General features: G+C 46.2%; 1 protein-coding gene across 9 annotated transcripts; it reads right to left on the reverse strand.

Moving 5' to 3' along the window:
- Positions 1–11,961: 11,961 nt before the first annotated feature.
- Positions 11,962–88,624, reverse strand: ZHX2 (zinc fingers and homeoboxes 2). 9 transcript variants are annotated; one of them, XM_055703567.1, is made up of 6 exons: positions 88,462–88,623; positions 83,003–83,131; positions 77,252–77,423; positions 56,230–56,301; positions 18,613–21,322; positions 11,962–13,263 (listed from the first exon to the last, which is right to left on the reverse strand). In XM_055703567.1, the coding sequence occupies exon 5, from the start codon at positions 21,113–21,115 to the stop codon at positions 18,617–18,619; it is 2,499 nt and encodes an 832-aa protein (XP_055559542.1). In that variant the 5' UTR covers positions 21,116–21,322; positions 56,230–56,301; positions 77,252–77,423; positions 83,003–83,131; positions 88,462–88,623; the 3' UTR covers positions 11,962–13,263; positions 18,613–18,616. The 9 variants fall into 9 exon arrangements, 8 of the variants coding, with proteins under 8 accessions (XP_055559542.1, XP_055559543.1, XP_055559544.1 ...); XM_055703568.1 differs by lacking the exons at positions 77,252–77,423; positions 83,003–83,131 and adding an exon at positions 65,184–65,309; XM_055703569.1 differs by lacking the exons at positions 77,252–77,423; positions 83,003–83,131 and adding an exon at positions 71,154–71,256.
- Positions 88,625–144,179: the final 55,555 nt, after the last annotated feature.

The raw sequence follows: 144,179 nt of genomic DNA on the forward strand, positions 1-144,179 counted from the left end.
GATGAGACACTGTTCAGTATTTGTATCTGCAACTGGGCTCAGCAGATAAGCCTTTTGCTAGGAGGAAGCCTTGAGCACGTGCCGGTAACGCTGCTTTACCTGCCTTTTTAAGCAGTTGTTAGTCGACTTGAACTGTCTGTGCTTATTGATGTTACAAATTCAAGCAACTGCAAAAAAGGAAATGGCGATGTGTGTGCTTTGGGCATTGACCTTGTTTGGTTTAGGGGCTTCAGCTAAGGGGTTAACTGTAACTGATGTTAATGTTTCAGTATTTTCACTTAAGAGCTTTTACATACAGATAAATTTTCCTAAAAGCTGATTCAAAGCCCATATGCTAGAGGGTTTGGGTTTTTTAACGTATAAATGAGTAGGAAAGTTAGTCTTGCCCTGTTCTCTGTTCTGTCTCGCCCTTCTTCCCCAAGGTATGTAATTTAAGATAAAAACAAAATTAATGTTGAAGTACAGCAAAGATTCTGGGGCAGCGTGAAGAAGCTTGAACACCCCAAAGCTTTATGCAACTGGTGGCATAAAGGGCTTTTATTGTTCTTTTGGCCCTTGTGTTGTGTGAATTCAGAAAATGGATCAAGTCTTGCAGGAATTGATACTCTAAGAAGATCCTGCTCAGGATCTGTGAGCAGGAGAGCAAAAATTTTGCTAGAGTTCAGACATCTGCTGAAATTGGAAGTGCTTTGGATCTTGCAGTACGGCAATATTTACTACTTTTTTTTTTTTTTTTTAACTCTACAGGTCTGTCTTAGCAAAATTCAAACTTAAGCGCAGTCTTCACTTGTTCACAGGGATGGATGTACTCTTCTCTAGCAGTGTCAATGTCTGGTTTGGCTTTAGTAGTCCAAGGGGCTCACAGCCAGGGGCAGAGGCTCCCCAGGGAGACCAGCACACCTAAACAAAACCCCCCCCACCACCACCACCAAAAACCCCCAACCAACCAAACCAAACTAAATCTGTGGGAATTGAGTTAAGAGGAAGGAGAGGAGTGTCAGGCGTGACCTGATGGTCAGCTTACTTTACGTTCCTTAGTTGGCTGTGTTGAGCTGGCGGGGTTGCACAACCCAGGAGGGAGTAGGACAGATAAGGATGAAGATGTGGCCAAATCATTTTGAGGGGGCCCTGCTTTGGCACCTCTTGGGTGCAGGCTTTCCAGGGAGTTTCAGGGAAGCCTCTTGGGATGTAAACTGCTGTTTCTGAAGGCGGTGGAGGGGAAGAGAGCTCCTGATCTGAAAATAAAGGGGCAAACCCTTGGTGTGTGCGGAGGGAAGGTTCCTAGCTGGGGAGTGGACTTGCAGGTGCTTGCAGCATGTGCAGGTTTCACTGGAAGAGTATTGGAAAGAAATGGTGTATGTGTAGGGGGAGTTTCTGCAACATGAGAGTATTTCATTTGGATGATACTGATGAGGATGAAATGCTTGAGGTTTTTATTGCTAAAATGACTTTTCAGTTAGATTAGAAGATAGGATGGGTTTTCTGTTTACTTTTAGAGCACAAATCAACCCTTAAAAGCTGAAATCAGAGCCTACTGTTTTGATTGGAACAAAACACTTCTGCAGCCTTTGTTTCTAGAAGTGTTGCAGTGGTGGCTTTTCACTGCAATCAATAAAAAAAATTTGTATTTGTGACCCTTGCCTGAGAAAGGACTTGCATGTTGGAAAAATGCCTAACTTGGATCATTGTCAACAGGTTTCTGTCTCCTTTGCTCTGTGAGTGAGTGCCCATAGAGGTTTTAAGAACCTAGAGCTTCCGGGGTGAGAGTTTCTGCATTCCTAGTGAAAGCTTCTTAACGTGTCTGCTGCTCTCACTGGGGTAGTTACAATCTGATCTTTAGTTTTCCTGTATATTTTAGTTAGAGCAGTATTACTTCATTTAAATCTCCTTTCCTTCTTTTTGATCTGAAACTGCAGTTGAACAGTTAAGGCCAAATGTTTCACAATAGCACAGGAGGAAGAAGGAGGGGTATTCTCAGCTGTACTGCATCATGCCTGCACACCCTGCCTCTGTTCTGCAGACTTACAGGAATCATCAGATACACCTAAATACACATAAATCCTGATCAATTTGGAAAGCCTGAGCAGGCTGTTAACAGGGACTCTTCATCCATTGCCGTGACAGCCATTGCATATAAAGAAGAGCTCCAGACCATTTTCTGAAAGTGAGTCTTTATACTTAAAATCATGCTCCCAGTAGCAATACTGGTTTTACAGCAATTTATAATCTTTTCTTGCCTCCCTTGTTGGCTGTCATGCAGGCAGTAAATTACCAATCTCCTTTTTTTTTTTTCCCCTCCTCCCCTTAGGTGACAACCAGTTTAATAACTCTTCTCTACTGGTTCAGCTACTTGTTCTCTCAGATGGTCTGATGAATGTAACTCGTTAAACTGAGAGTAATTGTCCTCAAATGCCATATGTGCTTTTAAAGCCTGCTGCTGGTATTTCAGAAGAGCTTTTGTGCTTTCAGTCTTACCCATTTTTTTTCTAGCTGTGTTATCAGAGTGTCTAATCAATCCTCCAAACCTTCTCCTTGTTTCTGTTCCTCAAAGCCACCCCATGAAGTTGTGCGTGGGCTGTTTTGGGAGCAGAGGGGAGTGTGATGGGCCATGGCAAAAGCATGTCATAGCAGACCTACCACTCTTCCCAAGCAGAGGGAAGCTATCATTATTAGCCAGGCGGTCATCTCTGCTTGTTTCCTGCCTAGACTGTCTGGCACTAGGAAGTCTCATCAGGCTGTGGAGTCCTTGGACGGACCATTGCCTTCACAAGAGATGGATTTTTTGGGTTCACAGAGCCGCCTGTTAAGAGACAGCTTTTCTCATTTCTAACAATGCCTTTTCCCCCTCTCTTGCACCCATCACTGTCCTTTTCAGATAATGAATTCTTCTGCATGATGGTTTTTTTTTTTTTAAGAAAAGAAGAAAAAGTAAGAGCAATTGATACGAGTTGATGCCATTTAGCCTTCCTGGGCAAGGTGATAGTAGCCTTGAAGGAGAAAAATCCTCTGAGGTGTACATGGTGCGGTGATACTGCACTTGAAGGTCTAGTAAATCTCTAAGAACTGTATCAGTCTAATTTCTTGAAAGCAGACAGATAACAATAGGCCCTACAGCTGTATTATCTGGATGAGTAGCTCAGTGGATAAGGGGGATGTTTTAGCTGGATGCAATCCCTGTGCTGAAGGATCTCAGATAATTCTGTATCTGCTATTAGAGCACAGCTCACTGGGACCAAATAATTGCTGTATAATTTAATGCCAACACAAACAACATAAGCTAACGTGTCCACTCCCCCATAGAAATGTTTTGTCCTCTAAATCTGCTCCTGCCAGTTCCTCAAAGTCATCCTACAGCTTTCTGTGTCCCCTCGTGCATCTTAAATGAGATCAGTGACTTCCTAGGCTGGCGGTAGCGGAGCGGCTCGCTCCACAGAGCTGCTCTCTGAAGCCGAAAGCAATGCCATCCTAAGGAAATCCTGCTGAGTAAGGAGAGTTTCTGTTAATGTGTAACCGAGTCGTGATAAGACCAGCTAATAAAGATAAGGTTCTCAACAAGCGGCACAGGACAATGAGCAGGGAAATGGAGTATGGAAAACTCTGTGATTAATTGTGACCCCTGGCTGCATTGTTGAAAGAAAAAAAAACGCTCCAAGAGAGGATGCGTGTGCGTGTTACTGAAGGGGAGGAAAAGCAGGAGGAATCCAGGGAAAAGAGTAGCAAGCAGGAAAGCGACTGCACCTCTGACCATGGAGGCAGCACCCTGGCCTCGGGGAAGGCGCTCCAAGAATAGTTTTGTCTTGATGCCTCCATAGCTTGAAAGGCTAGAGGGAATTCAGTCCCCCTCGTACAGGTTGATTTGTTTTTTAATGCGTAGAGATGGGCTTGTTCCTGCTCACTCTCTGTGGGGGCTCCAGCAGAAGGTGAGGGGCCAGGCAGCGGAGAAGCTGGGGAGGAGCACCTGGCCCTGGAAAAGCCTGGCAGCAGGGCTGTGGGTCTGCCTCCAGCCAGCACGAGGGGCAGGACAGCATGTGGCACCTCCTTTATATCTGGTGATCTTTAATACAGCGCTGTTGGCACTGCCAGGATCACTCATACTGTATGCATATGTCACTGCATCACTGCTATTTTTTTGACCCAAGGTGGAAATGAATCAGTGGGCCAAATCATTTGCTATCTGGCCTGTAAAGCTTTGGTCTTTCCCCTTTTCAGAGGAATATCTTAAAATTGCAAGCTGTGTTGAAGTAAGTGCTTGAAGGTAAGCTCGCTTACTCTTAGATGTTCCTTGCTGGGCAGGGAGCAATTGTAAACTGCATGTTGCCCAAATGAGGGCAATTCTGTGGACTTGCGTTTATTTCAGAGAATGCCACTGTGTGTCAGGCTTCAGCTTTGCTACATGTTTGCCAGGAAACAGCCACTGACTGGTACTGCAAACCCAGTAAAGAGCTGGTGAATGCAGGTGGGAAGGGAGAAGGCTGGAATAAAGTATGTTGGTGCCCTGGATCTGCAAGCCCTCTTTCTGAATAGCAGCTGCAACAGATAGGTTGTGGGCAAAATTTTTTCCCCCCACTCCTGTACATCATCTGTCTGTATCTCTTACAACCTGAATGGTGACAGTTTTAAGAACTGGTAGTCTGGGTCTTATTTGAAGCATCGATGTAGTGTTGAACAACCGTAAGTGTCAATTAAGAAATGATCTGCACATGGTAATTCAGGAAGAACATAATTTCAAATAAGTGCTGATCGATCTTGTCTGTGAGCTTGTTTCTTGGCTTGCTTAGGTGCTGGTGGCTGTGACTCAGGAGCAGCAAATTAACGTCAGTTATGCAAGGCATGGGAAGTAGGGCAGTTCTAGCTTGCATCAAGAAATGGATGGCAAAAGCCTGATAAGCTCCGAGTAGCTCTTATATTTAGTCTGCTTGTTACATTTTAAAAAAAATATTGATGCTGTGAAGATGAATTAAGAACTTCAGTGTGCAGGATGTTGAGGAGACATTGGTTTTGGCTCTACCATCAGAGAACTGGGATGAGGCTTGTGGGGTATTGCTGGAATAGTGTGTTAACAGCAGGCCAGCAGGAGCTGTTCATGTAAAAACTGGCCTGTGCCTGTGTCCTTTGGTTTTTTTGCAACGGTTTAGGTAAATCATCAGCTTTTGCCAAAAATTCATGATTAGGAGGAGAGGTAGGAGTTACAACTGTCAGGCTGAGGCTGCAGATAGCCACAAACGGTGATCCTGGGAGAGGTGGGAATTGCTCTTTTTCAGAAGGGATGTCAACACCATGGTGAAAATGTAAACATCATGTGATTTTGCTTGTTGAAGGTCAGTGCGGCAGCATCTGCAGCTATCCTGAATTGGTAGGTGGTGCTTTTACGGAATGAAACCATTTTTCTGCTGCCAAGGGCCACCTGGAAGTTATTTGTGAGCCCAGGAGGAAAGCTTCAGCAACCTGTATTACTTCAGTTTCCAAGTCACTTGTATAAAAAAAATACCTCCTTCTAAATGAATAAAGGGGGGTAAGAGACTCAAGGAAACAATTCAACCCCCTGAAAGGCCAAATGCATCATCAATAAGCCTGTTCTGCAGCATGACTTGCTGCCCAGCTGAGGACAAAACGCTGAAGACATCCTTCAGTGCCACCACCCCACCACCTGCTTGCTCGGAGAGAGGTGTACTTCATCTCTGTTTAGATGCTGAAATGCCCTTGAAAGCAAAATACCCTGAGAGGAGGTGGTTTGGAGATAAATTTGTATTTGGCAAAACTCTGCCTGTGCTGCGGGGCTGTAATGTGCTGTGGTGACGGTCACCAGCACTCTGGGATGGTGCCGACTGCCATTACACCATGGTGCTTTGTGGTCAACGCCGATGCTTGGTCTGGTGTCCTCTCGGGTGGCACAAAATTGGTGTCTGTGAGGCTGAAAAGGTGGTGGTGCTGCCCAGGTCAAGCATAGGCCAAGTATGAAGAAAACAAAAGCAGCCTCCTGTGATTTAGACAGGCAGAACTCCTGCACCAGAGGACAAAATTGCACTCTTTGGATAAGTGCTTATCATTCTTGGAGCTGGCACAGCAGAGCAGAGCAGCCCATGCTTCAAAAAGCAAAGTAATTAATTCTCCTTGCTCCCAGCCGCAGCAGTCTCCGTTGTGCAATGCTGCACTGCAACCGGGTATGGAGAAACTTTCTTTCCAATCAAAAGAAGTATTCATTTTTTTTGCTCTGACACAGCAGGGTTGGTCTTCCTTTTAATATTACTGAAGACAATGTCTGCCTTGCCTTTCCATGACCTACAGCGTGTGGCTTCATGTTAAAATTTCCATCCCCCCACATTCAAATGCTGACATTAAAAAGAAAAAAAAAAAAAAAAAGATTAAAATTCCTTTTGTTTAAATCCCTAATAAGGGAGCCTTCGAGCATGCTGCCCTTCAGATGGAGGGGATAGGTCTTGGCTCGTGCTCCTGGCTCTGGGCTCTTCACCTGGGCTGTGTCAGCATCGTGGAGAGCGGGTTGAACCCGCAGACCTCCCACCCCAACCCAGATGCTCTTTTCCCACTGCCCGGTTGTGGTTGAAGCCTGGTGGTAGCTGCATCTGGGCTGGAGAACAGGTTTGGAGCTGTGCTTTGCCATCTGGGGTACTTCTGCCTGCCCGCTGTATAATGGGGCTGATGATACCAAAACTTCTGGCATCCTATTTGTCACAGCTGTTCCAGATGTGTCTCCTTGCTCTTAGTATGTGCACTGCCTAGCTCTATCTCCAAATGTGTCACAAGTAAAAACTAGTAACTACATCAATTGATCAAATTTAGTGCAGATTTAAATTCCTGGTTGCAGGCAGCCTCCCTGGCTTGTCAGGGCCAGCCTCCCTGCTCAGCATCCTCCCCTCAGCTGGAGGCAGTTTTGGGAGAGAGCATGGGGTGGACATGGCCCTTTGGATAAGGCAGCAGCCATCCCATGGGGCTCAACAATTGAAGCTATGGCCAACCCAAGTAAATGTTCCCAAGCACCTTGGGGAGAACCTGGAGCAGAGTTGTAGACAATGGACCATCGGTGCTGCCAAATTAAGCCTGAATTTGTGTGAAACCCTGGTTACGCTGAATAGATGCTGGGGAGGATCCATGTATGAAGAGGTTTAACAGGTGGTAAGACATGATGTTGCTGTTTAATCTGTGTTTTGGGAGCGCAGCGAGGCAGGAGGCAAAGTCAGGTATTTCCACCTCGCTGAAGAGCTGCATCATCATTCACCAGCATTAACTGATGTCCCCTGTGCCGAGAGGAGGGGGACTGCAGGGGTTATGGGAGGACAAAAAAGCAAAATATGTCAAATTTGACCATTTAGGTACAGGTGTATGTTAAATGCCGCTGCGTGGCAAAATGCCTTCTAGCATCAGTGACTTGGTGTGAGCAGTTCAGGGAGGCCGAAGAGGCTGCATGGCTCCATTCCTCTCAAGCTGAGGAGATAGTGATGCTCTTAATGCCAAGAGGGATTTAATCACACGTACATGTTAATGTGTTATAAAGCACCCTGGGGCACGCTGTGAGCTCCTGCTTTAAAGGGAAATTTGCCCTCCGTGGGAATAAAAGAGCAGCTGCAGCAATGGCTGGAAATGCCAGCCGGGCTGGGGGGGGCACCTGGTGCCTCATGTGGGGATCCCTGTGCTCACTTTGGCCAGGGCAGAGTTAATTTTCTCCATGGTGGCTGGTATGGGGCTGTGTTTTGGATTTGTGCTGGAAACAGTGTTCCTAATTCAGGGATGTTTTGTTTATCGCTGAGCAGCGCTTACACAGCCCCGAGGGCTTTTCTGCTTCTCACCCCACCCCACCAGCGAGCAGCTGGGGGGGCACAAGGAGTGGGGAGGGGACACAGCCGTGACAACTGGCCCCAACTGACCACAGGGACGTTCCATACCATAGGATGGCATGCTCAGCACATCAAGCTGGGGGAAGAAGAAGGAAGGGAGGGACATTCAGACTGATGGTGTTCATCTTCCTGAGTAACCATTACGCATGACGGAGCCCTGCTGTCCTGGGGATGGCTGACACCTGCCTGCCCATGGGATGTGGTGAGTGAATTCCTTGTTTTGCTTTGCTTGTGCACATGGCTTCTGCTTTAACTGTTAAACTGTCTTTATCCCGACCCATGAGTTTTCTCCTTTTTACCCTTCCTATTCTCTTCTGCCCTGCCCGCTGCGGGGGGAGCGAGCCAGCAGCTGCGTGGGGCTCTAGTTGCCGGCTGGGGTTAAACTGTGACCAAAAGGAGGGTCGCTGGAAATAGGAGACAGGAGAGACTTGAAAGGTGGAGGGAATGAAGGCAGGAAGGTGAAAGCTTTGCCCAGAGAGCTGCACCGGGGAAGAGAGGGGTGTCCTGGTGGGATCGTACAGGATGCGGGTCCCCAAGGAGCCCCACTTTGCAAGTGGCTCTGGCAAAGGACAAAGCTTTGGGTGAAAGAGTAAGAAATGCCAGTGGAATGGCAATGATTTGATACAAATATAAAATGAATCTTCCTTGCTGAGAAGTCAAGATAAGGCCAAGCTGAACTCCAGCTCTTACCTTTAGCATGTTTATTCTGCAGTCTGACCAACTGCACACATCTCCCAGTTTCTCTGTCCATAGACTCAGGTTAATGGTAATGGTATTATTACTTCTTTAACTAACTCATAATAACGCCTAGATGTGTTGCAAAAACAATGATTTTTTTTTTTTATTTTTTTAGATTAAGATTGCTGCATGCTAGATTTTACTGGATATATTGCACTGGGATGATCCAGACTTTTAAGAAAGATCAAAACAGAGCAAGGAGAGGGTAAGTTTGCGTACTGAAGCAGCTTCTTAAATGTCTCATTTACTGTACCTGAGTCAATTTGCTGGCCGTGTGGTTTTCACAGTACACTTAATAACAATTGTAATATAATTAGAACTACCATTTTGGAGAAACAGTGGAAAAACCCTGCTTTTGCTTACTGCACTCAAGATGTGTGCTGTGTGATTAGGTCTGACAATTCCCCGGTCACTCAGCTCTTACCTCTGTCCTCGCTTGAGTTTGCAGTAATCTGATTGGGATATGGTTCAGCTGTGTAACACCCAAGAAACTCTGCCTTGGTTTTTTTAATGCTGCTTTTGCATTCCTTCGCTGTGCATCTCACATTCTCTTGCTCCCAATACATCCACTTTTCCTGCTTTACTGTGTTTTCAGAATTATGCCTAAGAGCCACAGGCCCCATTCATAACTGCTTTCCAGTAGTTACTGATCCAGTGAGTACAGAAGTCTTCCCTTTCAATCGTCTCAGTGGTCTCAGGTCTCTGTTCTTCCTCAGCAGATGATTAAAAAAAAAAGTTCATTTCCACCACTGGTGTGGGCTTTCCTTACTATCAGGGTGCCAAACGGACTGCCTACAGTGTTGCTTTATGTGCCTTTGAAATGAATTCTTTTTCCCGTTCTGTAAGCTAGTAAGATTTCAGGGTGCATCTTTTTGCTTGCTACCTAACAATATCTGAGGGCTACAAGAAGATGACACTGAAAGTTTCAGTGGTTAAATTTCTGCTAATGGTGAATATAACGCACAAGTATTACTTATCCTGGTTTCCGTTTTACCTATGTTATTTCTCCAGCTTTTTAAGTTATCACCACATAATTATCATTATGCTCATAATCACTCAGATTTCTTGCATAACTCAGCTTGGCCCCCCTTCAGCCTGTGTTGGGTCACCCTTTCTTCTGAGAGGGAATCCTGCAACTGCAAAGGATTTGTGAAGAACAAATCATTTAGCCTGTAGGGAGGTCCTATACGCTGAAGTTTCTGCCCCAGAATTTCCCAAGGCCAGGCTGGATGGGGCTTTGAGCAACCTGATCCTAGTGAAAGATGTCCCAGCCCATGGCAGTGGCGTTGGATGAGATGATCTTTGAAGGTTACTTCCCACCCAAACCATTCTGTGCTGCGGTTATTCTCTGCTGTCTGAGTGGTCTCTCACTGTGATCACACTTAATTATTAAAGTTTCTGTCTGACCTGTCCTAAATTGTACCTGTGTTATTACGCGCTTGGGAGTCCCCAGATCTGACAGCAATAACGAGTTAACAGCAGCTCATTTACTGAGCAGCACCTTTCCCTGCGCCTTATGGACCAGGCAGGATAAGTAAAGTGTATATGTAACAAAAACCCATCCTCTGGTCAGCATAGAAGCAGAACAATTTAAGGAAGCAGAGTCAACTTGTTCCTGACTTCCGAGAGATGGAGTTTTCTACAAGCCACATTTTAAAAAACAAGTGTGAAGTTTGGGTTTTTTGTGTGTTTAGATCTCTTCCGATTAGAACACTTTCAAGAGACTTAGGTTAAAACACATTGTGAAGGATGTCAATCAAAACCTGAGCACCAGGGGCTGCTGGAGCCAGGGGTCCCAGCCAGCTCCGCACTGTGGGGCTTTGCCAGGTGCAGGGCTCCGTGATGCAAATGCCAGGCTCCTGCACCCGGCAGGCAAGGCTGTGTGGGAGGAAACTTGGTGTCAGCAGCCTATTTTCATCCGTGTGCAATGAAACCCCATGGCCAAAGCTGTCCCGAATGGCTGCCGTGCACAAACAATGTCCCGATTGTGCCTCGCTGCTTGGACTCTACTAGAAACGCAGTCCCTGCATCCGTATTAATTAAAACCAAAGCCTGCTTGCCATGCCCAGTTTGTGAACCCGTTCCTGCAGCCACGCTGAAGCAGTCTTTGTGGGGACCTGGGTTGCTTTAAGCTGGGGAAAAAAAAAAAAAAAAAAAAAAAAAAAAAGAGAGGCCACTGGATCGTCTTTCCCCAGTGGAACCTGGCATCAGAAGGTTTGGTATCACACCACAACCTGCCTGCACAAACCTCCTCTGTGTCACCAGCCTGCCAATGCCACCAAATGCTGCGCCAGCCTTTTGCAAGCCTATTTGTTTGCTGTGGGAGAGCTTCAGTTTTATTATCCGTGTGATGACAGACTCCAGGGCCGCTGCTATTGTTTTATTTGAATTGCAGAGATCCTAAGAAGCTCCATCCTGGGCCCTAATCCCACCATGTCTGGAGCTACACAAATCTGAAAAACCCAGGTGGGTCTTGTTCTTCCTAAACCTCCTGCTGAGCTCCCTGGGAGCGCTGCTGGTAAAGCAAAGTAGGTCAGCGCTCCAGACACACAAGACGTACACACACATCAGACAGGAGAGATGCAAACTGGAATATTAAGCCGCCAAGTGGCTGTTAAAAACTGCACAAGGGCAATTAAAATATTAGCATCCTTTCATGTAAGCAAAGCAGACAGAAGCAGCAATTAGTTTCAGTTACAACTTTGAAGTCCTGGAGGATCATCCTCAAAGGCATTTTCTTTTTGGCAGCCACCTGATGCTTGCGACAACCTGCATGGGGGGTATGGGCATGACTGCATGGGCATCAGTGCCACGTGTGATGGGACACACGCATCCTGTCATGCTGCCTTTGCCCATGGAGGAGCAGAGGTTGCTTCCCCACCTCTTGCTACTGGCCCGGGACATGCAAACGCAGCAAGTACAAATGCTGCCCCATCCAGTCACTCCTCTTCAGCAATAAACTAGATGACTTTACTGCAAGGAAAGTCGCAAAGTGCTTGCTGCCGCCCACTGCAAACCTCGCTCGACACTTAAACGTTGTGCTGATGATTAATAAAAATAACCGTACGGGTGAGTCATGGGGACCGTTTCTTTCATTCATTCACTCATTCAAGTTGTGTTTGCAAACAAAATCCCCGTAATCCTCACTCTCAGGGGCTATCTGACCCCCCTGCATGGGAAAGAGCCATCTGACACTGGGGAAATAAATAATCTGGTTAGTGTTTGCCAAGCCAATTACCGCAAAACAAGTTAAACCCCTAATCGTGGCTCTAAAGACACCGAGCTCTTGTGCACCAGGGAGAGCTGGTGGGGTTGAGTTTGAAATGAACTAAAATAAAAATCATCATTAAAAAAAAAAGAGCCTATGAAAAGGTTACCAAAATGTTTAGTCTTTGTTTTATTGAGTTACAACAAATGAGCAACAAGTTAGAAAAGTTGGATTTATTCAAACTCCCTAGCATCCTCTTTGTGCAGTGTACTTGAAAGGTGGGTAAGTTTTCCAAACCCAGCTCGTCAGAGGAATGCACTGGACAGCTCTTGCACCCGCTCGTCTACACACGCACGCTCCTGCTCTCCCTCCTCCTCCTCCTCACACATGCACAGACAGACACCCCCACACAAATCCAATTAGCAGTATTTGGGGAAAAAAAAAAAAGTGCACTCGGGAACCTAGGATTGATCTAAAAAAATTTAGTGGCAGAGGTTAATCAGAAATTTCTGTTGTGCGCTACAACATCTAAAGCTGGAGGGCAGACTGGTGGTTATGGTGTCCATCATTGTACCAGCTGAAGAAACACAAACGAGTTCAGACTATGAAGCATCTTAATTTCCTCACTCCAACCCCCCTGGGGGTTGTATGGCATGTTTAAACAAAAAGTGCTAAAAAAAAAAAAAAAACCAACAAAAAAAAAGGCATTCTTGCCAAATCTTAAGAGACCCACAGCTGGGGCTGGCTTGTGAAAAGTGAAATACAGGAGCTGGAGAAGACTTGCCTTGTAGGAGCATGGAAAAGCAGAGAATTAAATACTTCAACCAGTAGGAAGTGGCCATAAAACAAAACAAAAAAGTCAAAACAAGAAGAAGAAAAAACAACAAACCCCAACCACTCCAGAATGACCCTCCCCAACCCCGTAATGCGTTTAAGTGGGCTGAAATGTAAACCGGGGTGGGGATCTGGGCTCAGACGTTGATCCGCACCAACAAGACTCCAAAAGACTGCAAATCTGTCTCAAAACGCTTCAGAAAAATAATAATAATAATAAAAAAATCTCCTCTCCCTCCCCCACAAGACACTTTCCTCCCCCAAACCAACCCCCAAATTTTGCAATGGCATCATATGCAAGAATAACTTGCACCTATTAAAAAGTTAACAAAATTTCCACATTGTATAAATCTGTTCCAGTAGAGGAAGAGGTTGGGCAGGAAAGTGGGTGGGAGAAAAGCGGAGGAGAAACTTATGTACAAGAACCCTTTCCTCTTTCTTTTTTTTTTTTAATGCAGTAGTAGGACTTTGGCACTATAAATGATCCCATGATGATGCTCCACGAGAGCAAGCGCGGTCTGAGACTTGGAGTCGCAACACGCTATCTCACCCCAGGCAGGAAAATAGAGTTTTCTTCTATTTTCAGACAGGATTTCCCCTTCAACGTCAGGACAGTGCAGCTGAGGAGTACCCCTGCAAAAATTATAAAAGCAGCATATTATTTTTGAAGGCACTACGAACAACTATTTGAGCTGTCAACTAACCCAGCATCCAGTTTACACCCCTGCACACACAACAGCACTGTATTTTGTATTAACTGTACCTTGAAGCCTATCCCTATTGCAGCTTGATGCTGCAGTAGGGCAATGGATTTTTGCTGTATGTAATACCCAGCTAACAACCCCCTGTATATTTCTAAGAGTGATGTACAGCCCAGCCTTGACCCTGCTGATCCCTCACCACTATACCCCTCAGGCAGATCCTCATGCTGGCTCGAAGACAACATGCACATGGGTTGGGGGCAGCTACTTTGCAACCACAGGACAGACGGTGCTAAAGACAAGAAGACTCCAGGTCTTTCTTCCCCAGTAAATCCTCTCATTAAATACTTTTTGTTTTAAAAAAAATAATTTCAATTTCAAAAATAATCATACAAACTGCAAGGCAATGGAAAAAAATTGCATGTGCCTGTGCTCTGCAAAGCAGCTCCCTGGCTCTGCTACAACTCCTGTGCCACGAAGGCTGCAGCACCATGGACCAGAGATTAAAAAATAACCCCCCAAAAACCAACCTCCAAATACTCACCCGCCTACACATATCCCCGGTTCCCAGCACAGAGCAAGAGCTCTATGACAGGGATTACGTTCAACATGTTTTTTCCCCACTGAGGTGTAAACGTGCAAAAGGTGCAAGCACCCACTCAGGCTGGAGCTGCATGCAGCAGCACGAGGCGGCTTCCCTGCAGCATCCTCCTCACCCATCCTGCAGCAGCACTTACTGAAACCTGATCTAACCCCTTATTTTATACCTTTTACGAATGTTGCTACCAGGTCTGTTATTTCCCACAGAAGCAGCGAGCTCTGTCTGGCATCAGCAACACAGAACGCAATACCGGGTCGAGCCCAGTGAAAAGGCACAGGCTCGCAGCAACACAAAGGCAAAAGTCTTCCCCATCCTTGTGATCTTTCCTCAAGTAGCCCCCTGCTCCTCCTAACCCACTGGAAAATTTTAATTTCTGTGTTGGGTTTTGCTTCCCCCCCTGAAGTCCCTCATTGCATTACAGCTTGGGTCTCTGACACGCCTCCCTGGTTTCGGGGGAAACAGCAAGTCCTCCGTACTTCTGCTTCACTCCCTGAAATGCTTTAGGGTGACCCGAATTCTGCAAAAACAGCCAACCCCATACCGACTTCAGGATGGCGTCTTGGAGCCCCATAACAGCAACGGGCACTATAGCTAACTTTATGGATGAAACCCTAAACTACAAGAAAAATGCGAACTTGGACAGAAAAGGAAAGAAACCCCAGTGCTGTTCACTTTTACCAGTTTCAGACACAGGGGAATGCACTGGGCCACCAGTAACCGACTGATCTCTGCTCCGACAGCAGTGCAAGAGGGGTGGGAGACACCAAGAGGACCCAGACCACCTCCGATGCCCAGTACAATGCAGACAGCATAAGCTGGGGTGCCTTCCTTTGGACCTTTTTTTTTTTTTTTCCTGCTGTGCAACTCACAAACACAGATTTCTTTTGGCACATCTCCACAGCACAGTGGTGACAGCCATCAAGAGCCAGAGCTGCATCTTCTGGGGCGCCCACCAACCTTGCTCCCACTGTGAGCCATGGACTTTGATGCCTACCTCTTACAAGGTTTGGGCTTAAAATGAAGGTTGAGATAAGTCTAAAAAAGAAAGTTTACAGTGGAGAAGGTGGAGGTGGGGAAAAATGCACACTTCTGAGACAAAAAAAAGCCAAACCCAAAACCTCTGGGCTGAGGAAACACTGATCTTGGGAAAACCCCACAGGGAGACAATGCTGTGAAGAAAGCCAGCACTAGCAGCCAGCCACTCTCCATGCTCTGGTCCTGCTCTCATGTCTGAGCTGTGATTTGCTGTATTTAATTTAAGACCAGTTTCTATTTGTCAGGCTTGAGCAAATGGGAACAACAGACCTGATTTTGACCTGTGCTGTTGGAAGGCAGGAATATCTCTACTGATGGAAAGGGAGCTAAAATACTCTTGATAGAGCAGTTGGGTGTTGTTACAAGAGGGATTCAAGGCTCATTACACAGCATCTGGAGCATTTTCGGTGATGGCTTTAGTGCACCCCACAGCAGCCACCCAACATCTCAAAGGCCCTGGTACCCTACAGGTCTCTCAGCCCCCCTGTTCAGGAAACCTGACTGCTCTGCGGGATAAATCAGGTTTTACCAAAAGCTTCAGATATGGACTTAGTAACAGGGACTTTTCTTAGTCCAGGGTTGGTATTTCAGAGCCTGGCATAAATCCTGCTCTCGCTCAGATGAGGCACTTGTCAAACTCCCACTAACTGCAGCAGCAGCATCTGCTGAACACAAATCAGTTTTGAAAAACTCAGTTTTCCAAGGCTGTAACACAAATACGCCTTAATAGTTTCAGAAACTCATAAAACTACACACCAGAGCAAAGAGTGACCAACATCGCCTGCAACAGCTCGGATTTTACAGAAGCTGCAAAAAAATTCAGTCAACAGCAGGCGTATGGAGATCAATCATCAGGAAACATTCACTTCAAACTATGTACATCAAGCTGAGAAAATAGCAACCCCATGAATATCAAAGCAGCGTGCTTCTGCCCCATCAGTTCAGCAGTGAGAGTTTCAAGTAACTGTGGCTGTGAGAGGGTCAAGAGGAAGAGAAGACCCTTGTCAGCTCTTTTGTCCACCTCTTACGTGTGGCCAAGACAGTGACACAACCCCTCTAAGGTACTAAGGAGTATGACGTTAAGAAAAATAAATAAATCAGACTTTTATATGACAACAGGCATCTTCTGGTTGTGCACGGTCTTTGCTTTTGAGTCATACCCCAGAGGTCACTAATGCCTTGTTAATTTACCACCGAAGTTATAGTTAAAAATTATGTCAGATAGGCTTCACAAGGATGAGAGTGAAAGCTTATTCTGAAGGAAAGAGGAGCCAGTAGCTGGGACTTCTCCACAGGTCCCGGCAGTGTGGGGTATAAAGCTTCCAGCTTTTGTGTCACACCTGTGACACGGCTTTCACACCGGCACCAGAGAGCAGGCACTTGCATTTCTGGGCTGAGACTTACAGGGAGAACAGATGAAAATGAAAAAGACTTTGGGCTTTTGTCAAGTCCCCAGGCCAGCATGCTGAGAAATGGGCAAAGAGCAGGGGACAAAACGGTCCTCTGATCTTCCTGCATGGTCTTCGCAGCAAAAGCCCTGCTCCAGCTCATCTCTTCTCAGTAGGTGTATTTTACGACTAGCCACTGGAAAGCTCCTCATCAGGAGGATAACACAGCAGAAGTTTAACTGACATCAAAGTTCTTACTAAAATTCCTCTCTGATAACACTTGAGCACCTCCACAGCCCTGGGGCTTTACGGTCAGCATCTCAGCGCACAGAGGAAGGAGGGGCACACCAATGTGCCCAACACTGCTCACAAGCACAAAAATGCAGGCGCCAAACCTAGGCTGCTGGAAGATGGTTGTTGCAGAGCTTGGTTTCATGGTACAAAAGGTTTGTAAGAAACAGTGATTTCAGGCAATCCTCCCTCTCCCACCCTCCTCCCCATTCCCTCTCCTAGCACCTGGTCTGTTCCCTCTCCTCAATATGAACATTTATAGCCAGACAGGGGAAATGATCTGGAATAACAACCCTGGGGAAAAAAAAAATTAAAATTCCACAATGCATTTATTCATTGTGCATTTGATTTTAAAAGGCAGATCAGATCCTGGCTCTCCTTTCTGATGTGGCTGTACAACAGTGGCACTGCAGCGTGCCTGCCTCCAGCTGATGTTCCCATGTCCTTCCCCCTTTAATCTCTGCCTTTTAACACAACCTGCTCATCAACATCCCTAATCACCAACTTGTGTAAGCACAATGCAGGACAGTGCCTTGCACTGCAGTCTGGAGCGTTAAGATACTCTGCGATACAGATGGTGTGTAAACAGTTCTCAAAGTTAGCTGACACAATTCATAGTTCAAAATAAAACCACTGCAGGATTTCCCTTTTCAACTCATGAGAAACTGTCCAGAATACTTCTGGACAAGTACTGCACAGGAAGAAAATGGAAGGCTCCTGGCTAGCCAGCAGGGCTTGCTAAGGAAAACTGCACCTCTGCAACAGATAGGAGCTGCAACAGTAAAAGTCTTCAGTACAAGCGTGGAGGGACTTCCATCAGCCCTGGCTTTTGTATTTTCTTATTATCTAATGTTTATACTTTTTTTTTTTAAAAAAAAAAAAGAAAGCTAAAGTACATTATACTTATTACACACCAGAAGACTACTCTTTCTAAACCAGGTGCTTTCTCACTGTGGTTGTTAATGCATGATGTTCTAGCTTAAGGAGACTCCGTTTTGGGAGAGACAGGCTCAGTTATACTGAGCACAAAATGTTACAGGCTCCAATGAACTCAATTTACCATGTGAGTCAAGAAATGCTGACGGTGCTTGCTCCAGATTTATACCTGTGCAACTGTGATCAGAAACAGGCTTCAGGTCTCCAAATAACACATCCTTTCACGTGGTGAAAGATTGCATAAAACCCCCTTAAAGAAAAGCCCTGCAGCTTGCTTTTAAATTCAAGATCCTGTGAAGAATAGCTGCTAAAACACCCACACAACTTAGTCTGGGGCACTTCCTAAGCCTCTAGAGTGAGCAGGCAGAACAAAGCCAGGTTGGAGACCTTCTCACCTGCAAGAGGAAGAGAGCACATTTGCATGAGCCACTTTAATCCCCACAACTTTTTTTTTTTTTTTTTCCCCCCCCTCGCTGTTGCATAAAGAACAGTATCTGTCCTGGGCCCTTCCCCCAGTGACCTTTTATTCTGAGCAGGGCAGGATGCTGCAAAGGAAGGACCCAAGGTGCAAAAACGGTCACAGGATCTATTCATGGGAGATCAATGATGTGTTAGCAAGGGGCATATTAGTAACTAGTGTCACTATTTCTTTGTGTAGCTCTGCTGGTACTTTTCACACCAAGTGCTGCGGAGGTGACATATGTCACCCAAAGGCAGAAAGTTAAAGGTTTAGTCACTTATTGCCACAAAACCAAGAAAGAATAAAAATAATAAAAAAAAATATCTCCCTTATCCAGGACTTGACCCACAAGGAGACAAGAAACAAGGCAAACAGCACTAACCCCTCCCCTACCAAGCAGTTGCTTTAAGTTACAAGCAGGAAGGATCTCCCTTTTGTTCAGGCATCCAGCAGGCACAAGGATCCGGCAGGGATGGGCTCCAGGGATTTATACCGAAGAGGGGCTACAGGATGCTGGAAGCACACCCAGACAGAGGCAGGCTCAGAGAAACAGGGCACCATCAGCATTACCTGTCTATACGTGGGAATTGTCTCCAGATATACTTTCAGAGTCAAAGTCCGCCAGCTCTGCCTGGCCTTCGGGTGCCGTTTGGCTCCAGCTGTCTGTACAGTCCGATGCAGCGTCATCCTCACCCACTGTCACCTCCACCCAACTGACCTCCGCTGGCTCCTCGTTCTCCTCGCTGCCGTGGCCGTCGTGGCTGTTGCACTCCAACCTGTCCATACCCTCCGCTTGATTCCCCAACAAAGAGTCTTTCAGCGGTTCACAGTCTCTTTTTGCTCTCACCACTAGTTTCCCCCCATTCTCTTCATTCAGCTTTTTATGCTCCTGGTAATGCTGCCGAGACACCTCACTACCGTTCTTTGAACTCTCAAAGTGTTTTGAGCCCTTTTTCTGGCTTTGGTCGTTATGTCCATCAGCAGCATACTGCTGCTGGTACTGGTCAATCCATTTAAGCGACCCCATTCTTAGTGAAGACCGGTTTTCCTTGAACCAGCGAACTATTTCAGTTCTTGTGAGCCCAGTCTGAGATGCTAACTGGTCGTACTCCTGGGGTGATGGCCACTGGGTCCTTGCAAACGTGCTTTTCAGGAGATGAATCTGCTCCTGGGTTTTCTTCAGTGTGGTGGAGGATCCAGACAAAGCACCAGGGAGCTGAGAGCTACTCAGCAGTTCTGCCTGGCTTATTGCACCATTGGGAGTTCCTTGTTCTTTAATTTTTCTGTATGATCCCATTGAGTCCAAGACAGCTTGCTCCATGCTGTCCCTTATCTTTCTCCGCTCAGAAAACCAGGAATCTATCTCCCTCCTACTCAGCTTAGTCTCTACTCGAAGCCTGTCCAATTCTCCTTGGGTAGGAAAAGAGCATCTTAGGAAACTCTCCTCAAGGGCCCTAAGCTGCTCCTGTGTTTTCTCTTTGAACCTCTGGGGAGTAAAATCTGTGTATGGGTGGAACGAACGGCCGTGCCGACCAGCTGAAGGTGCTATTTGATCTTTCCCTAAAGGATCGCCAGGAATATGCACAATGCCCCTTTGACTTCTGTACCTGTGGTCACTGAACCACTTCTTGATCTCGCTCCTGGAGAGACCCGTCGCCTGTATCAGCCGGTAGACCTCTGCATCGTCGGGAAACTGGCTTGCCATGAAACTAGCCTTCAGCTCCGCTATCTGCTCCTTGGTCTTTTTTCGCTCGCTGGCTGGCGTCAGGGGTACGGCCGTCAGCTTGGCAGGAATTTCAGGCACCTGAACTACATGAGGACGCTTGGCCTCTGGGGCACTTGATAAGGTCTGTATCGTCCTCTTTTGCCCCTGGTTGGGGGCAACAGCAAGTGTAATTGGTGAACAGGAAACAGTTGAACCATTTGACACGGGAGTCAAAACCAGACCGGTCTGGCCCAGTATCTGACAAGGCAAAGCCGTCTGGATGATGGGCTGGGGCATTTTTGCAGTTGTCAAAGGAGCTGGCAGGACAGTGATGGTTTGGGGAACCGCCTGGATAGTACCGTTGAACATCTTCTTTCTTGCCTCTTCCACTTCTTCAGGAGACCAACTTATACCATGCTTCAAGCGCTGCGTAGCAAACCAGATTCGGATTTGTTCTTCCGGGTGTTTTGATGCTGCTGTCAACCAAGACAACTCTGCTTGCGTTGGGTAAGGGAATTTATTAAAGGAGTTGATCATGGTTGCGTTAGTGTCCAGTGCAGAGTTGTATTTGGTACTGTTCAGAGGTACCGGCACCTTGGGGACAAGGTTAATATTTGGTGGCAGCTGTACAGAGGGCATAACGTGGGCTAACACGTCATGGAGAAGGTCTCCATTTATACAGGCAATAGCTTCAGTGGCTTCAGTTATGATGCGGGGGAGAGTGCCATCCACGTGGTTTTCCGCGACTCCCTCTTCTGGCTTTTTAGGTCCCTTCTTGGTTTCCCCTTTAGGCTTCCCCAGTTTCATCATTGGTGTTTTACTGGCACTAATTCCCCCGTGAAGTGAATCCTCACACTCTGCATTTTCTATGCCACTGCTTGTGACAGCGACATCGTTAGTGGTGGTCTCAATGGATTGCTCTAGAACAGTCTGATTATTGCGTTTAATTAATTTCAGTTTAAAGTTGGTCTCTCCTGGGTGGTATTTCGCGTTGTGGTCAGATAAAGAATCATATTTTTTGGTTGTGAAGTTGCATTCAGCACAGACGTACAGAGGGTTGAGAATGACGTTTGGATGCTGAGTGTCAACATGCTCTGTGAATTCATTTAAGTTTTGCGTTGAGTAAGGGCAGTATTTACACTCATAACCACCCTGCGGTTTCTTAGACTGGTTTTCAGCTGGGGGCTTTGCCTCAACCACTTCGCAGTCCTTGACTGAGCTTTCTGAAGGCCAGGTTTTTTTAGAGTCCTGCTGCGGTGTGCCAGCCCCCTTCTCTTTGGGAGCCTCTACGCCCTCAGTGCCTTCCTGCTCCACGACTTCAGAGGTTCGCACCATACAGGGAGTCGTCGACTTTCTTTTGCTAGCCATGGCACCTGCTGGCAGCGTGCTGTCGTCCCAAACGATGACCTTTTTTTTTTTTTTTTTTTTTGACAGGGTGAGCAATCAATTCAATAAATCTTACAAGTGGCTCCAACCTTCCTCAATTACTTTACTCTGTTTTTTTGTTTTAATGAAGAATTTCCGCCCCGGCTGTGACCATCAGCTCTGCCAGTAGACCTGTCAGCTGCATGACACCTATGAAACAAAGCACCGTTGTTAGGCACTGATCTACAAAACACAGGTTCAGCAGAAAGCCACAGCTCAAGTTACGTGCATTTGCAAGGACTTTTGGACAATGCCGAACTGTTCCTACCCTCCATCGTTAACTTAAAAGTCAAAAATCTCCCCACCATGAATAAAAGCAGCAGGTAAATTTGCAGTGAAGTGCACCACAGGAAGAAAACCGCTTTGAAACAAGTAAGACTGAACAGACAGGGGATCTTAATTTCCACTATACTCAATGTGTTTAGCTGGAAAAGAAAGAAGATACAGCTATAAATATTGCATCTTTTTATAGAAGCTGCAATTTCTATTAATTATTATTTTGGAGCCTGCAGATTTGAAATTGAGTGCAATTTATATTAAACTTAATTACTTCCCACTGTCACTTACCTTGTAAATATGTCTACAAAATGATTGCAGTTACTAATGATGGGTGATTTCTAAATAAAGCTATAGGGACTGCCTTGTTGTAGAAGTAAAGGCAGAAGGAAGAGTTAATGCAAATCAACACTTTCAAAGGTTTGCGTCTTGATGAAAGGTGGGTTCAAAGAAACTGAAGCAGATCTATGGAGGCATAACAAGTCTTTTCTGGAACAAAAATTTCCTTGAAACACCTTTTTTTTCACTCAATATCGACAGAAGTAGCTGGCAAAAGGTCACAGAAGCCCTTAGATTACTTTCAAACAGGGTGCCTTCCTGTGACCCCACTGATACTCTCATCAAGCCCTAATTTGTGCACTTCACTCCCTACAGAATTAAAAAAACAATTGCATTTTTAAGCATGATTCATATGTCAAAGCGGTTTTGGAAGTTCCCAAATGCAAGAATTCCATAAAACATATTTTTCAAAGGATCTGAGGTCAACATCAGTCAGAACAACCACAAAGAAAAACTACACCAGTTGTTTTAGAATCTACCCACAGTCATCAGGAGTGGGTGGAGGGAAGGAGGGGAATTTAGTTGTCAGAAGAGTTTCATTAAGTAGAAAGGAAAAAAAAAAAAGAAAAAAAAAGCGCCATTCTCCTATTTGACAAGATGCTTCTTCTAATCAATCCTTGACTCCAACTTGCTACTCTTCCTGATCAGATAAGGCTCTGAATTCATAATACTTCCAGTCCCAATGGAAAACTCATCTTTTACAATCAAGGAGTCTTTGGGATGGGGTGGGGGAGGCACTAGGGTTTACAAGCTGGAAGAGAATGGAAAGTGCAGATTTGCATAGTGGGTAAGACCTGCACTGACTTTTGTATAAGTATATTAAATGGAAAGTCTGAACTAGAAATCTAATGAAAGATGTGCTGGCTCGTGGCAGGGGTGGGTGGACTAGACGATCTTTAAAGGTCTTTTCCAACCTAAACCGTTCTGTGATTCTATGATCTCACGTCTAACCAAATGCAGATTTTCTCATTTTGAAGCCTGTAAATGCCAAGATGCATCCAACACGCAGCAGACACGAAGACCAAACAAGGTAAAATCCCACTACAGTTACATTGGCACATACCCAACATCGACGGACGGTTTATAACCACCTCGGTGCTGCCCTTGAACCTGCTCCTCCTGCTTATGCATTGGCACAAGAGCCAGAAATAGTGGCTGTAAAAGCAGCTGCTAACTTCTTGGTTCTGTTTGCAGCTGATGAATACTTTGCAGGTCTCTAGAGCATATTTCTGCTACTCTGCCTCTCACAGACCATACCACTCCTATACGTATGGAAACTCAAAATTATATACTGCCAGAGGAAGCAGCTCCAGCTGGGGATAAGAGCAGGGATGGCAGCTTCCAGCTCCATGTACTCAAAACCCAGTGTAAAGCAATTCTCCATACACGAAGCAGTCCATACACAAATTCTCCATGAAGCATCCTTGCAGACCAGGCTCTCACTAAACACGAGCTGTGAAACACTAAACGTACTCCACTGAGAAGATGCTGTGCAGAGACGCTATTTGTTACACTGTGGATGCCCCAGCCCAACCACATGGTGCTCTGCGTTCACAGCCACTGCCACACCTCCCAGCCCCGACAGAGACCAGGGATGCTTCCGCACGCTCGCTTCCATTCGGTGAAGCACTGGAGCATCTGCTTGACTTTCAAGGGTGCATTTAAGCTCTGGGTGCTTCCCTGGGAAATGGAGCATCTTTGCCCAGCTCTGTGAAACAGGGATGGGGTTGTCTGCAGGCTTAAGACTCTGCCTTGCTCAGGATGACACAGTGCCATTTCCCTCCAACCCAGGATTACCAGTGTTGACATTGCCATTCCCCAAGCCATTAGCACTTCTGAGCCAACATCTCCTTTCCTGTTTCATTTTTTTCCTTCTGCCTTTTAATAATGAACAATCAGATGAACAGTGGAAGAAATTATGCCTGGTTTTCTACAGATTTGTGCTGACTGACATTTAAACTGTTTTACACTGAACATTTTCCATTATTTCCACATATTGCTTCAAAATTCCCTCTACTGCTCCTCACAATTGTCCTCCTGCTAAGTATTTTGGCTGGGATCTGTGGCTTGCTGCATCCCATGGCAGACAGGATCAGAAGGTAGAGACAAACATGCAACTGTCCAAGCACTCATCTTCCTGGCCACCCGTTTTTAATGATGCTTGCACAAAATTAATTATCTCTGAAGCTTCTTCCCTTGTACCCAGTCTGACTGAAACATGGCCAAAAGGTGAGAGAAGGGAGCAGAACGGGCTCTGCATGCCTAGCTGCTGCTGGAAACAGAATGAAGATACCTAGGTCACCTTGCTCTGCCCTGCAGATCCCACCACATTCACGACACTGATTTTCAGAGATGAGGGAAGGGAGGTGCAAGGCAGTGCCCTGGGACAGTGTGGTGGAGATGAGGATGGAGTCATGGCTCCCAGGATGCTCTTCTGTGGCTCACTTCTCCCCCCAGACCACACAGCTGCACTTAACAGACCGCTCTTTTTCTGATATATGACTTTCTGCAAAATTCATGTGGCAAAAGGAAGAAAATTCAAAAGACATCAAAGACAGAGCAGGGCTTATTTATGTTTCACTGAATACCTGCGCCCCCCCCCCCCCCCCCCAGGAAAAAAAAAAAAAAAAAAAGGGAGGGAAGAAGGAGTTAAGAACAAAAAGATAAAGGAATGGGGTGGAAGTGAAAGATGGAGGATGAGAAACAGCTAGGTTACAACTCTGAATCAATCAAAGGTTTCTTAAAAGCCAGGCTAAATGTTTTGAATTCCCCAGTCTCTGGAAGCTCAGCAAGCTCTCTGCTGTGCTGAGCTCTCACCTCTCACAAGGACATGAAAATCAGCCCCAAGCAAAGATGCTCTGATACAGAGGAAGGGCCAAGGTCCCTCCAAAGCATATATAACTGGGTGGACAGACGAAAAATTCTGTCTGCTACAGTTTTACTAGAAAATTGTACAGATTGTTACTTCTTTCCCACCTACTATCCCAGAGAGTGGTTTTCTGCATGTCTAATTGCTGGTTTGCCAAGTCTACACTTCTAATACTTTTTCTGCCACACAAGAGTCGCTATTCACTGCAGAAATCAAGCCCAAGTGAAATGCTTCTTTTTGGAGGTCTGAAACTCATTTGGTTTTGTTACTGTCCAAGATGTTCAGCTTGGGCCGGTCACAACCATCCAGAGACCATCTCTGTCCCCTCAACCTGCACCCTGAAAGAAGGGAAGGAAACAAGACCCAATGCTTGCATGAGCAAGGAGAGTTTATTCAGACCTCCAAGCCATGGCCCCTCCAGGACCTCGGTAAGGATGTCACGTCTCTGTAAGTTTGCAGGGCTGCCATGTCTAATCACAGGACGTCAGAGAGCACCAGAAGCATCTCACAGCTTTGAAACATGAGCTGCTCACCAGAACATCAAAGCCCCAGCGGAGAGCTTTAAATACATGGTGTTGCTCCTCACAAAGCTGCTAAATGATGCTGCTTCAGCTCCTCTGATGTGGGAGGTGGGCAGGAGAAAATGCAAACCTGACCTCACAAACCTCTGGATTTCACCTGCAGATGGCTGTTCCTCCAGCTAGTGACAGCTACCAATTTTTTATTCTTTTTTTTTGGGGGGGGGGGGTGGGTAGGGGGGAGGAGGAAGGGAAGAGAGAAGATTCCCTTTTACCGACAACCCAGGCTTAGCAACCAGGACATCCTGATCAGAACCCAAGTGACACTTCATCACCCGAGCCGTGCCCACTGCACATCGCTTTGAGGGGCAAAATTCACATCTGGTGCGTAATGAATAGGGCTGCACCACAGACAGGTCAACCTCTATTCCTAAAGTTGGCTTGGTTCACCCTACTGGTTTGTTACAGACAGGACACCAGACAACTGACCTCCCGGTTTTTGGGCTGCTGCCACTGTGGGTTGCCCACAGGCACGGGGTGCTGGCAGTGGTTGCCTTGTGAGCAGCCAGTCCCCCCAGACACGGGGAGGGAAGGCAGCCCTCACTCCTCCAGCTCACCTGCCATATCTCCTGCTCGTCTTGCAATGCTGTGGGTGGTTGGAAAAATAAAACCATTTTTTTTTTTTTTTTTTTTTTTTTTTTAATGAGCAAATGCACAAAGCAGCAAAAGGCAACCAGGTGAAAAACAAAAGGACCTGGCTTCGAGCAGACAGCTGCCGTGGTGAATGAGATCCAAACCAAGCCACAGAGAGCCTGTGTGCAGGAACAAGAGCTTTCAGTCTGCTTTGCTTTGGCAAAGCCATCCAGGACAGAGGCACACCGGTCAGAAGCAACGCATTCTTTTAAATCTACCTCCCCAAAAGCATGCCACAGCAGTTACGAGTAAGGCCCTTAGTCTGGTTTTCTTTAGTTTCTGAAATTTGTTTCATTTGTTTAATTAACAAAATAACCCAGCCACAGTCCTCTGATCTTCTAAACACTTGTTAAAACAGCTCCAGAGCATCCAAGGTGAGAATGAATTCGGACCTCATTTGGTGACTCTGTGCACAACTGTGGAAACATCACATTTCCTACCTGGTTGCCTGGCCCCAGACTTGGAAAACCGTGGAGAACTGCACAGGGAAAATAAACCATGCTTTTAGGTCTGGCTGGCACTAGAAAATGTTTGTCTCTGCAGCAATGCTACCTTCCAGCAGCAAAAGATTAACAGTACAGTTCAAGCAAAGGGATGGAGAAAGAAAAAAAATATATTAAAAAGCTTTCTTTTGTTGAACACTGAAATCTGTTCACTCTCCCATCTTTTCCTTGAGCACATAGCCAGTTTAACACCCGCTCCCCTTAAAAAAAAAATAAAATCAGCAAATATTTGGGTAGAGACTGAACTTCTTTTCTGCACTACCATTGCCACATGGGCTCCTCTGAGGTGGTGGCAGAGTGGGAATTTTCCATGGCAGCTGGAACACAGCCCGGTCACACAAAGCATCAGCCAAAACCCTGCAAGCCACAGCTGGGGAAGTGGCAGGGCAGTGGAGAGACAGGCTGAGATGCTGTCTGTCTGCTCTTGTATCCCAAAACATGAGTAACCCTGAAAAAGGCTGTTCAAAGACAACCAAATTTGATGGGATATTGAATTAAAAAACAGGGAAAAGCTTAACTTTGGCAGAAAGGGAAAGTTCACCACAAATGTCACCATTTTGTGCTGCATCCTGCTTCCAAACAAGGACTAGAAGCAAATAATACAACAGAGGGTAAAACAGGTTGAACCCCCCACCCAATGCAAGTGGATCTTTACTTTTCACAGATATACCTTGCCTTTTTTTTTTTTAAGAAAAAAAACCCCAACCAACCAAAAACAACCAGAAAGAAAAAACACTCTAGCAACACTTGTGTGATTTTGTCAATAATATTTTTCATCTCACTGCATTGTTTGCTTTGCCCTGTGCTAGCAGAGTGTTCCCAGCACCTGGCCTCATCCAAAAACTAACAGTGGGAAAACCACCACTACGAGGTTACCTGCAAACAAACGCAGGAATATAGGGGGTTTCGTTTGCAAGGGCCAGCTGATGTTTAAAAAGGGCGGAAGCATTTTATTGCTTTACTGCCTAGGAATAGAGTCTCTACAAACAGCATCCTCTCTGCTATGCAGGACAAGCAACAGCAAATTACACTCTTGTAATTTAACTATTTAACTCCCCCCCCCCCCAAAAAAAAAACCAACAAAAAACCCCAAACAACCATCCACCAAAACCCAACCAACCAACAAACAACCGACCCAAACCAACCCCCCCCAAAACCCCTATGCAAACCAAAACACAACACAACCCTCCCCTGTGTCTGAACATGATGTTTAACATCACAAAGGTACCAGCTCCTCCTTACAGCCTTCTCATGCCCCTTTCCCAGCTTGGGGACAAAGCAGGAGTAGCAGAAGAACTGCACAGCACAGCACCAACCACAGCTCGCTAGCCAGGACTCGTCAGACAGAAGTCTTTCAGTCCCTAGGTTTTTTGGGATACTACCCCACTTTGTCACGCAGTAACATCACTCAGCAAACCTCAAGGCGGATGCCACACGCTGCCCTCGGATGCCAGTCAGGCGCTGCCGCCCACCGCCTTTCAAACACCCCAGATTGCTTTAAAAGCAGAGACACCACCTGCACCACTTTTTTCCTGAGCTAAAGAATTTGCCATCCCTCGCAGAACGTGTGACCAACCACACCGTGATGGACCTCAGTGGGTCTGTCCGTTTCTTGGCTAGCATCAGCTATGTCCTTTCCTCCTCATAACCCTCCGAGCCTGTGCACCCCTGACTCCCCCAGGACTCAAAAACGCATTTCCCTGTGAGCATCTCTGCTTCTGACTCCAACCTGCGTGGCTGCCTAGAAGTCATGCCCACAGAGTTTAGTGCAAAGCAGAAATGAATTGATATTACTTGACAACATCATCCCCCCCCCCCCGGCGACCACCTACTCTTCACCCACAAAGGCTGCGTCCACGCTAACACACGTGGCATAGAGCAGAGCTATCATCCTGTGCCGTGTCAGAGATGCTGAACTCACGTTCATTAACGTTGCCGTAATATTATTCTCCTACGAATCCAAAGATGAGAGGCGAGATACACATTTCACGGTGCAAAAAAGGCACATGCCTAGGGTGATGTTTTTCCTTCCTTACAACTGTTTTTAGCATGCAGCTGCTACAGTAATATCAAAAAGCACATCAGCTAGCACAGCAAAAAAAAATGCTGTTGCTCTCCACTGTGATAAAACACTTAAAAACATTGCTTAATTATATGCAGGAGAATAAGCAGAAGCAAACCAGGGCAAATAATTCCTGCATGATGGATTTGGACCGTAATGATTTACAGAAGAAAATCACAGAAAGAAAGGCAGGTTTTGTGAACTAGAGCAGAGCTTTTAAAAGAGCATTTAAGCCAGAGCTGCCCAGAGGTCCGGTACTTCTGTGGTTCTTTGTAAGCTGAATAAAACACAATTAATGGGGAGGTGTACAGATAGTTACAGCAGTAATTTTCGCAGACGTGAAAAAATAAATTTGAAAGTGCTATACATTTTCAATGCGCGTATGTCAGTGTAGACATTTCTAATTAGAATAAAAACCCCACGTGGATGTTTGTAGCAGGGTGCAATGGCTGTGAATTTTTGCCTACGCAGAAGCATCACTTGATAATTTTCTTTCTTTTAAGGACCAGAGGCTCACACCTTTCAAAGGTGATCAGCAAACCAAGCTGCCTCCAGGACTCCTGACTCCCCCAACATGTCCTATGAAAGTGGATGTCAGCACGCCTGTGAACGGAGGCAGAAGCAAACCCAGCACACATCCTGCTTCTGTCTCGCAACCCTACAGGGTGGTCACACAGAGACTCTGTAAAAATACATAGATAAAACAAAAATGAGGGGTTTTGGTGGAGATGAGCTGAGGGTAGTATGAAATGGGGCTTCAAAAGACACCAACAGTAGTAGAAAACCCTGGAGAACTGTGTGCCTAAAGCAATCCATGTGAAAGCTGCCTCTTTACATTAACAGCTCAGCTGCAAGGTGACCACTGCATAGAGATCAAGAACCTTATTCTGGGAAATGCAGATATCCTGGACCACCCCCTACCTCAACCCCATAGGCTTTACCAGAATAGGTTGTACCAGGCAGTACTGCGCAATAGGGGTATTTCAGAGTACACTGCTCACAGGCTGCTCTTTTGAACCAAAATGTTCTCATTCGTGCTGCTGCAAAACCAAAGACATGGGGAAAAAAGGTGTTTTTTCTGTGCTGCATGCTATATGAACACAAGAGGCCAAGCCCTTCCCAGAAAAGGGAAAGTTGAGCATCGTGGGCTGTGAATTTTCTATTATAAGTATTCAACTGCAATCACTGGCTTGTATTTTTTCCCCCTTTTTTAAAATGCAGGCTTAAGTTCAGTTGCTAAAAACCAGATTAGGCTGATTTTAGCTTCTTCACTCTCTAGGAAAATGATAGAATAATTACTTGGGATGAAAACCAGCACTTTACAGACTGGCCTGTGCCCTGAAACAATATTGATATTGTAGTAACGGTCACTTGTCCCACCCAAGACAGCTTGGGCTAGGCAGAAGATGGCCTCTCTCCAGGAGGGCACACAGCAGAGCGGATGGGGCAAGCACCAGAGTGCCAAGGTGGGGACAAAATCCATGTTTCCTTGCTTCCCAGTCACTGCTTTCTCCTCCACAGGAGAACCAATCCAGAGCATGCACACGAGACGGGGCACATGTGCAACCATGACTGGCACACAAGGGCTGCAGCTCCCACTGGGTTTCTGAAGTTGGTGCAGTCTGGGAAAACCTTTTTCCCTTGTAGTGTGGGCTTATGCCAGAGGAATCTGCTTTCGTGTCCTGCTGAACACATGGCGTAGCCAGTGACCTCCACCAATCACAGATGCTCAGGGGCAGAGAGGGACCCAAAATCCCAGTGGCACCTACGACTCTGCATGCTCAAAACCCAAAAGGTGCTGGTGGGTGCACTGCTGGGGCCTCGCTTTCTCCTTTGGGAAGGAAAAATATGAACTGACCTCTTGCAAACAAGAGGATGCACGAACCACCCATGCAAGATACAGAACATGAGCAGATGTTCTTCATAGCTGCAGGGGGGCTGCACCTCTGTTCAATGCCTTCTGTCGGTGGCTTCCAGGGGCAGCGAGCTCCAAAGATTAGTCACACACCCTGCCAAAATTACCTGCTTTAATCGGTGGTGTGTTTACTCCTAGGGTGGGTACTTGCACGGTCGGAAGAGAGAAATACAGACCAACAGATTTCTTAAGAGAGAAACAGAAACATTATAGAAGCATTCATTCTAATTAGTTTAATTACTTGTCTGCGCAGCTCATTGAATCTTCATCATTGGACTGGATTAAAGTCTCTGGATTTAAGTAATGCTTCATATTGAGTTTTCATCCAGCACCATGTGGTGGGCGGACGAGACTCTCAGACACAAAACAAGAATTATTTGTAGACGCTATCCTCAGCTACGTGGGTAAAACCTGGATGTATCCATCTTTGATTTTATTCAGGAAAAAAAAAAATACTCTGTTTGAATATTCAGCTTCATTTCTTTTCAGGCACGATTTTAAAGAGCAGGTTTTTTCTGAGGAAGGGGGCGCGTGTGTGTGTTGTTAAAAGAAGTATCCTTGGCTTAACTTTTAGTAATCACTTCCCATTTTTTAAGATCAAACACCTTAACAACAATGTCTGGTCCCCTTTCTCCTTCATGCCATCCATCATTCCACAACACTGCCACCTAGACATGGTACAGCTGCATACATTTCCTACATCACTATATTTTATATATTATTACGTATTCTCTCTCTTCAGATTTATTGTTGTTACAGGGACGCTATCAGTTAAATGCCTCCAAAGCAGAAAGAAAATGGGCTATGACAGAATCAAAACACTGTATTTCTTTACTCCACGTGCTTACAAAACTTAAGCAACAGTACGCAAGTTTTTCTGGTTTTCTCACACCAGTTGTGTCCCTTGGCAAATTTTTCTGCTCTGGGAACCACAGCACCCTGCCTCTAGTCAGCTGAGTGTCTTTTTTTGAAAAGTAAAATTACCAAGGCACTTACACTTTTGTAGGTGAACTGCAAAGGGGAAAACAAAATGAAAATCACACACACATTCTGGGCATCCCTCTTGCATGACTGCAGGGTAGAAATAAGTTCCAAATTTCTCAAAAAAGAAAAAAAAAAAAGAAAAAAAGAAAAAGAAGCTTTCAATTCTCAAGAAGCAGCCCCTAAAGCCTCACAACAAGTGCCCAGAGGACCTGACTGGGGGGAAGGAGCGAGGGCTGAGGTCAGGAGATGATTTGGTGACCACTTCCTAGAAGGGTTTAGATTTGAGGGAAAGAAAGGAAGAGAAATCTAGGTCATGTCTGAACAAGACAGGCGATACGTGCAGACTTCTGGGATGCCCGGCCAACCCTGTCCAATACGGGAAGCAGACTTTGCATCAGCCTCATCCAACACAACAACAGCACTGAAGGAGTTTACGGAGCTCCCAGAAGAGAGGAAAGAGCTCAGTAATTAACAGAAAACATTAGTAACCTGTGTGTGTCTGTAGCTGCACACCTCCCCCTTTGACTCATTCATGATGTGTTAGAAAAATGCAGATGGTTTGTGATTTATAAAGCTGATGAGTCACTGTACCTCTTCCCCCCCTCCTCCAAGGGCTTCTCTGTGTATCTTCACGTTCCCTGATGAAGAGTACAGACAAGAGGATAAAACACTAGAAGCAGCCTAGCGTAACATCTCCCTCCCACGGGATGGTTTTTAACTCTGCCCCCCAAACACTGCTATTCTTCCCTCCTGCCCCCATTTCCCTCTCCGCTCGTCTACGCCCCAGTGAACTCGAGGGCTATCACTTCAAGTCATCCAGATAGACACTGCTTACACAGCCTGAACCTCTACACCACGGGGAAAAGCTTCAGTACACAATAATTTCCCCTTTTAAAACATTAGGTCTGACTTACAATTGCGACAACTAAAAATAATCACTTCCTGAATGGGAAGCCTTGAGCTACAGTGCCAGGCGCTACTGGGAGGAAGCCCAAAAGCTGCGTTCGGGGTACATAGCAGCACCTCTGAGCCCACCAGATGCAACAGAAACATTCACCTCTACATTTCCAGAAGCAGGAATTCCAACACACCTCCTTTGGAACCATACCACCCCTGGAAACTGCCAAATGGATGTTCACAGGAGCTGGACACCCAGCGTCCTCCAAACTCAGCCAGAGGACACCAAACCAATCTGATGTCCAAGGCACTTCAGGACAGCTCCAGTTTTAAGGACATGAACAGTCAGCTGTTGGCCTACCTCACATGGTTCAATACCCTGAACCAAGGAGGCAAACCTCAGGCATTCCATGCCAAAAATACCACATTTCTGTCTGGGGGTGCGAACAGACCCCCAGTGCACGTAGCCCTGCTGGCTCGGGGGAACATGCTTGCGAACACCCGTGCTGCCTGTGCCCATAGCCAGGTCAGGTCTCCTGCTTGCTAGCCAAGTTCAGATGAATGACCCCAAACTGCTGGCAGATGATGCACATGTGTTTCCTAACCTGGATCTCTAGGAGACTCCTGTGACACAGATGAACCCCTGTACTGCTGGGAAAATACATCTTCCTCAAACCTGACACAATTTTTTTCCCAACCGTAGCTGGTGCCCACCCTCCCAGCCAAGACAGACAAAAAACCAGATGTCCACAGGCCGCATCTCTGCTGTCCCAGCACACAGGAAAGGTGGCTGCTGCTGGTTAACAGGAACGAGGGTGCTTGGAAGAAAGAGTATGTGCCTATGCAGTGCTCTGCTGCAGTCTGACCTCCTCAGCTCCCTTGGGCCCCAGTGATAAGCAGATCTGGTTCTGCTGAGGGGCTTTGCAAGTATCTTGGTGTAAACAGCATGCACTCTCATCTTGTTGCATTTTGTATTAAACTTCACTGTGTTCGACTTGCTTAAAGGGAAGGCTGTTTCAAAAGTGGCCTTCTATCAGCCCATGAAAAACGTAGTTCCACATTTGGAGGCTTTTCTTCTCTAAAAGCAATGACACAACTTCCACCAACGACATAAAATAGGTATCTTTTCTGGGTCCTTTCCCCTCATGTAGAAGTCCGCCTTAGTTAACGACCTCTGGTGATCAGAGGATCCCACTAGCCCAGTATTCAAGAGGCTTTACAGCTGTTAAGACATCTATCCTCACAGCAGGCCCGTGAATTAAGGCGCTGATATTATCCCTGTTGCTCAGACGGGCAATTAAGGCATGAAGAGAGCGTGGCTGAGGCTTCGTTACACGGCCAAGTCAATTTACAGCTTGCTGCCACCAAAAGGCATGGGGTAGCGACAGTGCAAAAATTACGCCTTACCCAAGATCTTCACCAGTGCTGGAAACTGCATCCAGGTTTTCTGTGCTACAGGCTACTGCTCCATCCTCCGCTAAACTCGGGTTATCCTCCTGCCTCACGAGCCGAAAAATATTTAACAGCCCCTGCAAAAGGAACTGGTACTCTTAGATGAGGTCTCAACAAACAAGCACCCAAGTCACACCGCCACCACAACTCTCACCAGCAGGCTCATGGGAGGAAGCAAAAGTCTGAAGATCAAAGGTCTGAACTATCTGCCTTCCCCCAGAAATCACTCATCGGGCCAGGTGCACGTATGCAGCAAAAAAGCCCGTCTGCTTCCCATAGTGCCAAAGCTTCTCTACCCTTACACAAGCTAAAAGCTACCCTCCTCTGCAGCTGCAGCAGAACACATCACAAGCAGAGCTGCACCAATTCCCTCCATCTTCCCTTGCTTGAACCCTACAGTTCAAGAACTCTTCCCCCTTCCATTTTTTGGCCTAAATTCTGCAAAAATCCAGTAGTTTAGAGATGGTTCCTGTGCAATGAAGACCTTCTCATGACAACCCCATCTCATCCAAAGTCTGTGGGCACCATCAATACAGTTGTTTTCTTCTCTCTCTGGCTCTGGAGGCCCCAGAAGAGTTGATCCACACCTCTTTCAGTCCAAGATGTATTTTTTTCCTATAGCTGGTAATGCAAGCTGAGTGTTCCTAGCATACTTCACATTATCCTTTCATCAGTTCCTCTGTCAGCTCTGAGGTCAAACACTGAAAATGACCCTCTAAAAGATGCTTAGCTACTCTGTTTTCCATCATCCTAATCACATGCTGTGCCTGTTGAAGTTGTTTTATTACATCTGCTGTACTTCATCTCCTGCAATTCCCACTTAGATCACCTGCACACATCATTTTCCCCTTACTGCCTTCAAATTTTATCTCAGTACTTTGTTTGCAAAGCATATTTAATTAGAACCCAGACCTCAAGCCCATACAAAACACTTTGCTTTAGTATAATCCTATAAACTGTTTGACAGAAGACCTACCACATGTTCAGCAGAAGAGGCAGAGAGACAATGAATAGCAAGGTCCTCTAAAACATTTGCATGCTTTCCCTTCACTGCAGGTCACTTCCCCCAGCTGACTGTGCATTTAAGACATCTAATACAAGACCAAAAGCCACCAGCTATTGCCCATCATTGGAAACCAGAAGCCAGCTGAAACATCACTGATGTTCCAGATGTCTACACCATCTGAAGCTCAAAATTAACAGTTGCTTGGAGCTGAAGTTATTCACAAAGTAACACTGTTCTAATTTCTTCTGTCATCCAACAAATATGCTCCTAATCAAGTACTTATGTTCCATAGGAAGATCATAGACTATACATAGAATTTTTAAATTAAAAAAAAAAAAAAAAAAGGAAGAGTTAGAAAGGCTTTCAAAACTACACTGGCTTATAGGGAAAAGGCACGCCTTGCCACGCGGTATGCTGAGATTTCGGGTGGGTGTGCATAGTTTATTAAGCATCCCTACAGGCATTAATTAGGCAGGCAAACAAATGCATTTTGCCCCTGGGGATCACGGGATCCAAGGAGCTTCCTCTTCCTCCCAGCAGCACCCGCTGCTGCTGCTGCGATTAGTCACAGGGCAGAGCGGCTGCCCTCTGTGCACACTAACAGTTTTGCTGTTGGGAGAATTTGGCATGGCCACAAAGGACCTTTGTTCGTGCCAGAAGTTGGACACACAATGCAATCCTTCCCCCTTGTCACACAGAGTTGGGTTTCCATAGCTGAGTTAGAAACGCTCCCCGACAACTGCCACCCACCAGCCCAAACACCGTCCCCCTCCCCGACACAAACTCTTTCCCATGTCAGGCCCCGCAGGACAGAGGGGAGCAGTCACTGCTTTTTGGGGCTTTCATTCCTGCGAACTCTAACTGGACTTGCAGCAGAGATGGGTCTGAGTGACTGCCGGAGCTCTGCCCTCAGCCTCCTCGCAGGACTTTTGCTACCTGGATACTAAAAGACCACCTGAATATAAGGCTCTCCAATTTCCAGGTATATTCTCGTCCTCAGGAGGCCAGAAACTTTGCAGATAGATCTGATCTAACAACATGTGATTCCTTTGTGCCACATTTCCCCACTGTGTTTAATCTGCCAGCCTCTGTGTATATATATATATATAATTTATTTCAGCACAACAGCTCTGGGGCACTGCTTTGAACCCAGCCTGTCCCACCTTTCCCTCATCTGGCCATTGCAATGAGGGTCCCCGGGCCAGGATAGGAGCTGCCAGCACCCAGGAGCTCTGGGAAAGGATGCTGATACGGGTGGCAGGGGACTGAGGGCGAGTACACCCTGACACAATGACACTGGAAAAGGAGTGGGATGTAGCAGGATGCGAATGTCTGCGTTTTCATTTTACCTGGGAAATACAAAGAGGAGAAGATTACTGGATCGCACAAATGATTAAATATCCCAAATCAAAAGAAACAATGCTTCTTTTGGAAACACGCAGTGGAAAAGAGTGAAAGGAATCTTTGGAAATAACTGGTTTCAGAAGACCCGATTAGGTATTAAAAAAAAAATAATTAACTGACACACTCATAAATACAATCAGTCCAGCACAAGCCGTGCCTTTGCAGGCTTCTGCCACAGAGCGTGCCACAAAGAAGCACACGTTTTGTTTCTTCCGCTTCTATTCTTAAACATCAAGGGATACAGAACAAACCAGTTCCTACTTCCAAAACTGAGTTTGATCTGGACCATCCAAAGCCTTGACGCTTTGGTGCCTGCCTGGAACACCCCTTACATTCCCAAACCACAAAGGGACCACGTTTCACCCAGATTATTACTATGCTGAAGAATAAACAGCCAAGGAAAACAAACAAACAAACAAACGAATTGGCGAAACCTCCCATTCATTTATTTCTTACCAGCAGAAGCATTTGCCATTAGAACACCTTAAAGCATGACAAAGTATGCTTTGGTGGTTGCCTCCTCCCATCTCCTCCCATGCATTTTCATCCAGGCGTAGTCCCTATTCCCCATGCGGGGCCGAGTCATCGCAGGCATCGGCTTCTTTGTCTCTCTGGTGCCTGGATTCCCCCAGGGCTACTTCATAGCATGTCCAGATGAACAAACTGTAACAATGATGCTTGAGCAATACTTGAGAAATGCAGAAAAAGAGGAGAATTGCTCCCTAAAACATTTTCTCACTGAAGGGTATTTATCTAAATCCTTTTTATTTTTTTTAGATGTTTTTTATTATGATTATTTTAAACGGGGTTTCTTCTCCTTCAGTTTCTGGGAGGCCAGGACCAGGTCTGCAGCAGCGTGCCCAGGGCTTACGCTCGCTCCCACCCGCTCCAGCAAAATCTCCTCCTTCCTACTCTCTCCCCTGCACTGCAAAACAGGCTCCAACCAACCAGTCATCAAAATCCGGCATTACACTAATATTCAATATTTGTTTGCCAAAACACATGTGTTCTCCTTCCAAGGGAAGAGGAGGAAAAAAAAAAAAAAAAGATCCTTAATGATATAATTTCAAGAACCACTGATTTTGTGACCGGCTTGCATTAATTTAGTTCATCTCCCAGTTTACAGCGTTTACATCTCCCAGTTTTACAGTGAAAATTTCTCTCTCAAAATGAAAAAGCCACCAAACACCCCACTATGAACTCCGTGCGATGTGGCAGCTCTTTCCATGGCAACCCACCAGCACCCAGCCTGCTGTTCTACACGGACTTCGCTGCACAGCAAAGGAAGGCAGGGAAAGAGCCTGCTGAAAAGCTCTGGCTGTCGGCTTCAGCCTGGCAACCCTGTCACCCCAAGGAAGCAGAGGCACTGGGGAACGGCAGCACTCCCACCGCCTCACTGCCGAGGAACGCTTCTTAGCTCCAACTGTCAACCAGCTGCTCGGTCATTTGCAGGTTGGTTGGTTTGCTTGCTTTGTAAAGCACAGTCAACGTATTTTGTTTCCTAAACAGCACGGAAAATTACCTTTGTAGTCCCCAAATTGTTTTCTGTACTAGACAGGAGTGGAATTAAGGCAACAGGGCCATGTTCTCAGATGGTCTCTACATCTAACAGCGGGATGCTCGCTGGGGGACATCTCCTTTTGGAGGACAGGCAGAAGCTCGTGTTGCTCCCAGCACTGGCAGGACAACCATGCTGGGGTCACCACTGCCATGGGCAGCCCCAGCCAGTATGGAGGGCAGGCAGGCAGGGTGCTCACCAGCTCCCCCCCCCACCTCCGCTAGCCATCGCTGGACGCTGTGCCTGATGTCCTGCTAGGACCAAGCCGCTATTGCTGCGGCACCAACTAAACATGGGCTAGGCTCTCAAGCTTGCCTAGCCACGTAGTCAAACCCTTTGTGTAACTAACTGGGATCCAAAACTGACACACAAGCCAGCTTCCAAGGATTTCGCACCCCTTCCCCTCTTCCCAGCAGCATTCCCTCCTGTCTTATCACCTGCAAGACTCTGCCTTAAGCACCACGATAAGCCTGGACCGCTCCAGTCTGGGTAATTTCTCCTGCGGCTTTATGTGAAAGTTTAGTTGCACAACAGTTTCAGAGGTTTAGGAAAACCCACGTTCCACAGAAAGAGCTGATGCTATTATCTGTAGTCTCCTGACCACAAAATCCAAATAAGAAGGGAGGAAGGGGAGAGAGAATAGTCGCATCAGTAAGGCTGGAGAGGGCAGAGACCTGAAATCACATCTCAGAGGAACATTCATCAGCCATCACCTCTCTCAAATTCAGCCTGGGCTTCAGGCCTCTTTCCCAACAAAAGCATTGGCAAAACACACATTTCTGCGTAGAACTTCAGTTCTAGCAGGCCAGCTGCCTGCTGACATGGAAACATGTGATGATGAATGTTTCCTGAAGCAACTCCTGTGATATTCAGGAAACTAGATCAAGACTTAGTGCATGCTCCTCACCTGAAAGAGGAACCAAGGAAAAACAAAAGCCAGAAAAAAACAACGGAATTCTAGAATTACTTTTGTCTTTCCTCCCCCAAATTCCTCATCTTCATGATTTCTTTGCACCGTGGAGGTAATCTGCTTCTCCTCCAATGCCTTCTGGCTCTTCCAACCCCACCAAGTGTTTAGGGCGTGAAGGAAGCTTGGGCAGAAGAAACCAGACAAGCTGCTCACATAGCTCCTGATTTGTGTGGCCTCTAGAAATGCTCCTGAGAAGCAGTTCCTGCAGAGGAGGGCTGCTCCTGCCTTGGGGAGGAATCAGACCCAGTATTACCCAATACACTCAGTTCCCCTGCTGTCTCCTGTGGCCTCACAGCAGTAAATTAAAGGGTTAAAAAAATAAGTCAGAGGCGAGAAAGAGAGGGAGCAAGAAAGCCTTAACATCCCATCCTGCTCATGCAGTCCATGGGCCTCTGCTTTCATTTTGGGGAAAAAAAAATTACAAAAAAATAATTTCTAAAGCAAAGTTATCCAGCGCGTGGTACCGCAAGAGGGGGGAAGAGCCAGGGAGCGTGGAAAAAGCTGCAGAGCCTGTAATGGAAAATCCTTACTCAGTCACTGAGCAGTCCTCTCGTAACACTTATTAAAATAAAGCGAATATGATGAAACACAGGCCAATTGCATACAACGCTGCTGAGAAATTGGATCCGGCTGCTGCAATCGGCTCCCAAACCCCTCCTCTCCAAATACTGGTGGCTCACATCGGCGAGCTGCATTCAAACCAGCCCTGGGCAAGAAGGGACGGGAGAGACAAGACAGGACGGGTCACCCCGTGTTTGATTCATCTTCAGAGCAGGGGCGGTGTCTAAATCTTTGCTGGTCTCTGTCACTTGCCAAGGTTCAAACGCGGCATCTCTAGCCATTTCCTAACGATGAAAGGTGGCACTAAATAAAAAGAGTTCAAGGGTGATGTCCATGGAACTTGGTTTAGCTGATGCACGAGTGAGTGAGAAAGGAGCCTCAATATTATGTATAGGAAAGCAAGTTAAAAAAAGGGTCTCTCTTGTTTTCTTATCTTCATTTGCTTTTAATTCTCAGTCTTATTCCTTCAAAACTCAAGTCAAACAAGGACAGACAGATTTTACTCCTTTTGTGGAATAAATCAGCCTAACTGCTGAGGTCAGTGTTTTCAGACCAATGCATAAAAGCAGAAGACTCTGCTGAGGAAATTCGGTGCTGGCTGATTCATCCTTTAGAAAGGACGAAGAACAGCCAACCCAGCACGTCGAGTTTGTTCCTTTGAAGGGCGAAACAATTTAGCGTTGGTATCAGATGGCAGGCACCGAAAACAAAACAACAACAACAAAAAACCCACCAAAAAAAATCCACCATGAACCTCTTCCAGCCTGCCCTGAGGTTATCTTCTCAGGGCTTCAAATGCTGAACAATGGGAAAGCCCCTGTGGTCCATCGAGCTTGCAGTGAAGCGATGTGGAAGGCGCCCTTCCCTGTTCACTTAGCATGGTGGCTCAGCACTGCTGCTTGCCCCGTGTCTCCTGCCCCTGACATGCAGGGGAAGACCAGGGCAACAAAGTGGGAGAGGAACCACAAATTATTTAACCCACTGGAAGGGGCTTCAGATAGGATCCACGCCTCATGGTTCAGAGGACCCAAAGCACTACCTGAGGTTTGAGAAAACAAAACCACCATCACCAGCCCCAAAACCACACAGCAGAAACCCACCAAAAACATACTATGGGAGGGGGGCCAAGTGCAATGAGATTTCACTCAGATCTGAAGTAAAAAATCAAGAGGATATTAGTGGGGAAAAAAAAAAAGCCTTTCCTCCTTGGATAACCCCATTTCAAGATGGGGGCATATACACACATGATGTATATGAAGCTATACAAAAACAGTGCATACATCGCTGTTTCCTTAGGGTGCAAACAGCACTAGGAAAGAAACACCTTTCAGCCTTGGCCCTCTGCTCGCTTCCAGTCCCGAGTGACTCAAAAGAAGGGCTGTCTGAAGATGCTCAATAGAGGGTCAATCTTTCCCAGCAGGTAGGAGAGCTATGAATCAATTGCTTTAAAATAAAAAACAACAAAAAACCCTGAGGCTTGCTGGGAAGAAGTAAAATTGCGGATTAAAAAAAAAAAAAAAGGTAAAGATGAAAAGCACCTGTAACCTCTTTAATGCAGCACTGAAGTTCTTCTGAAGAGAAAGCACAGAAATGATAAGAAAGAGAAAGAAAGGAAAAGAAGAAAGCAGCCCATTGACACCAGCTACAGATAATTTTTTTTAATGGGCATTAGGTCAGCAGGGCATTTTCCATCTGCCCTGCTTAAACCAGAGCTTTGATGATGTTACATGTGTGATTTTAACAGAATATTTATCCTGGTGGGACCATAAGTTTATTTTGTGTGTGTGTGTGTGCACTCGCACATGGATAATAGCAGAGGGTTTTCCTGAGGGGAAGAAGGGTGATCTGTAGGCAGATGATGAAAACAGCAGGTGTTGGGATGCTGACAAGGGGGAGAGAAAGGAACAGGCAACAGCAAAGGGCTACAAGGGCTTGGACAGAAGGGAAGAGGAGAATAAATACAAAAAAACTTCCCACCTTCCCTCCACCAGCAGAGCCCTGGTCAGCGCTCCAGGATTTCCTCTCCCATGCCAAACGCACAGGAGCTGCAACGTCCCCTCGTTCCCACCCAATTTTAGCCCAACCTACAGGAATGCCCATCTCAATTCAGCATGTTGGCCGAGGCAGCAATGATAAACCACATTTTTTGCTCTGTTTTGCTAGCGATTTCTATCTACACATAAACAAAGGCACCCCAAGCCTCCTCCTTCAAAAAGGCTACAAAACAAAGAAAGATCACGAATCGACATTCTGCTTTTCTTTCAAATTCCACAGTGCTTATTCCAATCTAATTTAATAAGGACTGTGTAAACACACCAGAGCCTGTAAGAGTTCCCAGTGAATTAAGCTGCTTGACTAACACAGTGGAAGTTAAGGAAGAATAGCTAGAAGTTAAAGTCTATGTTTAAAGCTCAGACTAAGGACAGATGGAGCAGGTTTGGAAGCTAGCTTTCCGAAATCCCTACCCTACAGCCTTAGTAACATCTTAAGTTTAATTACCGCAGTTTCAGGTCACCATAATTGGACCAGGTTATACTTTCTCTTAAGGTGTAAAAGATCCCTGGAGAACACCACTGTTTGTGCCAGCACCGATCCACTATATACTTAACTGCACAAAATATGCTTAACTACACACAATGCCTTTTAGTTGAGTACGTCCTATAAACCCCAAACAAGCCCAGAAAATCTTTTTCTGCCCATCACATTACACACGGCAGTGGTATTACCCAAAGTGGTCACTCTTTCAGGAAACCTGAAGGCCTGAAGAACAGTGGCAGACACAAAGAACCAAGCAGAAGACATCCCTGTCTCTATGGGGAACCTCCATCACAGGCAGCACGAGTGTAGCGATGCTACAGATGAATGATGCATGGATTCACTTTGTCCTTGGGCAGGTGAAGTTGGGGTAGGCAAAAAAGCACTCAAGACCCAACAAAAAGCTTAATATTCACAAGTTGCTGTAAGAACAACCAAGGAGTTAACAATTTCCAGTGGTTTTACTTTACAAGGGGCAAGATAGAGATGGGGATACATTTTCAAATTTAATTTTACATTCCCTGGGGATTATATTCCAGGAAATTACTCTGTTATGTGAACATTGTTACTGCACGACATTTTGGTCCCATTATCTCAAGAGTCTTTTTGGCATGTATGTCAGCTGTGATTCACCATATGTTTAATGACATGCAACACACTGGTTCAAATATATCCCACTAATGCAACACGCCAAGAGAACCTTTATTTTCTTATGCTTCAAGTTACAATTTAACTCAGAAGGGCCTCAGTCACACAGTTCTCATCCAATTTTAAGATCTCCCATGTAGATTTATGGAACTTTAAACAACAAAAGAAAACCTCTGGAGACAGATAAAACTGCTTCTCATAAATTTGAGAAAGACAGGATATGGTTTAACTGTTAGCACTAGAAACATCCCAATCCCAATACCTTCTCCAGCATTTTTGAGCTATTCATGTAAAGTGGTTTCTCTGTATTATTACTAGGCAGGATTCTCCCAGATCATCAGTTTTTCCCCAATCACAACTTCAGCACTGCAAAACCAAACAAGCCCCAATATCTGTCCCAAAGAGTTCAAACACTATTTCCCTATACAAAGGGGAGTTAGGAGGATTATTAGCTGTAAATTGCTTTGAACGTAAAAAAAGAGGAAAAAAAAAAAAAAGTGTTAAATATTGCTGTCTCCATGAGTCAACACATACGCTTCAAAACTCTCTACTAACCATTTTATGCTATGATAAAAATAGCAATTTTGCAATAAGCTAGATGCTCTACAATCAGTGGCTCAGGAACAACAAGCAACACCAAGCATTACTGTCTCTTGACAATAGCCCCTTGCAGGCAAATTTGTTTTAAGGTTAAACCGAACAAATATCAACTCGTGCAGTCAGACAAATTTTGTTCAACCCCTTCAGGCAAAGGGCTGGGCATGCTCCTGCCCTGCAGAGGGCAAAGAGCGAGTGGTGCCCACCAGAATGACGTCAACCTTTGCAAAGGGGGAACCACCACCCCGGACTTCTTATGGAACGTGGCTCACCTTGGGTTATCCACTGCTGTGGTGAAGGCGCACAGAGCAACCTGGCACCCAGCTTCTGCTGAAGGGGGTCTTGGATAAAGGGATAAGGAGCAGCAGAGGAACACCAGTCACCCCCAGTAACCCACAGAGGAAAGGATGCACAGGCTGGCAGCGTGCATGAATCTAGCAATGCTATCAGTCATCTTTTTGACTAAATAAGAAAAAAAATCCACCAAATTCACTTACAGGAATATAAAGCCCCCTTCCCTGACCTTCCAATTGCCTGGAATAAAATCCAGGCTTTGTAAAGCAGCCACAGACTAATTTTCAGATGTGTCCAGTACCTGAATTTCCAAACAATTTAATGGGACCCCAGGAGTTCAGTATCCTGGAAAAAAATGGTACACATTTCATACAGGTGTCTGACACAGTCACTAGCGTGACACAGTTCTTACAGCAACTTGTGAATATTAAGCTTCTTGTTAGGTCTTGAGTGCTTTTTTCCCCAGCAAATATGCCAGTTATGATGTTATCTGGGTCTGCACTGCCATCCCAGCCGAGGCTCCCACCGGCAGGAAGAGCCAGGGAAAGCAGCAAAACACACACCGAGGTCTGTACATAATGCCCCAGCCGGTCTTGCTGAAGCAAACGGAATGGATAGATGGCTCATTCACTCAAGTAGATTAGGTGGTATCCACGAAGAAAAGTACAGCTAATTACATGAACTCTTTGAACATCAAGTATTTCCTGAGAGGTGACACTGGGGACTGTCCCTCCTTTTAGAGGTCTCAAGGAAGAGCACAGGCACCAAGCAGTGTTGGACAGTGCCAGCCAGATTAATCCTGCTGGAGCCTCCTGAAAAGCAAAGCGAGTTGACTGAGCAACTGATGGTGCTGCACAAAAGAGGGTCATTTCTCCCCCAAAACACACCTGGTGCTGGTCAGCCATGACAACAGCACAGAACCTGAGCACGCTGTCACGCTCAATGCACCCAGGAGCCTCCACCTGAGCGGACACGACACTGGGAGCAGGCAAGGCCACAGACATGCACCGCATGGGGCAAGAACTGATGCATTTTGAAATCATCATTTATTGCAAAATTCTGGGGTTTGGAAGCAGCACAAAAGCAGCACACTTTAAGGGAGGCTTTAATAGCCAGTGGGTGGTTGGCATGGCATCACCTTGGTGCTCAGGGTGTTGGGAAGGGGTCTTGGAAAGGGATGCTGCAATTTTCCAGCAGCTGTCACACTAACGCTGCCACACAGCACTCAGAGCTCATTACATTGATGTTACCACTGCTAAATTTACAGGCATATGTTTCAGGCAGCCACAGAAGAGGACACGACACCTGAGCCCAGTGCCCCATCCCACTGACATATCCCAGAGCACAGTAAATAGCCTGAGGTTTTTAGGAGAAGCAACAGCTTCAACACATAGCTATCTATGACTGGCCAGAGACCTGATGGGCACAGCGTATATTTGCTGGAAGACAAAGTGACATGTTGCAGAAGCCAGGTGTCAGATGCAGAGATGGCGATTTGCAGGGGTAATTCACCAGCTAAACCTACTAGTTGGTTTTTTTTTATATTTGCTAACTGGGAAGCCCCAGCCACTGGTGGTGGCACAGTAAGCCCCCTCCCACAGACGTGGCACCTCTGGGTGAGGAGTGCACGTACAAACCAGCAGAGCAGTGCTAGGCAGGTATGGAGCCAAGCCTCCACGAGGCTGAAGCAAGCCAACATACTGCAAGGATCACATGGCTCCATCGCCTGCAAGTGCTGTGCTACGCAGCACTCCTAACCCAGGGATGCTGCTCAGAGCTGCAGCCTAGAAACTCCCCACCCTCACAAATGAGATTTTTTTCTTTTTTCCACATTTATTCCTTTTGCAACTAGCTTATGAAACCCTCCAAATTCCTTGCTACTTGCTTTGCTATTTAAAGGCTCTTTTGGAGTCACCTACCCCTCTCCCAAAACCAAGGGCAGCTAACACACTCTTCCCTTCCCCACTGCCACCACAGCAGCTGTTTGGAGGTCACCATCTCCCTCCCCTCTATCTATCATGTCCCTGAGTGCACAGCTCTGCATGGACCAGATACACCACGACTGCAGTGTGGTGCTGGGGCCACCTCAGGGGCTGAGCACAGGATACTTTTCCATCTGGTTGGTCTCAGGCTTAAGGACACATTGGAGCAATTCCCTGCTGGGGTGGGAGATGTGCCCACAGTGGTGGCATGGGCAGCCCAAGGGGACGGCAGTGCACACCCCGCATGCTGGGGATGCAAACCTGATCCCCAGCCTGCCCTGTTTCTGACACTCAACCCCCCTCTCCAGGATCCCCAGACGTGATGTACATTAATGGCAAGCTCTGGAAGCTTTACACCACTTTTCACACGCTGGGCATACCTCTGATTTCACAGCCACCTCTGGTGGTCAGGGCTAGCACGAGGCTAACGTATGCAGTCAGGAGTTCACCCAAATGACACAATTACTCAGCCCAACTTGGCTGGAAAGAGATGGTCAGAGATCCTCACGACACCCGTGAAATATGGCCTTCAGGTTTTCACTGACAGTAAAGGCACTTTTGGATCTTCTCTTACAGAAGCTGTGCCACTTTTTATACTAACGGCCCAAAACTTAGCGCTGCCTGTTGCAGCATTACACATCACACTATCACTGCCCAAGTTTCTTCCTTTTGGTAACACACCCCAAAAGGAATGGGAACGTGTTCATAATGAAGCAACACCTATTAAGGGTGCGCTCCCTTCCGCACCACAGGCACATATGAGCTGCTTTGCACCTATTTGCAAGTGCTTTCTCCAAGTACCTTGGGAGTATTTGCAGAGAGGCTGATCCTAGCTTGTTGAAGTCCTCTGAAATTTTGCTACTGACTCCAGCAGAAGCAAGAACAAAGAAGAAAGTTGCTCCTCCTTTGCACTCCTCCAAGATCAAAGGGATGACCTGCCCGTGGCCACTCAGTGGGCTCTATTACTTAAGACAAAACCACTGGAGAGCAAGGTTACATCGAGATGGCAATCCACCGAATACTTTACAACAGAGCTAACCCCCCCCCCCAGCCATGCAGTTCCTCTTCATATTTATGATAATGAATGCATAACTATTTATATAACTATCTAGTGATTATTACACAAATATAAAATATATTTTCTTATCATGTCATAACAAATAATAATAAATGCCAGACCATTCCCCACCCTAATGGGACTTGAGCCTCCTCCTATAGTAAATCCTGAGCACCGTATTCACTCCTCATCCTTCCTACACACACTCACGGCAGCATCAAACCCAGCCGCCCTGAGCGCTGCGGGGTTTGATTCATCCGTAGCAAGCCTGGCTGGATTTCAGAGCATGGCAAACACAGTTACAGTCTGGTTTGAGGTGTGCAAGCAGAAGACCGTACTTGGAGAAGTGCAGACAGGAAACATGCCAGATTGTTTATACCTGAGTCATGACTAATGTTGACAGTGAAAAACCCAGACAACTCAGAGACCACTACAGCGCTCGGTGCCTTACAATGCTCTACCCTAACTCCACCAAACAGTAAAACTGAGACTAAGCACACATTACTCATGCAAATATCACGGTTGCATTGTGTGAAACTATTTGTGATGCAAAGCACGTGATATACCCCCCCACACACTGCATTTGCTGGGTGAGGAGACAGGAGCATAATCTCCAATACATGAGCAGACTACTTGCAGGTTCAAGTGCTCCTGCTTCAAGTACGTCAACCTCCTGATGTCCAACAGACACCCCAGCAAGCGAGCAGGCACTGGGAAGGCACTACTAAAAACTACCAACAACAGCAGAAGTTAACAGAAAGGTCTGGGACAGGTGAAGATGGAAAAACTCCAGGAAAATTCACTGCCACTTTTGTCACTTCCAGTCTCTCTTCCTCTTAATTCACCTGACTATCCCATCCCTTGATGTTCTTTCTTACCAGGCAGACACAGAAGTAGCAGTGCATGTTTTTAATCAACTGGGACCATCAAAGAGAAAAGCTAGCAATGCCTGGGTTAGCTCTAAGCATAAGTAAGGAGTGAGGGTTTGAGTGAGGGGAAGAGACCCCATACTCCAGTTACATGGAGATTTGCGACAGATCACTGACTTGCAACAGAAGGTGCAAGCACAGATCCCAAACCATCATGAAAAAAAAAAAAAAAAGCGCCCTTGGGCTTCATTTTTGAGTGTCCTCATTACTGCACTATCTCTGAGCACTCACTGGGGAGAGATGTGCCTTTCACTCCCATGCAGTGCGTTTTGCCAGCTTGGATCCACCCTTATCCTCAGGGGTGGGGAAAGTCAGACCTGCCAGAGTGCATGTTGTGCCTCTCCAGACGACTTGCCAGTCCCAGATTGCTATGAACTGAAAATCTATATAGCACATTACACCCATACAGAGAGGCTGAGTAGCTGAGGCTGAGCCAAGGACCCAGTATGTAAAATCTTTTACACCAGTCTTTGTTTGCAGACAGGAGCTTTTATTGCCCCTGGCAAATCACATTTCAGCTTTTCTAGTACAACTCCAGTGTTATCATCTACCCAAATGAAAATACACCTCTTGTCCTCTACTTTTTCCCCTCCTGACTAACCTGATTTCCCTCCTTGGGAACATTTTCCAGGGCAGATCCGACCATCCAGACCTGCCACCCATCACAGCACTTGGGAGCAATAAGCATCAGGGATTCCCCAAATTGCTTGCTGCTGGGTCTGCTCCACCACACAGGCTCCTGGCACTGCCATCCCTCCCCAACAGCCCGCTGCTCGCCTCCATGCCACCTCCGCTCCAGGACGGTGGTGCTCCTGACCTTCCCTGTTTTCCCATCTGCTCTACTATCCGTATTTTGGCCATCGGCCACATCTCTCTCACCTGTAACCTGGGGGCATTTCTGTTCACAACCTAGCACATAGCCCAAGGAGGACTGTTATCCTGCAGCATTTTTCTCTGTGTTCCTAAAATTTGGCTGCATAATGAAAATTCCAGGTAGAAACATTATCGCTCTGCCTTCTCACCACAATCCCCATTTCAGCTACTTAATCCTCCACCCTATGATATTCAAAACTATTGCTGCTCAGACCCCCTGCTAGCCACCTTCACCAAACCCATCCCACCTCCTCCCAGGGAATGGTTCCGCAGGCTCCCCATGGTCAGGGCATTTGGTTCAAACCTCTCAGCCCCCCTTGTCCCTCTGCAGTTGCCTGATCGCATTCAATAACACAGCAGCACTCACCTCCTCCGCTCCACCGGCAATGCCAGCTCCATCCATCTGCTTGTCAGCTTCCCCCACAACAGTCACCGCCTGTCCCTCCGCGCTGCCCCTCCAGCACAGCAGGACCTCCCGCCACCCGTCTGCAAAGCCTGTCCTGGCTGCTGCCTTGCAAGCCTCACGGAGACCCATGTTTGTTATGCAACCAGGCAAATTTGATTTTTTGCAGTACGTTTTAGTTCCTTGCTGGTAGGAAACAGAAAGGATTCCTTCCCAGAACTTTCAGGAACCAGCAGCTGACATGGGTAGCTGTGAGCATGTGCTGCTCTGCAGTTGCCACTGCCCAGCCAGAGACCCTGCTCCCATCATAGCTCCCACCACATCCAGGGATCACCTTTGGCCTCCTTGAGGTTGCTGTCAGCGGGGTTTAAACAGGGATCAAAAGACTTAGCATACTAAGAAGTATGTGATGCAACTCAGAAGGATGCTTTAAAGAACTCCCTAACACACACATACTGTTTGCAATATTACTGCAGCAATAACCTTATCACTGTAATTTCAGTTGCAACAGCACACCTTCAGCATAATAGGAAGGAAAGCCTTAGTTCTCTTCCTGGCTTGCTAGGAGAGCTCAGGCAAATCATTTGCACCTTAGCTTACATGCTTAGGGACCGGGTTTGCATCTCCTTTTGAGCGGTTTAACCCTGGATGCTCACTGGTGAGCAACGTTCAGCACAGATCAGCTGTGCCGCTTTGGAAGAGGGATGCAACACTGTGTGACCAGAGCAGTGTAATGAGTGAGAACATCCTCCAGCTTGAAATGCCATTACAGACCACCTACAGAAATGGGTATAGAAGATCTTTGGCGCAGGATGGCACTTCTCTTGCCTAATTTTCCCCATCTAGTTTATGGCTCAGAGTGACTGGGAAGAGACAGACAGCTCTGAGGATTATACCTGTGACCTGCCTCCAACATTTGTCCTAAAGCAGGGTGAAACAGTCTTTAAACAGCTCAGTCTCTCAACTGATGCCAGAAATGGTTAGACAGCTACTACAGAATAGCCGCTTGACTTACAGACAGCTGGCATGAAACACGTCTCAGTCCATCTCCCCAGGTGTGCCTTCCCCCATGTACAAGATGGGATATCAGCACCACCCCAGCCTCCGGGACAGCGAGGGGCTGAGCGTGTCAATCCCAACAACCTGGCAAGACACCATGGCGATATGTGACAGAGGTACATATAGTCTCAGGCTCCTCTGCATAAGTCAAAACACTCAACAACCTTCCCTTCCCCTCAGGAAATAAAGGTGTTAACTTCCAAATAAGGTTTCAGTACAATAATAAGGAATGCGATGTGCATAGAGACAAAGTGTGCAATACTGAAGTTAATCACAGAAAAGAGGGACTGGGAGGGAATCCCAGGAGAGCAACACATTTATTTCATTATTATATCACGGATGACATTAAGTATCCACCAAGTCCCTCAAGGCAGAATTCTTGCATAAAAAGCATCCCCATTTACCAAGCATGATAGAACCTGCAACTGTTCTATAAATAAAGGGTATTTACAAAGAGAGCTGTTAAATATTTATTTTTCTCTGGAGACCGAGTTCTCCGTTCATTTGTCTCCACTGCAGAATCATTTGGTATCAGGGAGCAGAGGAACTCACCTAAAAAAAGACTAGGAACCAGTCCAGAGCCTGATCCGGACACAGCACCAGCCTCCTCTACAAGCTGGCGAGGGGAAAGCATCCAACCTGACACAGAGGGAACACGAAGCAAACAAAATGGGAATGATCTCATCCGGGAGGCAAAGGTAGAGAAGGAACACCAGTGACAAAGCACCGATTAATAAATGCCATCATACCGCTCCGTCCTTACAGAGCTGGCTTGGCACTATAAAGAAGCGACAACCTTCAGTTGCGAAGAGTAACTGCAGATTTACATTACATTTGCTTTGTGTCTTGGGAACAAGCATATGTTTCTGACAATTAATAGATTAGTGATCCCCCCCCCCCCCCCCTTTATTTTTTGGAAGCTGACAGTCGGGGCGGAGGGGTGAGGAAAAAAACCCAACCAAAAAAATACGTGGCTCTGAAATACACTTCACTGCTAAACCTTTGTAGTAGTAATTGTAATAGTTCTTACTCCAGCTTGCCAAAAGCTGAGTTTTAATTAAATATTAAAAAGCTATTTGTTAAAATAATGTTGCCATAGCAACTAGAGAAAGCTAAAATACCCTGGCGTTTCTGACTCACAGCATATTAATCAACCACCAGCTATTATATAATGAGCACCCCCTGCAAGCACCCAAACCCGCAGCCCCCGAGCCAGGCAGCGCTCACTGCCGGCTCTGCCCTCCGTGGGTCCCTCGCTCCAGCAGGGATGGGGAGTTATCCAGGCCCAGCCCAGGAATCACGTGCCCAAATATTTTGGGGAGGCCACACTGGAGCGCTTGGAGCCTGTGCCCCCACAGGGATGTACCAAGGAGGACTGTGCTGGGCAAGGGGAGGTTTTGGCGAGGGGCACAAGGATGGCAGCTCCCCACGCGCCTGTGATGGCAAGGGGCTTAGGCAGCTTCTTCCCAGCAAGCCCCGACCACCCACCTCCAGCGCTTATCTCTCAAATGTGGTGCTCACACTAGGTCTATTTCTGTAAAAAAATACTTTTTTTTTACATTACTGGAATTATTTCTTGCAGCAGGTGCCTTCCATCAAACCAACTGTGCAAAACTCCAAAGGAGTGGAATTAAACCTTGTAAGGGCAAACCAGCTTGCCACTCACCCAGAATAGCTTATTTTACAGATTTAAATAAATAAAAAAAGCAAAAAGCCCCCCAACACCCTTCCCAATCATATCTCATCCCCAACCAAGCTGAAAAAAACCCTTCTACACTCTCTGTCCATGCACTATGAGGATGGCAACCTTAGCCACCCAGCAAAGCCAGCCGCCCCAGAGCTGCTGCCATCACTTGCTGCCAGCCCTTGGGCGGCTTTTGCCTTGGAACGCAGCTTGGGTTAGAGGCAGCGGGACGTCTCCCTTCATCCATGCCACAGCATCACCATACGGTCTGCAACGATGGGAGCTGCTGCAGGAGGGAGTCAAGCAGCTGAGGTCCAGAGTAACAGTGGCTGGGGCGAAGAGGACCAGGAGGGAGAAATGCAGCTGTGTTGTTCGGATGGATTGGGGACCACCTTCCTTCCCCTCAATGACTTGGTTTTGTGCTTTTAACCCCCCTTCCTTCACACCCCACACCCCACACACCCCCCCCCGAAGGAAAATAAATACTTAACCCCACAGTTATTAAGCACAAGGAATGTGATGAATATTACAGCATTTGTATGCCAGCTTCAGTTTCCTGCTGCTTTGTTTGGGTGTCACAGGCTGTGACTATGACAACCACAAGCAGTTATTGGACTGATGTCATTTGTGACATCATGCTTAACGGAAAAGAAAAGGAAGAAGAGGCACTACCAAAAATAAGAAGAACAAAACAAAACCTGCTTTCACCTCTTCCGGTGCCATTAACTCCTGTCTATGGAGCAAGGTCCTGAAGGAATACCACACTGGAGCTGCTGGAGAGCCAGGCGGCAGCAACCCCATCCTTACCAAAACCCAAGAAGTGATAGGCACTTGGGAAAACCTGCCCTCATCCCCCCTCCAGCTGTGGGATGAACTGAGAGTTTGCAGTCATATGGAAGAAATCTCGTCACCCCTTCCCAGCTGGGAGCCACCAGCATGATCCAAAGCCTAAGCCTGGCTTCCAGGCCTGAGACAGAGGGAGCAGTGGAGGCCTTTGGCTAAGCCTCACCTATCCTGACTAAGTTTCTCCTGCTCTCCAACCAGCTTCTCCTCCACATCTCTAATCCTCAGTTCTAGCAGTCTTCCTGCCTCCACCATCTTTTTTAAAAATAAAAGGGGGTCTGTCTAACATTTCTGGACAGTCACCTGACCAAGCACAGGGGAAGTGTGTACTGATTTTGTGAGGAGCTCACAGTTCAGAGAGGTGGCTTTTCTGGTGACAAGTACAAGCAATGATTTCAGCCTCTGAGCTCCCCAGCTGGAGCCCAGCCTCCTGTCCCATGTAAGGACAAGGAAGCAGCACCGCTGCTGCATTTTGCAAAGCCACTGCTGTACACAGTGCTGGTGCTCACAGGACACACTACTGTCAAAGCCTTTCTTTGCTTTGACGGGAAACATTTGCAAATTCACTGCTCAAGTGCCAAGTAACAAAAAAACCAGCCTGAAGTCCCCAACCTCATCTAAACCTAATGTGGTAGGGAACAATGCACCACCACAAGTGATCTCCTCCATAGCTGCGCATCCAGAAGCCTTGATGTAAACGACTTAAGTTTTTCCAAGTTACTTTTCCCCAAGTTTTTCCAACACATGAGAAGTGCTTCTCTGCCCTCCGTGCTCTCCTGCCAGACCTGCAGTGCCTCCACAGCCCAACACTGCACCTGCCCTGGGCGCCCAGAGAAGAAAACTCCATCAGGGGGATCCTGCCCATAAAAACAGTTGGCACTGCTTTTAAATAGCAGAACAGAGATGCTGTCTTACAAAGGGGAGGTCGATTAAAGCCAAAGAGGTGAAGCAACCACCGTTCACAGCTCCCTGCCCTGCCTCTTCTCGCTCACCAATGTCCCCAAGCCCACTGGAAGCGACAGGAGCTCCCCAAACAAACATCCCTGAATGCTCATCATGCAGTGTATCAGCACTTAGTCTAGGTTCCCTCTGCATGGGCATCAGGCAGAGCCATCCCGCACTGCTGCTGCATCCCGCACTGCTGCTTCTTGCTGGGGACGGCACCTCTGGGAGCAGCCACAGGCACATTCCGCCTTTGGGTGCTGGGGGGCCAAGGGACAAAGGGAAATGGCAAACAAATCTCCTTTCCCCTCTCTCCATTAAATCTCATGCTGAACACTTGATCCCAAAACATTCTGCAGGACAATATTCGAAGAGGATACAGAGAACAGATGTACAGGAACCAAGCTCTTCCAGCTCTGGTTTCTCCCTGAGCTTCTGAGCAGGACCAGTTCCTCAGCTAGCACTGCCCCGCTGCAGCCACCTCGCACTCCCCAGTTCCACACCCAGGCTGCTGCCACACAGCCAGTGTAGTCGAGACAGGTAAAGGGGAATTTACAGTCTCCTTTCACTGCTGAGCAACAACTACACCTTGCTGCAATTATTTCAGAGCTGTACACAAGTTACCTGGGCACCCTTCCCTCTCACCCCCTTATAACACAGCTACGATACATCAGAGGCACCCGCAGACAGCATGCAGCCCTCAGCATTGCTGCTTTACTTTGACTTAACAACACAGACAGCTTCTACCTGGGACTAGCAGTCCACATTTGAAGAGTAGGCGCAGGTCCCTCTTCTTCATTCCTTTTTTTGGAAGCAACCACCACAGTGGTGCATTAGCACACAGATTCATTGGGACCTGTCACGGTTTAACCCTGGCTGGCCACCAAGCCCCGCGCAGCCGCTCGCTGACTCCCCCCACAGTGGGATGGGGGAGAGAATCCAAAAGGTAAAAGTGAGAAAATTCGTGGGTTGAGATACAGACAGTTTAATAGATAAAGCAAAAGCTGTGCCTACAAGCAAAGCAAAGCAAGGAATTCATTCAGCACTTGCCATCAGCAGGCAGGTGCTTGGCCATCCCCAGGAAAGCAGGTTATTGCTTGGTTATTATTATATTATAATATAATGGTTATTCGGGAAGACAAACCCCATAACACCAAACATTCCCCTCTTTCCTTCTTCCCCCAGCTTATATACCCAGCATAACAGTCAATGGTACGGAATACCCCTTTGGCTAGTTCAGGTCAGCTGTCCCAGCCATGTCCCCTCCCAGTTTCCCGTGCCCCTCCAGCCCTCTCGCTGGCAGGGCCCCAGAAACTTAAGAGTCCTTGGCCCAGTATAAACATCACCCAACAACAATCAAAACCATCAGTGTGTTAATCAACACTGCTCTCACACCAAAGCCCAAACACGGCACTGCAACAGCCACCAAGAAGAAAACCAACTCTGTCCCAGCCAGGACCAGGACAGGACCCCAGAAGCACTTCCCGAATTTCAATGGTGCCTGCTTAACAGACAAACCAGCAAACTTTACTTTCCAGATGAGCAAAGAGCACTTCTAGTGTATGGATATGCTTTGAGAGAAGCAATAGGTAGTCACAGCATCTTTCTGCTGAATTTTCTTCATCTAAGTAAGTATCTACTCTTTCCACCAGTCCAGAGCCAACACAGCTGTAAAAAAAGAGGCCAGAGCCCACCCCATACTTTGTAAGCAACCGACAAAAAATAAACCCCACAGCTTGATTAAGCAGCTCTCACGTGACAGGTTAAATACCAAGGAGTTAAGAGAAAACGCTGGCAATTTGAAGGGAGAATACGAACTACAGACCTTACTGAAGGAGGATCAATACAAAATATTGCCAGAATTTTTCCTTTTTCTCCCAGTAACTGCACTCATTGCCAGTATCCTTCACAAAAGGCTAAAAGCAGGATTCCCTGTTCAGTCTTTTTTTGGTTACCAGTTCCTCAGTACTTGTTAGGGATTTATGAAGGAATTTCTACCATGTCTTTACCAAACACTGGTGGACTCAGTTGCTTTCCTGTTAACAACAACACAGCCCTTTCTTTTTTCAGGCTGATTTCAATTTGGGGTTTTATTCTCCTCTAACCCAAATAGATTTGTGTTGCTGTAACAGAAAACAGGCTGCAAGCCACTGAAATAAAAATGGAAACAAAACTCTGCTGATTTCCAAGTAACCATAGATTTCCATCACCGCAGAACAGGGTAAAAATGGGACAGGAGTTGGGCTGATTTTAAAAATCTCAAAAAACCCACACCCTTATTTAACCCCCCCTGCTAAGAAAACTTACTTACAGAAAAGCAGCGAAGCCCAGAGCAACGGCATCCAAACCTCCAGTCCAAATATCAGCCCTGTTAGCCAGCCCAGAGGAGCTGCCCCAGGAGCCCATGCCGTACCGGGCATGTAGCCAAGAGCTCCAGACAGGGCTTGCCCAGGTCAGGCCAGTGCAGCCCCAGCTGGTCCACCTGGAGAGCTGCAAACCAGCCCCAGCTGTTGGGAAATCTCAGCCCTGGCCCTTCAGCAGCAGAGGAAAAAGCCATAGTGAAGCTGCTCCTTAAATATATAGGCTTTTTTTTATGCATATATTTATGTAAAAAACAGGTCCTGGCTAAGCTGCTTTGGAGCTAGAGAGGGACCCAAGCACTCAGGGGTCTCCTGTGGCATAAAAGTTCCTCCAAAGTTATTTTATCAGGGAACAGCTAAATATTGGATAGTTTTCTGTTTTGATAACAAGGGGTGGGATGCTGTGCACAGGCACAAAAATAACCACACAGCCAATCTGTGCTCTTCCCCCCTTTGAAAAGACACAGGCTTTCTTCCTGATGCCTCGCCTCAACTCTCCAGCAAGATTTTTGTCTCTCAATGGCTGGTAAAGCTTGGAAACAACAAACAAGCTTCAGATGGTGCTAATGATCCATTCTGCTGACCATATTCTCAGTTAAATGCATTCATGTGGTTCATATCTGCAGTGAGATAATTATTCAGCCTATGTGGTAATACAATGCTGACTTTATTTTGTGGGTTGCGAAGAGGTGCCAAAGGCACACAACTGGTTCCAAAAGACGGGATTTGCTTGTTGTAAACATTTCTTAAAGTGTCTGTAAAAAAAAAAAAAAAGTCTTCCTTCTGTTTGAGCAAGCTTGGGTTTCTCATTTAAAGGAAAATAGAAAAGAAAAATGCTACTCACAGCACTGTATTTCTTACATCCTGGGAGTCTCAGTACTTATACCCCTCTGACGGAGAGCAGAACTTTTAATACCTACAAAAGAGGAAAAGCTATGTAAGTCAGAGGGAAGGAAAAAAAAAGGAGAAAATAGCAGCCATCCCTTCCACTATCTGACTGGTAATTTAGTTTTTTTCACCAGCACCCGGGAATGCTGACTGACAGGAATTGCAGCAATTCCCTTTTCCACTGACCACCACTGACAGAAGCAGAATTTGAATGATTTGGTCCTCCAGACCCATTACAGTAACACAACAAACCTTGGGGGCCTCTTGGGGGAAAAAAATAAAAAAATCCACATTTCTTAAGCCAGGCAGACAGTGGAGAGCACTCACACGCTGATGTCCTAAGATACTGCGGCTGCGGTTCGGGCTGGAAATACCCACAGAACATCTGCTGCAGCTGACACGTACCATAACAAGCTCTGTTTGGCTACTGGGAACTTCAACAAAATGCCATCCAAATTGCCTTTCTCCTCCTTAAAGGGGCTCACCTGCTGCGTCCCAAAGCTAAAGTTGGCTTTCCTTAATTTTGCTTTTTTATTTTTTTCCCCAAAAGAAATGGGAGAGGAAGGTTTAGCTTTAGCAGCTGCAACAACAGAACTGATATAAAGAATTTCCCGTTTGGCAGTGGCTGTGTGCACACCTGAGAAACACCATGCCTGCAGGTCTGCAAAGAAGAGGTAAAGAGAAAATAAATAGTCATGGCACCACTCCTGAGTAAAAGAAATACACACAGCAAAACACCCTGCTAGTCTTCTCCAAAGAAGAGGCAGAAGCTTGTTGATTGCTTCAGCAGCACCAAAAGCACAACCTGCATTTTCAGTTCAAGCTGAAGTATTTGAGTTTGAAACTTCAGGCTCTTGTGATCTGGCCAGAGGAAGGTCAGATGGCAAACCCAACAGAAATCACTCGGAATCTTTTGCTCCTTCCCAGCAGGTTAGGAAGAATATTAAATTTTTTTTGGCTCTTTTCAAAGGAATACATGACTTGATTTCCTGAAAGAGCATCATGGCTACTGAAAGAGCTGGGAGGCCAGGAGCTCTTACACAACCAGAACCATTTTTTAAGAGCTTAGAATAGAAAACTGCATGTTTATTCATAGATAAAAGGGAAGTTGCTTCCTGCTTTGCTCCATCTCAGAGTAAGGCAAAAACATGCCAGTTTCACTGAATTGTAGAAGAGAAATAAACATACAGGACAGCCACAGATTTTGTGCTACTTACACCTCCACCACTTTTGGACTCAGCAGGCCACCTTCTGCTGCCCTCCCTCCCTCTTCTGGGTCAAATCCTCCATTCACCTATAGCAGGCTGCAAGCCTGGGGCTGAGCTGTTTCTGCATTTAATGGGCTTAGTTCAGTTATCTTACACCAAAACCACTATCTGAAACCTTGCCTTTCCAGTGCTGTGTCCAACACACACACAAGCGACCCTACATCTTGCCAACAGGACCAAAATCACCCCTATGAATAAAACACTTCTAAAGAACAACAGAGTCGCCTATAGTGCAACCCAGCCTTGTCTTTCCCCTCTAACCTCTGCTTAGAAAGTTAATTAAAATAAATACATATGTATGGTGCTGTCACTTCTTAGGACTGTATAATGAGCCTCACAATTTTTGGTGCTTTTCCTAAAGACCCAGCTGGTGAAGTTTCTGTGAGGATCCCCGCTTTTGGAAACATAAAGCGGGAAGAAATCTCTAGGGTTATTAAATCCAGTCCCTTGCTGTTGTACTTGTATCGCACAATCCTCCTCAGAAAGCATGCAAAAAGTTTCTACTCCTTGTGGCTACGAGAATACGATTTGGGTTTAACATAACAGCTCACAAACGAGTTGGTAATATATGTATATACATAGATATACATACATATTTCAGATATTTTAAACAATGTTACGGTTCTGGGAGATCTGCTACTGCTTTTGAAAACCTGGAGTCAGGCAATAGTGAAATGAAGTCACAACCACATTTCAGGCAGAAACGTCAAATCTTTTGCAACAGGTAGGTAATTACTGATGAAAAGAAAACTCTTGCCCAAGTTTGTTCATCCTGAGCATCCCTGTGTGAGCAGCTCTTGAGCAGCCTCCCACAGGGGCACGCTTACCCCAATCCAGCTCAAGGCAGGGAAAGCAGCTCTCCTTGGCATGAAAGCATCATTTCCCTGAAATGCAACACTACTCCGCTATCAGGCAAACTCAGACCTCCCCACTCCACAGGAGGGCATTCACACTGGCATCATCTCCTTACCTACATGAGCCATGCCATGGAAACACCCCTGCAGTCACGGACAAGAGCCAGGGAGATCCGTGTCTGCCGGCTCCTGCGCCGTGTCCCAGTGAGTACACGTACAAAACAGGTGATGGTGGTTTACGAGTTACCACACGTTGCCTAGTTCACAGTGTGTGTGTGTGTACATACATGTACGTACATACACGTATGTACATACATGCAGCCCACAGAAGGCAGAGGGTAAACTTCAGCTACCCCAGCCATCCTTCATTCTCTGCACACCAAGCAGGAGACTCAGCCACCAGCTGCTTCATTATTCTAGATGCCTTCCAAAAAAAGTAACATCTCATGGCAAAACAAAACAAAGCAAACACAAATATTTTTAAATTACCCTTTTAAAGTATGTAACTTGATAAACACCAGAGCTCCGCGCTGCTCCTGCAACCCAAACACTACAGCGCTAACCACCTGAAAATGGGATTAGTTTCCTTTGTCTGCCATGGAATTTCTCACAAAAAACAGATTGTTGAGATATCTTTAGTGAGCTGAAATGTAAATCTCGAGCTGCTGTTAGGGCAGGGAAGAGAAATAACAGTACTTTGTTGATGCCTTACAGAAAAGTTCCTTTGAGACTCTCTCAACCTACAGAAATGATCGATTTTGCAAAGGAACATTTTACAGAGAGAAGTGGAGTTGGGAGCCCTGAAAGCACTTGCTTTCTTTCCCCAGCTGTGTTTGAGATAAAGAAAAATAAAACCCCAAACTCCTCCCTATTTCTTTTCCTGAAAGATGCCAACTCGGTGGCTTAAACCCTGTGGTCAGCCGAAAGCATCACCATGGTCATGCCAACCCTCTGCAGCCCCGCTAGGCTTTGGTACCCAACCTTGGCACTGCTGGCGACCCATCCCCACAGCCCGCCAGCCCCAATGCCCAAAATCTGGTGGCACAGGCAACAGGTCAGGGCAAACCTTCTTCATCAAGCTAACGAGCCCCAGGATGCTGCCGTCCTCTGCTGCTGGCTCAGCAGGGCAGGGGTACGATGAGGCTGGGGTGCACGCTGGGGCACTGACAGCCGCCCACCATGTCCCCACCCCTCACCCCCTGGTGTTTGTACCGTACTAGGCATTTATTAATTTTTCAGTCTAGCTTATAAATCTAGATTTCCCTAAAAACTACCATGACAAAACCGCCACCTTAGTGATCTGAATTACTTCTAACACTAGGCTAGAAATGCTTCTGTTGAATTAAATATGCACAGCTCTGTTGGAAATGGGGTGGTTCCAGCCTGTAGATTGCAGACTGTTCTTGCCATGTGACTAGCAGATGCAAGTGTTCCTGAAAGTTGTCTGTCTCCACACGCTGAAATTCCCAGTGATCCTGATGGATCCCAAGCACCCCAACACCTCCTGGCTGCTGGGGTGGTCCTCAATAAACGTTCATTGAACCTGGCAGACTTCAGTGCAAGGGAGTAACACGCTCATTGTGAGCATCCTTCACTTCAACATCTTATAAAGCTAATAAAATTATCCCATTCCTGCCCCCATCCCCAAGATAAACGCATAAAGCACACTCCAGAGTTTCCATCAAATACCTGAATAGTGATGAAAAAGGCACTAAAAACCCCTGAAGTGCTCTGAGATCTCTGCATAAGCACATGCACGCTGTGATGCTCAGACAGGCCCTGGGATATCCATCCCCAGCAGTCTTATCCCTACCCCACATGGCTCTCAGCCACCTTTCTCCAGCCTTTTGAATGAAGCTGAAATGCAGATGGATATTTCTACCCCGCAGCAGCTGCTGCCAGCAGCTCTGGCACTTCCCAGGAAAACCACCGGCCCCAACCTGGAAAGCACAGTGTAGGAGGCTCCTGTCAAGGGTTCTTTTCTTCATCTCAGCAGTGTGACAATTGCTCGCATGAGGTCTTAATCCATGCTGCACCATTTGTAGGCACCTGTGAGCAGAAGGTGTCCCAGGGAATCACTCAAGGGCTACAGCATGCTGTGGCTCTCCAGCCCTTGCTTCCCCCAGGAAAACTTCTATAAACCACGGGAATGGACCCAACCCCTTTTTGCAATGCCTTCTTTACGTTACCACCTGCTTTTGGAACTATTCAGAAGCATAAAGAAGCAAAGAGCAAATAACAACAAAATAAAAGTAAATAAGAGCAAAAAGGAAGTAAGCTGTCTTGGGAAAAAAAAAGAAGGAAAAAGTTCTGTAGGTTTAGGTAGATTTTCACAGTTATGGCAGCACTGTCAAAGAAACTATTCCCCCATCCTTAGAGCTTTAGAAGATTTCAGAAAACATGCTCTCTATCAGGATGGAATAAATCTTCTTACATCTCACCAGGGAGAAGCATGAGAGTGATGCTTCAGGGCAGTGGGCAGCTGAGCCAGGCAACCTGGGCAGCCACCAAGGCCACCTTCACCCAACTACCCCCTCCCAGGGGACAGCTCCGACCTCTCGGCCACAGGCTGCTCGGGACCAAGATGTGCCCATCCATAGTTGTGCTTGAAGCCAGTAAGAAGACCGTGGTTTGGCTGCCGGCAGCAGCCGTGGCTGGCCTTGGCTGCAGGGTGAGGCAGGGGCTCGTGAGGGTCCTGGCTTCCCTGGCAGTGGACAGATGGACAGCAACCCTCTGCCACGTCGCATCTCAACGCTTTCTTAAAAAATATGCAAACAATCATTAACCCCAAGGGCCCCAGCGTGGAGGGATGATCCCCTGCATCTCTGCTGAGTTTGTACAGCCTTGCTGCACCTCACTTCCATTCATTACGTCTAATTGATTAGGAACCAGAGCACCGAACCAAAATGAAAGAGAATGGGAAAGCATTGCTCAAAGTAGATTATATTTACTTCTCAACACATCCCCCAGCTGTGGATGTCAGCACAGAGAAAGGTGTATCACTTTCTTTCCTACCTCCTTAACCGTTCCTACCTTCCTTCAACAAATCAAAGTGTTTTCTTGAAGGGTGAGAAATCCCAGTCTCGTATAATATTTTAAATTGGCAGCAAGAGCTTTAAAGCAAGAAGAATGTTTGATCGCCTAAGAAAATTCAACCAGAGAGCAAGCGATGTCCTGCAGGGTTCTGGCCGACAGAAAGTTCATCATTAATTTATTTGGCTTTTAAAAGAGTTAACTATTTCACATTATTCCTCTTAAACCTTGCATTTCAGACTGTCACCCTCTGGTTAGTTACCTATTTGCCCACAGTAATAAACATGTTGGAAAACAGTTGTCAGACACTCCTCTGCCAGAACCATGATTGATAACTGTTTTCCAACACAGCAGTTGCTACAGTAGCACTGTTGTAGGATGCTTCTGCTGCCCAACATATGTACAGCAATAACTTTTATTTTATTTTTAAACAACTGACCTGCAGACTGGTCATCTGCTAACTAATTTTCAACACCAGGGGATGTCCAGTCACAGATCATAAAATCATTTAGGTTGGAAAAGACCTTTAAGATCATCCGTTAACCTAGCACTGCCAAGTCCACCACTAAACCATGTCCCTAACCTCCAGGGATGGTGACTCAACCACCTCCCTAGGCAGCCTGTTCCAATGCTTGACTACCCTTTTGGTGAAGAATTTTTTTCTAATATCCAACCTGAATCTCCCCTGGTGCAACCTGAGGCTGTTTCATCCCATCACTTGTAACCTGGGAGAAGAGATCGACCCCCACCTGCCTACAGTCCCTCTCAGGTAGTAGGGAGCGATAAGGTCTGCTCTCCAGGCTAAACCACTTCAGTTCCCTCAGCCGCTCCTCATCAGACTTGTGCTCCAGACCCTTCCCCAGCTCCATTGCCTGTCTCTGGACATGCTCCACCACATCAGTGTCCCTCTTGAAGTGAGGGGCCAAACACTGAACACAGCATTCAAGGCGCAGCCTCACCAGTGCCAAGTACAGGGGGACAGTCACTGCCCTGGTCCTGCTGGCCACACTGTTTCAGATACAAACCAGGATGCTGTTGGCCTTCTGGGCCACCTGGGCACACAGCTGGCTCATGCCCAGCCGGCTGTCAGCCAGCACCCCCAGGTCCTTTTCCACCAGGCAGTTTTCCAGTCACTTCCCCAAGCCTGTAGCGTTGCAGTCCCTGCATTCAGATCCACACAGGTGTCATCATACAAGTTTGCTGAAGAGACGTGGTGTATGTTGTACACTGGGGACACAGCCAAGAATCACATTGTCCTTCCTCTCCCCCCACCCCACTCCCAAACGCCTAAGCTCACAACAGCAGTGCTACAGAGGAAAAAAACAACACAGAGAAAGACAGAAATTAATCAAACAGTACAAAAACGTGCTAACCCACATCAGTCCCCACAGCCTAAACTCATGTGCCACTTTGGAAAGGATGGGGGGTCATCATTGGAGACTGCCTCTAAGAGGTACCATGCAGGCAGGTAGGGCAAGTGATGTGAGCAGCAGCCCAGCAGCACCACTTCATGTGTGCACACTATTTAACCTGAACTGCAGCCATAAACATCGCTAGCTACTTGCACCACCTAGATCCACTGTCAGTGACACAATTTAAAGCCTCCCAGTGCTGCTGCTGGGTTTGGCCCGGTCTCTCCAGTTTCAGCCTGATTTCCCCACCACACGACACAGCCCAGCAGCAGACACTCTTCTCCTGCTCTTAATTCATTCCCTCTTTTGTTTCCCTCAACCCCCAAGCTGAAACGGAGAAAAAAACCCAACCAAGCTTAAAAGGTAAAAAAAAAAAAAAAAAAAGACAAGACTGATCCAGGTCAGCCAGCAACTACATTTTGCTGTTATAAAAATAAATACAAGAGGAAGGGGTTTCCCTTTTCCAGCTGTTTACACCATTCCTGCTTTTGGCTGCAAGCACTGATGTGTTTGCAAATTCCTGCCAAACACAGCAGCCGTCAGTGCAAAAGTGGTACAAGAAATGAAATGAGCACAGGGTGTAAATATAAATCAAGAAATCACTTTGCTCCTTTCAAATAACTGTGGCTGTGCTTCATTCGCTCGTGAAGACCAGCACTGTTAGGTGTTGTTGAGTTTCTTATTTCCAGTAAGAGCATCCATGTGCCTGTATCTGGGAAGTTAACTGAGATGCACCTGGGTCAGACGCCCCTACGTTCGTGCCAGGTGACTTATTTTCAGCTATTTTCAAGGAGCCACAAAGCGACCACAGGAAAGGTTGCCTGGAGTCCACTGCATGTTGCTATATGGTCCTGCTCAGTGCTGAGCTTCAGCTGCTCTCCTCGCTGCAGACCCCCGGCGCAGCCCACCTGAGGCAAGCACCTCCCAGGGCACCCGCCTGCCTGCTGCACTTGCTCCAGTGCTGGCACTTCAGTACCCGCCGTGCTCCAGCAAACGCAGCCGCAAGTCTGCATACACCAAGCACTGAATAACAGCATCCAACCCCAAGGACTGGAAAGGCTTGTGGAAATCCCCACAAAGAAGTTGCTTTTGTGGCCTTTTCTCCCTATCCTGGGGATAGCCAGCGCAGCCTGGGCACTGCGTCTGCTTATTCTGTTAAGAATCAGTAACTTTGAGCCCATCCTTCCCCTCCAGCTAGACTTTCTTCTTTTTTTTCTTTTTTTTTTAAGGCTGTGAAGACAAAGGGATGGAATGAAACTTTCTCCTTACAGCTGGCCAGTCTTTTGGTCCCACAAATCTGTCCTATCAATTCATCACCTTCACTGCAGGGATGCCTGCATTGGAGGCTGATCTGTTATGCCTCCGGGTCCACAGCCCTGAGCAGCCTGGGATGGTTTTGGAAGCCAAAGCAATACAGGTTCAGACGCTGAATGTCTGACTCCCTCAGATCTAAGCGCTGTTGTGGAATCAAATTAAGATTTGGATCCTGCTTAAACTGGAATACATCTGTAGCAGCAGATACTTTTTACAGCTTTCTATCTGATTCAGGATGGAGGGCATAATTACATTCCTGAGAGCAAATCCTGATACTATTTGGATACAACCTTGCCCCTCGCTCCAGCAGAAGCAGGTTTGAACCAGGGAAGACAAAATGCAATTCGCATCCTACTGTGAAGAGCTGTTCAGGAGAAATGCACTTTCACCCTTTAAAACTCAGACAAAACCAGATTTCATAAAAAATTTATCCTGTCCTTCCATATAACCAGCAACATGACATTAATTTCTTCCATCTCACAATGTATTTAATGAGGGGGAAAAAAAGGTACATGTGCACACCCCTTTCTCCAGTGTTCCTTGTTATTCTTCCAGAACAATTCTTCAAAGCTGCTGAGATCACTGTATGTTACCTCCTTTTTGAAGGATCAGATACCTTGCATCAAAAAGCATGCAGGAAAAGTTCTAGGGCATGAAACCAATTTTTGCGCACTTTTATCTGGGTCAGCTTTTCTATTGATTCTGCAAATACCATATCATTTTTTAAAAGCTAAGGTTTTTTAGTTTAAAAAGAAGAGAAAGAGAACATTCGAACTTAAGTCAAACATCCATCTGAGCCAAGAATTAGTTTTGTTGGGTGACTCCGAATCAAAAAGGTAGGATTTTTTTTAATAATAAAGTCTAATTAACAGTGAAAGAGCATCTGGATTGATTTCTAAATACCCTGCTTCTATTTTTATTAAATACTATTTAATGTCTTTGCCATTAGGTGTACAAAACTTAGCTGACAACGTATAAGAAAGCTAACGTGAGACAAACACATTAAAAACACTCACACAGATGTTTTACCATTAATTCATCCCTCTCTTTCTCTGCCCCTCTGCCAAGTTTTCCTCCACAGTTATGAACTATTTGGCACAGCCTCCGGCTTTGCTCTATGTCATTTCGTCAACCCGATGTGTGTCTTGAGGTGCTCTGAAACAGAAATAATAAATAAGAACTGGCCTTGCGTGGCAAAAGGTCGGACCATGTTTTAGGAGAAGATGACTTGTTGCAGACATCTTGAAGGTCTCATACCAACTTTATCTGTACACAGGTGGGAAATGGAGAAAGGACACTTCTAGGAGGATGCCTACCAACAGGTGACAGTCTGTAGTAGGAGTGACTCAGAAAATTCACTTGCAACTCTAGATGACAGCAGAAAAAATAAAAAAATAAAAAAGCAATTAACTTTTGGTGGAAGCAAAGAGGTAATGAACTGGCTCTCAAGTGCTTTTCCAGGATGGAGTGCTTTTACTTCTGAGAGATGCTTTTTGCGTATGTTGGTGGTGATGTGATGCTGAGAATAACACCACATTGCCCAAGAGCCTGATTAGCAAGTGTGCTTCTGCTGGGAGCCAGGCACTCGCTTTGGCCAGCCCTCATTTCACAGGGACTTGGGCACATGGTGAGCGGGGCCATTTGCATGTGCATTTCCAAGTCAGAGCTCAAGAGGGGTCTGACTAAGCCCAGCATCTCTTTCCTGGCTCTGGGACACCCATCTGGCACACTCAAGATCCAGAGAATCGTCAGGACAGATCCTTTTTTATATTCCATTTTCCCAGTCTGAAGATCTGGGATGGAAAGATGAGTAACTGTTTCCACCACACCAGTTGTGCAACACAAACAAAACCTGCAGCCTAGCAGATTTCTGATACGCAAATGATTAAACCCCAGCATTTTATTGCCAAGATTTTAGCCAAGTAAGCCTTGCCTTCATTAGGGACACCACGCCAGTCCTGCACTAGGCTGATGGATGCTGCCTCCAGCATCACACCTCTATAACCAAAGAGCCACAGACAAGTGAACTGCCCTCACCGCGGCAGGGACAGAGGTCCCCTCGGCCAAGGGTGACCCTCCTTCCAGCACCCCACCATGCTGTACTCCACCCACGGCTGAAGTGCAGTTCTTAATATACTTCTAATTGCAATAATTATTTCTCTACTACACCCTGGCTTCTCTCTTCCCCCATGCATTAACTGGTTGCTTGGAGCTTTCCAACCTTTCAAAGAAAATGCCTTGAAAAATAGACCGGGGAGGCTCATGTTAAATAGGGGAATGAAAAGGCATTGCTAGCTACCCCAAAAAACTAGGCCAGGCTTCTCCTGACCAAATCTCCAGGTATCTCTGAGGCAGTAACAGTTGGCACAATTCTTAAAATACGCACAGGCTGATTAAAGGCTAGCTTACAGCACTCGCTACACTTAAAGCATTAGCAGTGAATTTTAAGATCGAACAGACACAATGACTTTTGAAAGCAACCTTCTCCAAACCCAGGGCTGCCCACTGAACCCCCTCCCTGGCTGGCTCTCCCACCTCAAAGCACACCGAGAGGTGACCTTGGGAAAGCCAGAGGTACCAAACTCAGTAGCAACAGCGGTACCAACACCTTGGGTGTTGCTCCGAATTCAAACCTCGGGGATGCTTCAGCGCTGAAGTGGGTTGCAAACCCCAACTTGCCAGGGCTCCTGTGCCATACTGCTCCTTCCCCAGGGGCCGGGTGGTGGTGCCAGCCTGGCTGGGAGATGCGGCATGGATGGCAGCAAGGGACGTGGGAGCCTGAGCAGGGACAACCGGCCAATGCACCTCCCTGCTGCAGGAGGCAACTGCAGAGCAGATGTTAACAAAAGCACATATCCCACCCTAACAGGACACTTTCCCTGGGGGAATGTTTTTCCCTCTGTGTGCCACATCCCAGGCCCTCTCCTTCAGCTGCTCCCCTCACACTGAAAAACCTTTGTTAGTGGAGAAGTTCCTTGTTATTCCTCCAGACTCCTCACTCCAGTTAGTGACCCTAAAAAGCAGCACTGAGTAACTAGCACGTACCTTCCCCTCCTCTCCCTCACACCAGGGAGAAACAAGGGCTCCTTTCCTTCAGTTGCCTTCCCCACCTTCCTATCAAGTATCAGAGCAGCCCCTCACCATAAGGAATTTAATATGGGAAGTGTTTTCATACTCTTATTATGGATGAGACAAGAGCAAGACTGATAGTTTGGATTTATTTATGTTATTTCAGCTTAAATCAAGGCTGTGGCTTCACAAGACTGCCAATCTGGCTTTGCCATGCCCATGACTCGACGGAGACCACCATGTCCCAGCAGTACCAAGTGCTGCCTGGCTACGACCCCCCGGCTGACCCAGCTGCTGGGCAAACGGTGGCCCCAGCAGCACATCACCCCTGCAAGCATCGGGGGCTGCAACGCCCGTGGGTGCAGGATGGGCTCCAGCTCCCCTTTCCACCACACCACTCTGTACTGTCACTCACTCCATACATGTGTTTCACCCTGCTTACTAAGACCTCCTAATTTAAATATTTAAGCCCCTTTGCAACAAATGTAGATGCTTTTGCCTGTGCTTTTGCATGCAGACTTGAATGAAGAGGTTTTGGCTACCTGTCCCACAGTAGGTTGTAATACATGGGGCAATTTATCCTCTTCCACAGAGCTATCAGGCAAACAGGTCAATGTATGGTTATGCTGAAAGGGAATGGACTCTATCACACTGGATTCAGAAATGACAGTGGGCAAATATAGTCAGAGGTCACTGGAGAAAGCGACTGGAAATGCTCAGATTTGTACAGAATCATACAACAGTTTGGGCTGGAAGGGACCTTTAAAGGTCATCTAGTCCAACCCCCAACATATATACAACCTCTGCTCAGTGAGGTATGCAGCAGCTTTGAAGTGTCTCATATAGAGTAAGCTAAGTAAACACCTTTAAATAAAGCTCAGTAACCCTCCAAATCCAGGCAGGGTAGTTATGGCTCTCTTCTAGCCTGTCCTTCATGTATCTTCAGAGAGGTCTGTGAAACTGGTCATAACTTTGCCATCGATTCCTTTGCAACACTTTATGACAACTTCCCAATAACTGGGAAGCAGTACAGCAACGTCAACCATAACATCCTCCGCTGTCCAACAGCAAAGTGCACAGCTTGGATTCCATTTGTATGCATATGCTTGCATTTTCCAGATCAAATGTGTGGTCTAAGCGAAAGCCTCAGCCAGAGCCTCCACTGCCTTCATCCAAACTCCGCCATGAGCTCTCACACGTCCCAGTGAAACAGCCAGGGCTCCACTTGGGCCCTTGGGCCCCGAAATCCCTTTGATTTAGAGCTCTCTGCCCTACAAGGGGCTCTGTCATGCTCCGTTCAAAGATGAACAGTGCTCAGAAATTTTATTCTTGGTGGAAGCTGAATTTAAAACGTTTTTTTGCTGTCCTCAGTGGGGTTTCACATTTTGCATATGTGACAAAGCAGACATTGTCTGTAAGTAGCTAAAACCCTGATTGCACAAAACTACCCTAAATCTAGAGCATCCACAGACCAAATCTGACCTCTAGAAGCAAGATGCTCAAATCTGCTGCTAAAATAAAGGCAGAGTTTGGTCCTGGAAGCTTAAGGTTGCCCTGCAGTTTGCAGCACAGCCTGACTAAAAATCTGTCAAGTTGCTAGTCCACACCTCAAATAGCCCTGTCAAGTTGTACCATCGGCAAGAAGCAGCCGAGGCAGAGTTTTATTGTCAGGGAATGTAAACAGACAGCAGACAGTGCTGCTCATCTATCTCAGGTTGGTGCATATAATTTTAATTAAAGCATTTATGTAAATACACATGCAAATTAGGTTCAGTATAGCATCTGGCAAATTACTATCAGAGCCCTGAGGCTACTGGCAAATTATCAGCATGAGCTTTCATGATGTGAAGGTACCAAATCCAGTCTTGGTCCGGGAGCTGAATATTTTATTTGGCTTAAACTGGCAGTAAACCACCATATCGGTACATACATGAGAAGTTAAATAGTCTTCCATTTGAAAAAAAGCTCTTAGGAGGTAAACCAACATCATTAAAATCTGTCCTTCAGAGAGCCTATGTCTAGCAAGAAAAAACCAAAACCCTTCTGCATTTCTGTAACACCTATCAAAGGAACTCAAAGCGCCTCTGAAATGTTAATTAACCCATACTCTCCCCAAGGGAGATCTATCTTAAAGATGGTTATATGGAGTCTGCATTCATCTCCCATTTGTCAAAAGCTCATAGGAGGGAAAGCCACAGAGATTGGATCTGGACCTAGGAGCCTTGAGCCCTTGCTCCTCCACATTCTCGTCACAAGACCTCCCTCCCCAGAGTTCACAAGAACCTGCTCACACCAAAGAGGTGCGAACCTCTTTAGCCTAGATATCGCTGCCTCAAAGTAGTGTTAACAACAAAACCTTGTTAAAACTGCGAAGTTGATTATATGACAAGAAAAATAAGGGAAAACAAATCACAAGGGGAGGAAAAAACCCACCCAACTTTTGAAAACTGAAGGAATCTTTATATCATGCTGAAAGGATCTTCGGAAAATGAAAAGCTATGACCAAGATAATGTTCACAGCAATATCAGCATCAACTTCTGCTGCTTATTCCTTCCCTCAAGGTGCACTTCCATCTTCAGGGTCTTGCAAGTGGGGATCAATTCCCCTTCTTTCAGAACCCTCCATTAAGATCAACGCTGGGAAAGAAGCAACAGCTCCTAAGGCTTAAGAGCAAAACTTAATTTGATCAACAGCAATAACGCTTAAGCATGTGCTTAACATTTTCCCTGCAATACCCTTGCAAATTTCCTAGGGTATGAATTTCCCACCGGCACTGAATGATGTGAAATCACATTCCCCATTTATTGAGAATGGATGCAGAAGTTGACTGGAAACAGTTGTTACTACTGGTGACAAAGAACAAGAGAAGGAAACACAGAGTCACACAGGTACATTCACAGCGTGACAAAATGTGTCACATACGTGACATCTAACTATGACAACATTGTTTGGAAGACATGTGTAACCAGCATTTTCTAAGCATATGGTCATACACTGGCCCCTTCCTGTGCTCACAATTAAAAACAAAAGAGAGGGACAGGAGCTGAAGGAATCAAGCCACAGACTGGCCTGTTTGCATTCCTTCGCCCAGGTATCAGTTATAATGACTGCACGTTCATCTAAATGCTTTGCTTATTGACTTTTTTGCCTTCAGCATTTTGCCTCTAAAAAAACCCCACCCAATCAACAGGTAAAAAAAAAAGAGTGTTGTTCCTGAACATTGGGACACTGGTGTGATTTCCTACAGTAATGGTGAGTTCCCAGCTGCAGGGAGAGCATGGTAAAGGAGGAACAGGGAATCGAGATGTTATTAAGGACATTACACACAGGTCCCATCACCTGTGACCCACTGGAAGAGGCTAAACAGAAGCGCTTCATGCCCTGGGAAGCCAGGCATCCCTGCTCTCCATGGTTATGAAGAGAACTGGCACATAGATACATACAGATACAAGAAACTTGCTGGAGAGCAGTAACATTTCAGGCTCGGCCCCTCCATAGCATGTTTCTGTCCTGACTAGACCCTGCTCTACCAAAATAATTTTCAGGGTCCCCTTTGCAGGAAGAAAAAATGCCAAGAGGGGTGAGGGTGGGGTGGGGGGCACAGGTAAAAGACTGCTATGAAAGATGAGACACTTCCCATTTTTATTCTGGGAGAAAACCCAAGCTGAAACCAAAGCCTTGCCACATATTTGTTGCAAGTCAGAACCCATGTTCCTCATGGAGGCCAAGTTGGCCATCTTGATGGTTTCTTGTTGACAATCACATCTCAATAGACTTTTATCTGATTTGAGACTTAATTGGGCAACTCCAATAGACCGAACAATTGCACTAGTTTTGCCAAAGGCAATAAGTAACTTTAAACATACAAGCAAACAGATAAATAAGAGACTTGCAAGTCTGCTGTGGCCTTTGCCATCTGTGGCTCTCACCTGGCACATCCTTGGGGACCCGTTTGGAAATTGGTGTGTCCTGTACTGTACTGAGAAGCTGAGCTATTCAGGCAGCAAAGCACAACCCAGGGACACGAGTGCACTAGAGGAAAAGGAGAGGCAAGAGGGTCTGGTCCCAGCCAAGCTACAGGAGAGGAGGTTTTCATTCTCCACCTCACCCTGTGCAAACCATTTTCATTCCTCAGCACTTCTACACGTAATTCTTATTAATGAAACTTTTCTGTGTTGCAAATGCTGGGATGGAAAATATGCAAGCAGATACCAGATGCTTGTATTTTAAGAGGGATGAGATTAAATAAGCACCGATAAACCGCTCTCTTCTCTGCCTCTCCAATGAGGCTGGGGATACACCTTGAGGTGTTTTTCTCAAGCAAAGAAATGTGCAACTCTAAAAGGCTGGGGAGGAAGAGAGGAGTAGCATTTCACCAAAGGACCTGCAGCAGAAGTGTAGCTACATCAGCTCTTGAGGGGAGCCAAGGATTAAAGCTTGGTGTGGAAAGACAGAGTAGGTGGTAAAAACCCAATGGAGTTACCCATGTTTTGACACCCAGGGGATGAAAATGTGCTAGGAAGAGGGTGAATTACTGCTCTGCCCAAGAGGTAAAGTTGTGCCTTGTTTCCTCTGTCTGTGTATTTTCCCACTTCTTATTTTTGGATCTTGCAACACTATCCAGCATTAGACGGCACATAGCTAGGATAACAGCCACCGTGCCCCGCTCCGGAGTATTGCAGGAACACCAGAACCACCCCGCAACGGACGATGACAGAGGACCCGTGACATTAAAATAGGCCTTCCAACTCTGTTTTACTGAGGAGGATCTGAAAACACCCCTTTGAAAATGTACAGGAACGAAGACCCCCGAAGCACTCCAGCAGCAGATGAACACCCACATAACCTTGCCAAAACACTGCACGGCAGATAGGGCTATGGCAGCAAAGCCCCATCTCTAGGCAGGACTCCAGGAGCCCAGGACGAGTCCTCCGCAGGCTGGAGAAGGGGCAGCTTCCCCAGCACATGCAGCCTCGGGGCTGCGTCACGACAGTCACACCTCTCCATGCTTTTTGGCCAGTACAGCTTTGCCGGCAGAAGCCTGTAGTGTAGGCATGGCTTAACCCCAAGCTGTTTTCAGAAAAAGGTGAAATGTGAGCTGCCTTCCCCAGCACACATTAAACCTGCGTCGTAATGCCGAATTCAGCCTCTGGGCCTCTCCACACAGAGCTGCTCCGTCTGCTGGAGGTGGGGACCATCGGACACTGTCAAGTAAGAGTCAAGGTGCTGATGCCATGAAAGAAATGGTTTTCTAAAAAGCCTAACAGGACAGTTTCCATTGATATGCAAAGTCCAGCTAAGCACTGGCTGGGGCTCCAGCATGTCACGTTAGTGCAGAAGGACCCAACTACACAAGCATGGTGGTCACAGGGTGAATTTGCGCTCCTTAAGCCAAGGCAAGCACAATGCACCAACAGCATCAGCGGCAAAAATGAGAAACTAGCACAGCTCAAAGGATGATTAAACTCTTCTGAAAAGGCCAAGTTTAGCAGTTCTTGCCGGACAGCTTCACCCCAGGACAGACTCAACCAGGAGGCATTTTATTTGGCTGGCTGACCTGTTCCTCCATTTCTACCTATAGCTATAAGGCCAGTTTTGCCCATTCTTCCTTTTAATTTTAGGCTTAGATAACACTTTCCTGAGTCAGAATTTACCATGAACTAAAGAGGCTGCCAGCTGGAACACCCACCAATCTAAACACACATGAGAATTTACGCTGACAATACCAAACCTGGGTACCCCCCCACCCCTGAGGACACAAGGCGAACACAGATACAGATAACGAACAGATGTTTTCTATGAAAAATGGAGACCCACAACTCCCAATGAACTGCTGGCACCCCACTGATCACTTAGATGCCAAGACATCACTTTAAAGGCTAGACTTTAGAAACCACAATTCATAACTGTGAGCAATCATTTGTATCTTGACATGACTACACTGGCAGAAAAGAAAAAATTAATGAGTTGCAGCATCCTCCAAAGCATGGTCCAGTCCTTAGTCCGCAAGTGTTGAAATCAGGAATCTGGCCAAGAGTGCGAACAGACATGCTTTTGAGAAATGTAACCCACAGCTGAGCAGCATGCAGAAAACACATCTGGAATTTCTCTGCTGCCAGCAGCTCTTTTAGTTCCTGTTATGACACTAAGAACTGAAAGCTGGTGTTTCTACAGAGAACCCCTCCCTCTTCCAATTATTTCATAGGATACACCAAGTTTCTACTTACTGAAGGTGTTAATTATCACTGTATTTTCTCAGATTATTAATACATGGCAGAGGTAAGACACAGCCCCCAGCACTTTGAATTACACTGGTCTTCCCTCTGCTCAGGAACAGAGATTTAGCAACATCCCTCACCTGTGATTCAATCCCATACTCAGAGAGGAGGAACAAGGTCTGTTTTGGGCAGACTCCCCCTAACTACAAAGGAACAAGCAAGGAAAGGGCTCCCAAAACTCAGATGCAGCTTCATGCCCTTGCTGGGATGAGGGGGCAGACCTTCCATGAGAAAGAGAGCAGCTCTACAGATGGAGAGGTAACGGCACCACTGGTAACTAAACAAATGACGATGATCTGCTCTGCAGCCTCCACTGCAGCTGGCTCTGGAAGAGCTACACCAGCCAAGGGACAGGGACTTGATTCCTCCATCCACCCCTTCTCTAGCTTTTGGAGGAACTGCTTCAATCAAGACTGACAAGAGTCGCTCAAGATTTGGATGCTGTTCTTGCAGCAGCAGAGTCCCAGAAGTCTTCCCCAGAGACACGCTAGTTTTGAGGGCAAAAGCAGATGGCACTCAGCATGCTGCCGGGATATTCCCGGAGATGACAACGAAGTCCCACCAGGGCCTGCCGCAATCATACAGGGTACAATACGGCCATGTTCTAGCACTACGTTGCGGCAACCACCTGGCTACCTGAGCAGGCTCTTCATCTTGTCCTAGCAGTATGAAATTAAGCTGTTAAGATAAACCCTTAAATGCTGCTTTGGTGAAGAACAGGACTTTGAAATTCTACCCTACATCCACCGTAACTTTGCTCCATCAACTACAAGGAATGGCTCCAGGAGAGAAACCAAGCATCCCTTGTAATTTGATACGATGCGGGATAAAATATTCACACTCTTGTGAGAAATAATAATGAGAAAGTTGTACCAGAGAATGCTTCTGATACGGATCTATTTTGCTGCCTGGCTCCAGTCCGGCACTACCCGCGAGCCCTGAAGCTCAAACAGCATCAAAGACTGGCCATTCTTGATATACCCTGCATCTTCCAAGCACACAGAAGCCTTTCAGCTCTAAAGGCTAGCTGCATATGGAAAAGACGTTAAACTTTGTACAGACCGGTCCTGACTCCTGGAGTCATACCTGTTATCTTTAAAGCATATTTCTCTACTTCACCAAAAAAAACCAAAACTCCCACACGTATTTACACTAGTGTTAGCTGTGCAGATGGCTGTGGGAAAGAAAAATAGATTTTAATCTGCTTGGAGCACCACCAGCCGAGCTACAGTAGCGATTTAGTGGACAGACTCTTTATTGCTGGTAAATATAAGTGACAGGAAGAACAGTTTTATCTCCAGAATCTGGGTGGAGGGGAGATAATAGCTTTCCTGCTGCTTCTTGGTACTGAAGGGAGCAAAAATAACTGGCACCTTCCCAGGGAAAACACTACTCAGTGCTCCTCTCTGCGATCATGAGGGAGCTCTGTTTGGGATGGGATGGGAACAACCTGTAGCAGTGGCTTCAGATGAGGCTTGGTGTGTGTCACCCTCTTTCATACTAACTAAACTTTAATCAAAAGTAGCCTTACAGTTCTGGGCAAAATCATTTCCATCTTCTGCTGGTTTCCCATTGCTTGGCTCCAGGCAAACTGTTCAACTTTTGTGCCTCAGTTTCCCCAGCTGTTAAACAAGAGTAGTAAAACCTCCCCTGGAGGTAGCATTTATGCCTTGGTGCTCGTACAGTGTGATGCAAAGGAAAGCACTACAGGAACTACAGGTCATCAGCGAAGCAGCCAAGATGCTGCTAAGAAGGCAGAGCACCAGACACTAGACTAGGTAAGTCTGTTTACAAATCTGAGGTGTTACAGGGGGTTGCCTGGAGTAACGGCTCACCAGGGGACCAACTTAACCACCAATGCTTCAGCAAACCACCAGCCTGCTCGGCTCCTACAGCCAGACATGCAGCGTTAGCTTGGAAAGCCAAAAAAAAAAAAAAAAAAAAAGAGAAGTTGCCAGCTCCTTCATATTCATGAGCTCTTTAATAATGCTCAACAAAACTTGGAGGCATGTTCTCTGCTGCTGCTCCTGCCCTTTTGCACAGTGAACAAGTCATAAATATTTCAGGGGAAGAGTCCAGAAAATCTGCAAGATTGGTCCTAGCCTTTTACAGCATTAATGAGCAGGCCATTAATAGTTAATGAAGCAGCTGCTGGTGATCTCAGAGGTAGAGGCAAGACCAGAAGAGCAGTGTTTGCCCATTCACTACAACGTGATAATGCCAGGGAAAGCTTGATCCTTTTATCAAATCCTCCCCATCACGGCAACACCCAGGAGCTGATCACAGGCCCTCTCCAGCAGAACCGCACCCAGCTCCCCCTGCCCCACTGCTGTCACCCAGCTGGGATGGAGACTGCTGCAAATGGCCTGAAACCACCATCCCGATGCTCTGGGCATATCCGTGGGGGTGGAAAGACATCCATGCTGCATCTTACTTCAAGATGAGCGCAATGTCCCAAATACTCACACAGGCAGGACCATGCAATGCATGTGTGCACGCTGTAGCTGCACGTATGTAAAAATGCTGATAAAAAGAGTGGGGGCTTGGGCCTTTTAAGGGTCTCCGCTGCTTGTTCAAAGCTGTACCCTGAAAGCTAAGTACACAATATCATCAGGCAGCCAACTTCAAAGAACCAGCCCCTGTGATTTCATTGAGGACTCCGGAGAAAAGGTATTTTTGCTGTGCTTACTCTTTCATACCTCTGCACTGACATCACCTCGCCCGTTACGTTTGCAGCGGGGAAAGCACATCGCCTTTTGGTAACCCCACTTGCCGGGAGTGTTACCGAGGATGGGCACCCAGCGGCTGCAGCCTGCCAGCCTGGGCAGGGGCAAAATGAAGGGGGGTAGCAAGAAGAACTGGGTAAAAGTTCAGACATCGCCAAACTCCACTTCCTTCTTTTTATTCCTGCTGGTATTGCTGACGTTTAAGGGATCTGTGAGGTCAGTTTCTGCCTGCCTCCGTGTTTGTGTGTCTGTGGGTCTACCAGCCCCAGTACTAAATTTTTTTTTTTACTTGCTGGCTAACGTCTGTCACATTTGACAGAAGGGAAAATCTTGGAAGACAGTAACTTCCTACCACTCCCTGAAAACAGACAGGGTGTGGAAGAGAGATCCCCATCACAACTGCCAGAAGTGGAGAGGGGTTACTGACACCTCTCCTGGGGCACACATGAATTCAATCTCACGAGCCAAACACACTGGAAAGCAGTGTGCATTGGTCCCACTGGCCCGAGAAATAATCGGTCTCCCGGATTTCCGCTCACATCACATCTGGCTTGTCACACATGAAGCTTTTTCTGCTCAACAACCGACAGGGGTCTGCAGAAAAAGCAAGGATTGCTAGCAGAGACTCCCTGAAGACCCTCAGGTGGATAGGGAGAGCACAGACCCTTCTTCTACAACAGCAAGCTCATGAACCAAGTGGGGTTTGGATGCAACCTGAATCTCTACCTTTTATGTACGTGTCCTTAGCACAGAGTGCAAAAGTTTACACTTCAGGCCGTGATGCTAAAAGCTGGCAGTCAAAAGCCTGGCATTCACTGGGAAGAAGAAAAGGAAAAGAAAAGCTTAATTTCAAAGTTACGGTGTTAATTCCACCCTCCAATCCAGAGTTGTTAAGCAGTGCCGGAGTCAAAGGCAACTGCAACATTGTGCCCTTTGTTAAATCATTAACTACCATTTGACTAATCTATCTGCAGATACTCTCTGAAGAAACAAAAAACTTCTATATCAACAGCCCGCTCTCACCTGAAGAGTGGGCTCCCAACAAGCACCTTCCCAACAAGCACCTTCTGGGATGTTCGTCTTCTAGTTTTAACAAAACTGGTCCTTGGCTTTCCTTGCCTTCAAACAAGACTCTGCCTGCCTGCTTTCAATGCAGATCAAAGGTGACCTTAATAGATCCTCACTGTATTAATACCTATAAAATAAGTTTATGATGTTAAATTTCAAGTAATTATTTTATTCTGTAATTTGATTAAAAACCATCATTTGCCAAACATGCCTTGGAAAAACAATATCACTATTTGAACTTAATAATTAAGTACGTAATTAGCAATTAATGTATAGTGCTTCCTTTTAAAACCCACAGCATGTAACACTCCTTCATGCTTTAAGTGGGGAGCATCTTAAAGTCGTTATAAACCTTGATTTAAAGGCTTTAATACCCTGAACTATTTAAATCACATTAAGGATGAAACTTCATGTATGAAGAACCCTGCCAAACCCAGATGTGCATTGGCCTGTGCCTCACCCTCATACCGTTTATTTCACATAATTTAAGAATGGATATTTTAAAACCGCAGACAAGTAAAAAAGAAGTTTCATGACCAAAAAAACCCACCCAACTTCAAATGTTTCTTAATCAGCTTCCTACATAGCTTCCAGTTTAAATTAAAAAAAAAAAAAAAGAAAAAAATGTAGTAAGATTCCTGGTATTTTTCCTTCTCTAGCTACACTGTAGAAGTTTCAGTACTAAGTATGTGTCAAACTTGCTGTTCCCAACTTTCTGAGTACTTTTTACTGACTTTAAAACACAACAAAGGGACAAGGGCCACTCATGCACTAGCGAAAAATTAATCAAGCTGCAGCCCCAACCAAGCCAAGTGGCCACAGCAAAATGTGAAGAGTGTTTCAAGATGAGTACCTACATGTAAAAGACCAATAATAAATGGTGACAAATCACAGACCTTCTCTGCTGTAGTGCAGACCAGCAATCACAAATTTGAGCACAAGAAGGGTCTCCTGGCTGATCTGTGCCACAGGCTTGGTGTGGGAACTCTTCTGGAGGATGCTACGGCAGTGCCTAGATGCACAAACCAAACCCAACATGACAGTGACACATGGTAGCAGCCTCCACCCTGAGGTACAGCAAAAAGGTCACGACAAGAGCGAGAAGGAACAAATAAAATCCCCATCTACAGTGGCATGAACAAAACACAGGCAGATTCAAAAATAAAATAAAATAACAGAAGCAGGTTAGACGAAAACACAAGCCAGTCTGAGCGGTCCTGCGAGAGCTGCACCGGCTGTGGGGTACTGCTTCTGCCAGGGAGAGGGAAACAGGAAAGGATGCAATGGGTCCAGGGCAGCTAACTGAAAAATGTGATCAAATTCCAACACTGGCTGAAAGAAATCGATACAGAGAGGAGGCTCAGGTACGAATGCAGCTTTCCTGTGCAAGTACACTGTTTCCAAAAGGCAGCAAACTACACCTCATGCCGTCACACACAAAACATCAAAAAGAAAAGTTAAAAGCATGGCAGGGACACTGGTAATCCCCATCCCCTCTTGCTGCCCGTGACCTTCTGTGAGTAACACAGCCTGCAAAGAGCCACAAGCTCGTTGCCCTACAGTACTGCATACTGTTTACATCACCACCAATACTGGGATGCAGCAGTGCTGATGTTAAATATCCAATACCCTCCTCTCAAAGCACCTCGCTCACATTTCAGGGGGTGCTTCAGATTTAATAGTGCATTTCAAAGCAGGTCCCTCACTCCACCAAGCACCACAAAAGCTCTTTTGCCTGTGGATGGAAAGGAGCTTTCCCTGCCCTGCGAGCACCCTAGCACAGCAGGCTCCCTGCTGGGATGCAGACAGAGCTCTCCAAAGTGATGGCAGGGTGGAAACAGGCAGGTGAGGGAAGAGGGCAAGGAAGAGGGTACTACAAAGAAATCAAAAATGCAAAACACGCACTTTACAATGTACTTCCTCCCCAACTGGGCAGAGGGTGCAGACAGAGGTTTGTCCCTTTTTTTCTTAATTTAAAAAAAAAAACAAAAAACACCACACCATATTTAAGTCCCTTAGAAATGCTGTGGGAAAGGTGTAGAGGGCTCAGCAGGGAATCGGGGCCAGCTGGCGAGGGGTGTGCTGCTGCCTGGTCACCCCCTGCTCCCCAGAGCTGCAGACCCTGAGGCTGAAAGCACCCGCTCTTGAGTGCTTTGCGGAGAGAACAAGACCATCCGCTGCTTGCCAAGAAACAAGAGCAGAGCAAACAAAAAGGAGTTCAGATTTCAGGAGATTAACTTTAAATCCACCAACTCGGCACTCTGATCTGCTGCTGCAGAAGTGATGGGGCCGGAGCTAAGATCATCCCTATGCATGAACTCTTTTTGGCATAAATAATACCTTGTGACACTCCTCTCCTGGCTCAGACATGCACTGAGTGTTTGCACACTTCTCCTGGACCGTCACACAGACAGTGAACATGGAAAAATACGGTAAAACATGAAAATAAGGTACTCATAGGCAAGATGAAGATCGAGGATAACAGGACAAGCAAGCATCACTTAAGGCACTTCAAGTATATTTAGGCTTGAAAGCAAAATACTTTAGAGCTAACATTTTTTCCCCTGTATCAGATTAACTGTGAATTTTGAAACTTGTGTTTGCCCTGAGCAGTATTTCCCAAATCACCTCATCCCTTCAACATAACCGCAAGACAGGCAGACAAGATGCCAGCAGATAGGCAGAGGAGGGGCATTCTGTAAAAACTGTTTAGGCAACAGTAAAATTGTGAGGATGCTCTAACTCTAAAGAAACAGAAGATGCCAAGCAAAGAGCAGTTAAGAAAACAGTTCTCTCCGAAGACATTGTTCTTCCTCGTCCCTCCTATTGCTTTAAACCACGTGTGGAGCTTACTCTTTCCTTGTGCTGGATGATCCCAGATAGGCAGAGGGAAGTAAAGGTTTCCTAAGGCAGCAGTGTCCTCTGAATTTATTCAGCACCAGTTGCACCTGGAAACTTCCCACTCGCAGCAGCTGGGCAAAATCTTGCAGGTCCTCAGCAGCCACTGACCCCTGCACGCAGCCATCCAGCATGATTGTGCTGGGGGCTCTGCTGTGTTTGCTAGCGCTCCCACACAGCATCCCCAGGCACTTTCCCTGGTTCAAAAACCCCACACAAGGCTTTTTCAGCATCTTATCACTGCCAGCTTCTCAAATAAAATGAAACCTAACTCTCAAAAATGTAACACAGTGGAGCTGGTGCCTTCCTGGCAAGATGCTTGTACCTGAGCACAGGCTGGGTAGACCTGTGCCTTCGGTTAAAGCCCAGGTAAAAGGGTTTCCGGCTCTCAAAACAACCTGGCTGCCCAGTCCTGAGAGATGAGGAACAGATCTCAAAATTCTGCAGCTGCCAGGTCACGATGACTCCTGGTACCATGCATTACATGACAGTAATGAAAAGCAGCATCACATTTGTGACAGGCTGCAAGCGATGTCATGGGGATGCCGGACAGTGACAATGAAATAAATGAGTGATAAAGGACCTGTAACCACCTTTTGCTGAGCAAAAGGAGGGTGTTGGTGCAGTGGTCCCACAGGTGGGAGCAGCGATAGCAGTGCGAACAACCACCAGGTTGGTGGAAAACACCAAGCGCTCTCCCCAGGAGGGAGCTGAGCAGTCAAGCAACTTCCTTGCCTTTCAGTCACTTGGAAATAAAGAGGTCCAACCAAACACCACTCTTCTCAGAAGACCAGGAAGGGGAATCTTTGGAAAAATGCAGAAAAACCTCAGCTCTGGGGGGACCGTGATCCTCTGGCATAACCCAATCTTCCCCAATTTTCACAGAAACTGTACCTAAGCTCAGCAGATGACAAGCACCAAAGCCTGTAACAGCAGTGTGCTCCTAGCATATCATTTAAATAAATCAGTTTCTGGAGAGACAAAAGACAAGGAAAAACTCCCTGCGGTGCCTGACAGTTCGTGCTGAAGAGGATGCTGACAAAAAACCAAAAAACCACAACAAAACATATTTGCTTTAGAGGTGGGAGGCAGGAAGACGGGTGGGGAAGGCATCTCCTCAAAAACACTTCAGGCCAGAACCATCAGGACTTTCCTTTATTTCGTGTGAGAGTGAATCAGCAGCACTCCGCCAGCCCGGCAGCAAAGCTCGGAGATGCCGGCGCTGTCTGCTTCGTACTGGCTTCTCCCTGCAGGAGAGGACACAAAACCTCCCCACATCGCTTCCCAGGGCCTCTGTCCCAGCACTCTTTGAAATCCAACAAAACTTACTACCTCCAACTGTTTACTCTGGAATTTTCTTCCAGCAAATAAGATTTTTAAAAAGAACAAGTATTTTCCCACTCCTGCTATCTAAGTGTAACGTAAAGTAACTGAAACTAATAAGCATGAAATTAGGTTGAGAGATATTAAAAAAAAACATCCAAAGCTTGCAGGGTGAGAAAAAGAAACACATACATCGGAGGCAAGGGAAGGGGCACAGAGTTCTTGAAAAACACTGCCATTTTATTAAACCCTTCTGAGGGTGCCTTTAGCAGCAGCCCAGAACCTGCTTTTTTTGGGTGCTATTTAAAAAAAACGCACAAACCACAAGATTCTGCTTCAAAAGAAAGGAGATGCATTCTTCCCTATACAGCTTTGCTCACAGGACTTCTTCCTCCACTCATCAGACCGGACAACAGGTTAAATAACCCTGAACTTGAAGCTTCCTTAGTTATGGTTCTTGACTCAAAACAAACAAGAAAATCCCTTTCCACTTGTTTGTGCTTTTTTTCTTTTTTTAAGCTCCAGCGAGTGAAATATGCAGTTTTAACACTTACTAGAAAATTGTGGGAACAACAGACAATGACAAAAGAGAAGCCAAAATCAACAGGTAATTTGAGGTTGCAGATTTAAAAAAATATTTAGCATTTAAGAGGGGAAATAAGGTCAGGACGGGAAGAATGGGGAAAAATGAGAGGCAAGGAAAACTAAGACTTCAGGGCCATGGTGGGGTATGGAAACTACTGTGAGAAATTCCCACCCCACCTCTCTGACGGCTCGCATGAAGTTAATTATCCCCTCCGTTGGTGCCAACTGGGACCACACCGTAAATCACACCATCAATATGCTGCAAGCTAAAAAATAATACTTTTACATATATATATCTATATATCTATATCTATATATATATCACTTAAGAAAGGAGGGAGTGCCACAGAGAGTTGCTTCTGACCAAAACTGTTTCCATGCAAGCCCACAGATAAGGGGAAAGCGAATGGAGTAACACAAGGGAAGTAACTTTGTTTTCAGCTTTGCCACATTTTTCCAGGAGAGGCTGAATTTCAGGAAGTGGAGGAGTCTCCCAAGCGAACTGAACTATGCTGTGGTCAGGTAACACTTGTCTGGAGAAAACCCCAGGACGTGCACAGAGCCACTTGTGTCTCAGCCAGGATGCGTCTGCTCCTGTCCCCCAGAGCTTCCAACACCCGCTCCTGCAGGGAGGACTGGGCTTAACTGGGGCTTAACTCAAGCAGTAAAAAGGGTTTCCCAGAGAGGGGTGTTGATGTGCAGGCATCAAGAGCTGAACAAGCACATGACACAGACATTTCTGCATGGGAACATCTCATGTCAGGTGTGTACCGCTAACACTTACCATGCGGTTCAATCAGCCAGGGCAGGACACGTCACTGAGGTAGCTGCACTAGCAAAACCTGCCAGCAGAAAGGCTGTTACACCAGCAAAGGGGCATTTCTTGCTGATGCCACTTACCAAACTCATCGCACGGGGTTGGGAGGATAAAGTCACAACCAGAAAATTCACCCAAGGAGCAATTTCTTGGCATGGTCGTAGGATGCTGACCCCACCAAAGCGCTCATGCACTCCTAGGTGTTGGGTACCCTGTGTAATGAGATATTATGTAGTCTGAAATACATACATGCTTACTTTTTCCCTGTAAGAAGTAGTGATTTACTGTAGTGATAGGACAAGAGGCAAAAGTTTTAAAGAGGGTAGTTAAGATTGGACATTAAGGAAGAAATTTTTTACAGTGAGGGTGGTGACCCACTGGAACAAGTTGCCCAGCAAAGCTGTGGATGCTCCACCATTAGCAGTGTTCATGGTCAGGCTGGATGGGGATTTGAGCCATTTCCTGCCCATCACAGGGGATGTTGGATGAGATGATCTTTCAACCCAAACCCTCCTATAGTTCTATGATCTTATGGATGCTGGGGTTGCCCTTGGAGCCAGAGCCCCAGGAGGTGGGCAGCCAGAAGGTCTCCCCCGGCTGTGAGATGAGGGGCAGCACGAGATGGAGATGACCTATATCACTTTGGAGCTTGTGAATGGTGTAGATGGCAACTGAGCCCAGGGGTGAGCCTGGACCACAACGCTGCTTAATCTGCAGTCTATGGGGCAGCCCGGCTGGGCATCTGCAAATTCCTCCCAAAACGTCTGCAAAAGTTAATTTGAGAGGCAAGAAAGTGGTGAACGAGCTTCGCTTCGCTAGATAAGGTCTCGGCTGGCAAGTCTGCTCGAGGGCCACAAGCTGGAGAAGATATAAACTGTAGATGTATCTGGGGAGGCTCGTTGCCAGAGTGACACTGCATTCCTTGCACGCGCCCTGCTTTCACCACCCAGCATGTACCCTGCACACCAGGCCAATTCAGAAAAGGTTGTCAAAACTCGCTGAAATCCCCCCCGCTCCACTCCCGATGTGCGATTTCTAACCACACAGGCGTTACAGATCACCTTCTTCCCCATTCGCTTCCCAACCCTTCCTCCCTTCCCCGTCAGCCCTCCAGATGGCAAGTGCTCCCCTCTGCCAAGCGCCGACATGAGCCTTCCCACTGCCAGCCCCGCTCAGGGCATTGCCTGCTGCAGGCAGCTCGGGCACATGCCATCTCATCCGCGAATTCAAGGGGATACTGCACCATAACCCATGTCCTCGGCTACCAGAATACCCCCACACCAAGGGGACTTTAAGTCCCCTCTCAGTTACCGATGCCAAAACCTCCTCTGCTTGCCTGCGCCGTCCTCCCTCTGCTCGCTAACAAAAAACAGCCATTTGAGGCTTGTTCAGTGCTAAATACACAAAATCATTTCACACATCTCCCTCAGTTTGACTGGATCTCCCGGTTTCACCAGCCGACTCACAATACTGGTCATCTTACATGAACTCAGCTTATGGAAAATTCAGGTTTCACTTCCGAAACTGGTTTTGGGCCCCATGGTTCTGTGAAAGGCTTGCCAAGCGCATTGTCTTATATCCAGTCCCACAGAGTTTCTTGAAACAACCCCAAGTTCATCTTTCTTAAAACAAAACAATCAAACAACCCACCCTCCTGATTTGCAAAAGCATGGCAGGGTTTTTTGGGTTTTTTTTTTGGGGGGGGAGGGGTGTGTTGGTAATGTCTGAACTGCCTCCGGATGGCAAGGCTGGAATTGAGCTCTCTTCCCTTCATCTTCCCAGGGCCAATTCATTTCATTCCCATTTTGCTACACCGTTGCAAACCAAACTCTCAACTACTACCCTGTATGAAAAGTATTTGTAATGTTCTGGAAATCAACAGCTCTTCTGGCTTCTTCAGAAAAAACCCAAACTTATTGCTACCCCAGGACTGATCCATACCATGGCAGTAAACTTCAGACCCATCTGTTCTTGAAGGGTTGATAAAATAAACTAACACCACAAATATTAGTTCCAGCTGACGTGACACATGTAAACACACCTTGACAGAAGACCAGCAATTACTTTAATGGCTTTAAATTGATGCCTTTATAGATTATTTCAATGCCTCCTTTTGTTTATTACTTACTTTCAATATGAATAGATACCGACATCCAGCTGTGCATGTTACAACCTCAGTTTGCAAGTAACTTTTAAGGAAAGAACACACTTGCTGAATTATCCTCACACATGAAAGCCAAAACTACAATTACACTCTCTCCACACAAAAAGCAAATGCAGCTTTAACTGCAGCCTGACAGCCATGCTAAAATCCTAAGGAAGTCAGTTGTGCCACTGTCCATTTCTAAACAAATTGTAATCAAAATACTGTTTTGGTTTATTTTCAGTGGATGTTTTCATTCCTTAAGTGGACGCACAGGAAAACAATCTATACGTGAGTCAAAACATCCCAACCAGAAGACACTCCGAATAATATTGCTGAGGATCATCCGAGTTAGAGCAAAGCTAAAAGGAGTAAAACCCAAAGATGTCACACATGCAAATACAGTGATGTCATGCCTGGCATTAAAATCTTCACCTTGTACGAGGATGAGCAAAACCTGCTGTGTTCTCGTTCCAGCCTGCAGCAGTTTGAAACTGGTTTGAAAATGTAAAAAGCAGCAAGTAACTTTGCTATATTTAATGCTAGCTTTCTTTTTTTGACTTTTAATAAAAACACAATAAAATTTGCCTCCCTAACAAAAAGAACCAAAACATGATGCTGCCAACTTGGGCTGCCTCATACAATGGATTATTGATTTTACAGACACTGTCTAGAAATTGTTGTACCCTGTAACCAGGGTAAAAAGGGGAAAAAAAGTGGTACTTGGAGAGAAAGCAGTTGGAAGGAGCGTGCTCCTTTCAAACACTGACAGCAGAGATGTCCAGTGGGATGAAACTGGAGAACTTCTGGGGGGGGAGCAGGCAGAAAAATGTCATTTTATAAAGGTGAGTAATCACACAGGGTCCAGGCTGATAACTGAGCTGTACACATCTCTAAGCGCTTTCCAGCACTGAGTTCATCACAGGTATAAGAAGAGAGGACGAACACAGGACAGCTCTTGGTCATTCATTTCTGCAGAAGGCTGGAAGGGGATAAACGTGCACACAGCTGCTGAAGTAAAGTAAGGACTGGCCAACAACTTTAAAAATGCATGGGCTAAGAAGGATATAAATGCATGGGCATTTATATTCTCCCCAACTGCAGGCCAGTACCTTGCTTTCCCTGACCTGGAGATCAATTTGCAATTCTGTGTTTCAAAGAGCTGTTGAGTTCATACAACAGACTGAAGCCACATCTACATTAGAAAGGCTTTACCGGGACAGGAATATATTACACTGGCAAAGCACTCCGGTCACAGATACCTCTTGAACAACAAAATTACTCTTCTACCGGTCTAATAAAACCACAGCTACACACAGCAGTGTTACTTCACATGGCATTTCCCAGTAAGGCCACATGCAAAAGGTTTCTGCTAGAGCCATGAGACCCCTGCTAGTCACACCTGTGCCTGCACAAATATCCCAGCCCTGGCTAGAAGGGACGAGCTCCATGCAAAGTTTAATCTGGAGGTGGTTTTTTTTTAAAAGACAATTTATTGACCAACTACATGTGGATTATTTTAGGTGAGCTGGATGACAAATCAGAGAGCGGCAATCATTTACCCTCATTTGCTGTAAAAGAATTACGTTGAGACATTTGACATTTTAGTTCTCAGCCTCAATTTGGAAAGTTTATTTTTGGGATGACTAACATTGCTCCACTAAAGGATGTGCTACGATCCCTTCCTGAACTGGGACCTTGACACCCGTGGGACAAAAAAATCCAATAGGAAAGACCAGTTTTGCCTAGCAGACAGCCTTCGGCTGTGACCCCCTCGAGGGAGCCCCTGTGCTGCCAGAGTTGCAGCCTCACCAGGCACCGCAGGCTCCAGCACCCTCACCTGCTGCTCCCCACGGCCCACCCAGCACCCAGCTGGGAGGAGGTGCTGACACCCAGCAATCCTGACCACCCAGTCACCTTCCCACCCAGCAAGATCCCTCCTCTTCCCTCCAATTCCTTCTCCTTTGGATGCTTTCCCCCCTTTCTGCTCTCCACCTTCCAGCCTAAAACTTTTTGCCGAGTTGCCCTGCAGGGCAGGGTCCTTGCAAGCTCCCAGGATTTAATGGGAGCACCTGCTCTGAGAGGATGGAGAGCCTCCATCAGAGAGGTGCCTGGGCAGCCCAAAGCGGGAGGGCATCGGGGCCATGCCCCCCCACCAAGCTGTCTCCCACAGGAGGGAATCCCAGGAAAAAGGGAACAAAAGGGCTCGGGAAAGAGCTGGGCAAAGGGATACCCCAAAGTCAGGCAGGCACATTCCAACTCCACTTCCAAGTTTTACTCCTAGCAAAGAGGGGAGAAAATTCTGTCATTTGCTGTCTCCCTCATCCCAGAGGGAGAGAGAGAAGGGGGGGGGGTGGGGGGGGAAGAAGGAGACGGTTGTGTGATGGCTTTGGAAATCAGCTAAAACAAAAGGGAAAGTCACCTCTCCTAAAAAAAAAAGGGAAAAGAAAAAAAAAAAGTGGATGCAACATGCCAAAGGCCGAGCTTCCCCAAATCTCCCCATCCCGGGGAAAACACAAATGCCAGAGGCAGGCAGAGACTTTCGCCGAGGCTGCGGGAGGGATGGAGCGGGCGCCCGGCTCTGCCCCGCCGCGCTCCGGGCTCGGTGCCGGCCGCTCCGCTCCGCCCCGCCCCGCCGCGCTCCGCGGCCACCGGCAGCGACCCCCGCGCCACGGCCCCGCCGTCACGGGGAGGCTCACAGCGGCGGAGGGGGGGGGGGGGGCAGGGAAAAAAACAATTAATCAAAAATTAAACCAGCAGAAAGCGCTGCCAAGTGCGGCCGCGGGCGCGGAGACACGCGTGGCGGCGGCGCCCGGACCCCCCCGCGCCTGCAGCCCCCCCGGGGCGGCTGCCCCCCGCCCTGCCAGCCAGCGGCTCCTTTTTAGAGACCGCACTGACAAAATCGCCCTGCTCGCCTCTACGTAACGCCCTGTCGAAAGCGGACGCCATATTTTGTGTTGCTGATGTCGACATAGACAAACGTAGACATGTTTTTTCCTCCCCCCCCCCCCCCCCCCTTCTCCTGCCTTCCCCCCTTCACCCAAACTTGCGATCGGGAGGCGGCGCGGGGAGCGGGGAGGAGGGCGCGGGGGAAGGAGGCTGCATGGCGAAAAAATTAAAAATATAGCTAAAAATAATTAAAAAGCCCACCCCAAACACTTCCCCCCCCCCCCGGCTCCCACCCCGCGGCGGTCTCCCCCGCCCCCCCTCCCGGGTCCCGGGAACCGGACAGTTTTTGCGGGAGGAAAAGTTGGGTGCGAAGCGGCCGGGGCGGGAGCGGCGGCGAGTGCCCGTGTGCAGGGAGGGGGCGGCCGGGGAGGGGGGCGCCGCGCCGCCGGGGTCCGGGGGGGGGGTTGGGGTTGGGAGGGGGGGGGGGAGCCCGCCTGGGAAGTTTCCTACCTGCGCCCAAGGCGGCGGCACCGACTGTCCCGGGCGGAGCGGCACCGGGGCTCCGCCGCGGCAGCCCGCGGCCGCGGGACCCCGCGCCCCCCCGCCCCCGCCCCCGCCGCGCCGCGCCGGCCCGCGGGGAGACACGCGCGCCCCGCCACGCGCGCACGCACGCACACGCGCGCCGCCCCGTCCCCGCCGCGGGAAAAAAAAAAAAAAAAAAAGGAGGGGGGGTAGAGGAAAAAAAAAGGAGAAAAAAAAAAGAAGGGAAAAAAAAAAGAGCCCTCGATCGGTGGGGATCTACGCCAAAACCCACATGATCTCTGACGTCAGCGTGCGTATTTGCATACGATACCACCGCCGGCGCGGCCGCCGGGGTCCCTCGGCGCGGCGGAAAGTTGCGAGCGGGGCCGTGCCCCCCCGCCGCCTCGCGCCCGGCCCCCCGCGCCTCCCGCGGCTCAGCCCCGCGGCTCTGCCGCGCATCCCCCCCCCCCCCCCCCCGCCACCCGCCCCGCGCGCCGCGCGCGTGGGCTCCGCCGCGCGCTCCGCAGCCCGTCCGGCGGCACCGCCGGTCCGTGCCCGGCCCGGCCGGTGACATCTCTGGTGTCCCCCCCCCGTCCCGCTCCACGGGTGGAACGTCACGGCCCCCCGCCCCCCCCGGCACCCCCATCCCCCGGGCGGATCCGGGTGTTCGCGGCGGGCCTCCCACGCCCACCCCGGGCGGTGCGAGCCGTGGCGGCGCCAGGGGTGTGCGGACCCTTGGCATTGGGGCGGGGGGTAAGGACCCTCGGTCCGGGATCCCGCGTGGGGATGGCAGAGGCTGCACCTCCGTTCTAGGACGTGGGGACGGGACCCCCACCTTGGCGTGGCGGGGGGGTACCCCCTGCTATAGGGACGGCGGGGGGCCGGAGCCCCGCTATAGGGACGGCGAGGTTAGACCCCCGCCGGGGGTGCCGGACCCCCGCTGTGGGGCGGGCGGTGGGATGCTGGGGGCTGGCCGAAGCTATGCCGCCAGGCTGCCCCCTCCGAGACGCGGCGGGTTACCGGGGCCGGTGGGGGAGCGTTCCTCCATCCTCGCCTTGCCACGGAGGTTTTCCGAGCCACCCGATTTTAGGGGGACTTCAGGCGGTGGTTGTTTATCGCTTTGCAGGAGGTGGTGTGTATTCCCGAGGGATGCTGCTGGAATCTCTGCTCCGCTGCTGCATCGCCGGGATCCGTCCCCCCAGTTTAAAACTGTCGTTGAACTCTTGCGCCTCTTTGCCTTTCTCCCACAGAGATGCAGACAGATAGGGCCCGGGCTATTTTCTGTTTACTTCAATGGATTAATTAAAAGAAAAAAATTACCGATTGTATCTTTCTTCTAGATAGCACATCTTCCAACAAGTCCAGGCTAATAGGACGTAGGAGTAGCGTAATCTCACTGTAACTCCAGGGGTGTGCTATCTACCATGCCGTACCTTTGATTAGATCGCGTTAAATTAGTATTTTAATTGTATACTTAAACCCCCCAAGGCTTTAAATCTCCGCTTGCTCCGGCTCTCGCCCTGCCCCGCAGCACCGGCGCTGGGGCTCGCAGGGCTGCAGCCCCTATCCCGGCTGCAGAGCTTCCTCAGGGAACATTTTTCTTTCCCTTCCCCGTGGAGGGCTGGGGACTGGCTGGTATTAGTGTCAGAAGAGGAGCTCGAAGTTATTGCAAGTGAATAATCGAGGAAGAACGTAAATATGTCAAAGCAGTGTCAAGAGATTTCTGTGCAGGGATACCCTTCTCTGAGTAGGCGTGTTTCTGCCTGCCTGATTGAGTACCGTCTCTGCGAGTATTTGATAACAGAATGGATTCCTCCTTCCTCGCTGCCACCAGCTCCCAGATTCCTGCTAACTTTCCCACTTCTTTCTAGATCGAAGCTAGATCGATCAGGGACAAGCCTAGCCATCCCCTCCGCGCTTGCTGGGGGCACGGTAGATGACCATTAGAGCTTGTGGATGCTCATTGAACTCTGGTTTTCCTCCCTAGAGGGTTGGTGGTTTTTTTTGTTTTTGTTTTAAAAAAAAAAGTGGAAATGCCTTTTTTCTTATTTTGTTTAAGTGTTCGGCAGCTGTTCAGCTCTGGAAATATTTCTGAATTCTGAATGCCTGGGAGGAAAAAAAAAAAGATATTTTAGGAGGCAAAAATATTTCCCCCCAGGATACACTTTTTTTCCCTACTGTCTCAAATTCTTTTTCTATGATTTGGAAAAAGAGAAAAGCCAAAGTTTAAATAAGACTACTGTGCTTATGAATATAAAGTGTTCTTGAAAGGGTGCATCAACGGGAAAGCAGGCGAAAAATCATCTGCTTGCTCTCATCCTAATTGACAACTTTACTTTAAGGCCTCTTTAACTTCTTTTACCTTGCCAAATGCGAAAGGCTCTTTGATGGATAGGGTGATACGGCAGCTAATACTGCCTTTCAAGTGCAAAAAAGGGCTGTCAATGGGAGCCGTGCCCGGGGTTTCAGACCTGAAGCCCGGGTTGGCACGAAGAGAGTTCCAACCTGAGGTCACAGCCATCCCTGCACAAAGGAAGGCTCCTAGTGTGGCTCGTCTGCCTTCCCCCAAACCCTGGGTGATGTCACACAAACAAGGAGCTGAAAGGACATTAAAAATGGGGCATAACTCACTGTATTTAAGGTGAGGGGAATGTGGGTTTAAAATCGTGGCGATTGCTAGTGCTGTCCTAAAGGAACAAACTAAGGACAACTTTTTGAACACAGTGTGTTTAATGTTACTGCTAGAGAAGCTGCTCAGACCCTGCAGGTAAGTCTAAGGATACCTGCTTGTGTGCGACTTTGCATTTTCCCACATCGAAGTGCAAAATATAGTGCGTGGAGGTCTGTTTTGTGAACGGTTTTCAACTCGGTCATCAAATTCCTCCTCTGAATCTTGAGCAGTGGGACCAACAGTCTGTGTGGCACCGCTACCCACATGCTGCCTTTTAGGAAACTTGAGGTTAGTCGGTTAGCTCTGATTCTGTCAAATTTAATTGAAGTTAAGTGAAAGGATCAAAAGTTTACGAGGGGATGGGAGAACTGTGTTTATGATTAGAGTTTATAATTACAAAAGCTTTGATTCCTTGGGAAATCAGGCAAACAAGTATCAGTGATGAATGTGAGGTGAATACTCATGCTAAGTCTTGTTGTGTAACTCAGTTTTAGAAATCTAACATTAAAATGATGCAGGGTAACATAACAAAATGGAAATGGCTCTTACAGAATATGCAAAAAGGAAATCTGCATTTTTAAATTTCTTTTGCATAAAGCCTCTCTGTTTTTAATTAATAATACAATGGAAGCAACACTGATTACAAAGCACAGTGAACATGCATGCACAATTTCCCAGGAAAGTGAGGGCAGAGCACTTGCTTGCTTTAAATCTAGTGCCCTCTCCATTTCCTCTGTGCACTTTCTCTAGATTTAAAGTGACATCTGCCTCATAAAGTCCTCAGATGAAGTTGCAAGCTTGCCTGTGAAATAATACCTTGGTCAGAGATAATGAACTGTGTACCGAGATATAGATATTTTTTTTTTATGATGAGGAGATGAGTGTCTGACATATGTATTGTCACATACGTTTCAATCTTTTTCAGCTTAATGGTTTCTTTCTGACTGTTTAATCCTGTGAAATTGCAGGCTGAGTCAGCATTACAGATCTGATTCCCTCTCTCGGAGGTACAGCTCAGAATTTCGCTCTGAAGAGACTGCATAAATATGCTCGAAGGGAATGTGCATCCTTTAAGAGCCAAAATAGAGGCATGTGAATAAAGGAACTGAAGAGTCATTTTCTGTTGAGTGTGTGGCTACGTCTTGCCCATTTTCACGCTGGCCTAACAGTGTAAGAACAAGTGGAGTTTTGCCTGCAGGATGCAGCAGCACATGGGTGGGCAGTGAGCTTTGGGATGCATTTGCTTCTCCCAGGTAGTGTGAACCAGCCCTAGGCTGGCAAGCCAATCTGTGGCCTTAAAGGTGGTTTCAGGGAGAACCAAGCTCAGCTTCAATCGCTAATTTTACACCTTGCTGCTAAGTCCTCTTCCACCCCATTCTCCTTACCCTGCACAGGTATGGCCATTCCCCAGCTCTCACTTGATGTTTTTAATGACAACTCAGCAGTGGAGTTTCTAGAGAGTCAGCAATAGAAATCAAGGTAAAAACAAATTAAAAATAAGTCAGCAGATAAACACCGCTCCTTTCCCCTGCGCCCCCCCTGCCCCTTGTGGAAATCTTGATGCCTGTGCTGAAGGCAGAGAGCAGTGCTTGGCTGGTGGTCAGCACACCTTGTGCAGACCAGTGGCCAAGGAACAAAGCTCTTTTGCCTCATGTGTTTGCCACTCATTCCCCAACCTGCGTGTGTGTGTGGTTCTTTTTTAACCCCAGCAAAACAGCGCCTCAAATCATGCTTTCTCCTTTGTTAAAACACTTTGTCAGTCCTACCAGTGTTTTCAGTCGCCAGGGTGTGTAAATGCAAGCTGAGGTAGGAAGCACTGATCAGATGCGCTGTCTGCAAAATGAGATGTTAATATAAATGTGCGGAAGAGCAAAGCAATATCAAGGTCTGATCCAATTATAAGGGCTGACCTTATGATTTGTAGCACCCTTAAGCCGGGGGAAGCTGTCAGAAGGCAAGATGCTTCCCCTTCAGGACACAGGGCTGATGGGGAAGATTAATTGCTAAGCCTGGATGGAGAGAATCCCCTGAACACAACCTCCCTAAGCATTTGCACTCGTCGCCTGAGCTTAAGATGGGTCCTGGCAAGAGGCACGCAGGCATCTGTCTTTTTCTGTTTCAAAAACTCCAGGAGAGCTGATCACTTATCACGGGAACCATCTGGCTTATTCTTAGAGAGATCAACAGTTAGTCACTGAACAAATGAGGAACATGCTGCATTGAAGTCTGCTCTCCCCATTAAATATGAGGACTCAGCCCAAGGTCTCTGAAACACCACGTGCATTGCCTGCTGCAGGCGGAGGGGAGAGAGATTTAATTCTGCCTTGAGGTTGCTGAGCTGCTGTGATGTGGAAGAGAGCTGCTGTGGCAAGAGAGGGGATGCCGGCATCTCTGCAACAAGCCGTGGTGGCTGCAAGGATGGGGACCTGAGGCTTTGCTTCCTCAAGGTCACCTCTGCTGGGGATGGAGAAGCCTGAGGAGGAAGCAGCGCTGTACCATGGCTATCTGGAAAGCTTAACACCTTCTGCTCTGCCTCCATCGTTTGCTGTTGATCTTGGTTCCCAAGCGGAGGGGCAATAGGTGGAATTGGGTTATGGCTTTCTGAGAGGGATGCTGAGGATGCAGGGCAAGGCCAGCGTAGACTGCTGTGGGGGTCAGAGCTGTGGGGCTGTGAGAATTAGGAGGCCAAGGGCTTTCATTCTCATCTCTGAGAGGTAACATTTCACCATGTCCATGGGAGGATGCAAGTGCGTGGACATCCATGTGACTCTAGGCTCCTCACATGCTGTGTTAAAGGGGGTCATGGAAGTACCCAAGCCAGCCCCTTGTTAAAAATTTCTGAAACCAGGCCATTACATCTCCCATTCTGTTGGGCAGTTCATGTCTTAATAAAGTCTGCGGGACCTCCGCCTGCCTCTGCCATTCATTCTGACCAGGTTCTTGCGAAGGGCAGCTGGCCCGGCGCTGGCGTGCTTTGAAATGCTCTGATGCCCAGAGGGGCTTCGCTCGCCCACCGATGCTCTGGGCCTCCTGCAGCTGGGTGAGCTCCAGGCTTTTTTGGACCCATCAGTGACCCCAAGAGCTGGGTGAACTTGGAGCAGCAGCTTGGCAGACCTCCCCTGCGGATGGCCTGCAGATCCCACGTGAATCCTGTAACCTTTGCTGAGAGTGGCAGTTTGGGGATTTTTCTTTTCTTTTGAATGTTTTTTTCTATTGCTCTTGCTAATTACTAAAGCAATTTTTAAAATTTAAATGAGGGCTTCCTCCCTCACAGCCCATCTGCTGTGAAATCACAGCGTACATCCTTTGTGACAGTTCAAGCATCGCCATGGCAACGTGCTGTGATGTGATCAACCCTGAGTTATGACCTCACTGCGGGACTGGGCAGGCCAGGCTGCTTTGGCAGGAGGAATGAAAAGCAGCTTCTGTATTAACTAAAGTGGGATGCCTGCTACAAACCGAGGGGATTTGTCCTGGAGCAAACAGGCTAAAGCCCTCCCTGGAGCTTTTTACAGGACTTCAGTGCTCGGACTGTGGGGGCATCCACTTTAGAAATCATGCTCTTCTCTCCTTAGGGGAAGTTGCTTTCTTTGAGAAAAATTTTCCATCAGTTTGTAATACTACTTGAATAGAAATCCTTGGAATTTTTAAGACTGTTTTCCTTTTTTTCCTCTCCCCTTGTGTATCCACAGATTGAAAGTGCTGGAGACCAAACTCTCTTCTTCCTGTTGGGAGGCAGGTACTGCATGGCCGGTGGCAATGCATACTTCACCTATGCTCCCCTGCGGCTTTGCCCAGACCCCATCCAGAAGATAACAAGGTTGGGGGTGAATGGTTTGGCTTTCCCAGGCATTCATCTCTCACCTCCCCGCTGAGCCTGGCATGAAGGGTGACAACTGTCGCAAGCCTTTGTGGACAACTGGAGTGGATTAGTGACCAAAGACTGCCCAGCAGGTGTCTTATCCAGTGTTATCCGTTCCCAATGAACCAAACCTGGTTCAGAGCCCCTGGTTCAAAGTAGGGGATTTTTATTTTTTTTTGTGTGTGTGTGTATGATTCCTGTGGATTTTGGATCAGATTTTAACCGTCAAACTGAGCCTGTTCTTCCAGGAAGCTATTTGCACATGTAACTAATTCACCGAGACAGCTTGTATATTTATCTGTACTTTAGTATGTATTTCAGAACGTGTCTTTATCTGTCCCTTGGACTAGAATATAGCATCTTTAAAGTGGTGGCGCAAACAGAACTGATGGGGCTGTTTGGCAGTTCTAGAGGGGCTGGTGGTACAATTTCCAACCTCTCTGGTGAGCTGGAAAGTTAACAGGCAGCCTGGCTTGGCTATTTTACTTGTTGCTGGATAGATGTACTGTTTATGAGGACTTAAACAATAATATGCCTATTAAATGGTGTGTGTTAACAAAGCTGAGAGGTGTTTCGGGAAGGGGAGGAGAGAATCTGGGAAAAATGATGCAGTTCCTCAAGTGTCACTGTGCAGAGGGGAAATACTAGATTTTCATGGCATTAGACTTTCAAGTATTAAGACTTTGTGGCAACTTCTCTATGATGGTAAGGTCTAGGGGACCAGAGTGGGTCTGCTGTGCCAAGGTCCATATGGTGATGGAAGAGCACACAGCCCTTAGCTGCTGTAGGTTCCTCTGTCCCTTATGGTGGGCCTGGTCCATGAGGCTGGCAGTCCTCACACATCTATTCCTCTCCTGTCCCTTTTTGAACATATATAATCAATATCACACCAGTGTATTACTAACCAGGCCATTTCATTTTGCGCAGATGGCTCTCTGCTATACCTGTTGGATAAGAAAGCTGGCAAATAGTTGCTGCAGCTTTGTCTTAGAGCCGTTTTAGGGAGACAGCCTTGAAGACCTCCATCATTTTTTAGGCTTACAGCCTAGGGGGGGAGGAACCAAGTATAATGACTTTCTCCCTCCAAAACTCGTTTATAAAGTACTCCTTGCCTCAGCCTCATGATGCCATTTTACAACCCCCGGCAAGTTTTTACAGCTAAGCTATCTTCCAACCCCAGAAAATGCAGCGCAGCCCCCAAACTATTGAAGTGCAAATTGTTTGACCGTAATCGAGGAAGATTCAAGAGAAACAGGTCAAATGTTACACTAAACACTTATGGCAACATATTTTAACAGCAGGAGGATAGAAGCATGTTTACCCTGGGCAGGTTTAATGTGAGAAAATTAAAATATTCGCTTTTCTGAAGGTGAACTTGATCAGTTTACTGGTCTTTGGCTGTGCGTGCTCAAAAATAGCAATACTTCTGTAGCTTTGTCCATACCAGGGTCTCAGGGTGCTTGGAAGATTAACTTCATAAGCTTTACAGCACACTCATATTATCAGTCCCTATGGTTATCCCAATTTACCAGTGGGATACTGGGGCTTGGGGAAACTGGAGATCAAGCTCTCCAGCAGCTTTGGCTGTGGCCAAGCGTTCATAAAAATCAATACCAGCAGTGGGGCTCTTGCCACTTTTTCTGACTCCACGCAAAGAACCTGTGGCACAGCCAGATCCCCTGAGTCTAGACCCATTGACTGAACTCTGCTGCCCATCTCTGACCCCAGCAGGAAGGCTCAGTTTGGCTTGCTACGCCTTGTGGTAAATATTTATAAAACTGAGCGGGATCTCAGCAGCGGCAGTAGGAATTTTCCTCCTTTCACAGAAGGATGTACCTGTACCATTATCAGAAATACAAAAGTAGCACCACAGTGCTCACAGAAACAAATCGGAGTCTTTATCCTACCAGGGCTTAGCCAAGATTTTATATCATCTTCTTAGTAAGAGACCTGCCCTTTAGATCCTCGGCACATAGATTTTCCTTGCATGCTGGGGTAGCTCCCGGTTTCTGTTTTGTTGCAAGACCATGCTAGTAATAACTCCTGTAAGTTTTGGAAAGCTGGATTTGCAAAGCTAGCTGCTGGAGAACATGCTAAATTACAGGTTAGGCTATGTGTCTTTGCTACAGCTAAGGGGAAATGTTCTTTTTTCCCCCCAATCTTGAAAACCCCAGAAAGTGTGCAAAATATTTTGTCACAGTAGCCACCTTAAATGTCACCCTGGTTCGGTGACAAATCTATGGTGACATTTTTCAACAGAGATGGTTAAACTGAACTCATGTGCTGCCTGTAAAATACTGATTTTCCTGCACTCTGAGAGTGTCTGGGGGAAAAAAATGATACTGTACGTAAACTTTGATTTATGAAAACCATGTGCCTGTTGCTTCAACCTCTGGGTGCATTTACATTACAAGACACAATTAAATTTAACATCATGCTGCCAACAACTGTGTTTCATCCAGGTCTAAGCAGATGGGATGGGAACTAGAATTTGCCATAGATGGGTGGCAATGCAGAGGGTAGCTTGGAAAAGGCAGAGAGGGGACACATCAGCGGGGTAACTGATAAAGGCATATACCTTTATAAGGGCCTGGACATGCATTTTGCTGGCTATGAACTGTAAATTACCACCTGCTTTCAGAGCTACTCTTTTCAATATTAAAACATTTGAAGATAAAGGATCCTTTTCCCCAACCAGTTGAATTTATTTGCAACAGTTTTTGGAGGTCAGCAACAGAATGAAAAATAAGTGCAGATTTTCTTAATGATTTCCTCGATGCTATAATATTGGTGCAGTTTTTTCAGAGGAATGCTGGAATCTACCGTCCATAGGGGAGAGGGAAGAAAGGTCACTTTCTGTTCAAGTCCTACTCACTGCTTTTACCTATGTCTTAATGCATTAATGAAATACATTTAAAAATAAATGGTATCCTAAGAATGGTGTGATGGATACTGGATTTGATGGCTGGTGATAGAAATGAAGATTAATATTAGTCATATCTCTACGATTTAATGAAGGATATAATGCCACCTGCTGTGTGGTGAAAACAAATTACTGCTTCTTTGGTTGTTTTTGATGAGTTCTGGAAAGAAAAGGAATTTTGATGAAACTTATTTCCCTTTAATGTCTTATATTTGTAATTAAAGATTCACATGTTGCAACTAAGCATAAATACTGTGTAAAATCACACACAGGAGAGGCCTACGATGTTAGCCCACCACTTCCCAGAGGGTACAGCACCCAACGTCTTCTAGCTGAGTTCAGTAGTAGTTTCCTTTTCTTCTTTGGGGACCTGGAATACATCCTCTTACATTTTCCTGTTTTGTTACGGGTACAAAATAAAACCCCTTGGAGGCAATAATGGCCTTCGATTCATAGAGTGGTGCCAGATGGAGACGTACACTCATGTGCTTTGTGAGGGCAGGGCACTTGACCAGCCAAGATTCAGGGCCACGCTGTGTTGGTACATCTCTTTGGTGGTTGCTGCACCAGCATCTCTCAAGCTGGGGATGCCACATGAATCCAAAGAGGGAGCAATGATGCCTTAGAGCAGCTGTCTCTGCTGGGTGCAGACCACAAATGGCACCAATAGAAGGCATTAAAACACAGGCTGTGGCTCAGACCTGTTGCCACTGTGGACCTTTCGGAGGGCTTGGTGGAGTTTTTGGCTAATGGGTTGTTTTGCAGCTCAGGACGCCCAGACTAGCCAGAGCTCCTGCGCTGGAGCCTGCTGCATCTCCTGGCCGTATCTCAAGTGTGAATGGCCTAGCTGCTGGATGGCATATTCTACGCAGCAGACTGGCAAACGATGGTAACAAAATAACTTTGTCCCCCAACAAAGTTAATTGAATGAGATTTAATGTTGCTAAGAGATTTGGACTGCATCCCTCGAACTTCAGGAGATTAGGCTGCTGAGCAGGAGGCATTGCAGAGGGGTTGGCGCTGCGCCAATAAACAAAGCTTTATCAGGATGATATGTTAATATTTGTGTGTGCTGTGAAATTAAAAAAAAAAAAAAGGGGGGCAGGGTGGTGGACTGCCTCATCTGCTTCTCTGGCATAGCCATTCCCATTGAAGCTGATGGTAACACACTAATGCTTCAGCAATAAAGACAAGCGATTTCAAAACAGCCTGATTGCAATGGAAAACAGATGCCTAATGCAGCCAGCCCACCTTCATTTGTGATCCTAGTGGATCTTACACGGAGAAATATGTGTCTTATGAGAAGGCCCAGAAGCCCCAGCTGAAGTCAGAGCTGAGTTCGGGGAGGGGTTTCCTTGGGTTGCAGCAATGCTGGCTCAGCAGGTTGTGGGTGGACGCAAGCTCTCTCCACCTGGGCACCAAGCTGGCCATGCATGGGTTCACCATCGTTTGAAAACTGTGTAACCACTTTAGTGTGAGCCTGCACTTGAGCTAACAAACCATGATGAAAAACCCAGGCTACAGAAAAAAAACCCAGTGAACCAGCTGGTAAGAAGTGCAGGCAGTGGTGAGACCTTTGGTTTCCTTCATCTGACACAACACAGACAGGGAAAGCACCGAGAGTGCCGCAGTGGATCTTGCAGGCTGAGAAGGTGCTCCTGAATTTCATCTAAACTTTGGACAATCAAAACATCAAAGCTGATGTCAAAGTGGATTTTTGTGAATCGGTTACTGAAGAGAAATTAACTGGAGAAGATGATGAAACAGATGCTAAAGATAAGAAACGACAGGACGGTTAAGAGTGAATTTCCTGTTGGTTTAGCTAGTGATGTGTGCCAGGGTTAGAAGAAATGTTTTCTGTGCATGGACGTGTGTGAGAAGTTTGAGGAGGATCCCTGGCAGTGCTCCTGCCCAGTCTTGACTTGTTCACCACTAGCAGGTTCTCACCTTGCAGGTTTGGAGAAAGCGGATCTGAGTGTGCCGGGTGCTGGAAACACACGTGGATGGGTGTGAAGGGTGTCACCGCTCCAGCTACACCTGACCTGAGTCCTACCAGAAACTCGAGTGGTATTTTCATCTGAGGACCACCGCTCATTGTGACCATATCAGCAAAGTGTCATCTGTAGCATTCTCTCTGTATGAAGCCTGCAGCACCTGCATAGGGCATGGGAGAAAGGGGGAAACACTGAGGTTTTGTGAGATGGAGGACAGCAGTTTCTACCCTCAGAGCTTAGTAATTTCAGCTATGATTGTAACACAAGAGTTACAGCTCTCCTTTATTGCCAGTAAACAGGTAGGTCCTGGGCTGTCCAGATGACACTTTTTCCCTCTCTTCCAAACTACTGCCTACTTTCCTAAGCACTTTGCCTGAAATCCTAATCCCAGTGAAGCACAATGGCAAATATCTCGTTGGCTCCAATGGGACGAGAGCTGATTCTCAGATAGAATGATGGGAAAGCCCCATGCACTGGTTATTCTCTGAACTTACGTGCCCAGAAGTCATATAAAGACAATACCGAGGTCATGGGAAAGCCACGTTTTCTGTATAAAGCACAGGAGTACAATTTGTAGGTTGATGCAGCTTATCTTTAGATCACTAAGGGGATGGATAAGGCTGAGGAGCCTTGTGTAGCTCAGCCCAGATACAGATCCAGCCTGATTAAATGCTGTCTGTTGTCTCCACGGTGCGGGTCGGATGTGTCTGCCTGGATTTTAATAGACAAGTTTTACACCTACAAGATGTTCCCTCTTTGCCCAAGCACCCTCTGGCATTGGGGTGAGGTACAAGGTACCACATTCGTACTGTTGCTATAGCTGGGCTGCGAGCCTGCCAGTTGCTATTAACATTCCCTAAAAAACCCAGACTCCAGGAGAGGGGGATGAAGAATGCATCAAGAGTTTGTTCACTTTGATGCTGATAACTGGGTGAAGATAAATATTTGTGCAGTGGTACGTCCCATTATCTGGCTCTGGGAATAAAGTGATGATTCAGTCTGGGTGCTTTATCACAGCTACACATCAGAGAACTATACAGAAATCTTATCTCAGGACTGTCTTGGCTTTTGCACATCTGAATAATTATGTGGATCTGATCAGTTATAAGTTTTATATTTCTTTAATTAGGCTTTCCATCTGAATAGTCTGTTGTTTGCACAGAAAAACTACTCCTGCTTCACATTATTTTTATTGCCCTGGGCTGCATATCTCTAATCCATTTTTGTATCCCAGAAATAGTATCTCTGGTTACATTTTGGGGCATTCAGTTTGAACCATATCACTGAAGGAAAACCTCCAAACACCACATCTCCCAACACCATAGGAGTTCAGATGAGCTAATCCTAGTGACTTTAAGTGATGGAAGGTGACCTTCACTCCGAAAGCCTTTTCTCCTGTTGATTTTCTCCATTCGGGTGTCTTTCCATGCTCAACTGGCAGCATCAGCAGAGAGGGAGGAAAATAGTAACAGCAGCAGTTACTGCCAGAGCAAAAAAAAAGGAAGTGTGCAATCCTTTTTGTGTTGTCCAGAGGGGGAAAGACGACAAGCAGAGAAACTTGTGTGCTGACTTGAATCTTAACATTCCTTCTAATAAGCCCCCGTATTGTATTTAAAAAAGGCATCTCTAAATTGGTGAAAACAGGCCTTATATTAAAAGTATTGTCTCAGGTTAAAAAAACGCTGGTGGAAAGTGCCCTCATTTGTATTTTTCTCTCTCTCTGGACTGCAAGGATTGATTTGCCTGTTCAAGCATAATGCTGGTAGCTGAAGCCATCACAAGGGCTGGCCCCCAGAAACCAGAGCCCTTCATTCCTCCCCTGTGCAACCAGCTGGGAAGGGGCTCACCAGGCCCGTGGGGAGCTGCTCCGTCACTAACAACATCCTTCTGCTGGGGCTTCAGGAGCTGGGGGAATGTGGGGGAACGGAGGAGCCAAACCTCTTCTCCTCTGCCTGGTTTTAATGTCACTTACGAAGGAGCTATCGGAAGTTCTTAGTTTCACATTTTGATCTCATTTCCCATTCAGCAGCTCAGTACAGATGTGGATTTTCCGAGCCATCTGATCTGTTTGGATAATAAAAGCCTGTTAGGTCTTTTGGGGAAAAGCTGATATACAGTTGCCAACATTTTTTGTAGATGTTTTCCAAGCACAATTTTCCAACTGAACCCCAGAGGGTGAGCAGGCTGGGAGCTGCTGGAGGGCTGTGCGCTCAATTTCATCCATTTTTAATGTGCTTAAAAAAAGAAAGAAAGAAAACAATGCCCTTTCCTAGTGACCAGCTTCTCTAAAATGAAACAGTTTTGGGGGTTTCATACTGAAAACTTTCTTTTCTAATAAAGTCTTGATTTATATCTTTTAATCTAGGTTTCTGTTTTTCTGCCAAAACATTAAAAAAGTAGCAATCTCTTCCCCAACCGTGTAACGATGAGGGATCTTCACATGCTTTGAATTGGGAAAAACATGTTAAAATCCTATACTGTGATTTTTAGAAAGTACTTAGAGCTGTCAGTTCCCTTTGAAATCTGGTGATGGTGGTGAATGTGTAGCACTTCTGGAAATAATGCAATGGATGCTAATCCATAAGCTCCCAACATCATTTTCCTCGTCTGTATTTTATGGGCTTCTCCCAGTGAACCAAGCTGGTAGTATTACACCCACCACCTCGATGAGCGGTCCCAGATCATGTTACATTCACCTTGTTGGACCTCTTTTTCTGGCATGACTGGATGTATTTACAAGGTAGAAAAGAGTGAGTGTTGAGAATAAGCATGTTGACTCTGGACTTCCTACTGCTGGAACACTCTTGGGTATGGTTCTTTGGATACTCAGCTGGTACCCATGGGGAGCACCCAGGACATGCTCTGGAGTGCACTGCGTGCCACCTCATAGACCTGTTGTGGGATGGGCAGTCAGCTCAGGAGAGGTACCCTGGTCCTCTGTGCTGCATGCCCGCTTCTCACTCCCTTCTGCCGTCCTGAATACCTCTACTCTTTCTCCGAGAAATATCCTCTTCTTCTGAAATTGATCTTTTCCTTTCAAGTTTCTCCTCTTCCTCTGTTTTCTGTAGATCTACAAAATAAAATAGAGGGATGTGGATTCTTCTCTAATCATCTCCCCCTTCTTTCTTACGATACCTTCTCCTGATGAGAGTGCAGGCGCAGTCTGTAGCCAGGTCTTCATAACTGCTCTTCATGAGCTGGAGAACTTGCATGCAAAGCTTTGCATGTGGATATAGAAATCAGTGTGACAGAAGTGAATCCAGGACTCAGCAATACAGATTTTTTCAAAGCTAAGACTGAAGACACCATTGCTTTATAAAGCTGTGTGAAGTGAGACCCATCTGAGAGCTCTCATTGACCTCAGGAGGTGAATGCAAGCCTCATCTCAGTAGAGCAAATGGCATAAAAGCAGATGCCTGTTCTCCAAACCTGCTTTGTTTTGCTGTTATGTGTGAGCTGGAGAGCCTCTTGTGCGTTACTGAAAAAGAAAGATTTATCTTTTAAAATTCTAATGCCACCAGAAGATTTTTCTCTTACAACTGAAAAACAGCAAAGAAACTTTAAACAGCAGGCAAGAAGACTGTTACAGGTGACCTAACCGTAATTTATAGAGGTTTTAATCAGCACAATAATGGTGGGGATCATGATGCTCTGGCCCTTTTTCTTCCCCTGAACTGTTCAGTTAATGCTTGGGCTAATTGGTAGCTGTTGAGCTTGTGCTGAATGTATTGAGGGTTTTCGCGCTACTGCTCTGTCCACTTGAAGGCAAACAGTATAGTTTGGGTTTCAGAAAAATGTCAATTAGAAAGCAATTTCCATGCATTCACAGCTTAATGTGTTATAATTCTGCCTGATGCTTTCCATGTTGCTTGCTCTTTCAAAGCTGATCTATTTATTTCTGCTATCTGCTTCATTGTAAACTCCTAGAGAACAGACCGTCTCTATTGTATACGTGCAGAGTGCCCGCCGCAGGCTGGCTTTCCTTCTTGCTGGGACTCCAAGGTGCTGCTGCCATTAATGTGAGGATGGAAAGTTTGAATAACCTCCCCGTAGCTGCTCTGAGTGATGAATGCGTGTGAGGAAGTCCCCTAGGATTTTTCCTATAATAAAGTATTATTTTTCACATTAACGATTCCAAAATAGCTGAACTTTGACTGGGACTTTTCAGTGCATGTTTCCCAGAGGGTATGTTTGCTAAGCTGTTCTGCTGCTGAGAGTGAAATTCTGGCCCCTGCGAGCCATGCACAGTCCCAGGGAGCAGTGGTGAACCCAGTTGTCTTTTGCTGCTTGATTTTGAGGAGCAGATTTGATATCTCTCTTGTTTGCAGCTCTATAAACTTTCAGATCACACTACAGCTTGAGCACATCCTTCTAGAAGATACTAAAAATACCTGGGTTTGAAGACGTATCTCACAAATAGGTATTTTTAATTGGTCAGGGGAAAATTGCTTATTAAAGGACAATACTCTTTTTGCATGTCTGTAACGGTGGTGGTGGTGTAGGGATAGAGCTGGTGGAGTTTAGTGACTTTTTATCTTCCTTTGAAGCTTAACAGTGAAGATGAAGTGTTGGAACAGGACCTTGGAGAACCTGGGCTGCAAAAATAACCTTACCTCATTTTTTTTTTTTGGCAAATCACTTATCTTGCTACCCAATTATTCAGGTGGGGACTGAAGACAGCGGGGGGTGTGCCATACTGGACTGCCACTGGTGCTTCTGAAGCTGCTGTGCCACCCTGCCCTGGAGCCAGGAGTCACATAGATCCTACCTGTCTGGAAGAGCAAGAGGTTGTGAACATTTACCAGGCAGGTTCCAAGGCAGAGCTTGATAGCTGGTGGACAGGGCTCTGTGGTACGCCTGGCGAGCCACACGATGGAGGTCTATGCCAGCTCTCTGCTTGGTTTGCGACTTCTCTTACCTGCACAGTGAAGCAGCTGATTTCAGGAGATTTTGATGCTTCATGAAAACGTTATCCATGGAGTCTCACAGTGCAGTACATTGGGTGACTTTTGCAACTATTATCCTCTCAGAGCTTCTTTCTGAAAGTATTCAACAGGGGCAGGAGGGTGTGGTGGAAACACAGGGACATTTGAGAGCTATGGCTGTCTATACAGTTTGTTCTTGGCACCCATTTAATGTTCTTAAACTGTGCTTGGATCCCTTTGTAAGACCATTGTAAGGGCTCCAGCTAATCTGCAGAACCACGTCATTTTTAACCATTTCCCATTGAAAGGCTGAGAAAAGCTGAGATGAGAAAGCCCATGGCAGTGCAAGCAGTGGGTGGGGTTGAGTGAAGCAACTTGAATGTCAAGTTGTACAGGAAGTTTGGAAAACCTTGGATTAGGCTGTCATTACGATATGGCCTAAATCGCCAGATGTGAGGAAAAAGAAGTGATATGTAATGAGGGTTTCCTTTGTGTTTGACTTACCCTACAGGACTCTCAGAGCTGTGGAAGATCATGCAAACCATATGTGGTACAAAGAGGACAAATCTGAGTTACTGGAGAGAGGGATTTGCTGTTCCTGGGCTCTGGGGTCAGGGTTCTTCACACAGATTAGCCCCAAGATTTATTTTTTTTCTTGGTGTAGAATAAAGATTATACTATAAAAGCCAACAGGTGCTTAACTGTCACATTATGAATGTCATCACTGTAATTAAATGCCTCAGCTTGTTGCCTTAAACAGGTAATTTCTCTGAGAATTCACCAATGAACAAAAAACCCCAACAAACGAATGCTGTATTCTGGAGAGGGCAAAGGGAGAGACTTTACTTTCCTTCCTCCTAATCTTGATTCAGCATCTAAAACTCCTGCATTCCCTTAGCAGGACCTACTGCCTCATATGTGGGGGTGATGTGGGGTGATGTGGGTAGCCTTCCCTGACATCAAGCCTCATGTTCTCTCATGAGCTTTATGGAGGGGAGTGAATATCGTAGTCCCCCTTTACAGATGGATGCATCAAGACAGAAGTCTTCACGTTCAACACCACAGGTCAAATGCTGCATCACTGTGTACCTGCGAGCCTTGTTTTTAGCTGACCTGCTCTCCTGTGAACTCACAGCTCTCATCTGGGAATTCACGGTGGGCATGGGAACCCAAGGCTGGGATTTGCAGATGTCTGCCCAGGTGGTGGGAAACGCTGAGATGTTGAGTGGCATTCTCTTATGGGAAGCCTTTTTCTTCTAGCAGCTCCTAGCTGTCGTGGGGAAGGGCTCAGCCCTTTCTTCTGCCATGCGCTGGGTGCTCCACTGATGCATGAGGACTCTGGTTCTCATTTCTTCTTGTCTGCCTCAACTCCATCCCCACGGTAGACACCAACCGGCAGGGCTGCAGGGCAGGTTTAGTGGTAGCCTTGGTTTCCAGGCTGAGGCTGGATGGCTCCATGACCTCCACCTGCCTGCACACGGCATTTTGTCTCCTGCCAAACTGACCCTTGCAAATGCAAAAAGTGAGGGAAACTTCCGGTCTGAAAGTCGCCTATGGAGCTACATGTCAATTTTGAGGCTATTTAGAGGCTGAGTGCTTCAGCCAAGGCAAAGGATGAGTGAGTGCTAGGAATGCCTGAATGTTAGACATCACCGTTAAAACAAGTAGGCAAGAAGCTCTCATTTCTTACAAGTTTAAGCCCAAAATTACTTTCCCAGGTGAGGGAGAAAATAGAGAGGCTCAGAGTTGCTTGCAGGTACAGAATAGCCTCTTGATTTCCCTCTTCCCAATGTTTTTTCACTCTTTTTCTTTTTCTGTAACTGTTCAGTGAGGGCCCGATCCTTCCACCTGCTCCACGGAGGGCTGCCCTGATTTCAGCACTCATGCCAGTTGAAACCAAGGGGCCTCAGGTCAAGGATCTCAGCCTGAGACCCTCAAAGTTATTTAGACTCCCAATGCCTGAGATGAAGGACGGATGTTGTGCTTGGGAGGGAAGGGCTTTGGCACACGAGACAGTTAAGACTTCGGATGAGGGGTGTTTAAGCACCTGGGCAGGATCTTTGGGGATCACGTGGGAACCTGCACCTTGGGGAAGGGCCCTTTGTCTGTGAGATCCACAAGTCAGCCCAATTTCCAGCCTCTCCAGGTCCCTCTGGACAGCAGCCTGCCCTCCAGCATATTCCACCCCTGAGTTGGTGTCTGCAGCCGTGCAGAGACTGCAGTCAGTCCTGTCATGCAGGCCATTAGGGGAGACCGAGAGCAGTACTGGTCCCAGGGCTGGTCTGAGGGATTCCACCAGTTCTTGGCTGCCAGCTGGACTTTGCACTGCTGGTCACACCTCCTTCAGCCTGGTGGCACAGCCAAGTTTCCAACCACTTTATTGTCCTCTTATCCAGCCCATTTTGCAGCAATCTGATGGTAAGGATGCTATGGGAGACTGCATCAAAAGCCTTGCAAAAGTTAAGGGGTAAAACATCCACTGCCCTCTCCTTGTCAAAAGAGCCAGTCACCTCATCACAGAAAACAGATTTTACTAGCTCAGGCATGGTTTAACTTAGATGCAAATTCTGCCAGCTTTGCACTGCACTCCCTCCAGCCTCCAGGATGTGGTGTTAGTGGGGGTCAGATCCGTTCAGTCTGACTGCCTCCCCTGAAGCTGACATACCTTCGACATACACTCATGCTGCTGTAAAAGCAATTGAACCTGGGGCTGAGCAATTGAGTCCCAAATATTCCCTCCAGTCATCCAAACCACTTGTATTCTGGGAGAAAGTACAGATGATGACATTCAAGATGGAATGATTATGTAGTGGAGTCTTGCAGTATTTATGTGAAGGGTTATTACACCAGAGCTCAAAACGTTAGCAAAATCACCCGGAGCAAACAGCATGCAGGGTTTGCATGCCCGTCTCCCACTCTCATAATGCTCGCTCATGTTTATGTGCAGACTTATATGAGTTTTTATTGCTAACGTCTTTCTCATTAATAGCCCGCTTGAGTTTTATGGTATAACTTTTTGGCACAAAATCAATTGAGAGTTTGCAATTACGTTTCCGGATAGAAGATGTTGTTTACGTCATGTTGCTCTGTAAATCTTGGACAAAAAGATCTATGTGGGAGCATCAGGCATGGTGCTGGGCCAAAGGCACCAGAAGGTTATTTGCAGGACATTTATGACTGAGAGGACAGAGTTCGTTGCCAGAGTTACACTGCCTTCCCTCAACTGGATGCAACAGCATGACCAGAGCTGCAGAAGGGATGGGAACTTAAAACAGGGTTTGCCCTGAGGCACCGCAGGCTAGGAAGTGCAGGAGCTCTGTGGAATTCCCGTATTTAGCTGAAGAAGGGCAGGAGCATCATGAGCAGTGATGTTAGGCCTGCCTGCCCTTGCAGAGGTGGGACCTGCCTTAGTGCCAAGGCCTTCCCATGCACTCGCGAGGCCTCATATGGGCACACTTTGTGCAGTGTTAGGCAACATGCCACATGAATCACTTCGCAGAGGCTGGAAAAATGTAGCAACATATGGAGCTGAGTTTGGGGAAAGAATTGAAAACAAACCTCATAACTTGAGCGGTTTCCTCCCATGGCAGCTGTTTGCATGTGCTCTTGATGCTTGATATGGGCCTCCCTGCTCACTGGGGAAATACCTGGAAGTCGTCAGTGGAGCACTTGGTCTCCAGAAGCCTTTCACCACCTCTGTTTGCAGCTGCTTGGGATGAGGAGTGAATTCTGCACTGACCCGAGGAAAACACAGTATCTGCTTCCCTGCACGAACTTCATGAACATCTTGGACAGTACCTCTGCAGCCTCTGAGCTAGACTACATCTAAACCCAGCAGCTATTAAATAATCTGCACTGTGGGTGTTCAGCATGACTTCACGAAGAATCTTATAATCAGGCTGGGACGCACTAGAAACCAGTTTCTAGTGGACACAGTGTAGCCACATCTGATTAAAGCACCATAACTCCAAGGCAGCCCAAGCTGGTATCAGAGCTCCCACCAGGAAATTCAACACTTTCACCATCAACCACAAAACCTTGCAAGCCGAGTAGAAGCCAGCTGGGTGGCAGCCCTTGTTCCAGTTAGGATGCTGCAAGGATAAAGCTCGGGAGGAATGGATTATGTCTGCTGCTATAGACTTCATGTGTGACATTGGCTAGCTGGTCTCTTTGGAGCTCAGCTCTCCAACCGTAAGAGAAGAGAGGACTAGTGTTCTCTGCCGTAGCTGTTAGCATTTTGACTTTAACAATGGGCATCTTACCATACCCAAGGAGATATAAGTCTTACTCCAGGGACAGAAGCTGCAAGCAAGTTAAACCATCTTAGAATAAAACAACTTCAGTAGATAGAGGTAGGTACAAGAGTTAGAATAGAATAAATTCACCTGAAAGTATGGGCTGAACAAGAGTTTGATGGACTAAAACCACAGCATCGCCAACATTAAAGATACATCTTTTTAGGACTGTCAAGCAATTTCCATTGGGGCACATCCTTCAGTCGAGCTGCCACCCAAGCTGTGGATATGCACAGCTGGCTCATTCATCTCCAGCCTGGAGCCCTGGCAAACACAGAGGCAATCCTTGTGCCGTAGGAAAGCCATGGCTAAACAGTTCTTTTCTTGACTGGCTTTTGCATCCTCTCTCCAGGCATGGGCATTGCACCAGGCACTGCACCCCCACTAATGAATGGCACTGGTGCGTTGTTCATCGCTCTGTCTCAGGGGCTATCTTCAGGTGTGGGTGTCCTCAGGAGGAGGTCACTGAAATCACCATTACTGACTCAGTGCTCTCGAGGTGTCCTTTCCCTATCTCCTCTGTGGGAAGTTACTGATACAAGGCCATCCCAGCACCTCCTCAGGTTGTGGACACCAAAATGCAGGGCTGTGACACATGGTGGCATCTCTTGTTTCTCTATCAAACTGGACTAGGGGAGATGTTTTCTGGGACTGCCACAGGGCCAAGGGCTGGGGAAAGGAGATGGGGAGGGGAGTCTCCATCTCAGTGCTGGGTGGGCAGTACAAGGGGTCAGAGGTGTCTCCCAGGCTCTGCTGTTGTCTGGGGGCTCTCTTGTGGAGCAGTTGCCTTGCACATCCAGGGACAGGATTAGCTCCCATTTGCAACAGGGTTCACAGGCTTCTCTTGAATTTCAGAGTGAATTTTATGGAGAGGCAGGGATTTTTGCTCAGGTTGCTCCCCAGAAAGCAGTGTGACAGCCCTAGTTTTACTGGCTCAGGCCAGGGCCCCTCATTGACCCTCACAGCTGGGTTGGGTCTCAGCTCCTCTTTAAGGGCCTGTGGGGATGGACAGTCCCTGCCTTTTGCAGATAGGTGGAAGAATTCATGACCTAAAGACAACGTGTCTACCCTGAGCTGACCCCTATATAGTCAACTGAATACTGCTCAATGAGTTGTATGATGAATTCCTCAGACAGACCTCTAGAGAGATCAGGTGAGGAGCAGTTCAAGAACACATTATTTCTCTCTACTTCCTGTAAGAGGAGTTGAAGGTGATGAGCAGGTGTCAGCATCTGTATTGGAAGTATTTGCCTTTAGGTGAACTGAATCGCACCACAGTGCCTGAGAGCTTGGTGAGGTCTCAGCGAACTCTGCTCCTGGTTTCCCCCTGAACAGGAGTCCTTCGTGCAAGGGGCCCTGCTGCAAAGAATCAGGTATTGATTTGGGTGGCTACTGCTATATCCATGATTATTCTTTCTTACTAGGAGCCCTGCTCCAGCAAAACTCGAGTGTTTGTTTAATGCCTAAATGGAAGGGTGATAATTATGTACTTAAAGTTACGTAGTAAATGCTCTGAAGAAGCGAGGGGTGCACAAGAATTAGCCGTGAATTTGGTTGCAGCAGATAGAAGCCAAGGTGGAATCTGGCCAGGGATTCTCTCATTCATTTCCTTTATTCCAGAGCACTTCACTGAGCTTAATGGGCAAAATATGGCCAAGACTATTACTTCCATAGCATAAGTTTTCAACTAAAAATATCTGTACTCTAAGCACTTTTTCCTGTAACACAGAGAGGCTGCGCCTTCTACCATCTGGGACATGTACAGACGCGGTAAATCTGATCATGATTGTTACTTTTTTTCTTTTGTTTGTGAATAGAAATCTCTCATTCTTTTTTTCCCCAGTCACTTTCTGTGTCTGAAATGTGAATTTGTGCAGGAAGATGTTTCACCATGGCTTTTTGGGATAGGGCAGAGCTAGCCCTTCTGGTGTCCGGCTTATTTTCAAATGGTTGGCATGACTCCCATCACTTTTTGCAGGGACCACTCAGCCATACATGCAGTAGCAGTTGAACTGCCATGAATTACAGCCTGATGTACTAAAGATTCCCGAAATTGAAGCCATTTTATTGTAATACCTTATGTAGCGAATAGTGGTAATTCTTTCTCAGCAGCTTGTGAAACAGCTGCTGGAGCTTCATGTTAGGACTGTTCATGTTCGCCACCAGGAGAGGCGGTCCTGCTTCTTCCCCACCCCTCCAATGCAGCTGCCTGTTCTTCACTGCATGTGCCACAGCTGCAGGAGGGGAAAAACCTACTGACCCAGCCGCCACCTGACCCACCAGAGCTGCAGGGGTTGTTTTTCTGATGCACAGATGATCTTCTCATACACATGTCTGATGGAGAGTGGGGTCTAGTTTAATTATTGCGAAAGCAAACCCAGCTTTTGCAGAGCTGCCTCTGCTCCTTTCAGAGCTTCGCTGGCCTCAGGTGTCAGTGCTCTGCTGGTGTAAAATGAACAGTTATTGCACCAGGGGCCTTCAATCTGCAAGTGCAAATGTGACATAAATGGGTCTAATGTGCACGGGGCTTGTAATGGGTGACAGCTTAAGAGCTGCACTTTGAAAATATGGTCCTCTGTGTCCCATTTTCTTTACTCGGCTTCCTTTATACTTTCTCGTACATATGGGGGAGATTAAGAACAGAGCACTTACTACTCTCCAGTAATTGCGCATTGCTGGTGCTTTCTCTTTCTACACTCAAAAGAAAGCAGGGGCTGTCACAGAGCTCCACTGGCCGACATGCCACAGGAACAGCGAGGAGATTCCTGATTTTTTTTGCAATGCTACAAGTTGGATTGGATGATTTTTATCATCACCTGGTCTGAAATGTGTGCACCTACAAAATAACTGGGGCACACTGTGAGCTCTGCACATGCCATGTGCCTCATTTTCCATTCACTTTTGAGCATCGATTAAGGGAGCACTAAATCAGAAGGGCCAGATACCCAAAGGGTAAGGTTTTCTGAACACTGGAAACTGTCTGCTCTCTGCTCCGAGTCTTGCAGCAGGCATGTGAGAACACTGTGCTTTAATATGCATCTGGAGACATTTCACATGAGGAAGGGGAAAGAGCAAAGTGTATTTCTGTGAGCATTTTGCAAGTGTGAATGAGGCAAGAACAGTGTTTAATTGTTCTTGTCCTCATGTCACTTAAAGTTACTTCTCCCTTTCAAAGACGTAATTTCAAGCTGTCACTAGGTACACTTTCTTAGGAAGGCCAATTTGCTGAAAAGACTGAAGCTATAGGGTGCCTTCCCACTGATGCCAGAACAGCTATTTCTCTGGTTGCTAGTCCTTCCTCTGCTTTTTCTTCCTGAAAAAAAACAAACAAATATTACAAGCTCCTATTACTTGCAACCAATGAGACAAATGACTTAAGAAGGGTGGTATGGCTTTTATTTCTGTGTATGTTAATTTAGGGAAGCTGTTGATGCAGAGAGAATTGTTACCACCTTTCCCAGTACAGAGGGAAACCTGGATCTATCCGGGGAGGTTTTTCCTTCAGAGATACTAGTGCTCCTGCCCTCATCCCCATGGGCATCAGGCAACTATTGATCTGGGTAGAGGATCAGGCTGGAAGAATGAACTGGCTGTGCAGCCACTGAAGCAAGGGGTCACAGGCAAGTTGATAACATGAACTTCTAGAAGAAGTCCAAGCTTCTTCTCAAAGCAGGACAACTGTAGTCTAGGTCAGCTGTGGCTTTGCCTGTCTGAATCTTGAAAACCTCCAAGGACAGAGGTGCCACAATCTTTCTGGGCTGCATTCTCCCATCATGCTGTCTACTGTGAAACATATTCCAACCTGATCGTCCCAAGCCTGTCACCCTTGTAACTATCCACGCGGTAGCTGTTGACCTCTGTTAGTTCATTCCTTAGACTCCTTTTGATCAAACTGAACAAGCTCATCTCCCTCAGCATCTCCTCCTAGGTCTTGTTCCCTAAGCTCCATGCCTTTTCTGTTGGGGAGCCAAAAACCAGACCCAGCAATCCAACACCCAACAGCAGGATAATTACTTCCTTTGATTGGGAGCCTTGCTGCTCCAAACATAATAGTGCAGCTTACCTTTTTTCCCTGTGCTAATACATTGCTGGCTTAGTCAGATGGTGTCCACCATATCCCTTGGGTCCTTTTCAGCTGGGTCCCATCACTGTCCAGTTGATGATGGAATTGGTCACTACATGGAAATTGCCACTCTTAGCTAAACTGTGGCAACTGGTTGTGCATGTGCTGCTGGGACTCTGAGAGACACCCCATGGCAGGGGGGGTTTGGACTAGATAATCTAGTTCTCTGGGAACGATTAAATTATTTCCCATTTTTCTATAGGAACATGGCTAAAACCAGTACATTTCTATGCATTGAGAAACCTTTCGCTACTCCCATACACTAGTGAAATTTGTGGACTATAATCTGATATGAAAACTGCAAGCAAAAGTCTTATTTGATTCCATATATTTAGGGAATTGTTTGGCTTAATTTGGTATGATAAGTTTGCATCTTCCTGCTTTAGAAATTTTAGAAGAATCTCTCTATTTTTTGTTGTTGTTCTGCCTAGTAAAATTAATGCTATTCATTACATTTAAACAATCATTAACTTGCCATTCTCCTCGGTAATAATCTCTTGCCCCTTAGGCATACATAAACACACTCATTTGTAGTATATAACGGCCCGTGCCAAAGTTAAATCAAGGAAGGCATAGTGTGAACTGCTTTCGTGATACTCTTAATGATCGAAGAACTGTTCCTCTTAAAACACCTTCCATTCGCAAAGACATAAAAGTGGGTCTTGCAATAAACAATGAATTCACTTCCTGAACTATAGAATTTGTTAAAGTGTCTTAAATTGTTTATTCACAAGTTTCAGTTCAACATTGGCTTACCCATTTTGATGAGTTAGTGATGAGATGCCATTATTTGTTCCACTGCCAACCTTCCATTCAATAATTAGCCACCCTGCTCATTTTTTTGCCTGATCCTATCAAGCTTGTGTTCACTTTGATTGGATAGAATATTCATTGGCAGAGGCTGTGAGGAGGCACGTAATTCTATATCTGTCCATCCCTTTATCTATTTCTTCAGTTTAAGGGATCTAGTAATTCCAACTTTCACCTGCGATTTTAACTTAACTTAGTAAATTTTCATGTTATATTTTGTGAAAAAATAGAAGACTTCCACTCCTGAAATGAGCTGCTGTATTCTTTACTGGTAAGAAAGCATTCTGCTGAATGAGGGATATTAAAAACTTCTTTATGATTAAGTATATTAAAGTTTAAACCAGCTATGCAAAAATTACCATTGTTGGTTTTTTATAGGGAGAATGAAACGCCCTAGGAAAAACTGTGTAATATGAGGAAGCGTGCTCCTTGGACCGTTTCTTATCTGATCAGATGAAGATGCGTGCAGCAGTAAAGTCTGTATCTGAGCTCATCATCTAGAACCTCTTTATACCCAATAAATAGCATTAGATGTGTCCAAAATGCGATTCATGTCATCCCAAAGAAACTATGTAGTTAGTGTGAACTGCTGTTTTCCTCAAGTGACCATAAAGGGATATAATTTGTCCACATATATGCATTGAGTGCTATTTGAGATGCTGTAGTGTGTTTGACACACTTGCATGGGGCTGGCAAATTTAGTGCAGCAGCTAAAGGGCACCTGTCCCCTTCTGGAACTATAGCTGGAGACAGGCACCTCAGGTGGCACTAGGTGCCTGTGTTAGGTGACTGAAACAGGACCACCTGCATAGACATGGTCCAAGGCGTTCTGAGATATCAGCTTAGGGGATCACACTTGACCTCTGATGCTGCTCAGGGAGGAACTGGACATTTCATGGGCGCAGTGCCATGTCATCCAGCCCTGTGTGGATCCAGGAGATCCTGGATCCCCTAGAACATATCAAACAACATTAGACAGTTATTTTTGTTCAACAAAATCAAGGCCTGGAGCTGACTGCAATGTGAGTTTATACTACTAGTGCACAGGTGGACAGCTAAGTTTCTGCCTATGAATCTGGAGCTGAATTCCACCCCAAAAGTTCAGTACTTCTAATTTCCAATCTTTGTCACAGATGGTTAGTATTCAGGGGCAGGTAGAAATGAGAACCTCTCATTGATCTGGCTTCAGAAAGTGTCTGTCAGCTAGTAGAGCTTAGTACAGTGTAGTGTTGCTGACACCCTTTCCTCAGGAGAGATGCCTGCAGTCATTCATGTGTGGTGACTCACCAAAATCTCTGAATTACCACAGCTGAGACTGTCTGTTCTAATGTAAAGATTTGGAATTAAACATCTTAGGATCCTCCCTTAGGATCTGCTGAAGGCTCTTACACACAAAGGTACACGTGAATAATTAAGCTTCATCCCTGGGAAGAGATCTCAGTGAAACCAGAGGGACAAGACTCTAGGTAGCCCCACTTGAGCAGGAGGGTTGGACAGATGAGCCCCAGAGGTTCCTTCCAACATCAGCTGTCCTGTGATTCTGAGATCCTATGATTATACTGAACTGGACTCTGTGTGCTGAGATCCTGCTGATTTCACTGAGATTTATGTATCTACAGAGCAGCTAGTAATGCAAATGCTTCTTTGGATCTGAATCTGAGATCATAAAGGATGACAGCTGGAGCCTACCTATCTCCCTCTAATACTGTCTTTATCCATCACTACTAAATTAGTTTCTACATTAAAGCTATTTTTACATTTCTTTTCTCTCTGAGGTTTTAGCAGTTTTTTACTAAATCTTGCTCTTTTTGGGATAATCCAATCTTTAAAGATCAGGTTTAACACCGAGATTTAATGCAAATCTTAGTTCAATCTGTATCTGACTATTGTGTGATATTTTAAAAGGTTTCTTCTGAAGTACATGAGACTTGCTGTGCTAAAAAAACAGGATAGTGAGCTAGATGGATCATTTCTCTCATCCAGGACAGCAGCTCTAGGACAATTTTTGACCAGCCCTCTGAACTCCTTTGTATATTACAACTATAGCTTAATCTAAAAATGTGACTTATATATGGCTCTGTAGTCTGTTTGTCCCTTTGGCTGGCACAGGAGAAGACTAATATCCTCTTCATCTGATTTACAGCTGTTTGCATGGGGTCTTACGCTGCTATGGATGACCTTTCAAAGTAAGGTATGGGTTGAAGGAGAGACACCATGGTGACTCCAATTAAATAGACACCCAAGAGATGGAAGTAACAGAACAAGTTAGTAAATTAACTGTTACTCTCCAGACAAACCTTCTAAATTATTAGATACTGCCATTAATATGCTAATAAACAAAAACTTCTTAAATAAAAGGGAGTGGAGAATAAAACTAATCAGTGTATTTACTCAGTTTCACCTGATAATTTTTTTCATGCTAACTTCTATAACATTAAAAATAAAGCCTCATACACCAGCCAAAATCCATGTTTAATAGGATCATGACACACTGCAGCTGATGTGGGATGCTGTAAAGCATGCAGAGGCAATTGATTTGGATGGAAGACCCCTGCAAGAACAGTGAAACAGGCTACCCAGGGAGCTTGTGGAGCTTCCTTCATTGGGGAATTTCCACAAATAGGTCAGAGAAAGATGAGCTGGGAGGCTTCTTAGACAGGATTGCTTTTGCTTCAGTGTTGCATCTCCTGGGTTGCCAAGGTCTCTCTGCAAGAGTGACTGTGCAGTCTGCAAGGGTTTTTGACCTGCAATGTTTCTTTAAATTGGGGTATTCGGTGCTGGTGGAGCCCCCAGACTGATAACTTAGTGAAGGCCAACACAGTCAGTTTCTAAGTCCTATCACGATCTCAATGTTTAATGAACAATAATTGACTTGAACATTAAATTTGCTTTCATTTTACTGCCATTGGACTTGAAGTTTTATGGTAGCATGCTGTTGGTATTTTTCAATACCCGCTTGTACTAACACTTCAGTATGCTCCTCTAACTCTTCCTTTTTACACCACTTTCTCTTCACATCACACTTCTGTGATGTGAAGCCACACACCGATGATGGCTTTTTTTGCTTTTAAAATTAAGACACAAGCATGCAACATCTAGATGAGCTGTGAATAAGAGTACAAATGTGAGCAGACCCATTGATTTCAGCAGGACTGTTTAATATTGAGCACCCTGGGAGCTGACAGGAATTGCGTGCTGAGCCTGCAAACGTTTTGACTTCATGGTCTGAGCTTTGCGTATGGATTCTTCTGCCTCTGGGGCCACACTGACTTCACATGGACCTGCCTGGATGTGGGCATCTCCAGGCATGTGTTGGCTAGCAGCGGTGGGCTCTTGTGTAGAGGAGAAACTGAGGAATGAATGTAGTCCCCTTCTCAGGCAGGGGTGCTTATTTTTAAGCAACGTACAAAATCCATTTTTTCTGAACTTTGAAAGACTCAGGTGACAAGAGGCAGTGACTTTTCTCTGCAAGCTGTGTGCCCTGTCCCCAGCACTTCTGCTTTCTCTTTTGCCTTGTCATCCTGGTGATGTTTTTTTCAAGTTGTATCCTTTGCATTTCTGTTTCCTTTCATCTCCCTGTTTGTCTGCTTAAAATATGCATGTTCACAGAAGAACAGCAAGTAAAACCTTTTGCCTCTTGTACATGCTTCTCTTTTAGGTGATGGCACGTGCCCTGTTCAGGCGGGAGGTGGCTATTATTTCAGCTATCCATTCACATAAAAGAACTTAGCTTTTTTCTTACCACTCCTAGAAAATCAGGGAATTGTTGTCACAGACTTTTTAATCTAGGACTTGATACCAAGGCTAAAACAATCAATATTGGCTCTTATATTTAAATGTAAAGCCACATAAATAAATCTACTGACTTTTTTTCTTTTGTAAAGTCTTTACTGGTGTAGTGGGCTTGCATGGCAAAGTTTTGGTATCAGGGTGCTACAGGTTTGGCTTCTGTGAGAAGATGCCAGAAGCTGCCCCCATGTCCCGTGGAGCTGATGCCAGGCCGGCTCCAAGATGGATCTGCCGCTGGCCAAGGCTAAGCCCATCAGCCACGGTGGTAGCACCTCTGGGATTGTGTATTAAGATGGGGGAAAGAAATCTCTGTGCCAGCTGGAGAGAGGAGTGAGGCTGTGTGAGAGGAACAGCCCTGCCGACCGCCGGGTCAGCGCAGGAGGCAGGAGGTGCCCCAGGCGCCGGAGCAGAGGTTCCCCCCCAGCCCGTGGTGCAGCCCCCGCTGAGGCAGGCTGTGCCCCTCAGCCCATGGAGGGTGGCGGGGGAGCAGATCCCCACCTGCAGCCCGTGCAGGGCCCCACGCCGGGGCAGTCTGTGAAGAACTGCAGCCCCTGGGCAGGGCTCCCGTTGGAGAAGCCCACGGGGGACCGTGTCCCGTGGGAGGAACAGGGAGGCAGAGAAACTGGGAATTAAGTTAAGCTCAGCAAGAAGGGAGAGGTGACCAGAAGGTGTTTTTCTGATTTGAACTAAACAAATAAATTAAACCGTTTTCCCCCAAATCGGGTCTGTTTTGCCTGTGACAGTAATTGCTGGGTGATCTCCATGTCCTCACCTCGACCCATGGGCCTTTTGCCATATTTTCTCTCCCCTGTCCGGTTGAGGAGGGAAGTGACAGAGCAGTTTTGGTGGCCACCTGGCATCCACCCAGGGTCAAGCCACCACAACAAGATTACAGCTACCATGGAAGTTAATATATCTAGTCCAGCATATAAATTTTAAAGCTTATTTAAGTAGTATAATAAAGTATAATAATTACTGAGAGTACCTTGGGATTTGCAACAAAACCCCTCCAACACATTCAATTTAAGAAGTGGTCACAAGCCTTAGATTTATTGCAGGTGTTTATAGCTCTTTGAATTTCTGTGGAGGAAAGGATGGTTATTCCTGCTTTACTGACACTACAAAGTGTAAAACTTCCTCAGGGTTTTGTAGAAGGTCCACTTTAGTTTTTAAATAATTCCTAAGTTGTGCTGGATGTAACACTGAATATTTTGTTTTATTTCATTATTCCTTGGGACTCTCAGTTTTGCTTTGATTTTTTTGCTGGAATTTCCAAGGATGAGATTACAGAGTAGAGAGAAATGTGCACAGTGCTGAAGGGGTGATGGAACTTGCTTTGACTCATTTAAAACCATTTTCTTTGCTCTAAAAACTTAGAGTAATTAAAAATGGTGATCTAGCTAATTCTCCTCAGGAAATGAAATCAGTGAGTTGCCCTGATCGAAGCTTGTGAAAGAGCCTCCTTGAGCACTTGCAAAGAGCAAGAGGAAAGTCCATCCAGGATCAGTTTAGAAGCAGACTGCAGTAGTGAAGGAATTCGTCATCGTGTAGCTCCAGAGACCTTCTGGCAGTCTCCCCAAGGACATGAATTTTAATCTACTAAAATTCTGGGACAGGGGAAATATCCTTGAAATTATCCAGAGGGAAAACCACTGTCCCTCCAGTCTAATCAGAAAAATCACTGACTGCAGAAGAAGAATCCTGCAGTCAGTGACAATAATAAGCTTTTGACTATGTCAGGACTGGCTCTTCCTATGTTAATATTGATTGTTTGACAGTCTTTGCCATCTGCAGCCAGGGCACTCTGCCTCACTTCGTCATCTTTGACCGCAGCCCCAGTTCAAGAATGGGTTTGCCCTTCTAGTTCATTTACTTAGGAGACACAGTGAGTAACAAGCCATCCTGTCAATAAAACATGCTACGTAGCAGTCTGGCTGCAACAGCACTCATTCTGGTTTGCCTTTTGTATGTTGGATGGTTACATTTTCACTATCATCTGGTTGGTTACCTGTATTTCATTATGGGTCTATCACAATTTCTTTAATTGGTTTAGCTTCTTATTTGTGTGCTTTTCATATCTTTCCCAGTTATACGTTGTGCATGTCACCCAAAATGGGCCAACTTATGTCCTACAGACAAGCATGCCCCGTAGTCATCAGAAGATAGCTAAAGCATAGCTTTCCTATCTTTGCATTTCACCAACAGATAAATTCACAGTCAGATTTGTCTCTACTACTGCCACGTAAATGGGTCACTTTAGGCTAGAAAGAGTTTATACTGACATTTTAGTCAATGGAGAAATACCTGTTGACTTTACTTGTGTAAGGTCAGTGTATAAGCGGTGGATTGACCCTCAGCGTGCTTTGGTGGCTATGCATTTGATATTTCTGTTCCTAGTGAGATCTTCCACCTTTTCCTCATCAGGATATTTTCTTGCTCTTGGCTTATCATGTGGTGGTTTCTGCCTTGTGCGACCTTCTGTTTCCACTAACTGTAGGGGAGGAATGAGCTGGAGGCTGCTGCTTCTGGTTCCTTCTTTCTGGACACCAGTTTCCCCAGTACAGTGAGAGAACGGAAGAGACCTGTGTTTGATATGGCAGTTTTCTGCTGCTTGGGAGTCTGTCTGCTGCTGGAAAAGATTAATGAAGGCAAAGCGAACTTGAACTGTGTACAGCACCCTCTGTGGGCTGTGCACGCAGACACTTAGATCAGCTCAGCTGGACATGGCAACATGCTATCTATCATTAAATGGTCTGTATTCTGGAGTCTTGGGAAGGTGAAGATCTGTCCCCGGGGGACCCCAGGAGCTGTGTCTGCATTGTGGCATGGAGGTGGGACAGCAGGTCCTGGCTTAGTGCTAGTCTGGCTGGTCCAGACCCCTGTATCAATGACAGGCTGCAATGTGAGCTGCTGGGATGGGGTCTTGGGGTCCTGCCTCTGTGGGATTCGTACTCTGGCTCCATTTCACCCAACAGGGAGCTGAATGATGTCAGATGATTTGTGTGAGCTAAAAAATGGGTGTCAGCTTACTGCATGGCCAGTGGTTAAGTTTTCACATGTCCCTGCAGGGAAAGAGCTATCAAGTAGATGAAAGGGGACTCTTCCATGGGGCGGCTGTGCCTCCATCCACATGGCTCCTCTTTGGTTTCATTGGCAAACTGCTTTCTTTCCAGCACTGCTTCTATTTCTCAATTTGTAATTTTATGTTTGACTTGATTATATATTGGTCTTTCAGAAGGAATGCTACCTGTTTGTTCCTCATTTTTCTTCCAAAATGCCCCTGGAGGCCTGAGGGACTGTCACAGTGTGCTTGCAAAGCTCGGGAGGATGAAAAGTCCAGAGCTAGGGAGATGGCTGCAGCGGAGAGCCCCGGGAGCTGCTCCATCTACTGGAACTACCAAGAGAGAACGACCCTGATCCTGCTTAAATGAGGAGCTGGCAAACTTGAGCATTTCTGTGCACATCACGTGACAAGGGGTAATTTTTGGTCGTTTTTTTAATTGCTGAAGTGAACTGCAGAGAAATAAGCTTTTCTCCGGGTTAGGAGGATTCACACCAGGACAGAAGACCCATTCTCCCAGGCAAAGTACCCACCGACGGCCTTTCCTCATCCAGCCACTCTGCCAAGGTTGGGAGCAGGCAAATGTTTACACATCTGGGTAGCGTGAGTCTGCAAAAAGCTCATTTTATTCAGGCTGCTGTTTAGTTTTGTTACTCTTGGACTTGGCCCCATAACAACTGCTACCTGTAGTAATGCATTATTGAGCTTACCCATATGCACAATTAGAATTTATGAGTGCAACTATTACCTTGCTGACTTGTCCATTTGTAGTGTCACACATGACGGGGATTTTGAAAGACAGCGACAGCCTAGCTGGAACGACACGAGAGCTGCATTCGCAGCAGCACAGCTGACATAGCAGTAGTGACACAGCCAAAATTAAACCACCGCTCCAGGAATACTTGGCAGCACAAGCACAACTTGGAAGTACCCAACCGGCCTGGTGACATCACAGGTACTTCTTTCTTGTCCTAAACCGCTCCAAAATAATGCGGGAATTTTCTTTCATAAAATGGGACATTCTTCAAAGCCTTCTCCTGTGACTCATTTGCTTTGGGTGTGGCAACAACCCCCTCAGTTCCCTGTGTACTTACACACTCATTAATCTTCTCCCAGCGGAGAATTTTCATCTTCCTTGTAATTATTTGGGGATGGGAAAAAAAATTCTGAATATGTCATCTAGTAGGACAACCCCTTACCAACTGAGTAAAGGGAAGATTGAAACCGCAGAGTTTTGGCACTGTGTGATCTGAAGTCTATTGGTGTCAGCGAGTTCATTCACTTATTTATGCAATGGATCCAACCTTCTATCCTATCTGGTTTTAGAAGTGATATCTCTAGCAATTATACTTTCAAGGTTCCGGTAAAAGTGAATTTCCTAAGTGTGTCCTGAGACAAGCCAGAGTTTCATCACATAAAAGCAAAACCAGACCAGTGTCTCCCGATCCAGGGACAATCCAGCCACTCTGCTTTGAGAGGTTCTTTAGTGTTCTGGTTCAAACCTTCATTAAAACTCACCAATACCACAGAAGTTGCTATCCCCTTCTGCCACTGTTGGGTGCAATCAATCCTTTGGTGTCTAACTGTGAAAACTGGGTGTTACTTTTGGATGTGTTGGTTGATCTGGGGATCTGCTAATGGAGAAAGGCACTGCAAAAGACCTACCATTTGGATCGACATGGTCCACTGTAGGACTTTGACCACAGTGACCACAACACTGTTTCCTCTGCGTAACACAGATGAAGCTCTGAGCAATTTTTGATATGGTTTTGATTATCTGAAAATCCTTTCCTAGCATTTATAAGCACATTTGATGGCAAATTGTATGGGTGGAGACTAGATCTTCTGTTTCAAGGAAACTCTGATTTTCCATTCCCAACTGGAAAGGAAAAACTACCCTTTCCAAGTAAGTGAAATTCCAGGAAAGCAGATAAATAAGACAAAATGTTTGGTCTTAATTTCATTCTTTTGTAACTGAATTTTGTTTTGAAAGTCCATTTCAGGAGAAAGAAAATCCAAACTGCCATTCCAAAAGGGCAAAATGAGGTACATAAACTTCACAATGTGTCATTCAATTTCTAGGGCAAATGCTATCAGAATGAACAGATGTTTGAAAATTATAAATTACGACAAAAACAGATTTTTTTTTTTGGCCCCCAAAATACCTTAATGAAGTCTTTCCAACCAGATGCTACTGTAAGTGTACCCTTGGACTGAACATCCAGACAGATCTTCTGGAACAGGCTTGCCAAATGCACCTGGAGAGTCTAATCCTGAAGTCAAAGTAAGTAAACAGTAGCAGTTACATACAACCAGGATACTTTGGAAAAAACCCACTGTTTTAAAGGGGGTTCAGCTGCTGTGAAGGCTGGATCCTCCTTTTCAATTTTTGCTTTTTGGAATTGTCGTTCTCCAGTTCCCTCTTGTAACTTCCTGAACCAACTCGTATGCCTGCAGTGGAGTAGGGATTCTATAGCATCTTCATTTATATTGAAGAATGGAGGTAGAAAAGTTAAATGAGAAAATGAATAATTCAGTTTCCAGTAGAGTATACTGTGTCTTTTATTGTGATATTGCATGTAATATATGATGCTCTGTCTGTATAACTTCTCACATGGATTTTATTATCAGCTACCTCAAACTGCATGTCATAAGCCAGCGTGAGCCCGGGAGACAGGAAAATGGGGATTTGAGTCACCTGGATGAATACGGTCAGGACTCTGTTGGATATGGTGTTTTGGGTAGGCTGAAACTGTAAGATGGAAGCATGCAACTTGACTACTTCTTTTTGTGAAATAGAGTGAGTCTCTGCTGCTTCAAGCATTAATATAGCCTTAGGAGTACATAAAATCGAAGGCCATAGCTCCTTTAATCCTTTGAGGTTTTTTATTTCAGTGCCAGACTTTTCCTGATTTTCTTCATGTCTGTGCACGCGTGTGTATGTGACTGAACTACACGTAGAATGACAACAGCAGCAAGCCCAGATTTTAGCTTTGATGATCAATTTAGAAAATGGTTATTTATTTGATAGCACCTGAAAATAAATGAGGTTCTTGAAAGGAAATTGTATGGAAAAAGAGATTACAGTGCAACAAAGGATTTGACAGTTCAGTGCGGAGAAAGTGTGGGGAAGAAAATGGGTTATGGAAATTGGAATATGTGGTTACTGAAGCTAGTGTGGGTGGCTAGAAATAATTTTGCATGTGAAGTGTATGTACATCCCTTTTCTGAAAAGAATCTGAAAGAAGTGAATTTTTATTTTGAGGAAAAAGGCTTCTCTTAGAAATGTTATTTGAGATCGGTAGATTAACAAGAACTCAGAATTATTATTTACTAAGGAACAGATTTTTGGAAATAACCAAGTAAAATGCACTCCTCATGATCGCTCATCCTTGTATGACTCCGCAGCTTTTGTTTCTTGCACTGACATTTTCCCTTTCTTTACTGGACAAAAATATGAGCAGCTAAAGCCAGTTGGAATATTCCTTTGGAAATACTGCTTGAAAAGAAATCACTTAATTGTCAAAATAAAAACTTATGTGGAATAATCCTGGTTTTATTGAAATGAACAAACAAACAAAACAATGTAAAAGCCAAATAATTATTTCTGTTTAGTTCATGATAACTGAAGGCACAAATGTTTTTGTCTGTGAATTGGGTTGAGGGCCAAAGATTTCCCTTTTTTCAGTGGATGAAACCCGAATCTTTTTGTGCAAAACAAAATAATCTTTCACTGGTCTATTTGTGAGAGTGCAAACATTTGGCTGTCCTAATAATGCAAATTCTTGTGCATCCTCTACAGAAATGGGAGGACAGGGTCATGCAAACAAATAACCTAGCAACAACTGTGAGTTCAGACTTTGCCTGACACCAACAATTGCTAATCAGACACATTCTTTTACTAAAATATTTGCTTTGGGTGCTGTAAAGACCTTAAAACATGGTGCAAAAATGCTCAGTTGTGTCTTTTACATTTTGGACATGTTGAGATGGATTTTGAATCTCAGTGGGATGTGGGAAGGCAGAGCGTTACATGCAGAGCTCTCAGATATGCAGCACAGGTCTGTCTGGACCCGATAATTCTAATCACATGTGAGGAAATTGAGATTCTTTGCCCATTTCAAGATCATCCATCAGTTTCAGAATTAAGTATAGGAGTGGTTCTCACATGAAAGTTAAGGAAGGTAAGGAGAGTCAGTATAATAGTACCTGATTGCAAGGTAATGAAAGGTGCTGGGGCTCATTACTTAATTACCAGAGGTCTATCTGCCTGCCTGGTAGGGAAAGGTCTTTGGCATCCAAAGTGCTGAGACAGATTGCCCGGCCCAGGTAGCGCAATGCCATTCCTGCTCCATCATTCATGGAGAGCTCAGGTGGCTCGTGGTTAACTGGACCAGAGAGACGGGACTGGTAGAGCTTACTAATGTCAAGAGCAGGGCTGTGTGAACCTGGGGATGGTGTCTGTGGGTTTGAGTCCATCTGGGAAGCAGGTTAGCTGTGTGTGCCCCGTGCAGAGCCACAGCTGATGAGCTCTGGAAGCGCTGCTGTCGGACTCCCTGTGTGCTCTCCAGTGCACCAGGAGGACGAGGCAGGACCAGACACAGGCACCCCAGAGCCATGTGAGTTAGCAAGGCAGAGCTTGAGGGTCTGAGGTGCAAGGACAGCCATGCTGCCTTGGCTCAGGGAGGTGCGCCTGACTTATCAGGTGCCAGGTGAGTCTCTATAGTCTTGGATTTGATGTACTGCTCAGGCTGAGGGCTATGTCCGAGGTCAAGATTACACCCACGTACCTGAGGCAGTACCTGTGACTACCTGCCCTAGAAAATTAAAAATTTTATTTCTATGACTACAGACTTATTGTACCTTAGCACAAACATAGCTGCAAGTTTACAGCTTCAGATTTGCACAGCTCACTTGACTAATTATATATCTTTGTAATGACTGATTGAGCAGAACAGCCATTTAATGCACCTGACCAGACCGAGGCAGTTGCAGATGGTCTAGCTCTGAGCCTTGTCCCCACTGCAGCTGCTATGTGTGTGAAGGGGGCACCTTTCCCTTTAGGAGATTTAGACAGCACTTTGGAACTGTCCTTCACCTATGCTGCTCTGGGGGAGTGGAGCAGCTGAGCTGCTCCAGGCGTGGAGGTGAAGAGCAAAGTGCCTTTCCAGGGTCCTCTGCCATGATCTCTCCCTCTTGACAGTGTGAGCTCTGCATTGCCTCTTACAGCCAGGCTAATGCCCAATAAATGTCGATAGCACACAGTACCCTTGCTATCACTTAATAAATGTTGTTTTGAGGATAGGTGCAGGGAATCTGCATGCTGCCTCCAAAGAAGAGTGTGTTATATCTTGCATTTTGGGAAAGGGCAATGCTGGGGTGACACCAAATCAAAAGCTTTCTTGTCACTGTTATCCACAATGAAGGGCTTTTTGTTACTTCTTGATGCATGTTTTGCTGATACTGTTTTAACAGATGTGATCAAAATCCATTTGCCCGAGTCTGAAAAATGCACATCGGTGCCATGGGTAATGGGATGTAAATTTGTAGACGGTGATGGTCTCTGTAGTACAGAGATGGTGCAGGCTCTGTAAAAAAACTAGTGACCCATTTGCTAGCTTTTTAATCTCTATCATGACTATCTGGCTGTTAGGGGAAAATATTTTGAATTTAGGAAAAAAGCATGTTACAGTTCATCATATCTAGACATGAAAGATCTTGAAGAGTACTTAAATCTCCCAATAACTGTAAAAGGCAGTATTGCTCCCCATTTAGGCCACAACTGAGGCATCTGAACAAATAAACTAATAACGAACAGTGTTTATTAAAACTAAGGAGAATCAGGGCTGCTGTCATTCTAGAGCTGTATTGATTCCTGAGAGTTACAGCCCCCCAACACCTTCTCATCTGGAGGTTCACAGTTCACATCAGGTTGAGTCCTCGCCCATTGCAATGTGCTAGACATGGATTTCTACAAACAGCTGTTGGAAGGACCAGAAAGTTGTACCCACATCTGGGCCAGGTAAGGCTTCTCTGCAGGAGCTTGTCAACTGTGGAAGCCTCTTGCAAGATTGCAAGAATTGTCTGGTCATGGCTGCCTAAATTAGGCAGTGCAACCAGCTGTTAAACAGCTGGTTCCACAACTGGTTGCTTTAAAAAACCCCACCTCCAGCAAAGGATACTTTTTTCTCCTACAGATGCGTTGCAAAGGGATGGCTTTGCTGACTGTTCTGTTCTCCTGACCCTGAGGTTCCCAGCCCTCCTCTTGGGAAGGAGGAGAGCATTGCCAGCTCCCCCCCTTGCCTCAGCACTGCCTGCTATTCCTTTGACAGCACACCTCTGTCCTTCAGCTGACCGGGGCCCCTCGCAGCAGGGAGAGACCCAGACCATCTGAACAGGAGACGGGGGAGAGCTGGGAGGCTGGACAAGGAGGACTGAAGTCGCTTGCTTCCCAGGGATGTGCTTTCACTGGCAGATGGCACCAACCCAAAACAAAAGCTGGGGAGAGTTAGGGTTGCCCAGCTGTTAGTCCTCTCCTCCTTGCACATAGAAAATGAAGTGATGGTGGATCCAAACACCACCTCAGTCTCAAATACCAGTGAGGAAGGTTTTATGCAAAATTATCTCTAGGGAGCCACACAGTGGCATCGAGCTTTGCACTTTTGATGAGTATTTCTGCCTGTATGGAATCATATCTTCATTTAAATTGGAAAGTCCAACCGTAAACCTAGCACTGCCAAGTCCACCACTAAGCCATGCCCTTATACTCCATGTCTACACATCTACCTCCAGGGATGGTGACTCAACCGCCTCCCTGGGCAGCCTGTTCCAATGTTTGACAGCCCTTTTGGTGAAGACATTTTTCCTATTATCCAACCTAAACCTCCCCTGGTGCAACCTAAGGCCTTTTCGGCTCATCCTATCACTTTTTACTTGGGAAAAGAGACAACATCCACCTGCCTACAGCCCCTCTCAGGTAGTTGTAGGGAGCGGTGAGGTCCCCCCTCAACCTCCTTTTATCCAGGCTAAACACCCCCAGTTCCCTCAGCTGCTCCTCATGGGACTTGCGCTCCAGATCCTTCTCCAGCTTCACTGCCCTTCTCTGGACAGTCTTCAGCACCTCAATGACTTTCTTGTAGTGAAGGGCCTAAAACTGAACACAGCAGCTGTGCAGCTGGCCATTTCACGTTGTTCCATGAAGCTGTGGTGGGAACCTGTGCTAGTGTCTGTGAATCATTAATGAGCTCTGCCAGAAGCACTGAAACATGCATCACTTGACTAGTGGGATGGCTGAGTACCTGAATGATGACTATATTTCAGTGTTACATCAATCCAAAAGTAAATAAACTTTTGGGTTCTGTCTACAAAAGGATTAGAGCATCTTAATGGCTCGGTCTGTAATATATCTGGGTGTAGACAGTGGCTATCGTGTTTGTACGTACCAGTGTGACCCAGCTGCCACAAACGATGATTCTTCCATGTCAGTGGATATCAAATAACTAATTTGGAGTTACAAATGGTATCCTAAATTACACCAGTGTTGTGCTCACTGTTGTTCCCAAGATGTCAAAAAGGACTTATATTTTGTACTTTTTGTTTTGTCAGCCTTGGTGGTATTTGAAAGCCATTGTTCTTGCTCCATGATAAAAAGAGGAAAGGGTGTGTGGATGTGTGTGCAGCAAGAAGTCAGAGTGAATCAGGAATTATCACAGTGCCAAATGCCCAATGACTCTCCAAAGGTCATATTTGCCACATCTGACTGCAGACTCGTGTATTGCAAAAAGGAGTGGGAAGGCTATGTCACCCACAGAGAGATATAGGCAATGGGAGCTCCTGAGCCCGCTGGATGTGCCTTTCTGCTTTCCACAGGCAGTGAGTGTGCCTGCCCATTGCCCCGTGGACTGCTTTTCAAGGCCTGATGGATCCCAGCATTCCTAGAGGAGAGCTTTCCTGCCCTTTCCCTTTCAAATTAAAGAGCTGTGCACCTTTCTCCTATTGATCATGTAACAACTGACTAGGAATTTTTAAGTCCTTGCAAAGGATGGGAATCTCTGCTGGCCCATGAAAGGGGCTCTGCTCTGCAGAGCACTGGTAAATAACAAGGGGCTGTACATGGCTTTGATTTGAAAAATATTAAATAAATTAGTATCCTCTGCTGCTGCCCTTGGATAGAGTGTAATAACTGCTGCACTTCATCACAGAGGTGGCTTCATTTTAGCAGCCTTGTAAAGCCAGAGTGCATGGATATAAAAAATAATTTTGATTTGCTACTGCAGAGGCATTACACAAATTTAAATATTTTTTGCTATGTAGCAAAACATGCTATTTAGCTCATAGATGAAGTGAAGGCTTTGGAAAAGCTACTAACATTACAATAACCTGCCCATTCTGTTCCCTCCTTTCCTCTTCAGTTTCCCATGTTGCTTCCCAGTAGTACTCAAAATGGGCTGATTTTTAACACCACTAGTGTGGTGTTCTTGTTTTTGCTAAAATTCTGGGGAATTATATCAGTACTTGACCCTTGTTTCCTTTCCCCTATCCCTGCAATAGATTTAATCTCAAGACTTTTTTCTTTTCTTCCTGACTGATGCTAGAATCACCAGGTTATCAAATCTGTTAGAACACCTTGATGTATACACAGGAATATGTAAGTATTTAAATTTTACAGTCATAGACAGGTGAAATGGCTTCCATGGCCAATGCAGCAGTAGCTGGGGCAGGTAAGAAGTCCTGGGTTCTCAGATCTTTACACTGTGCTTAATCCTTCAAATCACAAGCCTGCCCTTTTTAATCCAATCAAGAGCACATTTTATAAGCAGGTGGCCACGAACCTCATCTCTGGGTTGGAAACAAGCTGTGCCTATTCATTGTGAGCTACGGTTTTATTATTTATTTGGGACTGATATCACTGGCATTCAGCATGACCACATAGCAATACTGGGTGCCAGGTCCTCTTCTGATCTGCTGGTGCTGACAGGTATTCTAACTTCACTCTGCTTAGCTCAGACCCAGTTTGTGGCAGTTTTCAGTCCTATAGTCCTGTCAAGGTATTATAATATCACTGCAACAAACAGCTTTTCACTGGCACTTAGCGGTGGAGCACGTGCCAGAGATTCATGTGAATCATAAGGAAATGGTTCCCACTACTGAGTACATTAAGTTAAAGGAGAAAGCTATTTCCATAGTAACCACATATGGTAGGTCAGATGGTGACTTTCCAGATTTACCACCAGTGGTTTTGATCCTGAATTATTTATACAGTGAATTTAGTTTCTCCGGTCCTCTTGGCATGTTGCCTGTGAATCTCCATGTTAACATGTGGGAGAAAAGGGAAGTTTTATATGTAGTGGCAGAGATGCTTTTGTTCATAGTTGAAACATTGCTGTTCTCATGGCAAGTATCAGTGCAAATAATAATGGAAACACTTGGCCTCACTAATTTACTTTTTACTATGGACTCTGCAGGGTACACTAATTGGACCATATTACAGGTGGAGCTGGTAGCAATTGCTATGCCTTTATCGACACATATTTTTCCACTATAAGACCTGCTTTTCTCACTTGAAACCCCTTAAAGCTTAAAATGCTTCAGCTGAAGTTCATCCATTCTCCTGCTTCCTTGGACCATGATTTTTGGAAGAAACTTTCAGCCAATTCCAGGCTGAATTTGGGGGTGAAGTACTGCTTTGTTCACATCAAAGTTTTCTTGAAATTGTTTTGCTGACAATTGTGTTTACTTTTAGTATTGGGAGCAAGCACCTAAAATTGCACAGTAAAGTCATCTTAACATCATGGTTTGTCTTTATTTGTTCCTAAGAATTATAGCCAAATGTGATGAAAGTATAATTTTTTATTTATTTCAATATCTGCTGCTTTTCCAACCCTCTGAGCTCGTTAGGGCTCTGCAGAGCCCAACCTTTCAGTTTTTACTAATTAGCAGACACAGAGGAATGAAAGACATGAAATTTTATAACCTTTTGGACACAGCTTGTAGATCTTGGTGTAAAATAGTCCTGAAACACCCCTATTGTTGGTGATTATTTCCAAAACCCACTGGCAGAGTAGCAGACAGCTCTGCATAGAAGAGAAGAGCTCCCTGCTAACAGGCAGATAGTGTTGAAGTCCCTGTCCCAGCCTAGCTAAGACATCTCCACAGCTCCCCACTATGGCATCTTGGTTTTTGCTGCCTGGGAGGTGGTGTCTCTGTCAGTAAGGGTTAGCTGTGAGCAGTTCCCTCGCAGGGCAAGCAACAGGGTATTTAGCTCGGCCTCAGACCCCTGGGCTCAGCACCCCTTTGGCAGAACCTGGCACTGTTAAACACAGGTTTCCTTTATACTTTACCCTATCTGATGGCACCCCTGGGCCATAAGGACTGACTGCACAGCTCCAGCATGCCAGTCGGCTCCTTTACCCAGGAGGTTTTTGCCAGGGACACTCCCAGCCATGCTGGCTGCTCTCTCATGCATAGGGAAGAGAGGAGAATTAATCCCCTGAAAGGAGCAGACACTGCTGAGCCTTACCAGATAACTCACCATCATGGGCAAAAGCAGCGCAACTGGTGTGGAGATCCCACAGAGACAGGCACTAGCAGAGGTTGAGGGATGGACCAGTTTCTGCCAGACATCAAAGCCTTGGGCTGGGAAAGTCCTGTCAGGGAAGATATCCTGCAAGCGAGGATGCAAAGTTGTCCTGATCAGCTAGGGGTCTACAGTGTGAACCCGATGTACGTTAATTGTGGGCAGGAGGTAAGCAAGAAGGTGGCTGCTGTGGAATAGGTGTGTTGGAGAACTACCACATGGACATATAGCTGCCAAGAAATCAGAGAGATGGACATCACCCAGGCACACCTCTCTAACTGGGGGTCATAATAGTGTTCGAAACCAGTATCATGGTGCAGTTACCACCAAGGTCCATGTGCTGTCTTACACCCCTTGCCATGGAGCTGAAGGGATCAGAGCCTCATGGCAAGCTTTTAGCCAGAAGAATTATCTTAAAATCCAAACTCTTTGGATGGGGAGACTGTGCTCAAGGTGTACCACAGCTTCTCTGTCCAGTAAAGTGTTTGGCAACAGACTTGCTTATGCAAAGATCTGGTACCTGTTCCCCTAATACTTGGCTTCTGTGTTTTATTCTCATCCTTTCTATGATTTCTCCTGTCTTCATAATCTGTTGCTTAGTCACATCCTGAGTCAAGGCAGAGAGAGGTGGAAAAGGTCTGCTGAGGCTGCTGTGTGTTACTGGACTTGGGGGCTTAAACTCAACTGCATGCTCAGCCAAGCATTTGTGCTCCCTCAGTGTGAGACACCTTCCCTTCTCCCTGGGGTCCATGTGAAGGAAAACGTGACTGGGCATGGACATTACTGGGGTAGAGGAAGGAAGGTGGCTCATCTCTCCTAACCAGCTATGGACTCTCCACATGCCATGATACACATGTGTAGTATTAAAGGCACTTAATTACATAGGTAAGGAAACCCTTGGAACTGAGATTCCTCTATGCATTTTGTTCTTAGTTCTTCACTTTTCACACTGTTTTGAACTCTCAAATATAATGGCTCAGGGAGCTGTGTGATGCTTTGGGTAATTTTATGATTTGAAGGACTGCAATTCACCTGCTAGTCTGGTGCGGCAAATGCACTGGAAGCAGGTGCTCAGCTGCTCAGCAGTGTCAGACGGGTATTCTCCCACCCCCAAAACAGATGGGGGAGGGGTGTGTGTGTGTGTGTGGTGTTAATTTGATTCACGCTGGCATTTTTTTATTCCATGGCAGAAAACTTCTCTTTCAAGGGTATGTCATCAGCTCACATCACTGATTCAGGATGACCTGGGTAAGGAGCTCCTGTCCCATCACTTCCCATATTCTTTGGTCAGTTTCTGGTTTGTGGTTTTGGTCTAAGAGGGAGATAGAACATTTTTCTCTTTCTGCCTGGAGCTAAGCAGATTCTTGTGTCAAATCCTGCAGTTTTCCTGTTCCAGTGTAACCCTCAAATGGTATTTGAACAACTTGCAACCAGAAGGAATGCTCCTAGTGCCGTATGCTTTCCTATTGATTGCCCAACGCTTGCTCCACAGCCCTGCAAAGGCAGTGCTAATGCTGCCCAGAGGAATGTGGAGCAGCTCACAGTGTTGTACACAGTAATGTTACCAATTACTTCTTTTGGCTCACAGCTTGGTTGGGTTTTAACCCTTGGAGCCACAACTTTTCACTGGGACCTCCTGCTCCAGGTTGAATATTTTTTGGAAGGTTTGGCAGAGATTGCTCAGTTGTATGTCCCTTGCTTACCCCTTGCCTAAGAAAGGAAATACCCGTGTAGCCTCCTGTTGAGGACAGTCGTTACCTTGTCCTGGAGAAAGGGTGTCCATGTGCTGGGCTGACCGCTGTGGAAGCCAGCCTGTGTCGGGTCATAAAAATCTCAGTTTGGCAGTAGACGAATCAGTGAGTTTTCCATTTATTTCAGCAGGAGCAAAACCAGGCCTGTAATTTCTACCAACACCATGTAGTCATAAAATAAAGAAGAATGAAGAAATAACCAGCAAAAAAAAAAATAAACACAGAAACCACCCTTGTGTCAAGCAGGTTTGCCAGCATTTTTTTTTTCCAAATGAATATAACCATTTTGCCACTCTGGCTGCAATGAGAAAAACAGTAACTCCCTCCCTCCATCCACCCCAAATTCGATTATTTCATGCCCAAACAGCAGTGTGCCTTGATTTGAAGCACATAGGGATTGTTCTCTGGAGCTGCTGAATTGCTGATGAGAATGTGTCACTGAATTCTTCTGCATTTGACTTTCTTTCTTCAGTGATGGAGACATAGAGGGTGATTCAGAATAGGTCAGGATCAGATAGCCATACTCCTAATGCAGGTACCTGGGGTTAGGTGGGACAAATGCATACTGGCAGTGGTCCAGATATTGGCTCTGTTCCACAATCTTAGGTGTTGCACTGGTCTGTTTGGCTAATTTTTCATACAGTTACCGCTCCTTTTCAAAATCATCTTCACTAAAGCGAGGGCCCAGATGAGCGATTCAGTGGATGAGAGATGCAAAACAGAAAAATTTGGATTGGGAGACCCTTCTAGACTTCACTTGGCCCAACCTTCTGCTCAAAGCAGACTTGACTTTGAAATCAGGACATATCGCCCAGGGCCTTGTCTGATTAAGTCCTGAATATCTCCAGCTTTGGAGATTCCCCACGCTTTCTGAGTGCTTTTTCCACTGCTGAACTTTGCTCACAGTCAAATAGTTTTTCCTTGCTTCTCTTCAGAATGTCCCTTGTTCTAGCTTATGTCTATTGCCTTGTGTCTTTACTATCCACCTCTGAGAAGAGATGGACCTTCTTTGTGTCCTGCCATTAAATGTAGACAGCAGTAAGATCTCCCCTGAGCTGTTTCTTCTCCAGGCTGAACAAGGCTGTCCTGCTCAGCTTTTCCTCCTACATTGTGTGCTCTAGCCCCCAACCACCTTGGTGGCCCTCTGTGGGACTTAACCTGGTCCATCAGTCTGTATTGTGTTTGGAAGCCCAAAGCTGGCCACAGTTTTCCATCTGTGGCTACACCAGCGCTGAAGAGAGGGGAATGATCTCTCCCTTGATCTGGTGGCTTCAGTCTTGCTACAGCTCAGCCTGAAGTTGGGAAGGGTGCACTGCTGACTTGGGTTCACTTGGTGTCCATCAGGACCCCGGGTCTTTTTCTGCAAAGCTGCTCCCAAGACAGCTGTCTCCCAGTCTGTACAGCTGCATGGGACTGCTCCATCCCAGCACACCTGAATGATGGAAAAACTGTGGAATATCCTGGTACGAAGGTGATGAGGAGGCCAGGAGGAGTGATGTCCCTCAGAGCATGGGGACTGCTATTTGGCTTCTATCACCCTAACAGCTTAGTCTATATCAAGCTGCGGCATGACCCGGTGTTAAATGGTGAAGCAAAGGTGCAGAAAAGCCTTCGGCTGCAAATTGTGCAGATCTGTAATGAAGCACACCGCATGCAAGTTTTGCAGCGATCTTCGGGCTTCTTCCTTTTTCCACTAGAGGGACCCAAATCCAAATAAAAGCTCTAATTTACCGGCTGGGGAAAAGTGTGTGTGGGGTCAAGTATATTAGCGTTAAATGAAGGGCAGTATTTTCTCCCTCGTAGCAGTTGTATTAAGGACCTGATTCACCATTCATTGAGTTCGAGGTGGAAATACTTGGAGACTTCAAACTAAGACCTGGGATCCCTATTTCAGAACCAATTTTCAAGGCTTAAATATCTCAGATATTAATAGCTAAAATATCTGCAAGCCAAAGACAAGCCTTGACCATTAACCAAAGTGTTTCCTTTTGTGGGCAGTGCATATTTCATTTTCCATGTCCATTTTACTGGTGACTTGTTTTCTGTGGCTCCCTGACACTGCTCTTTTCTGCCAGATGACAGCAGAACATGGTTTCTGTTTCAGCTGACTGAGAGGAGGGAGGGAAAAAATCACAGCTCTTCACTGAGTGTTTGAAACCTATTAGAAACAAAAGCTCGGAGGGATGGGGATCTGGATCTTCTATCCTGGTCCTTTGGAAAGAGAGGCAAAGGAAAAAAGAGCTGAAGGGAAAAAGACAGTAGCTGACGTTTTTTGGGTTTCAGAGTGGAAAAAGTGTAAGATTAAACATTTCTCCCCCCACCCAAACCTGTCCTCAACAAGACTCACTTACAAAGGCTGCTTTAACTTCAAAACACTGCTGATTAGCTTAAGGTCAGCTGAGTAAATGTCCTGCCTGGAAAACCAAATCTGAACTAGATACTGGGGGAGGCTGGGACAAAAACTTTATTAAAAACTGGTTTCTCCCTTTTTTTTCTTTTTTTTTCACTTGGAAAAAGAAATAGCTAAACACATGAGTGTGACTTAATCTTATGCACGCACTAGGTCTACCAAAACCCAGCCTTGAATGTCTTCTGACTACAGAAGTGTTTTATAGAGGAACAAAGATTTACCACTGCCTGAGCTGCACAATCAGTTTGGCTGCAAAAAGCTGTGACAGTTTGTCCTGGTCCAGCAAGACTGCTCAGTGCTTTCCCTTAGCACATGATGCTGCTCAGAAATAGGCTTAATTTTACTGGAGGTGGCTGGGGCCAAAACATTCTGGGGTGGCTGGGCTTAATGATCAGTGACTCGAGAAGGCAGGATGGGAGGAGGGCAGGCAGCTGGACTTTTAAGCACTGACTATTGGCACTGGTGGTTTGTTGTGTCCCTCGATTTGCTTTCTGAAATTCCAGGCTCCTATCTGTCCCTTTCTTACTCTTCTGTCACTGACAGGTTTCCTCCTGCGCTCCTTCAGCAAGAGCCTTGCAACCCAGCCACTCACTTCTCTTCTGCTCACCCCTTATCGAGGTTAAAAGCAGAAGGTGTCAAAGACTGCCAGAAATAGGTCCTCTGTTCTTCCTCTCTGCCACGTTATTAAAGCCAACCTTCTTTTCTGTCCATCTTGGCAGGACAGAGAAATCAGCTCAGATGGGAACGGCAAGTGAAGAGGAGGAGCATGCTGGTCCTGGAACCAATGGTGCAGAGTCTGGAAAGGGAGAGAGGGGGTGGCAGGGGCTCAGGCACATCTACCTTATGGTCAGGCATGGGTCCACCATGCCCATTTTCACCTGCCATGTTGTCCTCACCCATGGGCAAACTCAGACTGAAGAGTGCTGGAACCCTCAGAGGGAGGAAGTAGACAGTGCCTTCACACAGCCCCTGCTCTTTTTCTGGTGCTGACACCCAGACCCTATCACTGCATCAGGGAAGGACTGATGGGGTGGCTGATTTACTAAATTTTGGAACCAGAGGCAGACTGAACCAACAAAACAGGTATTTAGGGTTTGTGCAATTTTCCTGAATTCCTGGAGCTACGAAAGGTCTAATGTTTTTATGCTGGTAAGATTGCTAGGACTTTTGCCAATAGAGAAATGCTGTAAAAATAACACCACCAGTTGATTTGATTAAGCTGGCAAAAACACTAACTGGTGATCTGGCCTCTGTACCCAGACTTACTGCTCCTTCTTTTGTTTTCCTGCAGGTCTTTGTATTTCTCTCCTGCCTTATCGTTACCTGTCCCACACACTTCTCTCATAATCTGCTGCTGACAGTTTTCTATTAGGCATAATTTCCTGACCATTTTTGTGTATAACTTAGACATGCTGTAAATTCGGAGATTTATATGGAGTCATATGAACTGTGCTCTTGAGACGCTTGAAAGAAAAACACCGAAACGAACAATCTTGGCAGGAAAAGTACAATTGGAGAGCTGTAAGACCAATCTATAAGAGGTAGTTAAAGCTAGTCAGTGTGAGCTGGTTAAGACGTAACAGGCCCTCAGCTTTGCCACTGCTTGAGGCTGAGCCATCAGTGACTGCAAGTGCTACAATATGGACTTGGGTGGATGTTTGACAAGAAAACCGTTTGATTTGCGACATGCTCCTGCTTGAAGCTCACCAGTATCTGGAAGCCAGGTGAGCTTGGTGCATCCCGAGCAGTCAGGGGTTTGCAACAGACTGGCAGAGCTGAAATACCTTTAAGTGACAAGAGTGAACTCTCCTTTTGGGGCATGCCTGCCTTAAAACTGGCTCCCATCTCTGTTAATTTTTCATTTTTTTTATTTATGAAAATATTCTAGTTTGCAGAAGAAACTGAACTCGGCAGTCGTGGCAGTATAGGCAGACTGATTCCTCACCAGTAAAACCAAGCAAGTCATTAGTGGTTTTGGGATCAGGTTCATAATCCTAATGATCCCCTCCTAGATCTGCAGATCTGTTTGGTATTGGAGTCAGTCTGGCACAGCTGGGTACTGGCAGAGTCCTAGCTAGTGTGCTGGGGCTGCTTTTGCCTGATCTTACAGCAAAACACTTCCCTTGCAGCTGGACTGTCTCAGCTCCTGTCCTCAGCTGGCAGGTGCCCACTACCAGCTTTGCTAACCCAGGCAGGAGAAAAAGCAAGAGGAACTGATGGTGCTGGTGATTGTCTTTGCAGTCTCTAGATACTGTACAAAGGAGAGCAGTGTCCAAAAGTGAAAAGGAAAAAACCCTCCATTTTTAAAGAGGCAAGAGACAAGCTCTTCTCAAGAGCCATGGCCATGCAGAAGCCTTCACTGCACACAGCCAGCCTGGCATCTGTGCCATTGCTGGGTCAGCATAAACCCAGGTGGGATTATGGAAAGAGTCTGCACCTCATTGATCACCCATCACTGATCCTTGCTAAAACAGAGCTGACAGACATGCAAGAAAGTCAATCTGCAGAACTCACTTGGTGTGACCTATGGGTGAGTTTTTATGCACGAAAATGTATAGAGGCTGACAGAAGTACTGGATGTACAAGTTGACAGCAGAGGTTGTGGCCTCCTATACAATGTAGTACAAATTGACAAGGCAGGGCTCCTCTCTGGCTTTGGTGGTGCCTGCTCTTCACTCTGAACACAGTATCTGAGACGTCATATCTCCAGCCTTCTGTAGCATCTCAGAAGCAGAGAGGAAAACATTTATTCCTAATCCACTCAAATATTTCTGCTGAAAGCAGAGTGTATGGAGATGTTTGAAGGCTTGGAAGGCTTGAGGTGAATTATTCCTACTTAGGTCCATGTTATGAGTTATATCTTTGGAGTAATTTTCATGCCTGTGGTGAAATAGTCATGCTGCTGTTTCATTTGCGGGCTGCAGTGGGAAGTTTTCTGAGATTCGTAGGATAACTTACCTTTGTCTCAAAACTCTAGATAATATATCTTTGAAGGTTTAGTATGCCAACTTAAACATACCTGTGATTGGTTTGACATTATGGAGCATTTTTGTCGTGGACAGGAATCTGGCTGTTTTTTAAAAATAAGATCTAGACTGCATCAGACATCTTTTTACAGCAGGGAAGATTCAAAACAACTGGACCCTAGAAAGAGCAACTCAAGACACTCTCAGGACAAAGACTTCAACATTAAAGTAGGCAGCTAGCAACACAAGCTCCGTATTCAAGTGGTTTTCTTTCAGAAAATGTGTATGTTATGGTAAGCCTCACCATTTTCACAGTGAATAGTCTCTCACAAAGGAGAGCAAGACCCCTTCTTGGGGTAAGTAGATAAATCAAGAAGAAACAAACAAGCAGGAATCACTACATTTAGGTTTTCTAATGTTCATCAAAATGAAACAGTTTTTATTTATAATGCTGTTGATTGCCAAGTACTTACATTGGTTTTTATTTAATGTGGTTACTGGTATTCTCTCTTTTTCAAAGGTCAGCAAATGAAAAAGGAATCTTTCTCTTTTGTTGAAACCAGTTTTGAACTCTCTTGATCTCACTGAGAGTAGGGTGGGGCCAATATTAATTCCATGTGATAAGTAAGTAAAAGAAGAGTGCTATGAAAATGATTTTTTGAGCTGGCATTGTTTTGGAGCTCTGACAAGAAAATAGTCAATGGTGACTGACGCACTGAGGTCAGGATCATTGTATATGCCATTCATTATATTCCTTATTGCCAACTGAAAGCACAATGGTATTCCTGTTCTTGAGATCCTTTGTACCTACTGCTATTTGTAGACAGGGAAAAATTATTACAGCTTCTCATAACTGAATGCCAGGAGAGATATCAGAAATTTTCATTTTGTTGCTGCTTTAGATTATGGAACAAAATTAGTTGCATATGTAATAAGGCTACTGATGCCATGAGAAAATGATTTGTGACTCATGAGAAAACTTCTTAGCCAAAAATATACAAAGATAATTGGGAAATGATTTTTCTTCCCCTATGTGGCAAGACATGTCAGCCATATATTTCTCACCACATAATTGGCAGGAAAATAAAGCAATTTTATAGCCTTGTATTGTGCTACAATATGTTGGTTACTGTAAACCTTTGCAATCACCCAATTACAAAGTACCAAAGAGAAATGAGATTCAACAACAATAGTTCAGGTCTCTACTCAGCTCACAAGTACGTCCAAAGTTCTGAAAATATCCCAGTTTTCACATCCACACATCCATTACTTTCTTCTCCTGACAGCTAAAAGCAGTAGGTTCAACCCAAACGTGTTAGGTTTAGCTCTGCATGCTTAGCTTGACGCAGCATTGCATGTCTACTGCCTATTTGTCCAGAAATGTCCATAGACTGATGTAGTCATTAAATCACTTTAAAGGTACTAATCTTCCAGCCTGGTCCAGACATTGGCAGATGAGTTTCCCATATTTCAGTAGAGTAAGAAGAGTCTAATCTGCCTCTGTGACAGCTGACCTCTTAACTCTGAAGGAAGTACCAGCTTGGTGATAATGTTGCCAGTTTTTGGCTGATGCAGGAGGCGTTCTCTTTCCTCCAACCTAGGAAGTATGTTTGGATTGTTAAAGTTTCTCCTGGTACTGCAATGCTTTCCTACCCAGAATGATGGCATGGTCTTTCATCAGGAGGATATTTTGATGATTAGCACCACAGAAATGTGAATAACAAGTAAATAAGATCTGTATGATGCATGTGTCACAGTGAAAGCTCAGAACTTAATGAGATTTTCATAATTTAAATTTACAATAAAAGTAGTCAGTTTGACAGTTATGGCCAACTACAGTGACATAGCAGGCTTGAAATCCTCAAGATCATCTGTTACAAAATTCAAACCATGTTTTCTTTTATTAGGATAGACATACATAATTATTTAAACTCACAGTAATAAGGCTATAGTTCTCTGGGCTGGTTGACAAAAGACCCATAATAAAGGAAAACTAATCCATCTTGGGATAGGGATAGCTAGCAGAAAAAGATTCTACTCCATCATTTTTTATTTATTTCACAGAATCCTTTTTACATGCAGTACGTCGGGTGAAAAATGTTAATTGAGATGATGTGGGACTAAGGCTATTGTCTATAGGGTCCCAGCTCATTAGCTGCAAAATTTGGAAAGTGTGGAGGGAGAAAATAAAGGCATGTCAGAAAGAGAAAGTGTGGCCTAATGTTCAGTGCAGTCAAATACCACCCTGAAGAGCTGGATTCTTGCCTAGCCTCTGAGCTCCTATGTGACACTGAACCCAGCTTTCCACAGGGCGAGGAAGTGGCCCTGCTGTTCCTGTAAGAGCTGGCTGGTTGTTTGCCAGGAGATGGGATCCTGGGACTTGGATCTTCCTGCTGCTTGAGCAAACCGAAAACTGAGCTTCCCTCATCCCAGAGTGATGGAATACAGAAGGGGAGAAGGGAGCACTGGGGCTGATTTCTGGTGTTATCCATGTGTCAAGGTGGCAAGTCTGCTCAGGTCAGTATCATGGATCTGAGAGCAACTGTGTTGCTGACCCTGCATCAAGGACTGCTCAGCAAGGACTAAAACATGGAGGGCAGTCTTTAGATAGGCCTAACATTTCCTCGTGTCCAAATCTGGACATATTCTTGCTTGAAGTACAGGTTTTCTAAACTGCTTTTTGGGGTAGCTGTTTCTCTCCAGAGTTTGGTCTCAACTCTGGTGATCTGAGTCACCCACTTGGGCACAGCTTCCTAATCCTTAGGTGCTATGGTACACAGAGTCACTAAGAACTCTTCCAACTCTGGGCCAAAAAATATATTTGGCTTCTGCCTCCGTTCATGTCAGTAGTGTCCCTCCGCTACTCAGCCTCCAAGCCAGTGACACACTGGAACCCCCATAACTTGAATCCCCAATACTCTTCTTTTGTTAGAGAATTTAAATGCAATACATAGCAAAACTGGCACAGAGAACCTTAGCCTATGGACATGTATGGGCGAAGAGAAACTGAGGTGCTAGAAATGGAAGAACTGCAGCTCCATCCCCACCGTAGTGCAGCAGAGCTGGGAATTGAGGCCAAATTCCCAGATTTTCCCTTGCCTTTCCTTGGAAAGTGAATCCTTCCTTTCAAAAAATGGTCCATAGCCCACCTTACAATGGACTCAGAAGTGCTGGTACTTCACGCCCTCACTATTAACACATGAGCCATCTCTCACCTGAGCGCCCTCACTATTGACACACAAGCCATCTCTCACCTGAGATAGCAGGACATGTGCACTTGAAGGTTGATCATTGGATGCATCCAAAAAGCTCTGCTCTGAATTCTGCATTTATCTGAGTAAGTGGAAAGTGAACTCCTCAGATCGAATATTAATTAGGCCAAATAAATGCAAACCAGAAGAGAAACAAAAAACAACTGCTAGAAAGTATCATCCACCAGTCTGTGGTTGCATAATATGTTTGGGGAGCGTTGCCTTCTTAAAAGAGTTAATGAAAGACACCAAGACATCATTCGTGACTGTGGCTGTGTACCGAGCAGTCAGCAAGCCGCCACTATGATTTATTCAGGAAAATCCATGGGAGTGGTGGAGAAGGGGAAAAAGAAATAACAGCCTAGACTTCTGGTGCCAGAGCTTTTATGCCTTCATATCAGCTCCAGGAGTCTTCTGGCTGCCACTTGTAAAATTCTTTGGATACCCCCTGGTGTTTCTTCTCCTTCAGCCCAGCATCATGGGCCTTGTGCCTACCTGTTCTACCATGTCCAGCTTCTGCCTTGTCTTCACATCATCTCTTTTCTGACGTCCACTCACCTCCGTGGTAGACCAGGCCTCCTTAAACAGAATTGCCATGTACTGTTTTCTTTTGATTAATGCGTTTTCCTGTGACCCTGATTGTCCAGCTGAGCTCAGGTGTCACCTCATTCTAGCTTTCAGGGGATATTCCTTCTCCAGGAGCCAGTATGCTCTGTGAAACTGATCCAGTTTACCTTAAATTAGGCACCCACTGCTTGGTGAACCGAATTGTTCAACCAAGCACGTTGTCAGGAGCTGTCTCTAGAGGCTCATACACAGCTCCTGAAAGACACTAGATACTTTGGGGAGTTACTCCAGGTCTCTATCTGCCTGCCCACTGTTGGCCCAATACCACCTCTGCTAGCAGTTTGGAGATATTTCGTATTCCACAGCCACTTTCTTATCACAAGATCCCTATGTGTAGGCATCTCTGCTGAGGCCTAGATATTGGCTGATCCTACAGCAATGCTATAGGATGTTGGTCTCCAGCCTCCAGCTCTGCCACAGCACTGCCCTGCCCAGCCATGGGCCCCATGTAGCCCATTCCAGTCCCTGTGGCCCTGCTCAGCCATTCCAGAGCTGTGTCTGGCCCTGGTTTACCTCACTGGCCCTGGTCCTGGTCCTGAACCCCAACCTGTGGCCAGATACCCCAACATGGCCTTGGCCCCATGGAGGTGCCTGATGCCTGGTGCTGCAGCCTGATCGCAACTTTTCCCCACAACCTACCCTGCTTCGCCAATTAAAATCCTTGCTAATGAGCTCTTGCAAGCTTTCTGTCTGGTTGGTTTAAACTAGTGTTGGGGTCCTTGTGGCAGTTAAAATAAGTTGTACTATAAATGGCCACACTAGAAGCATTGGACTCAAGACAAATACCACAAGCAGCTTTAATCAAAAATCACACTAATGGGGCTGCACAGCAGCGAAAATGGAGATAAACTGAACAACTTTTAGGAAAAAAAAAAAATGAGCCATTTCAAATACAGCAGCTGATTTATTATTACTCATTTTCTATACACTTCATTGAACAGATTTTTCTGTTTATGAATTCTCCTTCAAATATTTTTCTAATACTGGGAAACAGGCCTGACCCAACCCTTATATTCCAACATTCCCACAATATTAACTATATTATGAATCTACATCTAATTTCTAATTTTCCAAAAGACCCCATCTTTTGGAAAGAGAAGGGGAAGGAGGTAGTATCCCAGATGCACAGAGTCCTCAATCTTGAAGTGTTTCAAATCTCAAACCAGCTCTGACTGTGACTAACTTACAGCATAAGCTCCCTTTCTTCTTTTTCTTTTTTCTTTTTTTACTTTTCTCTTTCTTTCTTTGTGTGTGTATAAATACAGTCCAACGAGGTGCAGTGAATCTCACACTTTGCTGCAAGGAAAACACTGCCAGGTGCAGGCTGGATTCCTTCTCCAGCTGAAAAGCTTTGGTCCTCCACCCCTCCTGGTGGGATTAAGTGAAGGTAAAGGCCAGGGGTCAGTTTCATAACTTGTGAGATACTTTCTTTAGCAGTCAACGTATTTGATGGATCTGCAAAACATGGTCCTAGAAGAGACTCAGGCTGTTCTGGAATGGTGCCTGAAGGCCATGTGGGCTCTCCCAGGGCATTTCTGATGGCACCAGGCTGAGCCCTAGATCATTACTAACTGAAACTCAGAGATCTAGTGCACGTGTAGTCACATGAGGGCACTGATCTTCAGGTGTTTTGGCTTGGAGCTGGATCTCCCTGTTTGTGCTAGATGAAGCA

The sequence above is a fragment of the Falco cherrug genome, chromosome 3 (genome assembly GCF_023634085.1).
Source record: "Falco cherrug isolate bFalChe1 chromosome 3, bFalChe1.pri, whole genome shotgun sequence".
In the NCBI taxonomy this organism is placed as follows: domain Eukaryota; kingdom Metazoa; phylum Chordata; class Aves; order Falconiformes; family Falconidae; genus Falco; species Falco cherrug.

Excerpts from the sequence above, each read along its gene's own strand:
- ZHX2 (XM_055703572.1), bottom strand. The coding sequence starts at position 21,115 with ATGGCTAGCAAAAGAAAGTCGACGACTCCCTGTATGGTGCGAACCTCT.